This window comes from Bombina bombina, chromosome 2, assembly GCF_027579735.1.
Source record: "Bombina bombina isolate aBomBom1 chromosome 2, aBomBom1.pri, whole genome shotgun sequence".
NCBI lineage: Eukaryota > Metazoa > Chordata > Amphibia > Anura > Bombinatoridae > Bombina > Bombina bombina.
The window spans coordinates 609,923,715-610,067,893 of record NC_069500.1 but is presented as its reverse complement, the minus strand read 5'-3'; the positions used below and the strand labels follow the sequence as shown (position 1 = coordinate 610,067,893).

At 38.1% G+C, this 144,179-nt stretch overlaps 1 long non-coding RNA gene across 1 annotated transcript; it reads right to left on the bottom strand.

Annotated features, from left to right (window-relative positions):
* Positions 1-29,657: 29,657 nt before the first annotated feature.
* LOC128647926 (uncharacterized) lies at positions 29,658-130,874 on the bottom strand. Its single transcript, XR_008400460.1, has 4 exons — positions 130,667-130,874; positions 129,671-129,773; positions 35,106-35,188; positions 29,658-29,738 (listed from the first exon to the last, which is right to left on the bottom strand). It is a non-coding gene; the product is annotated as an uncharacterized LOC128647926 (long non-coding RNA).
* Positions 130,875-144,179: the final 13,305 nt, after the last annotated feature.

Below are 144,179 nucleotides of genomic sequence, written 5' to 3'. Positions count from 1 at the left end.
ACCTTTACCTGGCCGACTCTAAATACCAGCGGGTGGCCAAAAGCAGCGTTAAGACCCCTTAACACTTCTTTTGACGGCTAACGCAGAACTCTATATCTAGGCGTTTGTGTTTTTTTTGTTCAACACTCTCTATTGAAATCTATGGGGAGAAGAAGTTGTCATATTCAAAGTCCTGAAGTAAGAGCGCATTGGGTTTTGATTGCATGCAAATAATTTACTTTTAACTTGTAATAGGCACGCTAAACTGCCTGTGTTATGTTTTGTCTAGTAGAGATAGAGAGGTGTTTGTTACATGCTTGTATTTAGAATAAAGGTCTTAAGAAGGGGGACATATAAGAGGTGTCTTGATTGAATTCAAGGTTTCTTTGGTTATTGGCTGAAGAGTTTGCCATATTATAGTTTTTTTTTCCATATTTTTAGCAAGTGTGTCAGCTATTATCCTTATTGAATTAAATATACTCATGTTATGGTCTTCCATTTTTTTCCTGTATTTCATCACCTCTCTAGTAAAATAAATACCTAATTTAATGTAATGTAATAATTTCCTTAAAAGCAAATATATCTTGGCATCTCCCAAAATCTACTTAAAGTACTCTAGTTTTCATTATGTTGGGCTGGAACGTGGAACCTGGCCCCAGTAACTGCTATGGCAAGAATCTACTTTTCAAGGAAGATTTTTTTATCACCTACATGGTTATGTTGCTTTATAAATCTGCAAAGTTGGAGGGAAACACGCAGTATTCTTAACAATGTATCCTCAGAGTGTAATTTCAACTTGCATTGGAAATATTTAGTCAGAAATGACACTTATGACTAGATTTAACACCTAACTAAATGAAATTTAAGTGTCTTTAAATATATATTGGATTGTGTTTCCATAACACAGCATAGCATAAAACTGAATAAGTACAACTGGCTTGATATAAAGTTACTTGTCTAAGCCTTAATATTTAAACAATGCACTCAGTAGTGAGCAGAGCATAAACTACAGCTCAGCAACCCAATATACAATGGGTTTTATATGTACAGTAAGGAATGCTTGATATTTAAATGTTATGTGATGAGTGCCAATGGAGGTTTATAGCTGAATACTAAAATGAGCCAAATTTATTATTGTATTTGAGTATTAAGGTTTTTATTGTCTTTTATCCTATTGTTGTGTAATCACACGGGATGCATACTTTTTAACTTGACAAAGGCAGGCTGTATTTCTATTTGTAATATTGTCCTGAAAAAAAATATTCAGTTCTAAGACTAAATAATTTATAGATGTCATAAACCAATAGACAAGCACCTTTGTATTAAAAAAGGTTGGACGTGTAGGATTCTTATTGAAAACACTTTGAATCAGATGACTAAATGATAACCATTTGTGATAGCTACCCACATATTTTGAAATATATGTGCATGTATCCAAAAATGATCTTGCATTTTGATTTATTCACAAGTCCCCTGAAGTGTTTAATAAATACAATATGGTAAACTGAAATCCTGCTTATTACTGCTTTTACTTTGGTAATTCTCCAAGATGAAATCATAGTTTTCAGGTTATAAATATACATTTTTATTGTTGATTTTATACTCAAATTTGAAATATTGCTTCTCTGCTTTCATATTTTCAGGACCTTATTACAGAGCGATAAATCTGCTCAGAACTAAAGGAATTATAATTGATATCAGGTGATCTTAAAACAAAAGAGAAAATAGATTGTACATGTCCTTTATAGATTATCTATAAAATAGATGCTATTAATCTGCTTTAACTTTTTGGAAGACTGATAAATATGCTCACCATTAGAAATTGAGATGCAACGTCACAAGTGACACATGCATGATGTAAGAGATGGCAGCCAGACAAACGCAAGCTAACTATAATGTCTTTTATACATCAAAAGCAAGACAGTTTTTATGAGGAAAATTATTTTTTATAACTAGATAATTATGTACACATTTTGCAAAGTTAAGTTACTTTTTACAATGTATAGTTCAGCCTAAAGTTTATAAAAAGTTGAGTTCTGTTCACTAATAACCATTAAATAACAAGGCCCCTATTTAAATTCATTACATTCTACCATACAGTGCCAGTTCTAATATTTTTCCTTTGAATCCAGGTTGGGTTGACAAAGGGGAAAATAACTTATTCCTGTTCCTGCCCCTTAATGTTTAGCCACACCTCAGACCCCATAATCTAACTATGGAACATCTGGGACTTAAAAGGACATAATACCCATATGCTAAATCACTTGAAAGTGATGCAGTTTAACTGTAAAAAGCTAACAAGAAAATATGTTTTGTTTATATGGTGGTTTATAATGTACTATGTAATTATGGGAGATGTCCGTTCTCTAACTATTTTTTTATTGACTTTAACTGACTCTTTTTAGTACATTTCATGTGTACAGATACCATGTTCTTTTATCAAGCAATTAATGAAATATTATTTTATGTTTGTGTATTTACCCAATAGCTTTTAGCGCTCTTCATAGAGTGATGTGTTGCAATGTGTGGGGCTTACTTGAAGCAAGTTGGCTATTTTGGCTACATAGGGTATTTTCATTAGTGCAAGCCTAATCTTGTGTATTAGTTTAGCTAATCACTGGGATGTGCCAAAGAGATACAGAGGTTTAGTACACCATGTTAAGGACCAAATTAGCAATATAGAGTCACTCTTACAAATCAATTATGACAGGCAGTACCACTAGGTAGAATATTTTCCTTGATGTTTGATTTCTTCTTTTCAGGATACTCCATGGGATTAATCAACTGAAATGTGATCTTAGGATACCCATAATATTCATGAATTAACAACATCATGTAAGGTAACATATGTAGTAACATAGGCCTTGATCACAATCTAGCAGGAGACTAATTTATTTTGCTGTTTTTCAGGCAGAAAAGGCTACTTTTCATTCTGGCACGATCACAACAGCGATATTTCGGTTGCTAGAAAAAAAGCCCTTTTTACCTTAAAAAAAACTGCTTAGCAATCAGAATATATTTTTGGCTCACTTTTCAACTCATTTTTGAGCCTTGTTTTGGCTTATTAAATTCTTCACCTCAAGGCACTTAAGTCATCGGATGGGCTTTTCTGGCACCTGTTATACTTCTTCACAGCTGTTTTCAAACAATCTATTGGCTTGAACACTCTAAAATGGCCAGAGGAGATATTCTAGAGGTTTGTTAATGTATGTGGTATCGATTCATTAAACCTCTATTTATCCCTATTGGAAAGGCTGTATACAGTCAACAGGGTACACATTTACATATGTATAGGCACATATACATATGTAAATATGATGACTACATGATGTCATGTGCATCTAATGGGATCTACATCAGCAAATGGCGTGACTTTGTATTTATTTTTTCATAAATTATAGTATTTCTCACTCACACTTTCATAAATGTCACTAACAGTACTGGCATTATCAAAATTGTGTTTTGAAAGGAGGTTGTTTAGTCATTAGAGTTATTGTAATCCGTTTCCATCTGCACCACTGCTAACTCATCTAAGGGCTAGATTACAAGTGTTATGCTAAATTTGTTTTCCCTCGCCTGCTAACTGCACTCAAGTTAAAATTTTAAAATTTTAACGTAGCCGGATTAACATGATTAGTACAAGTTTAAAGTGAAAAGATAGCTAACTTTGGGACTTTGGATATCGAGTAAACTTCTTATCCACTATAGACTTTTAAAAAAAACAAAAAAATAGTTATCGCTTGCATGCTAACCTGACACTGCGCTAGACCTTCTGTGCTAAACCAAAAGGTGTGTTAAGAATACTTTAAATTCCTATGTTCTTCACTTATAATTTTTTTCTTTTTAAATATTTAAATATATATATATATATATCTCAATTAAATAATAAAAACATTTTTTTCTAAGTGAAGAACATAGGAATTTCAAGTATTTCTATTAAAAAAATTAAAACACATGAAAAATGATCTTGCATTTTTCAAGGTATTTGACTGGAAAGAGCTCAAAAGTTTATATATTTAAAAATGTCTATATAAGGGTATACATGTGTGTATATGTGTTTTATGTGTATATACTGTATGTATACATGTGTACATATACATATTTACACCTATAAACACATAAATACACTTGTATACATATATAGACATGTATACATACACACATACAGATATTTAGACACATATGTATACAGTGGAGACCTTCCCAGTCAAACACCTTGCCATATACCATGGGGCATATTTATCAAGCTCTGTCAGGCTCGCCGGAAACAGAAGTTATGAAGCAGCAGTCTAAAGACCGCTGCTCCATAACATGTCTGCCTGCTGTGTTGATTAATACCCCCTTCTAGCAGCCGCAAATCTGCAGGGGGCGGCATTGCACCGGCAGTTCACAAGAACTGCTGGTGCAATGATAAATGCTGACAGCATATGCTGTCGGCATTTATCGATGTGCAGCGGACATGATCCACTATATTGGATCATGTCCGCTTGCACCATAGTAAATAGGCCCCCATATCTCTTTTAACCTTTTTTTTATAAAAATGTATTAATGTTTATTTATATTAAAAGGTGTATATATAAGAATAATAGTTTATTTTAATATGGTTTTGATGTGATTTTTTTTTAACCCTTACACTTCAGGTCTGAAGCCACGCTAAATATTCTAATGCAGTTTCAGCTTTCCCTCAAAAACAAGCATAAACTTTCAACTTGTAATATCAGCAATATAGGTATAGGTTGGGCTAGAGCAATGTTATCTGCACTAATCCATCTCTAATAAACGTGATTTACCTTGGACTTGTAATATCAAGTTGCATGCTAATGTTAGCACAGTCCAAAGATACTGCTAATAGCGACTCACGCTATTATTAGCGAGCCACTTGTAATCTGGGCCTAAATTTATGTTATTTTTTTAATATTTATTTTTATTAACTTTAGACATTGTATATAATCAAAGAAGTTATATTAATCAACAAGTACTAGTAATGTCCTTTAGTTGTGAACATCTTGATGAGAGATTGAATTACTTAACAAGTACTGGTAATGTCCTTTGGTCGAGAATTTCATGGTTTTAAAATGTTATGAAGTCTTGGTGTTCTCAATCTTCTTTTTCACTTCTTATTATCAACTTTTATAAGAATACATTTTACAGCTTAATATTTTTATATATCAAGTTAGATACCAGTTTGGGTGAAGGGGTAACTGGGAAAATGGGTGGGGGAATGGGTGTGGGGGGTCCCAATATTAAATGTCTTGGTACTGTTTGGATGTTTGTTCTTTATGGTAGAGTTGCTAGTCTCTTAGTGTTGTATTTGGGAGTGTAGGTGATTTCCCAAATGAATTTTAGTTCAGGGAAGGAAGTGTTTTTGTTTAGTCTTTTATGGCCATAATTTTTTAGGGAGAGTAGGTCCTGCATTTTGTCTTTCCACTTTAAATCTGTCGGGGTAAATGTTGTTTTCCAGTGTTTTGCTATAAAGGATTTAGTTGCGTTGATTCCTATCTGCAGTAGGAGTAGTCTAAGTTTACAAAAAAAATTTGGAGATCATTTAGCAGTGTGTTCCTAGGAGTTAAAGGGACAGTCAACCAAAAAAATGTTCAAACGTATTTAGATATTGTTTGCAATGATTAGTACTACAAACAGTATCCCAATTTTGATAGAATTATGTAGTGACAGTAAAATTACTTACTATTTCACCTTCGGCCGTTTTGAGATGGCCGCCTAAGCCCTCCACCCCTGACGTCATCCTGAGCTTGTAGACATCGTCCACAAAATAAAACTAGTCGATCTTGCACGTCACCGTGATTTGCGCACGTGCAATGCGCCGTTTATGCTGAAGGGGATATTTTTTTTTTTTTTTTTTATTTTTTTTTTTTTTAGTAATTTGCTTTATTATGAGAATTATGAAATGAAAGTTACAGTGTTTGGAGATGCAGCTCCATTTTGATTACATGTAAAGATTTACTGTTGTACATTGGTATTATAAGCTAATTAAGTTAAAAAAACAGTTTAACTTTGAGCAGGTGCAACCCACGTCTATGTGAAAAGTGATCCCCCTACCATGACCATTTGTAGCTTTATAAGTAATGAGAAGTCTTCTACAGCGAAAAGAACCAAAGGGTTATGTTGTACTAATCCTTGTTCTATGTGTTGTTGACTTGGATTGAACTTATCTGCCCTTAATATATGATTCCCAAGTTGTCAGAATCTCAGAATATATATCCAATCTATTGTTTCTAAGATAATAAAGTTCTTCGAGATGTATCAATTCAGATACCCTATGAACCCACATTTCAATTGTGGGCGGGTCTTTGGACATCCAGTTTTCAGCTATGAGAAACTTTAAGCTATTAGACATGATGAAAAATAGTTTAAGAGAGGGTTTATGTTTTATCTTAGGGGGTTTATTCAGAAGCCAGATTAGTGGGTCTAGTGGGAGTTGAAGTTCTAGTATATCTTCTATTTCGGAAATAACCGATTTCCACAGATTGTATATAACTGTGCACCACCACCACATATGGGTCAAACCACTATTAACGTGGCCACAACGCCAGCATTTATTGCTAGAATTACGATATAAACAATGAAGTTTTTGAGGTGTGTAATACCATCGATGAAGTATCTTTAGATTAATTTCTGTAGCGGCTGAGGAGATAGAGGTTTTTAGTGTGGATTGGACTATCTTCATGCCTATGTGATGTGGAATTATTATTCCTATTTCTCTTTCCCAGCATTCCAGGTAGGGGAGAGAGTGTCCTGGGAATGGAGTAATTAGAATTTTGTATAACATTGATAATGTGTGGCGGACTGGGTGGTTTCTAATGCATAGCTGTTCGAAATTAGTTAGTGGCCTAGTCATGTTTGGTGATTGCTTGTGAGTTGTGATTAAGCTGTGGATACGTCTGTATGTAAACCAGTTAGTAAGGCAGGTGAAACCTTGTTGAATCAGTTCGTCTTGTGATTTAATTTGTTCGTTCTGTATTAGCCAGTATATTGGGAAGTCGTGGATATGTGAGGGGAAACAATGTTTCTCTATACTAGTACCTAAATCAAATTCCCCGTTTGTTACCAAAGACGTGAGTGGGGAGGGTCTTGAAGAAAGGTTTGGGAAGTGTATCATTATTTTATGCCACATCGTATAGGTTTCTGATATTAAGGGGTTAACACTAGAATATTTAAATTTTTGTGATGGGAATGACCAGCATTGTCTGCTAAGGTTTGGTGTTCGAGCAATTCCTTGTTCCATATCTACCCATCTCTTGAGCTTACTATGTATGTTCCAGTTAACTATTCTTTGCAGAAATATTGCGTATCTGTAATAGGCTAGATTAGGTAGGCCAAGACCTCCTTGTGTTTTGGGTAAGGACATAAGTTGTTTATTAATTCTAGGGTGTTTCTTATGCCAAGTGAAGTCACTTAAAGGGCAACTAAACCCAAAATATTTCTTTCATGATTCAGATAGAGAATACAAATTTAAACAACATTACAATTTACTTCTATTATTTATTTTGCTTCATTTTTTATACAGGGAGTGCAGAATTATTAGGCAAATGAGTATTTTGACCACATCATCCTCTTTATGCATGTTGTCTTACTCCAAGCTGTATAGGCTTGAAAGCCTACTACCAATTAAGCATATTAGGTGATGTGCATCTCTGTAATGAGAAGGGGTGTGGTCTAATGACATCAACACCCTATATCAGGTGTGCATAATTATTAGGCAACTTCCTTTCCTTTGGCAAAATGGGTCAAAAGAAGGACTTGACAGGCTCAGAAAAGTCAAAAATAGTGAGATATCTTGCAGAGGGATGCAGCACTCTTAAAATTGCAAAGCTTCTGAAGCGTGATCATCGAACAATCAAGCGTTTCATTCAAAATAGTCAACAGGGTCGCAAGAAGCGTGTGGAAAAACCAAGGCGCAAAATAACTGCCCATGAACTGAGAAAAGTCAAGCGTGCAGCTGCCAAGATGCCACTTGCCACCAGTTTGGGCATATTTCAGAGCTGCAACATCACTGGAGTGCCCAAAAGCACAAGGTGTGCAATACTCAGAGACATGGCCAAGGTAAGAAAGGCTGAAAGACGACCACCACTGAACAAGACACACAAGCTGAAACGTCAAGACTGGGCCAAGAAATATCTCAAGACTGATTTTTCTAAGGTTTTATGGACTGATGAAATGAGAGTGAGTCTTGATGGGCCAGATGGATGGGCCCGTGGCTGGATTGGTAAAGGGCAGAGAGCTCCAGTCCGACTCAGACGCCAGCAAGGTGGAGGTGGAGTACTGGTTTGGGCTGGTATCATCAAAGATGAGCTTGTGGGGCCTTTTCGGGTTGAGGATGGAGTCAAGCTCAACTCCCAGTCCTACTGCCTGTTTCTGGAAGACACCTTCTTCAAGCAGTGGTACAGGAAGAAGTCTGCATCCTTCAAGAAAAACATGATTTTCATGCAGGACAATGCTCCATCACACGCGTCCAAGTACTCCACAGCGTGGCTGGCAAGAAAGGGTATAAAAGAAGAAAATCTAATGACATGGCCTCCTTGTTCACCTGATCTGAACCCCATTGAGAACCTGTGGTCCATCATCAAATGTGAGATTTACAAGGAGGGAAAACAGTACACCTCTCTGAACAGTGTCTGGGAGGCTGTGGTTGCTGCTGCACGCAATGTTGATGGTGAACAGATCAAAACACTGACAGAATCCATGGATGGCAGGCTTTTGAGTGTCCTTGCAAAGAAAGGTGGCTATATTGGTCACTGATTTGTTTTTGTATTGTTTTTGAATGTCAGAAATGTATATTTGTGAATGTTGAGATGTTATATTGGTTTCACTGGTAAAAATAAATAATTGAAATGGGTATATATTTGTTTTTTGTTAAGTTGCCTAATAATTATGCACAGTAATAGTCACCTGCACACACAGATATCCCCCTAAAATAGCTATAACTAAAAACAAACTAAAAACTACTTCCAAAACTATTCAGCTTTTATATTAATGAGTTTTTTGGGTTCATTGAGAACATGGTTGTTGTTCAATAATAAAATTAATCCTCAAAAATACAACTTGCCTAATAATTCTGCACTCCCTGTATATCCTTAGTTGAAGAAAAAGGAATGCACATGGTGAGCCAATCACACGAGGCTTCTATGTGCAGCAACCAATCAGCAGCTACTGAGCATATCTAGATATGCTTTTCAGCAAAGAATATCAAGCAAATAAAACAAATTAGATAATATAAGTAAATTAGAAAGATGTTTAAAATTGCATTCTCTTTCTAAATCATGAAAGAAAAAATGTGGGTTTCATGGCCCTTTAATGCTCGCTGTAATGAATTTAGGTATTTTTCTGACAAGGGGATAGGTAGTGTTTGGAGGATATATAAGATTCTCGGGAATATATTCATCTTTATCAGGTTGATACGGCCTAACCAAGATAGATTTTTTCATCTCCAACTCGATAGGTCTCTTATTATCTCTTTTTTAATCTTTTCGTAGTTAAGCTGATGCATTTGCTCTATAGATGTGGCAAGATAAATTCCTAGGTATTTGAGAGAGTGTGAATTCCACTGAAATGGGGTAAGTTTCTCTGCAATTTTCTTGTTATGGGGGTCTAGTGTGATGTTGAGAATCTCTGATTTAGGGATGTTAACTAGAAAGTTCGATAGAAAGTGAAAATTGTCAAACTCCTTTATTAATATGGGTAATGAAATTTCTGGATTTATTAGTGTAAATAAGATGTCATCCGCGAATAGAGAAATAACGTAATTTTGGTTATCTATTGCAACACCTTCAATTTGAGGATGAGATCTAATTTTAACTGCTAAGGTCTCTATTATGCAGGCGAAAAGCAGAGGGGATAATGGGCAACCTTGTCTCGTCCCATTAGATATTTTAAATGGGTCAGACAGAGTTCCATTTATTAATATTCTTGCACTTGGGTGAGTATATAGGAAGAAATTTTTTTGAATTATGCCCTCTCCAAATCCGAAAGACTGCAGCGTTAGTTGTAGAAAGTCCCATGCAACACGATCAAAGGCCTTTTCGGCATCTATTGATAGAAAAATTAATGGGAGTTTCTGATTTTGCGCATGGAATATAGTGTTCAGGGCCCTGACCGTGTTGTCTTTTGCCTCTCTACCCAATACAAACCCCACTTGATCAGGGTGAATAAGGTCTGGGAGTAAAACATTAATTCTATTTGCTAATACTTTGGAATACATTTTTGTGTCAGAATTTAGAAGTGAGATTGGGCGATAGCTTGTAGTGAGGTCTGGGGGCTTATTTGGCTTCAAAAGTGTGGTAATATGGGCTTCTAATGCAGTGTCTGGGAAGGGGTGAGCGAGGTCAATTGAATTAAAGTATTGCAAGAGATGAGTGGCTAATTGTTCTGCGAATATTGAGTAATATTTATATGTGAACCCATCGCGCCCTGGTGATTTATTATTCGGGAGATTTTTAATCACTAACTGTAACTCTTCTAGTGAAAAGGGTTCGTCTAGTGCTTCTTTTTGTAGTTGGGTCAACTTAGGTAGGCGTAAAGTAGAGAGGTAGTCCATAATGATTTTTTTTGCGGGATTCAGTGTCAGGGAATGGCCTGGTGTTTGGTTTTGGCAAGTTATATAATTTCTGGTAGTAATCCCTAAACGCTTCAGCTATGGCTTGTGTCAATTTATGTGATTTATGTCTATCATCTCTTATATGAAGAATATAGTTAGACCTGTTCTTTTTTTTATATATATATCTAGCCATTGAGCGTCCTGGTTTATTTGAGTCAATGTATGCATGCTGTCTATGTAGGAAAGCGCATCTACTTTGTTCTTTATTAAGGATAGTGGCTAAGCTAAATCGTTTAGCCTGTAAGGTTTGTAAGGTGGTGTCATCTTTTGCGTTTTTTTTATGGATCTCTTCTAATTGTGATATTTCTTTAATGAGGTTGGTTGTTGCTTCCCTTTTTAATTTAGTAGTATAAGCTTTGTGCGGTATCAACGCACCTCTTATGGTGGATTTGTGTGCCTCCCAGTTGTTTTGTGGGGAAGTATCAGCGTTTTTATTATAAAGGAAAAATTCCTCTATCCGAGATTGGATTTTTAGGGTAGCTATCATCTAATTTCCAGATATATTGTTTCAGAGGCTTGGAAGGCCAGCTGATAGAACAATGCACTCCCGCATGATCTGACCATGTTATTGGGGAAATACTTGCTGATTTAACTAGACTCATACTGCTAATATCAGTGAATATATAATCTATTCTTTTATATATTTTGTGGGGGAATGAATAAAATGTATAGTCTATAGAGGTTGGGTGCAAGGTTCGCCAAACATCCAGACAGCTGAGTTGTTTTAATATATTGTTTGATTTTTTTATATTTGCTGTAGTGTTGGATGATGTATTAGAGGAGCTATCCATATGGGGGTTGAAGGTCATATTAAAGTCTCCTCCTATTAACAGCGTGCCTTTTTGATAGTCTGTGCTTATATTTGATATCTTTTTAAGAATGAAGTGTTGTCTAGTGTGTGGGGCATATAAAGAGACTATTGTGATAGGTAAGCCATATAGTAGCCCTGTTAGTAAGATATATCTCCCCTCTCTATCCCTATGTACTGCTATTTCGTAAAAAGGTATCTCAGCTTTTATTAAAATTCCCACTCTTTGAATCTTTTTCTGGGGGTGTGACGCGTAATAGCTTTTACCAAATTTAAAATTAAAAGTTTTTGGTTCCCTTCCTTTTTAAAAAGTGGGTTTCCTGGAGTAGGATTATGTCACCTTTCTTGCGCTTAAAATCTATAAGTGCCGTTGTTCTTTTCCTGGGGGAGTTAAGACCTTTACATTTATAGATATGAAATTAATGGACCTATCGTCCTTTCTGGGATTCTGAGTGGTCATGATGTAGCTGTGTTGTTGCGAGTGTTATTAATCGGATAGTCGTGGGGATATGCTTATATATAGTGGAGTTGTGAGAGATGTGACGTGGGGTTGCCCAACTCAGAACAATTTTAAAACATAACATAGAACAACAAACGAACCATAACAGAAAATAACCTAGAGGGTTAATAAACATTCCTAGGTGAATGACAATGACAAATAAAACAATAAAACAATATAAATAATAGCCTCCTTTTTTGGGGAAGAAAAATGTGGGGAGTGGCTACTCCTCCCCAGCAACCGGGTTCCATTAGAATCTATAGCTAGTAGCCCCTTTTAAGTGGATAGTGACATAAACTTAATATGCGGTTAAGAATAAAAAGCAACTAGTAAAGAGTATTAACAACGCTATGTCTATTGCTATGAACGATTACTATAACCTCCTAAGTGAGGTATGAATATCATAGTATATTTTGCAATCTCAGTCAGTTACATGGTGGCATTCTGTATCTACTAATGTAAGCTGAAATACAATTTACAGGTGTGATAGCTATAGACCCTAAACTTGGGTAGATTATTTTAGAAAGCAATTATATAATATTAGTCTTTCCTCTGTGGAAGAGGGCTCAAAAGAGCAGGCGTGTATGATTTGCTCGTTGTCGTAAGAGCAGGTAATATAAACAGATATATGAGAAAGTACTTATCTGGAAATATGTCGCTGCTGCACATTAGGGAAGTGTTTCACTTCATGGAGGGAGTCTCTGATTAGTAGAAAGAGCCTGTTTCTTAGATTTTGAGGACACTTTATTCCAATTATAGCGCAATTCTGTAGGTGCCTTATTCTTGGAAAGGGATGGCAGGACATCTTCCTCTTCTGACGGTGAAGAAGGGGCATTAAAATTGATGCCTAAGGCTTTAGAGAGAGTGTCCAAGTCCAATGACTCTCTATACACTAGCATTTTGCCGGCATGTGGTATTAGTAGGCTGAAAGGGAATCCCCATCTATATTTGATGTGGTGCTCCTGAAGAGTTGAAGTTATGAACCTCAATGATTTCCTTTTTTCAATGGTGGATGGGCACAGATCTTGGTAAATTTGTAGGTTCGTGTCTTGAAATGACAAGGGATGAGTGTTTCTAGCTGCTGTCCAGATGGTTTCTCTATCTTTAAAATGGAGAAGTCTGATAATAACCTCCCTCGGCGGGGCCGATGCATTAGGGCGAGGTCTTAGAGCTCTATGGGCTCTTTCTATTGCTGATTCTGTAAAGGAGTTGGATTTGGTGAGATGATTGAACAATTTTATCAAATAGGGTTGGAGTTCTTCAGGGAGTATGTCTTCTGGGATTCCGCGAATCCTTAGATTATTTCTCCTACTCCTATTTTCTAGGTCCTCTACTTTATCTTGTAGAGTATGAATCAGGGTAGCTTGCTGCGATAAACCAGTTTCTGTAGTGTTTAGTAGGGAATTAATAACCTCTTGACTCTCCTCCAAATTTCAAGTCTGGATCCTAAAGTGCCAATTTCTTTTTTAACAGTAGATATTTCAGATTGTATGAAAGATTTGAGATCTGCTATATCAGATTTGGAAGGTAATTTATCTATAGTGGCTTGTAGTGTTAAAAATTGTTGTTGCGTGATGGAATAATTGGTTGCTTGCTCTGATGCAGGGGGAGAAACAGGTTGTGACGCATCTTTTGGTAATGGAGATGTGTCTGCTTTATTCTGCTCTGAGGGAGAGAAAAAAGCAGACATAGATGGTGTCTGAGTTGTTTCTTTCCCACTTTTATCAAGTTTCGCTGGTCTTGTGGTCGACATGTTGCTTCAATAAAGTGCAGAATTGTCTCTCAAGCAAATAGATAATATTATTGGGAATTTTGGGTTCTGTTGTGTATATAGATTATTCATCCCCTGCTGGAAGTGTTGTTTTTAACAGAGCTGATCTTTACTTAATATTGCTTTGGTAACGTCTCTATATAGATATAGGGAGATAAGGTTTAAATAGTAACTGTTTCCTATTTATGACCCAGTGTGAGGTAGTCCTCTTGTAATCTTTAATTCATTCAGGCTGAATTCAAATTAGATGTAGGTATAGCCATGCTGCTGAAAAAATGAACTTGTGTATCTCCTCTCCCTCTCCAACAAATATGTTGTGCAGGTTTTATTAGGCTAAAATCTGGTATTATGTGTTATACCACTCCTGTTGTTATGAGGCATTTACATATGTAACAGCTTATTTTCTATTTTTTGTTTTTTTTTCACCCGGTTTTCCCCCTGTTGTCATGCTGCGTTAGCTTACTGCAAATGAGCCCGCATGTGGGCTATGTGTGGCTAAGATGGCGACCGGGTCTTTGTCGCATGTGATAGCTATTTACTCACATATTAGCTCTTGACCCCTTAGTAGAAAAGTAGAGAGGTGTTGATCGCCAACGGAGCTCCCTGATGAGGCTTCCAGATCTACCAGTTGTAATTACCTTGTGTGCAGGGTTTATGCAGTGTCTCTCTCCGGTTCACGATGTCAACATTTCCCCAAGAGATGGCTGGATCTAGATGAGTCTTAAGATGTTGTGCTTCTCAGGGCACATTTAGGCATCTTGCAAGGGCAATAAGGGCTTAGAGACCGGTTATTGAGGAAGAGTTACTCCGGAGCTCACACACTATGCGGCCATGTACTAGCACGGCCAAGCTCCGCCCCCCTGAAGATCAGCTCTGAAGGGGGTATTTTCATTGAGCAACTAAAAACAACCGCTCAGTATCATCATAGCGATAACGGTTCTGCGGCGGACCAGTGTGTGCAGCTCCCTCAGCTAACCGGTCACAGCTCATTCAAGAACCGCTATGATACTGAGCGGTTGTTTATGACTCCTGCTCAGTATTCTGTTTGTAAAATACAAGAAGTGCAGGCTCACAGATATGATAGATCATAGAGGATTACTGCTCAGATATATGTATGCTTAAATAACAAAGTACAGCATATTGTTAGCTATGAGATGTCTAGACTTGAGCAGATATTTATCATGCAATGTGCAGTCATATGCTTGTTTATGGGAAAAATTGTGCTGTCATAAATACAGTAACATAGATCCATGTTCACATGTTCAATGCTTAGCCCCAGGTGCCTCCCCCTGTCAATTAGAGAAACAATTAAAAATTAACATGGAGGAAGCTGATCACCATTGTGCAGTGAGCTGGAGCACTGAGAGTCTCCAGGACGCATCTATCAGCACAACAGGGTGCTGCTGCATATTGTGAGTACCCTGTATGCTTATTACACCGCACTGTTCTTTTTAAAACTTATATGCACATGAAGTGCCCTCTGCTTTGTTGGTTTAGGATTCTGATTACTTTGTTGTGAAGTAAGAGAGGAGCTGCATCTGGATTGTGCTCTCGGCAGTCGGTCCTGGCCCCGTCCTCGTCATGCCCGCCCCCGCCCGCATCACGCCCGGCCCTGCCCACATCATGCCCGGGCCCCGCACATGTTGCACCTGCCCGGCCATGCCAACTCCACCACACGCTAGATCAGTTGGAAGGCCAGGTGTGTTTGTCCTCGCGCGCAATCTCAGACAAACACACTTGGCCTTTTATTATATAGGATTATCTGCCATAGTGAGCAAATTTTATCACATTCCTACCACATATGAATTAAAGTTCCTTTTTTCCTGCAACCTCTCCAACAGTAAGTGGAGGTTCCTAGATAAATGCTATTTATTTTAGTAGCTGTTAGGTACCACCTAAGGAGGATTTTGCAATTTACCTCTAGTATCTGGGGAGAGGATGAAGATTGGCGGGTTAATTTTGTGATTCAGTCTGTCTTTTTTATACTAGTTGTATAGTTAGGTCTGTTTGCCATCTGTTAAAGTATTTGGGCATGCTAGCGTGTCTTTCAGTCTGTAAGAGTTGTCTTGAGAGAGAGAGGTGAAGTTTTATTGGGGTTTGCTTGAGGCATAGCGATTTGAACATCTTAAGCGGTCTGAGAAAGTTTGGTTTGTGTGGGCTCAAAGTGAGAAAATGTGAGATCTGTGCATATTTCAGACAGCTTTTGGTATAATTCAGTTTGGTTAGGGCTTAATTTTCTATTTCAATTAGTTTTCCTTACGCTAAAAAGGTAGCTAGAGGGATAGTGTGGTCCGGCTCTTGTAGTCTCTGGAATCCCTTGTCTAGTCGACCTACTAGTTTTGCGTTTAAGGGAATAGGAAATATAGGTGAAAGTTTGGAAGTTTTGTTGTGATGTGTTTTATTTATTTGGTCCCATAGTTGGAAGAGATGTTTGTAGATGTCAATTTGGTAGCATTGTGTTGGCCTAGAATCTTTAGTTACCCAGCATAACGCTCCTACTCTGGGAGCTTTCAGAATATTCGTGTCTATGGCCACCCATGCTTTGGTGTCGGTATAGATGTGCCAGTCTAATATTATTTGCAAAGTTATTGCTTTGTAAGACTCCTCAATACATGGTACCCATAATCCTCCAGCTTGTGTCATTCTGTATAGTGCCTGTCTATTCACTCAGGGTTTGCTTTTCCCCAATATAAACATATTGATAGATTTTTGCAGTTGGGATATGTACCAGTTAGGTAGATGTATCGTTATAGTTTGAAATATATAAAGGATCCTTGGGAGGGATGTCATCTTGACTGATTGAATGTGACCCCACCATGAGATGGGTTTCAGGCTCCAGTCTCGCAAGTCTGTTTGTAGAGATTTTAAGAGGGAGGCGTAGTTTTTGTTAAAGAGTGTGTCATTATTGGGGAAAATATATGTACCTAGATATTTAATTGCGTCTTTTTGTAGGCGGAGTGGGCATATATGTTGTAGTCGGTCAAAGTCTGAGTCTGTAAGAGAAACATTTAGGGGCATATTTATCAATGTGCGAGCGGACATGATACGAAGTAGCGTATCATGTCCGCTGCACATTGATAAATGCTGACAGCATACGCCGCTAGCAGGGGGTGTCAATCAACCCGAGCGTATTCGATCAATCTGATTTCTGTCCGCGGCCTCAGAGCAGGCGGACAAGTTATGGAGCGGTGGTCCATATGGAGCTTGATAAATATGCCCCTTAGTATCTCAGATTTTGTCATATTAACTGAGAAGTTGGAGAATTCTCCAAAAAGGTAAAGAACTTTAAGTATTTCTGGAATTGAGTTTTCGGGGGATACTACTGTAAATAATATATTATCTGCGTATAACTCTAATTTTAATTCTTGCTCCCCTATTGGTATGCCTTTTACATTGTGGTTTGTTCTTACTTTGGATGCTAATATTTCCATTGTTAATATAAATAGGGTAGGGGATAATGGACACCCCTGTCGTGTGCCATTTTTAATCTGTAAGAGTTTGGACAAAGTACCATTTGCTTTTATCTTGGCTGATGGTGACATATATAGAATGAAGATGCGCCTAATGATTGTGTCTCCAAATTCGAAACCTTCTAATGTGGCTTTTAGAAAGCCCCAGTCTAGGCAATCAAAGGCCTTTTCCGCGTAATTTTTGTGTTTTGGCATATAATGCCAGGGTGAGTGCTCTTATAGTGTTATCTCTCTCCTCCTGACACGGAACAAAGCCCACTTGATCCATGTGAATCAAGTCTTCTAGTATCATATTTATTCTTCTAGTTATTATCTTGCCTAGTATTTTCAAGTCTGCATTTAGGAGGGAGATAGGCCTGTAATTAACCAAATCTTCTGGTGACTTGCCCGGCTTTGGGATCACAGTTATGTAGGCTTCTTGCATTGATGGGGGCATTGGGTATCCTTTGTCTATTGTGTGAAAAATTATAATAAATGAGGTGCAAGGATTTCTTTAAAGTTTTTATAATAAGTGTTAGTGTATTTGTCAGGACCTGGGCTTTTCCCTACAAGCAATTGTTTAATTATAATCTCCTTTAAAGTGATCGGGTTATCAAGAAGTTTTTTTTTGTGTTTGTGTGAGTCTGTTAATTTCTGTGTCTTGTTTGTATGTATGCATTTAATTTATTTATGTGGGAGGGAGTTGTTTTGGGTAAGTCGTAAAGACTAAAACAGTCTGCTATTTCTTTACTATCGTGTATGTGTTGACCGTTGGCGAATTTTAGTTTATGAATGTGATATTTGAAAATATTAGATTGGAGAGATCGGGCCAGCAGAGTGCTGGCCCGGTTGCCCTCATAGAAAAACATCTTCCAAAGGAAGAGTAAAGCAGGAAAAGAGCAGACACACAGTCTATGAATATGCGCCACTAGGGGGCACGAAACGCATCAGATGTCGTGCCTGTTGTCTGTCTGCATTTTTTGGCATATGTATATGTGCTTTGCTCTGGCTGTTTTTAATTTTCTACAATAAACTTGATCCTTCCTGCTTTGCTCTATTGCTTTTGTGGCATGATTCCACTACTGCTATGGCACTCTGTGTCAGCTGGAGGTCTGTGGATGACCTTTCACTAGTGGGTTCACTTCCGCTGTTGGGGATGAGATGATCGGAAACTGCTTGGACCGGTGTTCTGTTTGTACTAGCTACGGCCGAAGGAAGAGTGCCTTACTTTGGGCTTCATTCGTGATGAGGGAGTTTAACTTCCATCTAGCTGAGTGAAGTTTTTGTTATATGGTAGGGTCTTTTGGGGTTATTTTATGTTGTAGTTCTAGAGCGTGGCAGTCCAATAACTAACCTCTTTGTTATATAATTTGTTCGTTAAAGCTTTTTGTTTTATACACTTTCCTCTTACCACTGCTTTATGAACTTCCCAGATGGTGTATGGTGAGATGTCTTCTGAAGTGTTATATACAAAGTATTCCTTTATAGTTTTGGTAAGTTGTTTGTGCGCTTTAGGGTGTTTATGAGGGAGGCATCAAATTTCCAAATGTAGGGTGTTATTGGGTTAATAGGCCAATCTACTGTTATGGTTATGGCAGCGTGGTCTGACCACGTTGTTGATTCAACTTCGGAGTCTTTGACTAACCTTAAGTGCAATTGGTCTATAAAAAGATAATCAATATGGGAGTACTGTAACCAGGGATTGGAATAGAAAGTGTAGTTGCACTGTTGAGGGTGTTGTATTCTCCAAATATCTATCAGCCCTAATTGTTTGATAAAGTGATATGTTGTATTGGGAGGTCTCAAGGAAGGGCTAGGTTTGGTTAAGGAAGAACTTTTTTTATGCTCTGTTATTAGGTTGAAGAGTTTGCAAAAGAATTTGGATTCCTGTTAGGCACATATACATTCACTAGTGTAACAGGGCGCGCAAAGAGAAGTCCTGTCAAGAATATAATCCGTCCCTCTGTGTCAGTTACTTTATTGTGAAGTTGGAAGGGTATCCGGTTGTGGAACACGATTCCTACCCCATTTTTTTGTTTGAGAAGGAGTGAAAATAGCCTAGTGGGAATGTTTTAGATGTGAATTTAGGTTCAGCTTCAGATGCAAAATAAGTTTCTTGAATCAATATTATTGATTTTTTTAATGTTTTTCTAGCCACTTCAGCGCCACTGACCTCTTCATAGGGGAATTTAGTCCCTTGACATTTTGTGAGACTATTTGTACTGCTCTTGTTCCTGCATGTGTATTATGTGACATTTTGTGGTTTTGAGGTTTGTCTTACCTGATATCTTTGGTGATAACAAATATGTAAGATTCCCCCCCCCCTGGGGGAGTAGGAATAGGAAGGTGGGGAAATGGGAAGGTATGGTATTTTGGAGTTGCTGATGATGTTCTACAAGAACACAGAACAGTTAACAATAACAATACATTAACATTTAAATACACACATCTTTTATAAATTGAGATGACAGGTTTCTTGCAAAACCACAGCAAATGTTGGTCCTTTAAAAATCTAATTAAATGCATGTAAATAACAAGTATTAAATGGAAACAATTAATAACGAATTCAAACTGGATGCTAAAACTAGCGGGGTTACCAATGTCAACTATTGGTAGTCTCTCCTGTGTAGGAGATTGTAGAGTAATTAAATCTTACCAGGGAGAAGGGATTCATTGTTTGTACAGAAAATATGTGTGATATTTATTCACTATTCGTCTTTCTGATGGAGAGAGGGATAGTAAGATATTAGGTTGTGTTTTTTTTTAAATATATTCTTAATAAGCTAACATTATTTGTTTTAATGGAGAGATAAGAGTTCAGAATCACTGTTACTATTGTTATCAGTTGTTTTGTTTAGTTTTGATGTCTTGGTCCATAAAGTTGGGTTTCAAGTGAGTCCTTCCTGCGGGCTTGTTGCCATCTGTGCTGCAGTTGAAGGTTTTTTTTTTTTTTTATACTTTGGTCCAAGCTGGAGCTGATGTCTTTGCTCTGTAGGGTTGAGATTTTGTTGGGTTCCCTCTATTTTCTTTGATAGATGGTAGTGCTAGTTGAGGTATGTTGAGAGTAGAGCAAAATTCTGTGGTATCTTCTGGATCCTGATACGTTACAATCTTGTTGTCCTTGTTAACTTTAATTGAGAATGGGTATCCCCATCTATAGGGGTTTCCAAGCTCTCTTAGGTGTAAGGTGAGGTACCTTGTTTCATGTCGTTTGGCCAGAGTTGTTGGGCAAATGTCTGGATATATTTGGATCTCACTCCCGTCAAATGTTATGGGTGCTTTTTTTCTGACTGCTGTGAGTATTTTTTCTTTGTCTTGATAATGATGAAATCTTAAAATGATGTCTCTGGGTGGTTCTGTGCGAGATGGTTTCGGTCTGAGCGCTCTATAAGCTCTATCCATTTGTATTGCTTCTTTAGCGTTTGGTGCTAATAGTTGGTTGAACAATGATTGCAGGTGTTGAGATAGTTTCGCTGGTGTAACTTCTGAAAAGCCTCTGACTCGTATATTCTGTCTCCTATTACTGTTGTTCAAGACTTCTAAGTGTGCCTTCAATTGGAGAATTGCTGCGTTCTGTAGTTGTATAGCTAGGGCTGTTGAGTCAGTTTCTTTACTGATTTCTTCTGTCTAATCTTCTAGAGTTAGGACCCTTTGTCCTAAATTGCTGATATATTTCTTAATCTCTGATATACTAACCTTGATCATTTGTCCCACGTATACTGGGAATTGTTTAAAGTCTTCTTTAGAGGGTAATAGGTTTAGCTCTGCTCTCATGATAGGACTCTGATCCATATTAGTCTGTTGTTGAATGTGCTCAAGCTCTTCCTTTTGTGAATGTGTGAGAGAAGTAGTGTTTGTAGATTACTCTAAAGTCTTGAAATAAGTGCTCATTCTGGCGTTACGAGTAACTTATTGCTTTTATCTGACTTTGTAACTCTTCTAGCCACCAATTTGTGTGACACTGAGCCGTTGAAGGATTAATAAAGTGTACAATAATTTTTTTTGCACTGTAATGGTAGTGACGATCCTTTTAGTCTGGGATGATATATTTTGCTCAACTCTGTGGTGTTCTTTATGTTTTGTTCATAAAGGCCTGTCTTGTAAAGTGTTTACGCCATGTGTTGAGCCTTAATGACTCATATCTTTTGCAAAGCAGAGGGACCTTTATTGAGTCTCTGTGCAGGTGATTTGTGTTTGTTTTTTGTTTTAGGGTTTCTGTCCCATTATCTCTGTTATGTTATCTATAGTTATGTTCTGCCTACACATGCATTTGTCCTCCAATGTTTTACGTCAGCCTCATGGCTTGCTTACTTGATCCTGGGCAGGAATCTCTCTCCTCTGTGTATTTATAGATGGATCAGCAGATTATGTGATGTTCTGGGAGCGTGTTTGATTTCTGGTGCTCCGGTGTGTTAGGCCCAAATCCTCTGCTTCCGTCAATATGAGTGGATCAGTTCAAACTTCTCCCATTTCAACCAACAGGCAATTCCTTGTTGAATACCAAGTGTTTGAAGCTCTGATGAAGCCTGGATGTCTCATTTTTTACTTCCTACACATGAGGACAGTACAGAGCTTCACTGACTTGAGGCCATCTTCCTCGCCGGCTGGGTCCGCCCCCCTAAATTTATGTTTTAGGTTATCTGGACAACAGGATTATTTTTAAATAAATGTATTTCTTTTGTTTGTTAAAAGCCTGGTTCTATTTTGGCGTGAACTGTATACAATATGGCAGATGCAAGGTTTAATAACATATGCACTGTCATGAACGTGTTTAGACTTAACATGCATAGAGGCTTAAATAAAAAGAGAGAAGCGCTCAACCTGGGAACGAACAATAGCATAATAGCTTGTTCTAGAAGCAGAACTTTCCTGTAGCATATCAGTCATTGAGCAAAAAGAGGCTGCTTCTAGGGTGGTGACTAGCCATAGAACAAGCTATTATGCTGTTGTTCGTTCCCAGGTTGAGCGATTCTCTTTTTTTATTTATGCAAATTATTACACTTGGGGAAGTCTCCCTAAGTGTGATGCGGGAATCCAGACGTGGATCCGTTGCTTAGTGTGCCTAGAGTGATATGGCTGCACCTCACTGACGAGGCCCACAATAGGCCGAAACGTACGCCTGGGGTTTTGACGTTTCTCTTGTTCAGAGAGGGATTGCCTGGTATTTTGGGGCTGGACTGAACTGTTAAGTCAGGATCAGACTGATATGCTACTAGAAAGTTCTTCTCTGTGAAAGGCACATATTGAGCAAAAAGAGGCTACTTCTAGGGTGGTAACTAGCCATAGAACAAGCTATTATACTATTTTTCGTTCCCAGGTTGAGCGCATCTCTCTTTTTATTTATGCAAATTATGACACTTGGGGAAGTCTCCCTAAGTGTGATGTGGGAATCCAGATGTGGACCCGTTGCTCAGTGTGCCTAGAGGGATATGGCTGCACCTCACTGACGAGGCCCACAATAGGCCGAAACGTACGTCTGGGGTTTTGCCGTTTCTCTTGTTCAGAGAGGGATTGCCTGGTATTTCGGGGCTGGACTGCACTGTTAAGTCAGGATCAAACTGATATGCTACAGGAAAGTTCTTCTCTGTGAAAGACACATATTGAGCAAAAAGAGCTTGTTCTATTGTTCGTTCCCAGGTTGAGCGCTTCTCTCTTTTTATTTATGCAAATTATGACACTTGGGGAAGTCTCCCTAAGTGTGATGCGGGAATCCAGATGTGGACCCGTTGCTCAGTGTGCCTAGAGGGATATGGCTGCATCTCACTGACAAGGCCCACAATAGGCCGAAACGTACGTCTGGGGTTTTGCCGTTTCTCTTGTTCAGAGAGGGATTGCCTGGTATTTGGGGGCTGAACTGCACTGTTAAGTCAGGATCAGACTGATATGCTACAGGAAAGTTCTTCTCTGTGAAAGGCACATATTGAGGGTCTATTGGAAAGATACCAAGCAGCAAATTACAGTTTCAAAGAAATTACAATCTTGTTTAAAAAAAAAAGTAATTATAAGTCTTTTGCACAAAAACTCGTATTCTCCATCTCGTTTACAGTTCATGCCAAAATGGCCTTTAACAAAGAAGATAAATAAATATACGCTAAAAGAGTTCTTGTGAATATTGACAAATGCCCATATAGCGATAGAAAACCAGTGCACATCTGACCATCCAGATCACTTAAAAGATGGATTTAGATGGATTAGCAGTGGTATAGATTAAAATGGATTGCAATAGTTAATATGAAAGCCGTGACTAAGCAATCTCCTTTAAAAACACAATTTTCATAACGGCAGTACTGTTAGTGATAATCACGACAGTGCGAGGTAGAAATACAATTAATTATGAAAAATGAAATATAAAATCACACCATTAATAGAACTAGGTGTTCTGCAGTGCTTATAGAAGTATTCCCAACTTACCAAGATGCATCTGACATTCAGTGTTGAGGATGTTTTGTGATGACAATAAGTTAATGTCACACATGCAATTGTTGTTTTTTTTTTTTTGCTAAGTGATAAAAAGGGGTTACATGAATAGGCTATACTGTAACCTTAAGAGGTGTGAATGGCTACTGTATGTGTTATTTTCGGGAGACCTACCCATTTCTAGTTCAAAAATAGGTAGTTAACACTTTGTTGGGAGCTTCTCTGTTGAAAACTTGTCGGGGCAGCAGGTTTTCAACAAATTACACAATATATTATTGTGATCACTTAAGAAACGCTGACCAGTATTCAAAAATATTTTTGGGAGCCAATAATCGATAGATTGTGATCCACTTCATAGTAAGATAGTAACGTAGATAAGGTTGAAAAAAGACAAAAGTTCCTTGAGTTAAACCTATACAGATCCTACCTGATTTACAATAAAAAAGCTGCCAATTGAACTTACATGAATACCATTAGAAAGACGACCCATTTAACACAAGCAGTCATATCCCCAAATTATGTTCTCAGCCAAACACTGTATCTGAGCCATTTTTAAATTTATTTAAGGTATTGGCATTCACTACCTCCTTAGGAAAATAGTTCCATAATGTGATTGCTTTTATAGGGGAAAAAGTTTACACTGCTGGAGATCTCCTTTCCTCTAGCCTTAATGTATGACCTCTTGTCACAAACAATTGCCTTGAAATAAAAGGTAACATAGTAGATGAAGTTAAAAGAAGACAAAAAGCCAATAGATTCCAATCACAGAATACATATGTGAAGGTGTACTCTCCACCATGTCAGGGCATAACAAGACAGCCCTGGGTCACTCATTAAAACAATGCCCTTTCTGGCAGTTTGTAATTAGCAGAAACTGAGCCAGCAACCACATAGATGAAAGAGGAGCTGCTTTTCTATGAATATGACTTTTCCTTCCCCTTTGGTCTTTGTCAGATGACATGCGTAGCACTCCTGTAGAAATATGATGATAGATTTGTTTGTACATTAACAATGTTTTGGCCATCTTGGGAACCCTGTTGCCATATTGTAAAGGGAATCCCATGTACTTTCCTTTAACTTTAAGCCTTGTTTGCAGGGGGGGCACACTGTGGGGCCAGACGAAATGCAGGTGATGTGATGCCACTAGTGATTGCAGGTCCAGATGGGCCTTCCCCTACAGGTGTGGGCCTTTTCTAATTTGAGACCTCTGCGACCCTTGAAGTAATGCCTCTGCAGAATGTGTATTTCTATGTAAATCAGCATGAAATATGGAATTAGTGCCACGTTTTAGCTGAAAAGAAGCATTTGTTGGAGCTGTTCAGATAATTCAGGCACAATTTGAGTCTCACCCAGGACTTTGTATATATTACTAATTCAATTATAGCTGTTCCCAATTGCTTCAAATAAGATCAGCTACATTGTTTTCAATACAGGTAAATATTTACATTTCAGTGAAGCATGTACATTCTACCATCAGGAATTCAAATTTGGACTAAAGACATTGAGGCCGATTTCTTAAAGTGTGGACGGACATGATACGATGTAGCATACGCTGTCGGCATTTATCATTGCACAAGCAGTTCTTGTGAACTGCTTGTGCAATGCCGCCCCCTGCAGATTTGCAGCCATTTGGACGCTAGCAGGGGGTGTCAATCAGCCGATCGTATAGGATCGGGCAGATTGAAGACCACAGCCTCAGAGACTGTGGACAAGTTATGGAGCAGCGGGTTTTAGATTGCTGCTTCTTGGCAAGTCTAAAGACTTGTGCGGAAACAGGGGCATCAATCTCCATTCAGAGCTTCATATTTCGGCCCCATTAAGTCTACTTTACAATTTGTTTTCTATTATTCTATGCCAGTGTTCCAATCCATTAGAATTTGCCATGCAAATCATCTTAGGCAACTCAAGAGCTTTTGACTTCTTTTTCTATTCTGTATCCATTACAAATAATAAACTGCATGAATAGAAATATCATTTGTTTTGACTTTTGACTAGTAAATCTCACAAATACATGTGCACATGTGACATTTTTGCATTTTTAGGTTGCCCTTCATGGTCAATGGGAATGTGTGCATCATCCAACATTGATACATCACTGTACCCTATATAAGTCAATTTAACTGTATTGTTATAATCCACTGAGAGAGAGAGCTACAGAATGCAAAAAAAAACCTGTAAATCTTTAACTTTTTCAACATTTCCTTTGTGCTCACTATGAATAAATACATTTGCACATACCTACTGCACCCTCACATTCACACATATAAACTCTTTTTTTTTTATATCATATGAGTGCTGGGAAAGGGGGTGGGACAGGGACAGTGTGGAGGGAGGGAGTGAAAGAGAGGGATAGTGTGAGAGTGGGAGTGAGGGTGATAAGTGAATTGGGTTAATCAAAGGGTAACAGGAGGAGAGAAAGTAGTGTAAGTTAAAGGAAGAGTATGAGGAAGAGGTGAAACATGAGTAGCACAAGGTCATTGGAGCAGTGGGGAGAGATAGGGTTGAGGAGGGGAGAAGGAGGGTCGAGAACTACAGCAGCTATAAAGTCAATATTGAAATACTCTCTATAAGCTCCATGAAAATATATTAAAGCATTTCAAATCCCTCTGTCATCAAATAGAGTAACCTCAGTTATTTTATCAACAAATGTTGTCTTATCTACTAACAAATTCACAATTATATTGAAGGATGGGACTATGGAGAGACCATTTTAATGGATTTAAATGCCCAAAAGCATTCACTGAGCATTGCTAAGAAAGGTGTTGCTATGGACTATTTTGTGATAAATTATTCCTTTTATGAGTGGCAAAAGGTTAAATAAGATATATTATTCAATGGGTATTATGTTGCTAGTACTATCCCGATTTACTGCCTTTTTATTTATATATTTATTTATTTATGTTAGTAAATTGATTGGAAGAAAACAATGCCTGTTCCTGATTCTGGTAAAGTATTTTCTTAGGTTTAATGGAACTTAGTGAATCATCACTTTTATTCTTTGCTTTGTGCATCACATTTTCTGGCAGGCTTGGAATGCTGTAAATATGAGAAATATATGAAACATTATAAACAAGTGGTTTATATTTTATATTAGATTTAAAATCATAAAGCAAATGAAGAACACATTTGATGGCAAAACATGTAATACACAGACCTATTTTCCCCTCCCACTGTTAATGCAACCATCACCTAATCATCTCTCATGATCAATGTGGGAGAGCCCAGGACTGACAGTACAGAGAGGCTTTCTGGATTTTTTTTTATCATTTCTGCTGTGTTTTGCTCCATTTTAAGGTTATGCCTTAAATCTCGTTCAGCCAAGTGGGGCATTCAGGTAACTATAATTCACTGAACAGCTGCTTAGCATTATTCTATTTCTGCTCTGCATAACTTTTGCACAGCTTTGAAGATGGCTTCAGCCTGTAACTAGCTGTGGGTTATTATTGTATTGACATGGCTTATTTAAGTGACAATGCTTTATATGCTGGTGTAAGTCTAACTATGCAGTGTACGCAGTATATAAAAAATACTCTGTTATGTAAAGCACCTAATTAGACATTTGGTTCTCTTTTTTAAACCAGATGTCTACTTTTTGATCAAAATAGTCTGCAACTCTCAAACTGCTTTATAGTGCTGAAGAAGAAGAAAGAGGAATATGTTTTGTGAGTCCCCTTAAAGGGACATAGATGCCAAAACTAAACGTTCTTAATTTAGGATACTGAAAAAAATTCCAATTGATGTTTAGTAACAAATTATTTTCTTTCTCCTAGGCTGCGTTTACATAGTTTCCGATAATCATCTGTAAAATGTTAAAAATATCACTTCAAAAAATCCTCCATCAGCTTTCTTTTAACAAGTAGTTTATGTACGTTTTACCAGCTCACAAATAGCTCAGCAGGTGATAAGTGTAAAACTGACATTTTCAATATAGTCACAAGTATTCATCACTATTGTAATACATATGTAAACGTATTTAACAAGTGATATATCATAGAGCTAGCAAGATCTGTAGGAAAAGCGAGAATACAAAAATCACAAAAAGTAACAATTTAAAATATCTAGAACATTGTTTCACCACATACTTACAATAATATAGATATTACAAGGTTCTTGTAGATATAAAAAGAGAGAAAGAGACTTACAAATAATCACAGTTTAATTAAATTTTAAAAAAAAATGAATTTTATGATCAGTGGCACCCAAAGTGTTTTTGTATGGAGGTCCAATCACTAATGTTGCGATTGACCTGGAGCTACATTATATTATGCTCACACTTGTGCTAATCATATTGGGCTAGATTACACGTGACCTGCTATTGTTAGCACGGGTCATGCACGCGTAGGATTTGACACATAGGGTAAAGTGTAAGAATTAAAATTTTTTTTACACCAAACACAAAATAAATACATTAAAATAAAGTGTTACACTCATATAAACACTGATAAAAATTATTTATATAAATATTAATACTTTTTTTATAAGTGTTAAAAGGTATATGGTTTATGACAAGGTGTTTGGATATATGTATCTGTCTAAATATGTGTATGTGTGTATATATATATATGTATACATAGGTGTATACGCATGTGTTTTTAAGTATATATATAAGTATAAATGTATATAAACAGATATATACACATGTATGTATGTATATATATATATATATATATATATATACACACTCATACAAACACACACTTTGGAGTTATTTCCACTCAAATACCTTACAGCATGAAAAATCATTTATATTCTATTTTAATGTTTTACTGTGTATTTACTGTAAAAATGTTTACATTCCAATGTTATTAACATATTAGAAAATGTTCTTAGTATTATTAAATATATATTCCTTTATATATATATATATATATATATATATATATATATATATATATATATATACATACAGATATATAAGAAATATAGGGCTAGATTACAAGTTCCGCACTAACCTTAGTGCACGCACAATATTAAAATATCACTCCCGCATTAACTTGCGTGCATATTACAATTTGAAAGTAAACGTGATGGCATAAGCACAACCTAAATTTGCACTTGTCTTGTTAGCGCTACTGAAGACATCGCGTAAAGGGTTAGGGCTAAAAACAAGTTGCATTAAACACTACATAAATACTTTAAAATAAATTGTTACACTCATATATACAATATTTAATACAAATTATTAATATAAATATTAAAAAAGTAACAAGGGTTAAAAGCTATATAGTATATGACAAGGTATTTGAATGGAAATGACTATACTGTATATACATACATATACATGTATATGTATGTAAATATATATATATATATATATATATATACTGTATATACATATGTTAATATATGTATAAATGAGTGTTAATATGTTTATATGTGTATATAAGTATATACATACATATATACACTATATACACATGTACACATATATACATATGAATATATGCTTTGGAGCCTTTTCCACTCAAATACTTGAAAATAAGAAATAAGAAAAATCCTTTTTATTCAATTTTAATATTTGATAGTGTGTTTTATTGTATATGTACTGTAAATTTTTCACATTCCAATGATCTTCACATAAGGGAAAATGTTCTATGGATTTTAAAATGGATATTTCTATATATATATATTATATATATATTTAAAAATAAATAGAACATTTTCTTCTACGGGGAGAACATTGGAATGTAAAATATTCACAACTACCATAGGGTTAGCGCTGTAGGTTTAACTCCAGTCAAGTTAACATGCCTGGTTAGTAGTGTTTTTTCCAGTTTGCACTCTCTATTGAAGTCTAAGGAGCAAAGAAGTTACCGCGGTTGTGATTTCAAAAGTCCTGAAGTTAGCATGCTTTCGGTTTCGCTCATAAGCAAAATTTAGGTTCAATTTTTTTTTTTACTTTTTATTTATATCCAACTTTTAATGCGCTTGCTAATCTGACCATGTTAGAAGTTTACTTCAAGCAGTGTTTGTGCGCGATTGTGCTAAATAACGCAGCACTTGTAATCTAGCCCATAGCATCAAAATACAATTAGAACATAATCACTTTTTCTTCAAAAACATACGTGGGAAATTAGCTACTATTAGTGAATTTATTTAACCACATTCACACATACCTTATTGTCTGATTTCTGCTTTCTACTGGTCGGTTCTAAGGGCCACACAAAAATCCTCGGAGGGCTGTAGTTGCATGACAGGTGGTCCTGTTTTAGATTAAACAAAATAAAAAATGTCTTCCTTGTGCCTTTATGTTTTAAATAAATTACCAAGATGTGACTAACGCTCATTCGCCTAGATTTAGAGTTCTGCGTTAGCCGTCAAAACCAGCGTTAGGGGCTCCTAACGCTGGTTTTGGCCGCCCGCTGGTATTTAGAGTCAGTCAGGAAAGGGTCTAACGCTCACTTTCCAGCCGTGACTTTTCCATACCGCAGATCCCCCTACGCCATTTGCGTATCCTATCTTTTCAATGGGATCTTTCTAACGTTGGTATTTAGAGTCTTGGCTGAAGTGAGCGTTAGAAATCTAACGAAAAGACTCCAGCCGCAGCAAAAAGCCAGGAGTTAAGAGCTTTCTGGGCTAACGCCGGTTCATAAAGCTCTTAACTACTGTGCTCTAAAGTACACTAACACCCATAAACTACCTATGTACCCCTAAACCGAGGCCCCCCCACATCGCCGCCACTCTAATAAAAATTTTTAACCCCTAATCTGCCGACCGCACACCACCGCAACCTACGTTATCCCTATGTACCCCTAATCTGCTGCCCCTAACACCGCCGACCCCTATATTATATTTATTAACCCCTAATCTGCCGCCCCCAACGTCGCCGCCACCTACCTACAATTATTAACCCCTAATCTGCCAACCGGACCTCACCGCTACTATAATAAAGTTATTAACCCCTAATCCGCCTCACTCCCGCCTCAATAACCCTATAATAAATAGTATTAACCCCTAATCTGCCCTCCCTAACATCACCGACACCTAACTTCAAGTATTAACCCCTAATCTGCCGACCGGACCTCACCGCTACTCTATTAAATTTATTAACCCCTAAAGCTAAGTCTAACCCTAACACTAACACCCCCCTAAGTTAAATATAATTTTTATCTAACAAAATAAATTAACTCTTATTAAATAAATTATTCCTATTTAAAGCTAAATACTTACCTGTAAAATAAACCCTAATATAGCTACAATATAAATTATAATTATTTTGTAGCTATTTTAGGATTTATATTTATTTTACAGGCAACTTTTTATTTATTTTAACCAGGTACAATAGCTATTAAATAGTTAATAACTATTTAATAGCTACCTAGTTAAAATAATTACAAAATTACCTGTAAAATAAATCCTAACCTAAGTTACAATTAAACCTAACACTACACTATCAATAAATTAATTAAATAAAATACCTACAATTATCTACAATTAAATCTAACACTACACTATCAATACATTAATTACATACAAATACCTACAAATAAATACAATTAAATAAACAAACTAATCAGCCAATCAGATTGAGCTCGCATTCTATTGGCTGTTCCGATCAGCCAATAGAATGAGAGCTCAATCTGATTGGCTGATTGGATCAGCCAATCGGATTGAACTTGAATCTGATTGGCTGATTCCATCAGCCAATCAGAATTTTCCTACCTTAATTCCGATTCCTACCTTAATTCCGATAGAATCCTATCAGCCAATCGGAATTCAAGGGACGCCATCTTGGATGACGTCATTTAAAGGAACCGTCATTGGTCAGGAAGTCGTCGGCCAGGATGGATGTTCCGCGTCAGCGGGATGAAGATGGATCCGGAAGAAAGAAGATTGAAGATGCCGCTTGATAGAAGACTTCAACCGGATGATGGATCTCTTCAGCCCCCGCTTGGATCAAGACTTCAGCCGGATGATGGACCTCTTCAGCCCGATGATGGACCTCTTCAGCCCGATGATGGACCTCTTCAGCCAGATGATGGACCTCTTCAGCCCGATGGTGGACCTCTTCAGCCCCCGCTTGGGCTTGGATGAAGATTTCGGAGCCTCTCCTGGACGGATCGGTGATACCCGGCGTGGTGAAGATAAGGTAGGAAGATCTTCAGGGGCTTAGTGTTAGGTTTATTTAAGGGGGGTTTGGGTTAGATTAGGGGTATGTGGGTGGTGGGTTGTAATGTTGGGGGGGTATTGTATGTTTTTTTTTACAGGCAAAAGAGCAGAATTCTTTGGGGCATGCCCCGCAAAAGGCCCTTTTAAGGGCTGGTAAGGTAAAAGAGCTTTTCTATTTTTATTTTAGAATAGGGTAGGGCATTTTTTTTATTTTGGGGGGCTTTGTTATTTTATTAGGGGGCTTACAGTAGGTGTAATTAGCTTAAAATTGTTGTAATATTTTTATAATGTTTGTAAATTATTTTTTTATTTTTTGTAACTTAGTTCTTTTTTATTTTTTGTACTTTAGTTAGTTTATTTAATTGTATTTATTTGTAGGTATTTGTATGTAATTAATTTATTGATAGTGTAGTGTTAGGTTTAATTGTAGATAATTGTAGGTATTTTATTTAATTAATTTATTGATAGTGTAGTGTTAGGTTTAATTGTAACTTAGGTTAGGATTTATTTTACAGGTAATTTTGTAATTATTTTAACTAGGTAGCTATTAAATAGTTATTAACTATTTAATAGCCATTGTAACTGGTTAAAATAAATACAAAGTTACCTGTAAAATAAATATTAATCCTAAAATAGCTACAATATAATTATAATTTATATTGTAGCTATATAAGGGTTAATTTTACAGGTAAGTATTTAGCTTTAAATAGGAATAATTTATTTAATAAGAGTTAATTTATTGCGTTAGATAAAAATTATATTTAACTTAGGGGGGTGTTAGGGTTAGACTTAGCTTTAGAGGTTAGAGGTATAGCGGTGAGGTCCGGTCGGCAGATTAGGGGTTAATACTTGAAGTTAGGTGTCGGTGATGTTAGGGAGGGCAGATTAGGGGTTAATACTATTTATTATAGGGTTATTGAGGCGTGAGTGAGGCTGATTAGGGGTTAATAACTTTATTATAGTAGCGGTGAGGTCCGGTCGGCAGATTAGGGGTTAATAATTGTAGGTAGGTGGCGGCGACGTTGGGGGCGGCAGATTAGGGGTTAATAAATATAATATAGGGGTCGGCAGTGTTAGGGGCAGCAGATTAGGGGTACATAGGGATAATGTAGGTTGCGGCGGTGTACGGAGCGGCAGATTTGGGGTTAATAATAATATGCAGGGGTCAGCGATAGCGGGGGTGGCAGATTAGGGGTTAATAAGTGTAAGGTTAGGGGTGTTTAGACTCGGGGTTCATGTTAGGGTGTTAGGTGCAGACCTAGGAAGTGTTTCCCCATAGGAAACAATGGGGCTGCGTTAGGAGCTGAACGCTGCTTTTTTGCAGGTGTTAGTTTTTTTTCCAGCTCAAATGGCCCCATTTTTTCCTATGGGGGAATCGTGCACCAGCACGTTTTTTTAAGCTTGCCGCGTCCGTAAGCACTGCTGGTATTTAGAGTTGCAGTGGCGGTAAATTATGCTCTACGCTCCCTTTTTGGAGCCTAACGCAGCCCTTCTGTGAACTCTAAATACCAGCGGTATTTAAAAGGTGCAGGGGGGAAAAAACACGCTTAGCTAACGCACCCCTTTGGCCGCAGAACTCTAAATCTAGCGGATTATATCTTAAAATAATCTATAAAATACAGTACTTGACAATGCATCATTTGATGATTCTGGATGACTTAAAATGTGTTGCTAAGCATATTGTAGTACTCTGTATTCTTTAGGGCTTTTGAATTCTGAACAATCACATTTTAGCAAGTTGCACGTAATGCCTGCTCTGTTTCTGCAAACTTATGAAAGTGATGAGTATAGTAGACATTTGCTAGACACACATTTATTCTATCACTGTACTTTATTAAGACACAAGAACATAAAGGAATTGTTGAACACTGATCTTTTTGATCTGCAAACAATTGAGTAATTGAAATAAATCCATTTCATCTATTGCCTTAAAACATCATCATGTATAATTTGTAAAGAAGGACCTCATGGCATAGATTTAATGGCAATCAAATAACATCTGTTTAATTTTAACATGTACATGTAGGATTTATTAAATCCTTCTGCAAATTTGCTTATTCTTTACTTTTCTCTTATCATTGAAAATGTAAAAAAATTAATTTCCTGTGCAAAAAAAAAAAGAATTCAAGGTTAAAACCTGTTAATATTACAAACATAGCCAGCATTTAAAAATATATATATATTATATGCTCCCCCTCTGTCAGTATGTTAAAATATTTTCTGAGTAGAATCCAGGACTAGATTTATGATTGTGGGTTTGTTATTAATAATAGTCATTTCATAGTTGTTGATCACTCGTATAGTGTGTCAACCACTATGTGCACAAATAAAGTATAATAATTCATGATAATTTAAATTTTCATTGCTGAGATTGTATGTCCTTCCTGGAATGGTTATATAGTTTTGTTTTGTTTTTTTTGTTTTTTTTTGGGGGGGGGGGGGGTTTAATATCATTTAGTACTGACATTTCATTTCTAAAACATTTAACCATATTGTGATGTCAGGTAATAACCTTAATTTAGTGTTTTGGGCAACAGGGACAATTAAAATGTCTTACTATAGGACTGGCACTGGCCATTTTCAAATATTTAGGCTTAGATATATATATTTTTTTAGTGTCCAGAATGATTTATAAAGAAATGTATAAACATGATGTAATATATCCCTTTAATATCATTTGTCTCCTCATATTTAAAACACATGGAAGTCAAATGTAAAATTTTAGGACTTAGATAGGGTGTACAGTTTAAACAAAATCAAATTTTTCTTTGTGTCTTTTTCACTTATCTCCTTTCCACATGACAGCATACAGAGGTAGGCTCTATGTAGCAGCAACATGTGTAGCAATGTTATACAGCAGCCTGTTGAAGGATGCTGCAGCAGACAGTGTTTAATGACAGTAGGGAACACCCCCAGTCCTGCCTTCACTTACTACTGCTTGAACACACTATTTGGATGTCTCCTACCCAAATATAGATGTACTGTTATTTTGTGTAGTGAGTTTTATTTATTATACAGCTTTTATGTTCACTAGCTTGGCTGAAACAACATTGCTACACAATCTCCTGCAATACAGTGCAAGCTTTTGATAATACCTCAGTATGCCCTCTTGAAATGAATTGAGGGTTAAAGGGTCCCAAGACAAATATTTAAATTTGTGTACACTGTTAAACATGATAAACATTTTTGTAGTCATTAAACATGTCATGAAATGCACACAGGATCTCTGTGAAGGCCCTAGAGATCCAAAATATCCCTACAGAAGAATACCATTTAAATGGGTGGCACCCTAAATATTTATGAACAGCGTTGTATATTTTGGTAAACAACATAATGCAGCTAGGAAATAATATTTTCAAAAATATCTCATGAGAAAAAGATAACAGTACTAGAAAATGTATTTTTTTTTTGTACAATCACATATATGCAATAAAATAAAAGTAAATATGAAAATCTCATACCTCTTGAGTTTATTAATACCAGACATGGGAAAGATACAGTACGTATATGGTCATAACCAGCTTTTCCAAACTGATATTGGCGTCTGAAAGAAATTAAGATTGATGCTTTCAGGGTTATCATCAAATTGTCCAAAACATAATGTATGTAGCATAAGTACCTAATATAAGCAAAATAACTCAAAGGGTTTTATTTGAAGAAAAAGAGTCAAGACATCAAAACTCTCTGTAGTGCTTTGTTATGTAAAACAAGCATGAAACTATTTTTCACCCAAAATGGGGGCTTTGAAAAAGTAAAAATATACATTGATTCTGATTCATATACTCAAGTATATCAAACAAGATTAAAATGCAGACAAAAAATATCTCCTTGGTACATTTCTTAGAAATATGAATGGGTTTGCTTAAATATGTGACTTAAAGGGACAGTAAAGTAAAAATTAAACGTTTATAATGCGGATAGAGCATGACATTTTAAACAACTTCACAATTTACTTCTTTTATCAATTTTGCTAAGTTTTCTTGGTATCCTTTACTAAAGAGAAATCCTAGGTGAGCTCAGGAGTGTGCACATCTCCTTAGCAATCTGGCAACAGTGTTTGCAAAAATGTTTAAAACAATGTCATACATAGTCGCAAACTCTGCTGCCATAGATTGTCTGTAGCATTCTATGGCAGCTGTGTTTGCAATAAGGGGGTTGATTTATCATGTCCTGAATGGGCCAAATACACGTTTCCGTGTGAGCCTTCAAGCTTGCCGGAAACAGGAGTTAAGAAGCAGCGGTTTTAAGACTGCTGCTCCTTAACTCGTCCGCCGCCTTTGAGGCATACAATCGGGTTGATTGACACCCCCTGCTAGCGGCTGATTGGCTGAGAATCTGCAGGGGGCGGCATTGTACAAACAGTTTGCCAGAACTACTTGTACAATGATAAATGCCGACAGTCAAATGATAAATCGGCCCCTATGTATGACATTGCTATAAGCATTGTTGCAAACACTGCTACCAGATGGCTAAAGACAAGTGCACACTCCTGAGCTAACCTAGGTTAATTCTTTAACAATGGACACCAAGAGAAGTAAGCAAATTGACACCAGGGGGACGATTTATCAAAGCATCAATCTTGGCACATTCGCTGGAGTCAATATGCTCGCCAGATATCACTGCCACGAATCTACATACAACAGCGAAATTAAAAAGTCTAGCAAAAACACGCGCGTCAAGTACAGCGCGATGAGCATCGGACTGTTCATAAATAAGAGTCATCAATGTCGCGGATATTGTTTTTTTCCCAACTTTATTTATACCATTTCATTACTGTCCATGAACAGGCACATTTCTCTAAAGCTAATCTTTTATCTTCATCTGTTAATGGCTAGATATATACCTGAACAAAAAAAATATCTCATAGAAAGTTATTTTTCTATTTTTTTGTTATACAAAAAATCTGATATCTGATATTTTCACATAAATGATTGTGTATTTGTATTTCTAGAAATCATGATATGCCTATCATGTTTTTTTCTTTTTTTTAAATGATTATTAATGCTAGAATTTGTACATATATCTTTGCACATACTTGTGTATATATATATATATATATATATATATATATATGTGTGTGTGTGTTATGTCAGAAATCTTGTGAAAACATTTTTACATGTCCCTAAATTCCTTTTTTTTGTTCTAAACAATGTTTTTTTTTTCATATCTCTGTGTTTATGTATACCAGTATATGTATATAGTGTAAATATATTATTATTCTTAGCAAGAATAATTGTGAATATAACATGTAATCAGGGTATCATATGTATTTATTTGCAATTAATGGATATTTTAAGAGCTGGGCCAGTTTTCTCTCTGCACCTGTTTAACCCTTCCTGATTGCAGTCTAATTTTAAACACCACCCCTGCACAGGTGTTAAAAAATGGGCGGCATATAAAATGACATTTCTTAATGAAAATGAAATTCAAGAGAAGGAAGAAAAATACTGAAAATAGCATGACAGTAAAGAGGTGATTTTAATTTCTGCTGTATCTGATTCATGACTGTTTAATGTTAGGTAGACTAGCCATTTGAGCTATCAGATTATATTGAATCAAACATCATTTGATTATTAAAATAATTGTCAAAAATATTACACTGTGGGGCCTAATGTCATCATCAATGTGTATCTTTAATACTAATTTCACATATACTTTCAGAGTATAATACACAATGTAACAAATGGCACTTACAAGTTCTGATGAGTGATCAATGACACAAGTAGCGAGCAATTTGATTCGTTAGTGATAGTAGAAAATATATATTTCAATCAGATTGGCTAATTTCATTAATCACGAGATTATACATTTATCAATAAGAAGTTGAGGAAAACTTTACTAGTTTGTGGGTTGTTTAGGAGTTTGAGTATTGCGTCAAATTTGGTATGAAAAGTGTTGCGTCAAATTTGGTGCAAAGTGGAGAGTGGGACTTGTATTACATGTGTTAAACATGGTGCAAATAGATTTATCCAAAAAAGGAAGTTAGCTATTTTATGTAATGTATTTATTTCATTTTTATCCCTATATCCACTAGCGCACCAAATTTGAAGCAATACTTTGCACCAAATTTGGAGCAATAATATTGTACCCTTGCTTTGTAATGAAAGACAAAGATGTAACATAATCCATAAGTAGGGTAACATCTCCCTACTTGATTTTATTTAGTAAGGACTAAATAAAATCAACTTAACAGGATATGAAACCCATATTATGTCTAATGATTTAGAAAGAGTATACAATTTTAATAAAGTTTCTAATTTACTTTTATTATCTGATATGCTTCATTGTCTTGCATTATCAAACATAACCTTTCTGTGTTTTCAGACTCCCATTGATTTCTATGGCATTCGCAGCCCCCAGGCGTGGCGGTGTGAATGATAGGTACGCTGCGTCGTAGTAGACGCGAGTGTACCTGTTGAATGTTTGATAAATTGGCAAGAGGGTCAAATAGAGTCGAATGTGACAGCGAATGATCAGTATTCCGCTCGATTAACACAAGCATCGATCTGTGTCGAATTGATCTTGCAGGAGCGTATATTACCTCATACATTTCAACATTTGTCGAGGTTAATGCTTTGCTAACTATCGCTGATCAAATTTGCGTCAAATTTGACGCGGGATTCCAGCATATTATCAGTTGAAGCATTGATAAATTGGCCCCCAGAAGTAAAATAAAAAGTTATCATGCACAATCCATTTTAGTTTAATTTTGACTTTACTTTCCCTTTAATTACAACATTCAGTGGGGCCTATCTATCAAGCTCCGTATAGAGCTTGAAGGCCGGCTCACCAGAAACACCAGTAATGACCAGTTATATCTAAAGACTGCTGCTCCATAACCTGTCCACCTGCTCTGAGGAGGAAGACAGACATTGCCGCAATGCAACCCGATCGAATACGATTTGGTTGATTGACACCCCCCTGCTAGGGGCAGCGTTTCACCAGCAGTTCACAAGACCTGCTGATGCAATGCTGAATGCGGAGAGCGTATTGCTTTCCGCATTCAGCGAGGTCTGTCGGACATGATCCGCTGATCAGATCATGTCGGACAGACACATAATAAATAGGCCCCAGTATCTCAGAAACACTGTTTTCTCAAACCAAATCTCATGCATAATATTGTTTCAGATGAAGGGAGACATGTTTACTTTTAAGACCTCTTGTCTTGATATTTTTGATATAATGTTTTTAAATTGGTTTACATAATTTAAAGGGACATGTTACCCAACTGCTTTAAATGACTTGAAAGTGATGCAGCATATATGTAAAAAAACTGACCAGCAAATATCACATGGACACCTCTATGTAAAAAAGAGAGATATTTTACTTCAAAATTTCCTCAGTAGCCACTTACCAATGTATAGGGACTTTAATCTTCCAGTCGAAGAACTTGTAAGGATGTGTGCATCTGTCATTTGCAGGTATAGTCACTTTATTTCCCTTCTTATATTAAAGGGACATGAAACAAAAGTTTTGTTTTTATGATTCAGATAGAGAATCCAATTTTAAAGAACATTCCAATTTATTTCTATTATCTAATTTGTTTCATTCTTTAGGTATCCTTTACTGAAAAAATAACAATGCACATAGGTGAGCCAATCACACAAATCATCTATGTGCAGCCACCAATCAGCAGCTACTGATCATATTTAGACATCATTTTCAACTAAGGAAATCAATAGAATGATGCAAAAGAGATAATAGAAGTTAATTGGAAAGTTGTTTAAAATTGCATGCTCCTTCTAAATCATGAAAGAAAACATTTGGGGCGCAATCCAATATAGATCGTAGTTTGCGGCGCAAGCAAGGGAACCCCCGCCGCCCGTAGTTTCAGCTCGCAACTCGAGCTATCCCATATACGGCACCATCAGATGCTTTAGAAACTGCCGGCGCCTACAAAACCTGACTAAGTTATAAAATCACCTGTACTGTCTAACACGCCTCCCAAACATAATCCCCCTATACCGCCGCCAGCTATATTAAATACATTAAACCCTAATCTAATCCCCCTACACCGCCGCCAGCTATATTAACTATATTAACCCTAATTATATTAGGGTTAATATAGTTAATATAGTTATTATATTATATATATTAACTATATTAACCCTAATTATATTAGGATTGATATAGTTATTATCGTTATTATATTACATATATATTAAGTATAATAACCCTATCTAACTCTAACATCCCTAACTAAATTCTTATTAAAATAAATCTAATTAATATTAATATTATTAATTAAAATATTCCTATTTAAATCTAAATACTTACCTATAAAATAAACCCTAAGATAGCTACAATGTAATTAATAATTACATTGTAGCTATTTTAGGGTTTATAATTATTTTACAGGTAACTTGGTATTTATTTTAACTAGGTACAATAGCTATTAAATAGTTAATAACTATTTAATAGCTACCTAGTTAAAATAATTACCAATTTACCTGTAAAATAAATCCTAACCTAAGTTACAAATACACCTACACTATCAATAAATTAAATAAACTACAAATATCTAAACTAAAATACAATAAAACAAACTAAACTAAATTACAAAAAAAAAACAAACACTAAATTACAAAACATAAAAAAGATTACAAGATTTTTAAGCTAATTACACCTATTCTAAGCCCCCTAATAAAATAATAAAGCCCCCCAAAATAAAACAATTTCCCTACCCTATTCTAAATTTAAAAAGTTAACAGCTCTATTACCTTACCAGCCATTAAAAGAGCCTTTTGCGGGGCATGCCCCAAAGAAATCAGCTCTTTTGCCTGTAAAAAACCCCCACAATACCACCCCCCAACATTACAACCCACCACCCACATACCCCTACTCTAACCCAAACCCCGCTTTAATAAACCTAACACTACCCCCCTGAAGATATCCCTACCTTGTCTTCACCCAGCCGGGCAGAACTCTTCATCCGATCCGGGCGATGTCTTCAATCAAGCGGCAGAGAAGAAGTCTCCCATCCGGCGATGTCTTCATCCAAGCGTCAAAGAAGAAGTCTTCCATCCGGCGATGTCTTCAATCAAGCGGCAGAGAAGAGGTCCTCCATCGGGGCAAAGTTTTCTTCCAAGCGGCATCTTCAATCTTCTTTCTTTGCTCCTCCGACGCGGAACATCCATCCTGCACGAGGACTTCCTGACGAATGAGGTTCCTTTAAATGACTTCATCCAAGATGGCGTTCGTTGAATTCCGATTGGCCTATAGGATTCTATCAGCTAATCGGAATTAAGGTAGAAAAATCTGATTGGCTGATTGAATCAGCCAATCAGATTCAAGTTCAACCCGACTGGCTGATTGGTTCAATAAATTAAAGGAACCTCATTCGTCGGGAAGTCGTCGTGCCGGATGGATGTTCCGCGTAGGAGGAGCAAAGAAAGAAGATTGACAATGCCGCTTGGAAGAAAACTTCGCCCCGATGGAGGACCTCTTCTCTGCCGCTTGATTGAAGACATCGCCGGATGGAAGACTTTTTCTTTGCCGCTTGGATGAAGACATCGCCAGATGGAAGACTTCTTCTCTGCCGCTTGATTGAAGACATCGCCCGGATCGGATGAAGAGTTCTGCCCGGCTGGGTGAAGACAAGGTAGGGAGATCTTCAGGGGGGTAGTGTTAGGTTTAATTAAGGGGGGTTTGGGTTAGAGTAGGGGTATGTGGGTGGTGGGTTGTAATGTTGGGGGGTGGTATTGTGTGTTTTTTTTACAGGCAAAAGAGCTGATTTCTTTGGGGCATGCCCCGCAAAAGGCCCTTTTAAGGGCTGGTAAAGTAATAGAGCTGTTAACTTTTTTAATTTAGAATAGGGTAGGGAATTTTTTTATTTTGGGGGGCTTTATTATTTTATTAGGGGGCTTAGAATAGGTGTAATTAGCTTAAAAATCTTGTAATCTTTTTTTATTTTTTGTAATTTAGTGTTTCTTTTTTTTGTAATTTAGTTTAGTTTATTTTATTGTATTTTAGTTTAGATATTTGTAGTTTATTTAATTTATTGATAGTGTAGGTGTATTTGTAAATTAGGTTAGGATTTATTTTACAGGTAAATTGGTAATTATTTTAACTAGGTAGCTATTAAATAGTTATTAACTATTTAATAGCTATTGTACCTAGTTAAAATAAATACCAAGTTACCTGTCAAATAAATATAAACCCTAAAATAGCTACAATGTAATTATTAATTACATTGTAGCTATCTTAGGGTTTATTTTATAGGTAAGTATTTAGATTTAAATAGGAATATTTTAATTAATAATATTAATATTAATTAGATTTATTTTAATAAGAATTTAGTTAGGGATGTTAGAGTTAGATAGGGTTATTATACTTAATATATATATATATAATATAATAACAATATTAACTATATTAACCCTAATATAATTAGGGTTAATATAGTTAATATATATAATATAATAACTATATTAACTACATTAACCCTAATATAATTAGGGTTAATATAGTTAATATAGCTGGCGGCGGTGTTGGGGGATTAGATTAGGGGTTAATGTATTTAATATAGCTGGCGGCGGTAGGGGATTAGATTAGGGGTTAATGTATTTAATATAGCTGGCGGCGGGGTAGGAGCTCACATTAGGGGGTAGGTAATATAGATGGCAGCGGTGTAAGGGGCTCACATTAGGGGGTAGGTAATGTAGATGGCGGCGGTGTAAGGGGCTCACATTAGGGGGTAGGTAATGTAGATGGCAGCGGTGTAAGGGGCTCACTTTAGGGGGTAGGTAATGTAGATGGCGGCAGTGTTAGGGGCTCACATTAGGGGGTAGGTAATGTAGATGGCGGCGGTGTAAGGGGCTCACATTAGGGGGTATGTAATGTAGCTGGCGACGGTGTAGGGGGATCAAATTAGGGGTTATACTTTTTATGTAGGTGGCGGTGGGGTCCGGGATCGGGGGTTTAGGGGTTAAATACTTTATTAGGGATTGCGGCGGGGGTTCGCAGGTAGTTTAGGGAGTTACGGGGCTCCAATAGACAGTGTAAGGCTTACTACGCCTGCATTTTGTGGCGAGGTGAAAATGGAGTAAGATTTCTCCATTTTCGCCACGTAAGTCCTTACGCTGTATATTGGATACCAAACTGCGTGGGTTTGGTATACCTGCCTATGGGCCAAAAAACTACGTCCGAAGGCAGAAATATACTAGCTTAACTTCTAGGTTATGCCATATATAGGATACCAAACCCGCACAAAATTGGGCGTCGCCGGCTTTTGCGGGCGACACTGCATATCGGATCGAGGCCTTGGGTTTCATATCCCTTTAAGGAGGTTTACTATGAAATCTTGCAAAAGTATGTTGAGATCACAGTAAAGCAAGCATGAACTCAGAGCTGATTATGCTGGCTGTTTTTATTTTCAGTAGAAAGCAAGGGTATAACCACCCTCAGAGGTGCGCTATAAGACAAATTATGCAAAGATGAAAATATATACAAATGGTATTAAATGAAGTCCAGGGTATACTCCAGATCCTTAAGCCCAGATGCAATCCAAGCCAAAAGGTAGATCACAATAAAATGTCCTAAAAGACAGAAGAGGAGGCGCCTTATGGTGTAGTATCATCAGTTGTATGGGCATATAAAAGTAAAATAACAATTGTCAACTCACATATGTATGAGCGCACACAGTGCTACCATGAGCAGGCCGAGACCTCAGAGCCGCCCGGCAGACTTACTCCTAGCAAAGCTCCGTAGGTCACGAGCTATAGCGTCCACCAATCGGGATTATCCTCGTACGATACGTCAGATGAACAGTCAGGGAGCAACTGCCAATCAGACCACTCAAAAGGGAGGCGTGTCACACTCATGGAATAAATCCGATTTCAATAACTCGATGCAGCGTGGGGATATAGTTAAAAGGCTTTAATAAAAACACACATTAAAAGACAGCAGCACGTTTCTTGGCTCGTACGCTGTTTCATCAGCCTGTGAATTCATATTCCCTCACTATTTTTAAAATACATCTCACCCAATTGAGAGTTAGTATGACTTGACGCCCCTCTCAAAGGACCGCCTCTAACATAATAACCCTACACTATTAAAGGTACAATACAATGCCAGAAACTCTCAAACATTTCTAACTTGATCGCTTATCTAAAACAAGTTGTTATATACTTAAAATCATACGCATAAGTGATCAATGTAGCCGTAGCCACAAGTGTATCTACTCGGTATCCACCAAGTGTAGCTACATATAAGAGTCAGTGTGAAGCATCCTATGGACACACACAAAACAAACTTTATCTGTAATCAATATAGAGTAAATACACCAGTGATCGCAACATTCTCAAATCCGACCAAGTAATCTGTTTACTTGCATAAAGGACCAAGACCCAAATCACTACCTAACTCATACCTAGATTTGAATGAATGCGTGGCCCCTAACTATTCATCTATAAAGGGAAGGGTAGTGTGTCAATGTGTACTTATTTTCACATGTAAATAAAAGTAAAAAGGGTAGCTCTGAATCACAGAGCACTTTCTTTGGTGAACTAAAGAAGTTTAGAGTTAAAATATCTTAATTTTTTACATTGAGATGTTTGTGTGATATTTTCTAGTCAGTTTTACAGATACACAGCATCATTTTGAAGTGATTTAGCATATGAGGAACATGTCCTTTTAATTGCAATATCGATATTTTGCTTTTCCTTCTTCTTTTTTTCTTCCACAAGTAATACAAAGTAATCAGAATAAAAAAAAACATACACAAGCCATGAATAGCCTGCTGATGGTATTCAGTTTGGTTCCTCAATTTTATTATTTTGAATAATGTAAATATTTTAGATATATAATGTAAAGCGTGGAGTCATCAGCTGTATGATGAAACAGTATGATGTTGTAAACAGAAAAAAAGGGGCCATGAGTCGAGTCTTTATTATAGGGAATGTCCAAAATAATGTCAGGGAAATAAAAATGTAAAAAAATATTTAAAAAAAAGTTCCTTGGTTTGCTCAGAGGTTGTACATTGGGGAATTTAATTGAGCAATAGATTATTTTCTTGCAAATTTCAAAGTTAATCCAATTTTCTCTTCCCTTGTATCATGTGACAGCCATCGGCTTCACCCCCCCCCCTTGAAACCCTCAGGTGGAGGCAAAAAAGATAGTGAAGATGGGGCCATTACAGTGCATCGTATGTAGGTTTGATGCAGTGGCATCTATTTATCAAGCCATCAACTTACTTGCATTCGACGGCACCGATACGCTCGCCTAAGATCACCTAACATCGTTGCCGCGGACCTGAATACGTTCTCCAAAGTTACCAAAAAAGCTGTCGAAAAGCCGCGCACCAAGTACAGGGCGATGAGCAGCGGACTGTTGTTAACTGACAGTCATCGATCTCGCTGTCACTAAACACCCACACTATACTATACTGTTTTACCCCCTATACCGCCGCTCCCGGAGCCCACCGCAACTCTAATAAATGTATTAACCCCTAAATCGCCACTCATGGACCCCGCTGCAACTAAATAAAGTTATTAACCCCTAAACCGCCGCTCCCGGAGCCCACCGCCACCTACATTATACTTATTAACCCCTAATTTGCCCCCCCTACACCACCGCCACCTACCTACATTTATTAGCCCCTAATCTGCCGCCCCCAATGTCACCGCCACTATATTAAATTTAATAACCCCTAAACCTAAGTCTAACCCTAACCCTTACACCCCCTAACAAATATAATTTAAATAAATCTAAATAAATATTCCTATCATTAAATAAATTATTCCTATTTAAATACTTACATGTAAAATAAACCCTTAGATAGCTACAATATAACTAATAGTTACATTGTATCTAGCTTAGGGTTTATTTTTATTTTACAGGCAAGTTTGTATTTATTTTAACTAGGTACAATAGTTATTAAATAGTTATTAACTATTTAATAACTTCCTAGTTAAAATAAATACAAATATACCTGTAAAATAAAACCTAACCTAAAATACAATTACACCTAACACTACACTATAATTAAATAATTCCCTAAACTAAATACAATTAAATACAATTAAATAAAATTATCTAAAGTACAAAAAAACAACACTAAATTACAGAAAATAATAAACAAATTACAAGATTTTTAAACTAATTACACCGAATCTAATCCCCCTAACAAAATAAAAAAGCCCCCCCAAAATAAAAAAGCCCTACCCTTCACTAAATTACAAATAGCCCTTAAAAGGGCCTTTTGTGGGGCATTGCCCCAAAGTAATCAGCTCTTTTACCTGTAAAAAAAATTACAAACCTCCCCCAACATTAAAACCCACCACCCACACAACCAACCCTACTCTAAAACCCACCCAATCCCCCCTTAAAAAAACCTAACATTAACCCCTTGAAGATCACCCTACCATGAAAAGTCTTCACCCAACCGGGCTGAAGTCCTCAACGAAGCTGGCAGAAGTGGTCCTCCAGACGGGCTGAAGTGGTTCTCCAGACGGGCAGAAGTCTTCATCCAGACGGCATCTTCTATCTTCATCCATCCGGCGCGGAACGGTCACTTAAAGGAACCGTCATTGTTCAAGAAGACGTCGGATGAAGAGGATGCTCTGCGTCGGATGTCTTGAAGATGGAGCTGCTCTGCGCCGGATGGATGAAGATAGAAGATGCTGTCTGGAGGACCACTTCTGCCTGTCTGGAGAACCACTTCTGCAGGCTTTGTTGAGGACTTCGGCCCGGTTGGGTGAAGACTTCTCACAGTAGGGTGATTGAATGTTGGGGGGGTTTGTAATTTTTTTTTTACAGGTAAAAGAGCTGATTACTTTGGGGCAATACCCTGCAAAAGGCCCTTTTAAGGGCTATTTGTAATTTAGTGTAGGGTAGGGCTTTTTTATTTTGGGGGGGGCTTTTTTATTTGTTAGGGGGATTAGATTAGGTGTAATTAGTTTAAAAATCTTGTAATTTGTTTATTATTTTCTGTAATTTAGTGTTTATTTTTTTTGTACTTTAGATAATTTTATTTAATTGTATTTATTGTATTTAGTTTAGGGAACTAATTTAATTATAGTGTAGTGTTAGGTGTAATTGTAACTTAGGTTAGGTTTTATTTTAGAGGTATATTTGTATTTATTTTAACTAGGAAGTTATTAAATAGTTAATAACTATTTAATAACTATTGTACTTAGTTAAAATAAATACAAATTTGCTTGTAAAATAAAAATAAACCCTAAGCTAGCTACAATGTAACTATTAGTTATATTGTAGCTATTTTAGGGTTTATTTTACAGGTAAGTATTTAGTTTTAAATAGGAATAATTTATTTAATGATAGGAATATTTATTTAGATTTATTTAAATTATATTTAAGTTATGGGGTGTTAGGGTTAGGGTTAGACTTAGGTTTAGGGGTTAATAAATTTAATATAGTGGCGGCGACGTTGGGAACGGCATATTAAGGGTTAATAAATGTAGGTAGGTGGCGGCGGTGTAGGAGGGGGCTGATTAGGGGTTAATAAGTATAATGTAGTTGGCGGCGGTGTCGGGGCGGCAGATTAGGGGTGTTTAGACTCGGGGTACATGTTAGGGTGTTAGGTGTAAACGTTACCATAGGAATTAATGGGATATCGGGCAGCAGCTAACATGAGCTTTCGCTGCTTTCAGACTCCCATTGATTCCTATGGTATCCGCCACCTCCAGGGTGGTGGATTGAAAACCAGGCACGCTGGGCCGGAATAGTGGCGAGCGTACCTGGTAGAAATTTGATAACTAGCAAAAGTAGTCAGATTGTGCTGAATTTGCATTGACGTAAGCATCGATCTGTGTCGGACTGAGTCCGGCGGATCGTATGTTACATCACAAAATTCTACTTTTGCCGGTCTGTAGGGTTTGATAACTAAGGGGAATCAGGCTCGCCACAAATACGCTGCAGAATTCCAGCGTATATTTGTGGTTGACGGCTTGATAAATAGATGCCAGTGACTCAATACACTCTGAGGAGATTTAGGGTGTTACATTGGGCTTTTACCCGGGTAATGCTAGGATTACCTAATATTTGATTTACCCGCAACATATATACATATTAACACATAAATATATATATATATAAGCATATACATTTACTGGGAACACACAGTTCCCATTGACCTCAATGTAAAGGTATCCCACTCCCCCCAACTTTAGACCTCAAAAACTGCCTAGTGCAGTTATTTTTTCATTTTTTTTAAAAAAAACAACGCTACTATTTTTTTTTCTTAAAACTGCAATGCCCTCTTTTTTGAGGGCATTTGGGGCAATTTTAGAAAATTAACCAGAGATCAGATTTCTGGTTAATTTTCTGAGCTCTAATTGCTATCGCAAGCTAAGGTTAGCAATTATCAGCCACTTGACACTCAAAAATCACCCAACGCTCAAATTTCTACCGACACCTCAGACCCAGTAGTAAACATATACCGACAAAATAAGCATTCACAAATCACAAAACAAATATTACACAAAGTACACTTACACTCATACAAACACTACACTATATTTATTTTTAAGATTTATTAATTTTTCATCAAAATACAAAGGATCAAAGTTGCGAGATCTCGGGTGTTAGAAAAAAAACTACACAAATCCATTTTCCCATTGACTTACATTGACACACGGGAAAAGACCCTCATATACCTACATCTAACTAATAACATTATCACAAATATACACTCATTGATGCATACAAACAATATACACCACATGACATACAAAAAGAACACGATTTAGTTACTTTTTCACACAAGTTCATGACGTCACTCACTTTACGAGGAAAACCAGTCTTTGAAAAAAAAATTACCAAATTTTAGAGCCTCCATTGATTTCTATTGGGAAGACGTGCTCGTGCACGCGAAACCCACATTTCCCTAACGCACGCAAATAGCGTAGACCGAACAACTCCAAATACCAGTGCTAGAAAATACATGCTTTTATGCGTTAGACCCAGCTATGATAAATAGATCAAGAAATGACTATTTCCCTATGGTGGATTTATGGATTGTACTTATTGAATATTCACAACACCATTAAATTGTTTCAGACTTTTATATTACATCAACTACAAATCAACATCACTAGTAACAAACTTTTTTTTATCAAAATATTACATTTAAACGGACATCAAAATAATGTAAACTTTTCAGGATTCACAAACACTACACAATGGGAAACAATTCTCATTTACCTTTATTATTGCATTTCATTTATTCAACTCATATGCTTGCAGCAACAGCATATCTACATAGGCTTAACACATGATCAGTCATGGATGCACATACATTACTTTTAACATTCACTCATACATGTGCATTCAAATGATGGTGGAAAAACACATTACATTCTCTCTAGGAATCACAAAACAGAACATATGGATTTTACTGTACTTTAAACATCATGATTCCATCACCAGAAACCATTAGGAATTACGTACTACAAGAACATCATTACACCAGATTACAGATGTCACTTTATGGGAAGGAACAACAATGCCAGACCGCTATATAGAAGTCAGCATATGTGGGACACAATCACAACATATACGTACATGTACATAACACGCATCACCCATCACGCAACCACAAAGCACACATTTAGATTTTATTCAGCACACAATAACAATGTAGCACAATACAACAACACAATGAGGATTTCAGAACTACATAGGCAGGTTAATAATATCATGACGTCATTAGAAGATTCAACCATACACATCACAGATTCACGACTGTACCGCCCCTTTCAGAAATTTAACACTCAATACTACAATACAACATATACGTAAATAACAGTTTGGAACAGCATTATTAGGGAGATTTGAATGGGACAATCAATAAATATTGTCAGATCGCAAATCACTTATATATATAATACTACAGATGACAGCCGGAAGTTATTCAGTATTAGTGCCATTTGAATGGGACGCATACAATATTGACATCTCGGCAATCACTTATATATATATAATACTACAGATGACAGCCGGAAGTTCAGAATTATTATGCAGATTTTAATGGGACGCGTACAATATTGACATCTCGGCAATCACTTATATATACAATACTACAGATGACAGCCGGAAGTTATTCAGTATTAGTGCGATTTTAATGGGACGCATACAATATTGACAGCTCGGCAATCACTTATATATACAATACTACAGATGACAGCCGGAAGTTATTCAGTATTAGTGCCATTTGAATGGGATGCATACAATATTGACATCTCGGCAATCACTTATATACACAATACTACAGATGGCAGACGGGAAGTTCTGAATTATTATTGCGATTTTAAAGGGACGCATACAATATTGACAGCTCGGCAATCACTTATATATACAATACTACAGATGACAGCCGGACGTTATTCAGTATTAGTGCCATTTGAATGGGACGCATACAATATTGACATCTCGGCAATCACTTATATACACAATACTACAGATGGCAGACGGGAAGTTCTGAATTATTATTGCGATTTTAAAGGGACGCATACAATATTGACTGCTCGGCAATCACTTATATATACAATACTACAGATGACAGCCGGAAGTTATTCAGTATTAGTGCCATTTGAATGGGACGCATACAATATTGACAGCTCGGCAATCACTTATATACACAATACTACAGATGGCAGACGGGAAGTTCTGAATTATTATTGCGATTTTAAAGGGACGCATACAATATTGACAGCTCGGCAATCACTTATATATACAATACTACAGATGGCAGACGGGAAGTTCTGAATTATTATTGCGATTTTAAAGGGACGCATACAATATTGACAGCTCGGCAATCACTTATATATACAATACTACAGATGACAGCCGGAAGTTATTCAGTATTAGTGCCATTTGAATGGGACGCATACAATATTGACATCTCTGCAATCACTTATATACACAATACTACAGATGGCAGACGGGAAGTTTTGAATTATTATTGCGATTTTAAAGGGACGCATACAATATTGACTGCTCGGCAATCACTTATATATACAATACTACAGATGGCAGACGGGAAGTTCTGAATTATTATTGCGATTTTAAAGGGACGCATACAATATTGACAGCTCGGCAATCACTTATATATACAATACTACAGATGGCAGACGGGAAGTTCTGAATTATTATTGCGATTTTAAAGGGACGCATACAATATTGACTGCTCGGCAATCACTTATATATACAATACTACAGATGGCAGACGGGAAGTTCTGAATTATTAATGCGATTTTAAAGGGACGCATACAATATTGACAGCTCGGCAATCACTTATATATACAATACTACAGATGGCAGATGTTACTTTATTGTTTACAAACAATATTGCAGCAACATTGATTGAACACATTCGATGCACATTATACACAACTATGCACTTTCATTCATGTTAGCCTGGACGTGTGTTTGTTACTATAAGATCGCGTTTAAGAAATATTGATTACGCATATGATCAAACATTACAAACATGCACTGTATGTGTGATATTTGACACTTTCACATTGAGATTCATTGTTGGAAAACAACATTTCAGCAAACAACAAAAAAACGCCCACTGTGAAAGCATTCGCGCCGCTCACATACAAACAAGTGAATACAATTAGCAATCATTACAAACTCAATACCATTGGACTAATTGTACTATAAATCCACCAAACAACATGGCCAAAGCATCACTTGTGATCCACATCACATCAAGTGCATACCTTGTTACGCTGTTTTGAAAGATGGATGACGATGACATGGTAGACACTGCTGGTGCTGCTATTAGCGAACTAGCTGTTGATCGAATCAGGCAGCCTCGGCGGCTCAGACTGAGACAAAGGGGTCGTCTGGTTCGAGGTCCTCGTGTCTACAGGGTGAGACCCACCTTGGAAAACATGAGCGACTTTGAGGTTTATGATAAGTATCGGCTCAATCGCGAGCAGCTCATTGGCCTTTACGATCTTCTTAAACCTCATTTGGAGCCACGTATAAGAATAAGGACTGTTGTTCCCGCCATGAGTAAGATGCTAAGTTGTCTATACGTCCTGGCCTCCGGAAGTTTTCAATCCGGAGAAATGTACATGCATGGCCTGGCTCAAGGTACATTCTCTGTGGTGTTTGATAACTTTCTGGACGCCATGGTACGTATCAGTAAGCAATACATAGGATTCCCACAGAATGATGGTGATTGGAGGCGCCTGAAGCGGGAATTCTTTGATATTGCTGAATTGCCCAATGTCTTGGGAGCCATTGATTGTACCCACATTGCGCTGCGTGCTCCAATTGATGACTTGCCCTTCGGAAATCGCAAACATTTTCCTAGCCTCAACGTGCAGGATGTTGGTGACGCACGGATGAGGATTATGCATGTGTGTGCGAATTTTGGAGGGGCTAGTCATGATGCCCGCATCCTCGCTCTGTCGTCCCTGTGGAGACCGTTTGAGGAAAGACAAATGCCCCCTGGTTATCTCGTTGGTGAGTATTTGTGCACAACATGGTTAATTAGTTTGACAATTTCCACTGTAGTTTTAAAATGTTAGCGTAATGTTCAGCTATCGGATGCAATTTAACCATTTATTTTATTTTCCCGCTAATGTCTACTTTTAGTTCAGTGCAGATATGTAGCATGTCTTACCTTAAATGCTCAGAGAATGCAATGTAACCATTTAGTTTGCATTTTACACAAGGTTTGGTTTAGGAGAAATACGCATATGTAGCATGTCTTAGCTGAAATGGCAAGATATTAGCTAATGCAATTTAACCATGTCATTGTCTCTTTCCGCTAATGTCTTTTAGTTCAATGCAGATATGTAGCATGTCTTACCTTAAATGCTCAGATAGAGAATGCAATGTAACCATTTAGTTTGCATTTTACACAAGATTTGGTTTAGGAGAAATACGCATATGTAGCATGTCTTAGCTGAAATGGCAAGATATTAGCTAATGCAATTTAACCATGTCATTGTCTCTTTCCGCTAATGTCTTTTAGTTCAATGCAGATATGTAGCATGTCTTACCTTAAATGCTCAGATAGAGAATGCAATGTAACCATTTAGTTGCCATTTTACACAAGGTTTGGTTTAGGATAAATACGCATATGTAGCATGTCTTAGCTGAAATGGGAAGATATTAGCTAATGCAATTTAACCATGTCATTGTCTCTTTCCGCTAATGTCTACTTTTAGTTCAATGCAGATATGTAGCATGTCTTACCTTAAATGCTCAGATACAGAATGCAATGTAACCATTTAGTTGCCATTTTACACAAGGTTTGGTTTAGGATAAATATGCATATGTAGCATGTCTTAGCTGAAATGGGAAGATATTAGCTAATGCAATTTAACCATGTCATTGTCTCTTTCCGCTAATGTCTACTTTTAGTTCAATGCAGATATGTAGCATGTCTTACCTTAAATGCTCAGATACAGAATGCAATGTAACCATTTAGTTGCCATTTTACACAAGGTTTGGTTTAGGATAAATACGCATATGTAGCATGTCTTAGCTGAAATGGGAAGATATTAGCTAATGCAATTTAACCATGTCATTGTCTCTTTCCGCTAATGTCTACTTTTAGTTCAATGCAGATATGTAGCATGTCTTACCTTAAATGCTCAGATACAGAATGCAATGTAACCATTTAGTTGCCATTTTACACAAGGTCTGGTTTAGGAGAAATACGCATATGTAGCATGTCTTAGCTGAAATGGGAAGATAGAGAATAATATTGAACTAGATTATTCTTTTACAAATTAAACATTTGTTAGTGGATTATCGTGTACAAAAAGTTTTATTGGACTTCAAATACTATTTTGAGGATTCTGTTTGAATTATGTTCTGTTCATAATTTATAGGTGATTCTGGGTACATGAGCCGGCCTTGGCTCATTACCCCCTTGCGTAGCCCGACTGATGTGTCTGAGGAGCGCTACAATAGGGCTCATAAGAGAACCAGGGCGGTGGTTGAACGGATGTTCGGGCTCCTGAAGATGAGGTTCAGGTGCCTGGACAGGTCAGGAGGAGCCCTCCAGTACAACCCAAAGAAGGTGGCTAAGATCGTTGTAGCCTGTAGCGTCCTGCATAATATTGCACAGCGGGCTGGGATGCTGCAGGGCGTCCCGGCGCACCGAAACCTCCTCAGAGATGAGGAGGATGATCCTGTTCTAGAGGGGCCATTCCGGGACGAGGGGCTCAATGTCAGAGCAGACATCATCAACCGCCACTTTAGACGGTAAATAATAGAAGTTAGACTGGAGTATTGTCAATAGATGTGAACTCTAGGGAAATGACAAGTAGAGAATTGTGCAAACATGTTAGGATTGTTCATCAAATGCTAAAAATGTGTTTCATTTATTAATATAGGTGATGCTCTGGGCATTGGGTCCTGTAGCGAGTCTTTGCCACCTGGTTTTTAAAGAGGACTTCAGCTGGTAAGTATAAATGTATGGACTGTTGCTGGCATGAATTGTACACAAATACATCATATGGCATACATTTTGTAAACTAGTATTTAGTTTACACATTACTTAAAATGTAAATACTCATAAAGGGATCCTCTAGCATAACTATCCTCTATCATGACTATGGTTCAATGTCACACATTAGAGGTTCGTTATGCTCAATATGACTCATCTTCACACTTGATAGAACATAACACAAGATGCTACACACGCTTAGTAAGCTAGTGACAGAAATTGATTATGAAATGGGGGGTGGTAGAGGGGTACAGAACTGATTCACACACTTGTAGTAATTTTTATTAAACTTTTTCTGCCATTAGGGAGCTGACTTAATCTAAAGACTGAAAGGGAAGAATAAGAAGCCTGACAATGAAGATTGCCCAGACTGACAGTGGAAAAAGCCAAGATTGAAATTGAAGTATACCAATGGGATCATGTCTGGCATTATCTTTCAAATCTGCTGACCTTGAAAACCATACAAAGACATGTTCACATGGTAAGTGCCAACTATTTGATAGAATAAGGCTGTGGAGGCATCCTATTGGAGACACTTAGATTATTTTCTAATTTTTAGATGGTATTTCACAGTCCTCTATTTTTGAACTGATGAATAAGACACCTATTGAAGATCAACTGTTTACCCCTGAATTGACTTTCAAAGACCATGCATTATCCAGGTTGGTGTACCAATGCATGCTAGTTAAGAATCACAGGAAGAATCTTGAATATTAGTAGCTTACATACATTAGTCATATTTAATTCATAATTAGATATTTAGGGATCACAATCAGACACTTAGATGATTTTACTTTTTTAGATGGTATTTCAGTCCTCTATTTTATGAACTGATGAATAAGACACCTATTGAAGATCAACTGTTTACCCCTGAATTGACTTTCAAAGACCATGCATTATCCAGGTTGGTGTACCAATGCATGCTAGTTAAGAATCACAGGAAGAATGTTGAATATTAGTAGCTTACATACATTAGTCATATTTAGTTCATAATTAGATATTTAGGGATCACAATCTGAAAAAGGAATACATATTATAGTTGATATAGAGGTATTTGAATGGACATGAAATATTACATTTATGTTCAGCATACATATATATTATTGAAATGTGATATACATTATTATGTATAATTAGAAATTCAGATATTTAAATTTAATTTTTATTACACAATATAATGGTGTATGTTTATTTTCTTTATTTTTAAATTTAATTAATAAATATCTTGATAAAATGTTGAACAAAGTTAGAGCATAGACACAAGATGATTGTAAATGTATTTTATGAATATTTGACAACGTGTGTATTAACTTTGTTAAAATTTTCTTTTTTAATTTCAGATTGTCATCTGATGACTTCCAGGAATATATTTTTTCTATTTTTTTCAGAAACTTTTAATTTTTTAAATGGTAATAATAAACATTTGATTATTAAATACACTCTTTTGAACAGATTATAATAAATATCCATATAATCTGTCAATAAAAAACAATTTGACTCCCATGACTGGTAGTTGGCTATTTGACAAGCACATGCATAAGATCAAATAATGCATTAATTTTTTAAAATCCACTGATTCAGAGAATATTAAATTAAACTATCTTTTTTAAATTAATTGGGGAGTGAGATCCATTGATGCTTTTCTTTTGAAATTCTTAGATGTTAAAAAAATTTAGGATATGTAGTCAAAATTTTACAAAAATTATTTTGTTTCACTTTTAAGAAGGGGAAGTGGTTCAATTACATTAAAGTGACAGTGTTGTTGAATGTAAAATTAATTTTATAAGATCTTGTATCTTCCTTAGGTATCTCAAAACATTATTTTCAAAACTTTTTTAATTTTTACATTTAAAAATGGTAGGTCATTTAACTTCATATTTTTCACAACCTAGTTATTGGATGCCAGGTTAATAGATTTAATTTTCTAGTGGAGTCATTTAACTATAGTTATTAATATTATGTAGTTTTTAAAATCTTACCTCTTGGGTTAGACATCACATATCTATATATAATTTTCATTCCCCTTTAGTTTATTTTGACAATGTTAAATCAACATTCAAAATGTTTTGGTCCTTAAAGGGACATTCACAAAGTATATTGTGTATTGATTTTTTATAAATTCATGAAAGAATTTAAACATATTTAGAAAGTACTATAGAATTACATTCAGTCTTTAAATATACTTCGAAAAAGATACATCAATGCACATATCTTAGTCAATTACATAAGGCATCTATGTGCAACCAACAATCAGCATCAAAATAGCCTATGTAGATATGTATTTAATCCAAGAATATATATAATTACAATCTAATGATTGAATACCAAAACATATTAAGTTGTTCAAATATTATAATCTTATCCAAAATGCATACATAACATATAGCTTAATGTCCCTCTAAGCTGAAGACTCAGAAATACATCCTTTACAATATATATTTCAGTCAGTGTGTAAAACAATCCAGAAGTTAATCTAAATATGCTTTACTCATATGTTATACTAATTTAGCAAAAGGAAGGTGCCTAGGTTTCAGATTTTTCAAGCATTATTGTGAAATTTCTCTTTAAAGGGACATGAACTCAAAATATACTTAAAGGGAGACAGTTAAAAAATTAATGATTTATACATTCTGAATGAGTATTCTATTTTAAGCAACTTTAAAAATTGTCTCAAATTATGAATGTTCCTTGTGATGTTGCTATCATTAATTTAAAAATAAGGCATTAAATAGATAATTTATTTGCTTCAGTACTCTGGACAGAACTTGGTTTTTTTGGTTGGATTAATTTATCCAACAATCATCAAGGACAACCCAGGTTTTTTCCAACAATTGTCCGTAATCTAAAATATCATTATTGATTTGCAAAGAAAGATAACAAGATAATTCTTAACATTTGAGAATCGGATTAAATTATAAAGTTGCTTAACATTTCATGCTCAATCTGAATCACGAACGCTAAATTTGTTTGGACAGTGTCCCTTTAAGAGATTTAAAGAGTGTATTTACTTCTCTTCTTATCTTGACATACTTTGCTTGAAAAGCATATCGAGATAGGCTCAGTAGATGAAGATTGGTGGATGCACAGAGATGCCTTATGTGATTGGCTCAACCATGTGCATTTAAATTTCTTCTGTTGAGGATATCTAAATACTAAGATAAATTGATTTACATTTTAAAGTCTAAACAATTTTCTATCTCTACAGATCATTTGATACAATTGTTTGTTTGTAATGTCTATTTAAAAATAAAGACGCCATTGCACAATAACATATATGAGCAGTTCAGACAAATACAAGCTCGAGGTTTATTTACTAATAACAAACAAACCTGTAGTTTAACATTTATAAACAGATTATCCAAGTTAATGACATTATAACCTGAATTTGAACATTCAGAAATATTGCGTGGGAAACGCATCTTGAAACACCAGATTAGCATCTTTAAACATTAGAGTCTAATGTCACGCAATAGCACACAATCAATGTGCATTATGAAATACATTTAATAGAGCAATATCAATACTTCACAATAAGTAAAGAAATGGATTTTATGAACAATAAAGACATACAATATTAAATGTGTATTTGTATTAAAGAAACAGACCGTTATTAAACCGAAAAATGTATACAACATTTAATAATGTGACAATATTAGATTTTAAATAGAATTTTATCATTAATATTTAACGGATCACGGATATTAAATCTGCGTCACACATATCCGCATGACAGGCCCATGAGTTACAAATAAGTCTACATGAAAAATGAAGTTACAGCACCACCAGGAGGTATGTGTAAGGAAGTTACTAAGATATGAAACATTAAGGAACGGCCAATCAGAGTTCATCACACAAACACAACTTGAGTCAGGATGGTCTCACAGACATTATAACAATATTTCAAACTTTTATCCAATCAGATGTACAGATAATTTGTCCCATGGTGCATCTCATGTTTACTTCACCATATAAAAGTCCATTACACGTTGCCATCTTTGTCAGTTCTCTAATGCCTGCAGGCGTACTGTATATATAATTTATATATATATTCAGCATATCCGTAAACCCAGCAGGCATGTCAGCTCCCAGGTTCACCAAGCAGGAGAGCGCTGCACTGGTCCACGCCGTCAAGGACTTTTATCCCCAGCTGTTTGGGAACAAGAGGAGGTTGACAGATGCGCCTGTTAAGAAGGCCCTCTGGGAGTCTATCACCAATGCGGTTAGATTGGTGTGTGACGTCCAGAGGAGCCAGGATCAAATCATGAGGAGATTCGGAGATATGAGATTGCGCTTAACAAAAAAAGTCAACCTCATAAGGGACTGGGTACAAGCCCGTAAAAGAGGGGGCCAAAGAAAGGCCCCGCGGAAACTATACCTACTCCCTTATGAGGTGACTTTATGCGAGCTCCTCAATCTCCGGGTCCCCAAAAGATTTAGATCCTCGCCATCCTCGGCCTCCTCTTCTTCCCTCCCAGCTGCGGGATCTGAAAGTCCTGACGCGGGGGCCAGGGCAGCTGCTTCTCCGTCCGGTGGCCTGGGAGGAGATGATGGAGAATCGGAACCAGGTAACTATCCAACTTCATATAATATCTTAATATTTGAATTTTTTTACAAAATGTGTATATAGTCAGATACTAAACCTATACAGATCTCACAGCATACACTACATATGATGTTTAGATATCTGATTTTAGATTAGTGACACATGAAATAGGAATGATGTTTCTTGCGCTCTACAGAATATGCGTCACAGAGCGAAAATGGAATTGCGCATACACGTTAACATGGGTTTGCTGTAAGTGGCATTGCTTTACACATGTTGGTCAAATGACGGATGCATAATTCCACTTGGAATCATTGCGCAATGATCGCGAAAATTGAATGGCGCGTACACGTTAACATGGGTTTGCTGTAAGTGGCATTGCTTTACACATGTTGGTCAAATGACGGATGCGTAATTCCGCTTGGAATCATTGCGCAATGATCGCGAAAATGGAATGGCGCATACACGTTAACATGGGTTTGCTGTAAGTGGCATTGCTTTACACATGTTGGTCAAATGACGGATGCGTAATTCCGCTTGGAATCATTGCGCAATGATCGCGAAAATGGAATGGCGCATACACGTTAACATGGGTTTGCTGTAGGTGGCATTGCTTTACACATGTTGGTCAAAATGAAATGTGAATTATTATATATGTGAAGAATACTGTATTCTTATTTTCAATATTAGACATAATAAAAAAATAACAAAGCAGAATCCAAAAAAATTATAACATATGCACATCAATTGATGAGAATGAAATAACACAAAAAAATAATTTAAGCTACAGTAAACAACACAACTGATTGAAAATAAGAGTACAGGATATATTTATCATGAATTTAATTGAGGAAACAATTAACTCATGGGACTACCAAAGGATTAATAGGTTTTAATTGATTTGCTAATAATGTAAAGATTTTAAACATGGCATGATTTGTATTAATGATATCCAATCCTCATTTAATATATTACAGATCTGGATGTTGGTGCTGGATCCTCAAGGCAGGGCTTGTCACAGTATGGTATGTCTCATTTTAATTGACATTTGTCTTAGAAACATGGACAGAACATTACATACTAAATCCACATTGTTCAATATTTATATGTATCTGCAAAATGGATTTTAAAACTTTTTGCAAATAAGAATAAATAAAAAAAAAAAATAGGATTACATTGTAAGACTACTCTGATTTTGTTTGGAATTTAAGATATCCCATCTATTCTGGATGTCTTAATTTTAATGTAAGATTCTTTGAATGTCCAATTTATATTCTTCCCTTGTGTATTGCTTAATCTTATTTGTATACATTTTTTTAAAAATACACACACTTTTGCATATGTTTAGATTTTTAAAATATAGATTCCATTTTTGAAATTGATCACGTCATTTAAGGGACATGCCAACTAAATTTTACATAGAATGATTTTTAAACGTGATTTTATTGTTTTGTTTAAACATTTTATGAGCTACATTGCTTCAGTCTATTGTTTTAGTTCTTTTAAAAAAAATGGATTTTGGTTTAGGTTAAACAATGCATTACTGGTATTATCCGGCTGTTTTTTTATGCATAAATTGGCATTTTTACAAAAGTTAAAATCATGTGTTCAGATAACAGTAGTACATAGTTTCAAAAAGTATACAATTACACATTTAGAGCTTCATGTCCCTTTAATAGATGAAAATTAAATAATTCGTAGGATATCCTTAAATAACATATTAGATTGGAATTGCATGCTCAATCCCATTCATTACATCAACATATGGAGTAGAGAATTCATTAACACCAACATTGTCAAATCAATATATTTTTATATTAAAGGGACACTGAGCTAAAATTATTAATGTTGTCATTCAGATAGAGCATGCAATATTAATCAACATTTAAATATAATACTATAATCATATGTGAAATATTCTATTGCTAAATGTATTTTAAAATCAAGAATGTACGTTTATCTGCAGCTCAATTTTGGTTGACCAACCTGGGTTTTGATTGATGATTGGTGGATACCTTCAACAAACAATATTTATTGAATCCAATATTGCTTATCTGCATTTAAGATTAAAATGTAGCAACATTCCAATTATAATAGGAGTCAATGTAAAATCATTTGGAACAGTTTGAACAGTGAAATCAATGATTGAAATAAATCATGTCAGTGTCCCTTTAATAAACAATAGATTCATTCATCTTTACATTCTTTGGATTAGACAATATTGATATATAATTCACATATTCACTGTTGGAGTTACTTTATAGATATCAGCATACTCTAACAGCACCATGATTACATATTTGTACTAATCAATTTGGTTTTGTATTGTGATAAATATGTGTTGTGTCCTAAACAAGATTACTGTACATTGCACAAATGGCTCGATGTGCCACATGTCTTTGTTTATATTTGTCAACAGTTGTTATTCAAAATGTGGTTTGTGTGTATTCTTTTAAGAACATTGATCAATGGGTATATTAAGATATGCAATAGCATCGTATGAGATGATTTTGATGTCTAATATAGTCAGAAATTAAACATATGTTCAATACATCATTTTTAACAGGATCCCCTTGATTCAATCAAGCATTTTTTTGGATAATGACTGGTCTATTCTTCACATTTTCAAGTTGATTATTCTTAAAAATCGCTACAGATGTGAGAGAGTTGGTGTGGGGAGCCCTGAGGAATCCAGCACTGACACAGAGCCGCATTTGCGGTCTTCTGGTAAGTCCATTGACTCATTTATATGTCATTGAAGGTGTATTGGTAATCAATATTATGAGCATGATTCTCATGAAGCATAACATTTGAAACAAAAATATAATTTACTCCTCTGATTATATATTAATTTTCTTGGAATATTGAAAGATTAATAATTAAAACTTTCTTAGTCTACACCTTTGTTATTCAGAAGATGTATAGCATATGTTTGTTTCCATGTTCGTTTTTGACAACAATCATCAAGTGATACACACATGAGAAATCTTAAATGTTCTATGTACTATGCTTTTATGATTTTAAAATTAATACAAACAATAAATTGAAAATCTGAATCATTGAGAATAACAAATCTAATGTCATTTGTATGCTCCATCAAAATGATGTAAATCATAACTTTGGGTGTGTATATCTTTAATGCAACATTGATGTGTGTCTTTGAGCAACAGTAACATATGTTATAATATCTGATCTTAACGTGTACACAACATGTTATGTTTTACAGAGATTGATTTAACATGTGTGACGGAGGAGGAAGAGGCTGCCTTGAAGTCTGATGGTATGTGAAATATATCTATCATGTTTACAACATGTTCCTTTATTGGAAATAATTTTATTGAAGACATTCAAATTCTACAGCTTTTGCACTTTAAAAAGGAATATTATTTGTCTGTTCAAATACACTACTGCCCCCTTTATATATCAGGCAGCATGAAGATATGCTTGGATTTGTTTAAATATTTGGATTTTAAATTCATGCCATCATGATGTCACATGCATATTCTAGGCCAAACCACAATAATAATTTTAGAATTGTACAGACAGTCATTGATATTCATCTGAGTGCCTATATGCATACCATATCCTCATGTCATCATTGTTTAGAAATTCAAACACACTTCTAAGTATATTGCAAACATAATCAAGTTGAAATGCGTTGATTTAATTTCATGATGTATGAGATGTTAATATATTTATTATATTTATTTCAGATGGATCCTCTGCTTCTGGTCATCATTGTTCCTCCCCTGCCCAGTCCCCTGCCCAGTCCCCTGCCCAGCCCCCTGCCCAGTCCCCTGCCCAGCCCCCTGCCCAGCCCCCTGCCCAGCCCCCTGCCCAGCCCCCTGCCCAGTCCCCTGCCCAGTCCCCTGCCCAGCCCCCTTCCCCTCCCGGCCCTTCCCATTTGTCCTGTCGTATCCCTCCCAAAAAACGCCCCTTTGTCCCCCTTCGCTGCTCTCCCCGTCTTTTGGCCCATACAGTTACCCCAGCTGCCCAGCCCCCAACTCACCACTCCCCAGCTGTACGGGCTACCCCAGAGCAGCAGCCCATCCCTCCCCAACCCAATCCCATCCCTCCCCAACCCAATCCCATCCCTCCCCCCTGTCTCAACCTTCATTGTCCTGGGTGTCGGATTGTCCTTCCCAGGCACAGCTGTAAGTATCATTCAAAATCCACATTATAAGATACTTAAAGGTACACTGAAGGCAAATTGTTTCTATTGTGATTGAAATAGAGCATGCAATGTTAATCAAATTTATAATTTACTACTCTTATGAATTATTCTTCATTCTCTTGCTATCTTTGTTTAAACAAAGAAATACCTAGAATTAATTTTAAATAGAAAATAATTGTGGACATCATTTCTTTATTGTTGGATGAATGGATCCATCAACCAGCAGGGACAACCAAAGTTGATAAACAAATATGGCCTGCCCTATAAACCTACATTCTTGCATTCAAAATTTATCTTGAGAATTCAAACATTTAAAGAATATGTGTAATTTTTTAATATTTGTAATGTCATGCTCTATCTGAATCAGTCAATTAAATATTTAGGTTCAGTGTCCCTTTAATTTGATATCACTACATATACCAATCACCACTACTTGGATCCAACAATTTATGTACAAATTATCTCTTGTCTAACCCAGTGGGAATGTAATTTCTTCAGGTTGCTATGTTTACACAGCTTGTCCTCAACGCCAAAATGTTTAAGGATAGGTGTGCCTACCACAGTATAATTAAAATATTTAAATTGCTAATGTAAGTACAATGTAAATCCTTTAACAAGATTTTATACACTCAAGCTGTATAAGTGGATCATCGAAAACCAATTAAAGGGGACAACATGTTTGAGTAAACTGTCCCTTTAATGATTTCGGTCTGTCTGAATAACATATTTAATGTGTAAAGAATCAATTTTAACAAATTGATGTAAAGAATGATTTGTCTTTATGATGACAATGTATCTTTGCTTATTTTTTCTTCTGTTGTGTAATTATCCTTAATATTTGATTTATTCTTTATTTTAGGCTGTGACTCAGCATGGCTCATGCTAGAAGGTATAGCACGAGTAGAGCAGGCCGTGTTGAGGAATGCAGCTGTCCTGAGAGGGATGAACGACACCATGCAGGCCCAGCTCCGGGTTCAGGATTTGACTCTGCGTCAAATCATGCTATTAAATTCAAGGCCTGAATCTGGAGCTGGACATGCACAGGACGATGAAGAGGATGACCAGTAAGTGGAGGATCTGGAGATGCTCCAAGGTCGCAGATAAGAATCCTCCGTCCACATGTTGATGTTTTTGTTATTGTTGCCATTTGGCCTTTTTTTAAGTTTATTGTTGTGCCTGTTGCACTCTTTTACCTTGTCATATGGCTCCAATGGGGCTATGGTGGCCCTTGGCAACTCTCTTCATGGACTGTGATGCACTCTGTTACCTTGTCATATATCTACAATGGGGCTATGCTGGCCCTTGGCAACTCTCTTCATGGACTGTGATGCACTCTGTTACCTTGTCATATGGCTCCAATGGGGCTATGGTGGCCCTTGGCAACTCTCTTCATGGACTGTGATGCACTCTGTTACCTTGTCATATATCTACAATGGGGCTATGCTGGTCCTTGGCAACTCTCTTCATGGACTGTGATGCATTCTGTTACCTTGTCATATGGCTCCAATGGGGCTATGGTGGCCCTTGGCAACTCTCTTCATGGACTGTGATGCACTCTGTTACCTTGTCATATATCTACAATGGGGCTATGCTGGCCCTTGGCAACTCTCTTCATGGACTGTGATGCACTTTGTTACCTTGTCATATGGCTCCAATGGGGCTATGGTGGCCCTTGGCAACTCTCTTCATGGACTGTGATGCACTCTGTTACCTTGTCATATATCTACAATGGGGCTATGCTGGCCCTTGGCAACTCTCTTCATGGACTGTGATGCACTCTGTTACCTTGTCATATGACTCCAATGGGGCTATGGTGGCCCTTGGCAACTCTCTTCATGGACTGTGATGCACTCTGTTACCTTGTCATATGTCTCCATTTTCCAGATCTTTACCATATTATTTATAAACGTTGTTGTTTTCTGACATACTAATAAAAGACATGTCATTGCACGATTCTTTGTCCTCCTTATTCATGTCATTGATTGAAATCTCTATTTTATCTGGTTGATCCTTAAAGGGACATACCCAAAATAATGTTGTTTCCTGAATCATATATGTAATACAATTGTAAATGACTTTAAGATTAACATCTCCAATGTAATTTTTATTTTTGTCTTTATATTGTTATCTAAAATCTTTATCATTGCATGATTATGATTAGCATAGTAATTGTTTTATATATGTATATAAAGATTGTTATATATGTATATTTCAAATTTCACATCCATGTGTGTATTTATAAACTCTGCATGAATTGATGCACCTTTAACAAATGATCTGAGGATTGATACAATGATATAATCCCTGTAAAGTGTTCATTTTCTTGAAATAGTATTGTCTCTGTGTATCCTCTTTTTATAAATAAAAATCATGTCCCTTTAAGTGATGGTGAGCACAATTGTTAATGAATGTATTTCCATTTCTAAAGCGTTTTTGTCCTTTTTACATGAACAAGGACATATAATCTTAATAATAAACAATCTTATTGTAATGTTGACAGCACATGTATTTCATTTTCTATTCTATCTTATTGTAAAAGTGTAACCAAATCAATCTCTGTGTGTAATGCGCATATTTTATATGAGGAATATGTTTTTCAAAATATTGTTAAAAAATACTTCTCCTCCCATATATGGCTATAGGTAGTCTGACCATATTTCAACTTGAATAAATGACCCGTTTGATCAATACATGTGTCATTATTGTTATTCCCAAACAATCTAAACATATCTTAAAACATCAATGGCATATGTATTTCTCATGTGTATCTTTTAAATGTTAAAGATATACACCATAGCTATAGTTAAAGGGACAGTCAAGTCCGAAAAGATCAATCATGATTTCGTGACATTCCTAGATATCAATCTAGACACATACTAGTTTCAAAAATATAAATACGTTTCTTAGTGATATGCCAAGCTGTCAACTGAGTCCTTGTATTGGCTGCGGTTTTTCTGCGATCGCGGATGCGCCATGTTGCTTAAGACGTCACCTGCCAGGCTGTCCAATGATTCCTTGTATTGACTGACGTTTTTACGCGATCAAGGATGCACCTTTTATTGGATGGCGTTTTTACGCGATCAAGGATGCGCCTTTTTTTTTGTTTGCGTTCTTACGTGATCAGGAATGTGCCTTTTATTGGATTGCGTTCTTACGTGATCAAGGAAGCGCCATGTTAATTAAGACGTCACATGCAAAGGTAAAAAAACGTCTGATTGTATTACATAGTCCCGCAATATTTGTTTGTGCACGTTAAACACGTTTGTGAATGAAGCCAAGTTTAAAAACATTGCGAATATGGATTGTTTGCATCATGTTACATTGTTGAACCATAGCTGATAAAGACTACCACATTCTCTTTTGCTGGATGTCTGGTTGAATAAATGAACGAAAGCAAAATGTTTTAATGCATAAGATATTTTGCAGCAAGTTCAAATCTCTATAGTCCATGTTGTTTAATATGTTTGTCAACAATATGTTCCTTTTTATGTAAAATGACTGTTGTGTTTAATGTTAAAGATATCTAATTCATAAATATGCGCTATTGTGTTAGAATCAAGTAATCAATATGCATTTATCTTTATCATATGCTAAATATATGATGCCGACTTCTAAATGTAATTTCATTAGACACTCACATTATAAATCAAAACTTTTTATTTTGTCTCTAGTTAGATAGTCCATTGTTTAACAAAAACACGTTTCATTTTGCTTCTGTTCAAAGAAAATGTAAGTAATTTTCAGACTCCTCGCCAAGCCTCTGAGTTTCATGTGAGTACCATCTCCAGCTTTCTCCTGTTTGTGTAAAGGGTCTTTTCATATGTTAATGATGGGGTATTGTCTTGTTTTACGGTTGTAATGGGGGTTCATCTATATTTTCAATAGAGCTAACCCAATTTTCTTTGAAAGTGTTTAAAGCTTTGTAATATTGATATCAGTATATGTTAATCTTGTTGTTTCTAGTAGTGTCTATTACATACAGTTCTGTTAAAAATATAGTATACTGTCCCTTTAATGCAAATGTTTATTTTTGTATCATGTATGAGTTCCACATTGGTTAATCTCCAAATATATTATTGTTAGCATATTTTCTTTTTTTTTTTGGTTAAAGTTTTTTATTGAGGTTGTGCGAAAACAATACAACGCATATGAAACATCATATCCTTGCAACAAACATAAATGGAACAATTCAGTTTAACAACTTTTGCGCAATAAAAAGATGAAATTCTCCAAGTTTATAATCTTGTAGGGAAAAAACAAACAAACATTGGAACCTCTTTTTCTTATCATAGACTAAAATTAGCAATTTGAGTGGTCACATTAGGACCTATAAGCTTAGGGTAGTTTAGTAGTTGGGTCTTTAAATAGTAGCAATAGTGAAAATATCATTTTGCGATGTAACTAGCATTATAAAATATGTATGAATATTGAACTAGATACCCAAGCAATCTTGTTACGCTAGGTATAGGGGACAAAGTCAACTTTATAGTATGCTGCAAGGGTTATTAGTAAAAAAAAAACTATAGTCAGGGTGCGGCACAGGGAAGATAGGCCGCGTAGTTAGCCCTCCTACAATAGGAGGTTTATTATGGAGGGGGTGGGGGGGGGAGGTGGTAAAATGAATATAATAAGTAAAATATATAGCTTAGGAACTAGGAGGCTCATTATGGGTTAAGGGAGAGCAGCTAAATAAATGTGATAGGTGGCAGATACTAGGTAGGCAGGCTTTAGTGTTACAGGGCGACATAGTCATACATAAAATCACATAGATAAGGGAGAAATAAGAGTGGGCTGGTGACATATTAGATTAGTGATGTGTCTGGCATAATGGAGCCTAGCTCTAAACTTTACAGAACTAACATGAAGTATGCAGCTCATTCAAGATATAATGTACAATAAGATACTGAATAGTAAACCATATGTCACCGCAAAGCAATGGCCACCACACCATATCAAGAATGTTGCAAACTATGCCTCATATCAATAGCTCAGAATAACCAGTATTACTAATTGGGTACAGGGACCATATAAATATGTAGGAGAGCGTTGGGTTGAATACCTGGTGAAGACCCCATCTGTATGAATAGGTGTTAATAATGGAGCATCATCATTAAGGGAAGAGAGCCAATGAGGGTATATGCCACAGAGCAACTGTACTACCGGACATTGTGTTTGTTAGGGAGCTGCCTCGGCCGCAGACAGCACCTTTGCAGTAGATGAATAAGTCACAGCAGTCATAGTAGTGAAAAATAGGCCACATTCTAATGGGGGGAAGCATAGCATTACAATTTCACTAAACATCACAAATAGAACTCGTTGCATGTGCTCATTAACTCTCTATATATTAAAACAGTTACTGCAAGCGAGCTATTAATGGGTATGTACATGAAGACCGAGAGGTCAGTAGTTCTATTTTATCTCTCCTAAGGCATCATTGTAAATATTGCAAGCTGGTTACGGTAGAGGTGTAGAAAATGGGAAATAGTATGGGGAGAATCTGCAGCATGAAACTCAACCTATGTGTATATATACATATCCAGGGGTACCACATTTAGATGCTGTGTATAATAGATAAGACGTGGGCAATTACTATAACAACCTGCCTGTACCCTTTCAGAACATTATGTGGAATAATATAACAGGGGAACAATATAACATCAGTCATCAACCTGAACTCATGTTTCTGAGTTGTAAAATAAATGTAACTCATGCTAGTAATGTAACAGCCTGTGTTTATATTTGCTGAACACTGGAAGGTTCAATTAGGGTAGTCACTTCGTGCTGAGAGGTGCAAAAGAACAGACAGTTTATCAGTTGCGGGACTTCCACCCTCTGAAGGTCCAGCAAAAAATGTGTATTTGGTGTCATATTTTCAGGCTTGTTAGTGCAGCATTCTTAAACATTGAGGCAATGGAGTATAAAGAAATAGGGAGTGCAGGGGAATAGTGGAGCCGATGAAGTCACTGACATTTTATCTTGCACCGGACACTGGTCTATTAGTTTGCGGAATTAACCGCATCACAAATATTTCAAACAATTACCAGTCCAAAGGCATCTAAGTGAGTTTTTACCGGAACAAGCATCTTTGCTGTGTCCACATAGAGCATGTTGGACTCAATGATTTGCAGGGTAGTTAGTCTAGCCAATTCCTCTGGGGATCGTTAGGTCCGGATCTGATAGAGAACCTGGGCTGCCCTCTGCTACTGCAACAGCAGGTAAGTGGTTGTTCTGTAGGATCTTCTTACCAGGCAGCGGCAGCAGTGGATCCCAAAGCGCGGGAGGTGTCAGGGCGATTACTGGAGAGGTGTATGCTGCTGTCTCTGTGGCCCTATAAGTTGGTCTGACAGTTAGCCCAGCAGCCATGCGCGCTGCGTTCCCAAGGCTTGCTACCATGCCCCTCTGTGAGCCATGTAAGACGGGTGGTGGGCGCCGGGGCCCCAAGGCGCCATCCATTGGATTAACATGTGAGCAGGCATGGTGTGAGGTGGTAGAGGGTGTAGGATCCGCATCAGGCGAAGGAACCGCCATTTTGAGTGCTTGAGTAAATGCAGCCTGATAAGTGTCCAGCAGTACACCCAGCTCCCTGAGAATATATGCCACCGACTCCATATTGCATCTCACGGCGGCTGTCATTCTAAAAGGCAGTAGAGCTACAAATATTCAAGTTATTTCTCCCTTTAGTTGTTTGCCACGTGTGCAGAAAAATGGCCACCAACCAGCATTCCAGTCAGGAAGACAAGCTTCAGTGAGGCGGATTAGCATCCGCGGAGTGTTGTCCTTCTTGATTTTAGCTCCCTGAAGCCTCTGCCACTATAAATCTTGGTTGTTATTGAAGTGAAGGAGCTGGAACGGTCTCCAAGTTTGTTTTTTCTAAATAATGTAGCCAGAGCTACCGAGAGATGCGACCGCCCAGCTCCAAGGTTGGCTCCGCCCCCTTGTTAGCATATTTTCACCCCCCACTCCTAAAAGGACTTTAAACCATATTCATTGTTAAAACAAATGTCTTTCTAAAAATAAATTAACACAATAATGTCTCTTTAAGAAAATAGACTTTAGTTAACACGTCAATATAAATATGATTTCAATATTTATTGTTTGAACAAGTACATGTAGATATACCAACAATCTTCAAATATATGTTAGCATATGTAATTTTGTTAAAGGGACAGTTTAGAAAACAAATAATGTTTTGCATTATTCTAAAAGTCAATTTTGTAATATCAATGATATCAAAGGTTTCTCACCAATTAATCATTTGTCTGTGTTTATTTTAATTTGCTAGCTAAACCTATGAGGTTCGTGTGCTCATTTCTTAGAGCTTGAAGAGTGCATGTAATCATTATACAATTTGACCACTAGAGGGCATTTGGATAGCATTTGTATATGTAAAACCTTGTGCTCATACAGCATATTATTTACCATGTATTGATCATTGATATCTAAAATGTTGTTATGTCAGAACAACAAATAAGTGGTCATTTTTCATAGTCATAGATACAAGGGTAAGCACATAAGTCACACGTATTTCTCCATGTTTTGTTGTTTCCAACTTGATAATGCGTAATACAGTGTTTTCTTTGTAATCAATAATTTTCTGACTGTCCCTTTAAGCTGTGTTATTGGCATTCAAACAGTAATATGCCATCATGGATAATTGTAATGGTAATTTTGTTTGCGATTCGGGAAACAGTTTGGACATCACATCACAGAAACCAATCAATATCATGAACAAGATAGGTATGTGATGATGTGGTTTTCACACACTTATAACCCACACTCTGCAAACAATCTGCCTCCATGGACCCGGTCCCATAGAAGTAGATTATATACAGAGTGTGGTCCACAAGTGTATGAAAACCACATCATCACATACCTATCCATTACACATTAAATAAAAAAAAACATTAAACATGAAAACAAATACTTACTTCCTCTTCCTTCCCCTCTTCCCACGGGGCTGAGGCTCTGGGAGGGGAACTGCCGACTCTGACGAGTTCTCCTTGGAGATGTTGTGGGAAGAGTGGAAGGAAGAATACTGGGACGACCAAGGTGAGGAGGAGAAGATGGCTGAGGAGGAGAAGATGGCTGAGGAGGAGAAGATGGCTGAGGAGGAGAAGATGGCTCGGATGGAGGAGATGTCCCGGAAGGAGAAGATGGCCCGGCAGGAGAAGATGGCCCAGCAGCAGGAGGCCCAGCAGCAGGAGGCCCAGCAGCAGGAGGCGGACCAAGAGGCAGACCAGCATGCGCCTCCCGGAAAAAATTAAACATCTCTTGGTGTAGATTAATGATTCTGTTTTGCCCTTCTTCGATTCTATTAAGTATGTTTATTATTTGGTTTTGGCCTTCAATTATTTGGTTTTGTCCTTCAAGAATTCGAGTTCGGCCTTCTATATTTTGTATCCGGGAGTTACGCATCTGGTCTATGTAGTCTAGTAGAACCCGCACCTCCGCTATTTCCTGTTGTTGTGCTTGGCGGGGTACCCGTGCACGGCGGGGTTCCCGTGCACGGTGGGGTGCGGGTCCTTGAGGGGCCTCTGGTTCCGCGGCCTCCTCCTCTGCTTCCTGGGCCTCTACATCTGCTTCCGTGTCCTCTTCGTCAGGGGGGGCCTCTTCCCTCCGAAGTGGAAATTCCTCCCCACCACTCTCATCCCGGGGAGATGGAGGAGGCTGTATTTGTTGTGCTGCCTCCTCCCCAGACTCTGTATATTTGAAAAAATAAAAAATGTATATATTAGCATATTTCCAAATCAAGCTTTAAATGACTTAGCTTACGATACAATTACAAATGCAGAATCATTAATCCACTTTGAAATCTAACAATCAATACGATTTCCGCATTTTCTAAACCGTGTTTGTGATATCTCTGTTCAATCTGAATGTTTTAGCGTTTGTTTTCAGTCTGTTTAAATGCACACCTAACCTATAGCCTAGATACTGATGTAACCGCAAAGTAATTGTGAATGCGTGTAAATAACGTTATAGCATTAATCTGATCCTTAAAGGGACATGAAACCCAATGTTTTATCTTTCATGATTTAGAAGCATACATTTATAATCAACTTTCTAATGTACTTTTCTTATCTAATTAGCTTCATTCTCTGGATATTCTTTGCTGAAAAGCATATCTAAATATGCTTAGCAGATGCTGATTGTTAGCTGAATATAGCTGCCTCCTGTGATTGGTTCACCGTGTGCATGGCTATTTCTTCATTAAAATATATCTCAAGAATGATTCAAATTAGGTAATATAAGTACATTTGAATGTTTTGTCAAATTGTATTCGCTACCTTAATCATGAAAGTAAAGGTTTGCGTATAGTGTCCCTTGAAATACATTCGTATGTGAATTTATTCTTAAATGAGCTTACCGTCAGATGAGAATGGCAGGTTCCCGGTATCAATTCCTCCGATACGACTACATCCACCTCGGAGATGTTGGGCCGCAACATTTCCTCCCATCGGCAGTACTCGATTTCCAGGGCAGGGCCGCCACCGGTTCCTGCGGAATGTCGGGCCTCCAGGCTTAACTTTTTCTTGAGATCCATCTTACAGTCCCGGTAGCGATGTTTTATATATTTATATCTCTGTTCCGGCCACCCACTGCATTGACTGCATTCCTTATCTCATGCCAGAGCTTCCTCTTCTCAGTCGGGGTGGTCTTCTGGTGCTGCAGCCTCCTATACCTGGCCATATAGGCCTCTACGAGGGCCTCCTTCTCCTCCATCGAAAACCTTGCCTCCCTAGTCTCCTTGGCCTTCCCCTGTGACGATGCCCTCTGTTTCCCGGACTGTGAAGCCCTACTCTGTCCACCACTGGGCCCAGCCACTTGTTCATCTTGAACTAAGTGGCTGGGTCCACCCACCGCTTCCACCCCCGCTTCCTGCCCCCCTTCCTGCCCCCCTTCCTGCCCTGTTCCTATCCCCCTCCCTCTCCTCCCCCCTCTACCTCTCCCCTGCCTGCCCTCCATCTGTTCCCTAAACTAAACCCCAAATAATCAAACAAAAAGTGAGCGTGATGAAATGAAAGGGGGTCAAAATAAAGAACTAAAAAGACAAAATAAGTGCTGAAAGTGTGAGAGGGATCTAAAAAAACAAAGAGGGTAAGGAGTATTTAAATAAACAAAAAGAAGAAGAAGACTAAAAGGAGGATATGTAAACTAAATGTAACTAGGGGATGGGGATGGGGTATGGGATAAGAGTAAATGGGATGAAAGGGAATGGGACTACAGGGAATGGGGTATGGAGTATAGTATGAGGGGGTATGGGGTATGGAGTGTATGTAGTGTTATTGATAAGTGTATGTATGTATTGAATGTGTTTGCGTGTAAATGTGTTAAGTGTACAGAAAAATCACTCGCTCGCTAACTCACACTACTACTAATTCTCACTAACTCACACTACTACTAATTCTCACTAACTCACACTCCCACTAACTCTCAATAACTCACACTAGCACTAACTCACGCTCCCACTAACTGATTCTCTCACACTACCACTAACTCTAACTAACAACTCCCACTACCACTAACTCACTCACGCTCCCACTAACTGACTCTCTCCCACTCCCACTAACTCCCACTCCCACTAACTCACTCACGATAACACTAACAACTGACTCTCTCACACTAACACTAACTCACTCACAATAATGCACAAACTCTCTAATCTTAAACCTCCAATCTCCAAAGACCCACCAGCAACACAGTCAAAGAAGCCATGCTTGTGTGGTGCTTATATACCCTGTGTAAATGTTTAATGATGTACCAATTTCCGTTGTAAATTGTGTTCAGGCGTGCTTTATTAGCAATTAATATTAGTGCAATGTGTATTAGTTGTGTGAATTTGCGCATGCTCATTTGGAGTTAGTATTTGTGGAATGTGTAGAATGCGATGATGTCATAGTGGTCATTTTCTATAACATTGTCCAATAGTATTATGTTTAAATGTGAATTTGCGATGGTGTGTTATTAGTGAAGTGTTGTATATGTATGTTTGTCCTAATATATAGTGATATTGAATGCGATTATTTTGCTAGTGTATGTATATATTTTTTTTTCCTTGTTATTTTCCGTATTTCCGCATCTTAAAGTATATGCGTATTCCCTGTATTAAATTTTAATAAAAATCCCCCCGCTTGTGAATGTGTAATGCTTGTGTGCTTTGTTGAGTGATTGTTGTTGTGACATTTGCGGCGTGTTATTGTTGTGCATGATGTGGTATGCGTCATATGACCGAGCTGTGCGTATTTCTCGCGAGATCGAGTGTTAGGTGAAAAAAGCTATTTATTTTGCTTTTCCATTGATCTCTATGGGAGACTGTCTAACCCGCGCAGGATTCCGCGTGTGAAATACTCGCGTTAGGAGCATCGTTAGATGGTCTTTTTTTAACTCTAAATACCGGAGTCAAACAATGCCGTGCGTTATACATAAACCACGCGTAGCGTTAGCAGCCCATCTACCGCCAAACTCCAAATCTAGCCGATAGTTAATATAGCTGGCGGCGGTGTAGGGGGATTAGATTAGGGGTTAATACATTTATTATAGGTGGCCGCGGTGTAGGGGGATGTAGATTGTAGGCAAAAGAGCAGTTTACTTTGTGACAAAGCCCCGCCAAAAGCCCTTTTAAGGGCTGGCAAAAGAGCTGAATTCTTTGGGGCATGCCCCGCAAAAAGCCCTTTTAAGGGCTGGCAAAAGAGCTGTTACTTTGGGGCAATGCCACGCAAAAAGCCCTTTTCAGGGCTATTTGTAGGGTTAGACTTAGGCTTAGTGGTAGGGATAGTTTAGTATTTTATGGGTTAAATAATTTAATATAGATGGCGGCGGGGTAGGGGGATTAGATTAGGGGTTAATAATTTTAAAATAGATAGCGGCGGGGTAGGGGCTCACTTTAGGGGGTAGGTAAGGTAGATGGCGGCGGTGTTAGGGGCTCACTTTAGGGGGTTATAGATTTAATATAGCTGGCGGCGGTTTAGGGGTTAATAACTTTATTAGGTTGCGGCGGGGTTTGGGAGCGGCGGTTTATGGGTTAATACATTTTTTATTGTTAGGCTAGTGAGGGGGGATAGCGTATAGAGGGTTAGACGTGTTGGGCTATGTTAGGGAGGCGTGTTAGACAGTGCGGGTGATTTCATACTTTAGTCAGGTTTTGTAGGCGCCGGCAGTTTCTAACGTGGCGCAAGTCACTGGCGATGCCAGAAATTTGTACTTGCGCAGATTTCTGGACATCGCTGGTTTATCCGACTTACGGCACGTTAGCATCTGACGGCACCGTATATTGGATAGCTCGAGATGCGAGCTGAAACTGCGGTCGACACGGGTTCCCTCGCTTGCGCCGCAAACTACGCGGTATATCAGATCGCGCCGAAGAAGTGAGCGTTGAGCAAAATTTTGCTCATTACCACACTCCAATACCATCGCTGCTTAAGTCAGCGGTGAGCTGGTCGTACGTGCTCGTGCATGATTTCCCCATAGAAATCAACGGGGAGAGCCAGCTGAAAAAAAGTCTAACACCTGCAAAAAAGCAGCGTAAAACTCACTAACGCAGCCCCATTGATTACTATGGGGAAATAAATTTTATGTTTACACCTAACACCCTAACATGAACCCCGAGTCTAAACACCCCTAATCTTACACTTATTAACCCCTAATAAGCCGCACAACATCGCCGACACCTACATTAAATTTATTAACCCCTAATCTGCCACTCCGGACACCGCCGCCACCTACATTATAGTTATGAATCCCCTAATCTGCTGCCCCCAACATCGCAGACACCTACATTTTATTTATTAACCCCTAATCTGCCATCCCCAATGTCGCCGCAACCTACCTACATTTATTAACCCCTAATCTGCTGCCCCCAACATCGCCAACACCTACATTATATTTATTAATCTCTAATCTGCCGCCCCCAATGTCGCCGCAACCTACCTACATTTATTAACCCCTAATCTGCCGCCCCCAACGTCGCCGCCACTATATTAAAGTTATTAACCCCTAAACCTAAGTCTTACCCTAACCCTAACACCCCCTAATTTAAATATAATTACAATAAATCTAAATAAATATTACTATCATTAACTAAATTATTCCTATTTAAAACTAAATACTTACCTATAAAATAAACCCTAAGCTAGCTACAATATAACTAATAGTTACATTGTAGCTAGCTTAGGGTTTATTTTTATTTTACAGGCAAGTTTGTATTTATTTTAACTAGGTAGAATAATTATTAAATAGTTATTGTAATGGTGTGTATGAACAAGAGGCTTGTAGATAGTATTAAGCAGTATTGCTCTGATATATATATATTTATATCTTAAATCCTCAGAAACTTGTTCTATCTAAATAAGTTGTTTGTTACACTTGGGGAACCAGTGGATGTAATAAAAGTTACCAAAGTGCTTTACTATATGCCAGAGTGAGGTGGTTAGTAACAGGTAGTGGTAACTACCAACTCACAAGGCATTAAGATCACAGACAATACACACTGAGATGTTTTGTGTGTGCCAGGCTCTATTACATACAGTTGTTTGCGGTACAGAGTAACAGAGTTAGAGTAAACGTCTTTACAGCAGTATATGCAGCATACACATTCCGGTAGGAGAGAAGATCTGACCTGTTTGTTAGTTGCAGCTGATCTGGTGTGGTCTGTGTGTAGAGGAGGTGAGAATGTGACAAGCAGGGATAGAGGCTCACGGCTGCAGCTGATGACGTCAGTGGCAGTGTGGTTTGCAGAGAGTCGGCTGTGTCACAGGAGAGAGCAGACGAGTCCCAGCTGATCTGTGGCTGAGATACTGAAGAGCCGGTAAGATAAGCAACTTACTTGACAGTAGTGAGCGGCTGTAGAGGATGGTTAAAGACAGTTAAGGTTCAGGCAGCTAGTAAGAACAGAACTACTGAGGGCGCAGTCAGATAGACAGTTCTAAATTAATCAGCAATGAGAGCTGGAAGGAGGTGCCTTAAATAGGCAAAGGTTTAAAGAGACAGTAACACAGCCAAACACACAGTAACCCTTACATAGCCCCCTCCTCAATGAACCACAGCGAGGGTCATGGCCTGGGATGGTCCGGATTACGTCTATGGAAGAGGGAGACCAGCCAAGGAGCCGACACATTCGAGGCTGGTTCCCACGAATCATCCTCATGACCGAAACCCTTCCAGTGTATGAGATAGAAGAGAACACCACGTCGAATCCGGGAATCCAAGATACTATGTACCTCATACTGTATATCAGGAGCAACGGCAAGGGTAGGATCAGCCGTCATAGAACCAGCCATAGGAGTATTACAAGGCTTAATCAGAGAGATGTGGAACGTTGGATGGATCTTGAAAGAGGATGGGAGCTGCAAAGTGACTGTAGAAGGATTGTTGACACGGAGGATGGGGTATGGACCTATATAGAGCTTGCCTAGTTTCCAGCAAGGGTAGGAAATCCTGAGGTTTTTCGTGGAGAGACAAACATATTGACCCACTGAGTACTGAGGGCTAGCACGGTGGCGTAAATTGTAGTATTTACGTTGGGAAGCTTGAGCCTGAAGTATGTTCTCACGAACGGTGGTGAACAAGACTGAAATGTCATTGACGAGGTTGTTAACTTGTGGGCAAGGGGTATCAATCCTCGGAAGTAAGGTTAAACAGGGATGTAAACCATAATTGATAAAGAAAGGAGATGAACCAGTAGTAGAGCTTTTGTTATTGTTGTATGCGAATTCGGCAAGGGGTAAATAAGTAGCCCAAGCATCCTGTTGATGGGAGTAGAAGCAGCGTAAGTACTGCTCAAGCCATTGATTGACCCTCTCAGTCTGCCCGTTCGTTGGGGATGGTATGCAGTGGTGAGTTTCTGTTCCATATGTAGGGCCTTGCACAAATACTTCTAGAATCTGGATGTGAACTGGGTTCCTCGATCGCTGATAACAGTTTTGGGAATTCCATGTAACCGCGTATGACGTGTTGGAGGAATAAATCAAAGGTCATTTTAGAAGTAGGTAAAGATGCAATAGGAATAAAATGTGCCATCTTTGAGAATAAATCCACAAAAATGGTGGTGTAATTACTGGAGATAGGTAGATCGACGATGAAATCCATAGAAACTGCTTCCCATGGTAAGTGTGGAACTGGAAGAGGCTGTAAGAGCCCCATAGGAAGCTGTCTTGAGGGCTTGGAGGTGGCACAAATCGTACACCTGGAGAGAAAGGCTTTAAGATCCTAGTGTAATGGGCCACCAAAAGGAACGTGTAAGTAGTTCAGTAGTTTTATCTCTTCCCATGTGTCCTGCGAGAGGTGAATTATGCACTGAACTTAGGATTGAGGGTCTTAATGATAGAGGTATGTACAACTTTCCATCATTATGGAATAGGCCTTCTGAATTTTGTACAACATCTGTAAGTGGAACTGATAAATTGGTGGCAGTTGCATCCTTGAGCATAGGTACTAAACTGGTGAGAACACCAACAATACAGTCTTTAGGGATAACGGTGGAAGGGTCACTGACAGTGATGGGTTTATGTCCCTGTCTAGAAAGGGCGTCAGCCTTTCTATTCTTGGTACAAGGCCGGTAGGTGATGATATAATGAAAACGGGAGAAGTAAAAACTCCATCTTAATTGTCTGGAGGATAAGGTTCGGTTAGATTGCAGATATTGCAGATTTTTGTGGTCAGTATAAATGACTGTGGGCTGCATAGCACCTTCCAACAAGTGCATCCAATGGTTAAAAGAACACTTTATTGCGAGCAATTCCTTTTCACCCACCGGGTAGCTCAATTCTGCTGGTTGCATAAGCCTAGAGAAGAAGGCTACCGGATGCAATGGATCCTTAAAGGATTTCCTCTGTGAAAGAATTGCCCCTACGGCGAAATCCGAAGCATCAGCTTCCAATATGAATTGTTTGTCCATATCCGGATACTGTAATATAGGTGCTGAGGTAAATTTCGATTTTAGGGTGTCAAAAACTAACTGAGTCTGGCTTGTCCACCTGAAGGTATGATTTAATTTCGTGAGCTCTGTTAAGGGTTTCGCGATGGCAGCGAAACCTGGTATAAATTTTCTATAAAAGTTAGAAAAGCCCAGGAAACGTTGTACGTCCTTTTTTGATTGGGGAACAGGCCAGTCTAGTATTGCTTGGACCTTATCACTCTGCATTTTAATTCCTAATGGAGAGATTTCATAGCACAAAAAGGTTATCTCGTTAGACTCGAATATGCATTTCTCAAGTTTTGCATACAGATTATTTTTTCTTAACCTAGAGAGTACTTCTCTGACGTGTATTCTATGTTGGTCAAGGTCTTGAGAGAAGATCAATATATCGTCTAAATAGACCACTATATAAACGTCCAGAATATTCCTAAAAAGGTCATTGATCAGACACTGAAATGTTGCTGGAGCATTACATAATCCGAATGGCATCACTGTATATTCGAACAGACCATATCTAGTCCAAAGGCAGTGAGCCATTCGTCACCAGCTCTCATTCGTATAAGATTATAGGCTCCCCGGAGATCCAATTTTGTGAAAACCGAGGCTCCCCTTAATCTTTCTATTAACTCAGGAATGAGCGGGAGGGGGTACCTATTCTTTCTTGTACGCTTGTTAAGCTCCCTGTAATCAATGATAGGTCTTAAAGTGCCATCTTTGTTTGTAACGAAAAATATCCCAGCTCCAGCAGGGGAAGTACTGGGTCTGATAAACCCTTTCCTGAGATTTTCATCAATATAACTTTTTAAGTGTTCTAATTCTGGCTTAGAAATTGGGTATATATGACCGTAAGGGATTGAGACCCCAGGGAGTAGATCAATTGGGCAATCATAGGCCCTATGGGGAGGTAATCTTTCAGCGTCTTTCTTATTAAAGACATCCAAGAAGTCTGCATATTGTGTGGGTAAGGTACTATCAACTGTTTGTAAGAGAACTGTGTTGGAAGTATCTTGACTAGTTTTAGTGGATGAAGGGAATGTGAGACTGACATCATTCCAATTAATATGGGATTTATGTGTGCATAACCAATTAATACCAAGTATAACATCAAACATTGGAGAAGATATAACATTGAAAAATGAGTGTTTCTGTGATAAGTGTACATGAAGTTACCTGGAGAGGTGTGGTCTGATGTATAACGGGACCAGAAGTAAGTAATGAGCCATCAATGACCTTCACAGAGACATGAGTTTGCTTACACACTATAGGAATTTTATTTCTTTTCACAAAGCTTTGATCAACAAAATTCCCACATGAACCAGTGTCCACAATTGCCTCAGTGGATATCTTGAAGTGTTCCCACTGAAAAAGAATAGGAATGGTTATATATGAGGTTTTGATGGTTTTCATTAAAAAAGTTTCTGATGATGTAAGTGACCTACCCTTCTTAGTTTTAGAGAGGATTGGACAATTCTTAACTTTGTGAGTGGGGCAGGCACAATACATGCACAGACTGTGGGCTCCATGTACTAAGCCGTCAATTCATCCGTCATTGTAGACGCGGATAAACTCGCCGTTACTCGCCGCGGGCGAAATGGTGTCCGCTGTCGCTATGTACTAATATTCCCCCAATAAATAGACAAGTCTAGCCCGCCGCGAGCAGTTGCGGATTGTTGATAAATTTGACGCCTCGCTCGCCGCGACTAAGCTGATGGTACTTAACTTTCAGTTGAATTGTCTGGCCAATTATTAACACGTGACATGCAAGGTGTCACGAACATCATAGTAGTCGCGGGATATTTTGCTCCTATAAAAGTTCAACTTATCTAAACAACTTTATTATTGTTCAAAAATTTTTGAAGAGTGATAACAGAGCGTTATTTTTGTAATATTTATTTACAATTTGGATATGGCTTCATCTGGATCTGATAATATATAAATATTAATATAAAAATAATTATAAAGATTGACAACTAACAATACAAATTTAAATAGATTACTCTTTAATTACAGTCGACAAATTGGGCGCAATTTATGTACATGGAAATGAGAGACAAATTAGACGCCAGTTATGCTGTAAGTACAATGCTGATATTACTGCCTTTTATATATGTCTAGACTGGCGTCTAGATTGACTTTCCTATTGTTTTGTACCTTGCCTGCCACCTAAAAGGTGGCGAGGCAAAAATAGCGAGGTGGGAGCGGAAATTGTAGCGAGCGGACAAATAGATTTTTTAGTACATTCGTTTTTTTGGCGAGTTGGTGGTCAAATGTGTCTAATTACAGTGAAAAATGGAGCGGTAGCGAGGTTTGGCGGATAAGTACGCTCGCAATTTTAAAGATGCGAGTTTTAACATAATTGACGGCTTTGTACATATCAGTTTGCGAGTTTTGACGCGAGATTTGTTGCGGGTAGCTCGCTGACTGCTTAGTACATGGAGCCCTGTGACTTTTCCTCCTAGCTTTCTCTTGAGTGAGAGGCCCCTTCATAAACCCTATGTCCATAGTTTGAGGGGTTTCCTTTGTTTGATAAGTAGGTGCAGATAAATAATTCTTAGAGCCACTAGCCTTTTCAGAACGACGTTCCCTGAAGCGTCTATCAATATTTATAGTGAGAGTGAAAAATTCTTCCAAAGAATCAGGGATCCCAGTGCGTGACAGTTCGTCTTTTATCTCTTCAGACAAACCTAGGTGGAACTGTGTTTTGAGAGAAACCTCATTCCACTCTGAATCACGAGCAGAGATTTTGAACTGTGTGATGTAAGTCTCCACAGGGTTCCTCCTCTGTTTCAATGACCTAAGTGTATTTTCAGCAGAGACCTGCTTAAAAGGGTCATGATATAGAGCAGACATTTGGTTAAAGAACGCAGAGAGAGATCCCAATATCGAATCCTGGCTCTCATAAAAAGTGTCTGCCCAGGCCCTGGGCTCCCCCCCTCAGGTATGAGATTACTGTAAGCACTCTTACCCTCTCAGAGGGGTAAGTGCGTGGCTTCATTTCAAAGAGCAGCATGCATGAATTCCTGAACTCCCTGAAACGTGCCCGATCTCCAGAGAACTTCTCTGGGGGGGAGACCAAGGGTTTTGGGGGAGAGTCAGCAACAGTCGGTTTGGGGGCTAGTACCTCCCATAGGCAGGCTTTCAGGGCCTGATTTTCCACTTGTAACTTGTGGAAAGAACTGGATAGAGCATCCAATCTGTCTGAGAGAACTTGTACTCTATCACTTAAAGGCTCTTGTTCCATATTGGTAAAAAGAAATGAAGTACAGGTATAGGAATTAACTGTGTATATAAACACTAATTCCTAGTTACTGGCTGGTTAATTATGTAATGGTGTGTATGAACAAGAGGCTTGTAGATAATACTAAGCAGTATTGCTCTGATATATATATATATATATATATATATATATATATATATATATATATATATATTTATTTATTTATATCTTAAATCCTCAGAAACTTGTTCTATCTAAATAAGTTGTTTGTTACACTTGGGGAACCAGTGGATGTAATAAAGGTTACCAAAGTGCTTTACTATATGCCAGAGTGAGGTGGTTAGTAACAGGTAGTGGTAACTACCAACTCACAAGGCATTAAGATCACAGACAATACACACTGAGATGTTTTGTGTGTGCCAGGCTCTATTACATACAGTTGTTTGCGTTACAGAGTAACAGAGTTAGAGTAAACGTCTTTACAGCAGTATATGCAGCATACACATTCCGGTAGGAGAGAAGATCTGACCTGTTTGTTAGATGCAGCTGATCTGGTGTGGTCTGTGTGTAGAGGAGGTGAGAATGTGACAAGCAGGGAGAGAGGCTCACGGCTGCAGCTGATGACGTCAGTGGCAGTGTGGTTTGCAGAGAGTCGGCTGCGTCACAGGAGAGAGCAGACGAGTCCCAGCTGATCTGCGGCTGAGATACTGAAGAGCCGTTAAAGGCAGTTAAGGTTCAGGCAACTAGTAAGAACGGAACTACTGAGACAGTTCTAAATTAACCAGCAATGAGAGCTGGAAGGAGGTGCCTTAAATAGGCTAAGGTTTAAAGAGACAGTAACACAGCCAAACACACAGTAACCCTTACAGTTATTAACTATTTAATAAATACCTAACTAAAATAAAGACACATTTAACTGTAAAATAAAACCTAACCTAAGTTACAATAACACCTAACACTACACTATAATTAAATAAATTAACTAAATTAAATACAATTACCTAAATTAAATTACATTAGCTAAAGTACAAAAACAAAAAAAAAACACTAAATTACAGAAAATAATAAACAAATTACAAGATATTTAAACTAATTACACCTAATCTAATAGCCCTATCAAAATAAAAAAAAGCCCCCCCAAAATAAAAAAAACCCTAGCCTAAACTACCAATAGCCCTTAAAAGGGCCTTTTGCGAGGCATTGCCCCAAAGTAATCAGTTCTTTTACTTGTAAAATAAAATACAAACAACCCCCCAACAGTTAAACCCACCATCCACACAACCAACCCCCCAAATAAAATACTATCTAAAAAAAAACTAAGCTCCCCATTGCCCTGAAATGGGCATTTGGATGGGCATTGCCCTTAAAAGGACAATTAGCTCTTTTGCAGCCCAAACCCTAACCTAAAAATAAAACCCACCCAATACACCCTTAAAAAAACCTAACACTAACCCCCTGAAGATCGACTTACCGGGAGACGTCTTCCTCCAAGCCGGGCCGAAGTCCTCAACGAAGCCGGGAGAATTCTTTATCCAAGCCGGGTGAAGTGGTCCTCCAGATGGGCAGAAGTCTTCATCCAGACGGCATCTTATATCTTCATCCATCCGGCGGGGAGCGGGTCCATCTTCAAGACATCCGATGCGGAGCATCCTCTTCATCCGACGACTAAAGCTGAATGAAGGTATATCTAAGGGACGCCAACTTGGATGACGTCACTTAAAGGTACCTTCATTCAGCTTTAGTCATCGGATGAAGAGGATGCTCCGTGTCGGATGTCTTGAAGATGGACCCGCTCCGCGCCGGATGGATGAAGATAGAAGATGCCGTCTGGATGAAGACTTCAGCCCGTTTGGAGGACCACTTCGCCCGGCTTGGATGAAGACTTCTCCCGGCTTCGTTGAGGACTTCGGCCCGGCTTGGATGAAGACGTCTCCCGGTAAGTCAATCTTCAGGAGGTTAGTGTTAGGTTTTTTTTAAGGTTGTATTGGGTGGGTTTTATTTTTAGGTTAGGGTTTGGGTGGCAAAAGAGCTAACTGCCCTTTTAAGGGCAATGCCCACCCAAATGCTCTTTTCAGGGCAATGGGGAGCTTAGTTTTTTTTAGATAGTATTTTATTTGGGGGGTTTGTTGTGTGGGTGGTGGGTTTTACTCTTGGGGGGTTGTTTGTATTTTTTTTTTACAGGTAAAAAAGCTGATTACTTTGGGGCAATGCCCCGCAAAAGGCCCTTTTAAGGGCTATTGGTAGTTAAGTTTAGGCTAGGGTTTTTTTATTTTGGGGGGCTTTTTTATTTTAATAGGGCTATTAGATTAGGTGTAATTAGTTTAAATATATTTGTTTATTATTTTCTGTAATTTAGTGTTTGTTTTTTGTACTTTAGTTAATTTAATTTAATTTAATTTAGGTAATTGTATTTAATTTAGTTAATTTATTTAATTATATTGTAGTGTTAGGTGTTAGTGTAACTTAGGTTAGGTTTTATTTTACAGGTAAATTTGTCTTTATTTTAGCTAGGTAGTTATTAAATAGTTAATAACTATTTAATAACTATTCTACCTAGTTAAATACAAACTTGCCTGAAAAAAAAAAAAAAACCTAAGCTAGATACAATGTAACTATTAGTTATATTGTAGCTAGCTTAGGGTTTATTTTATAGGTAAGTATTTAGTTTTAAATAGGAATAATTTAATTAATGATAGGAATTAGATTTAGATTTATTTAAATTATATTTAAGTTAGTGGGTGTTAGGTTTAGGGTTAGACTTAGGTTTATTGGTTAATAAATTTAATATAGTGGCGGCGCCAGCGACATTGGGGGCGGCAGATTAGGGGTTAATAAATGTAGGTAGGTGGCGGCGATGTTAGGGACGGCAGATTAGGGGTTAATAATATTTAACTAATGTTTGCGAGGTGGAAGTGTGGCGGTTTAGGGGTTAATATGTTTATTATAGTGGCAGCAACATTGGGGGCGGCAGATTAGGGGTTAAAAAGTGTAGGTAGGTTGCGGCGACATTGGGGGCGGCAGATTAGGGGATAATAAATATAATGTAGGTGTCGGCGATGTAGGGGGCAGCAGATTAGGGGTTCATAAATATAATGTAGGTGGCGACGGTGTCCGGAGCGGCAGATTAGGGGTTAAAAATGTTATTATAGTGTTTGCGATGCGGGAGGGCCTCGGTTTAGGGGTTAATAGGTAGTTTATGGGTGTTAGTGTACTTTTTAGCACTTTAGTTATGAGTTTTATGTTACGGCGTTGTACCATAAAACTCTTAACTAATGACTTTTAAATGCGTTAGGGATCTTGACAGGGTAGGGTCACGGTGTACCGCTCACTTTTTGGCCTTCCAGGACAGACTCGCAATACCGGCGCTATGGAAGTCCCATAGAAAAAAGATTTTTCGAAGTTTACGTAAGTCGTTTTGCGGTAAGGCCAAAGAAGTGTGCGGTACACCTAAACCTTCAAGACTCGTAATACCAGCTGGCGTAAAAAAGCAGAGTTAGGACCTCTTAACGCTGCTTTTTTACCCTAACGCGCAACTCGTAATCTAGCCGAAACTGTTTAATGTCCATTTAAAGCTCATGCTCAGTGAAATAATTATAATTGTTATAGTATTTGGTAACATGCATATTCAGTACATGTTCTGATTTAACACTAAAGTACTAAATGCACATAGAAGAAGATCCTGCATAAACAATTTGCATATGTAAAATGAAAATTACTCAGCCACAGTAGATGTAAATCATTATTTAAAGAGACACAAAATTAAACTTTTCTAATTTTAAAAACTTCCCAAGTTACTTCCATTATTAAAATGTGCACACTATTTTTATATGCACACTTTCTAATACACCATTTGTTGATTATGCAGTTTTACTGTATTTAATGGTACTTTAATTTCTGCAAGTTTTCCTATTAAAACTAAAAACAAGAATACCGTTGTATTTGTATTGTTGTAGTGGCTAAAATGGTACTTGAAGAGGTATTAGAGAAAATAGAACCCACTCTGCACCACAAACCTTGATCTAGATTTTTATTGCTATAGTTGAGTGAAACTATGTAAAGTGCATCCTTTATTAGGCCACACAGAGACCCCAAATATATTATTTCATAGATCTCTAACAAAAAAACGTGTGGTTTTATTCTGCTTTTCTATTGCCTAAGAGGCCAGGGTGCTGTTTCTATATTTTCTAAGGATTTTCAGGCCTGTAGTGAGGACCATGACCTGAACAATAGAGGTTGGACACTATATTCTATACATAATACCTCACTATTAAATGTGATATAACCAAGCATTGTAATAAACAAATCCATCCATTTTAACTCAGTACGTGGATTTTTTAAATTGAGTGCTCAGCTGTGTGGTTACATATGTTTATTATTTAAAAGTACTTATAGAATATTAGATGCACTGCTTCAATAAAAGTCTCAGGCACAGATTTAGCTTTCACATATTTATTTGTAATAAATAAACTTAAATGATATTTTATATTGTTCATAGCATTTTACTTACACAATTGCATTATAAACAAAGACAGCTTAAGAAGTCATAAAACTACATTTGTGATTCAGATAGAGAAAATCAATTAACTTTTATTATTAAATGTAGGGCTTGATCACAATGTATTGTTTGATAATAATTAGTAGGTTAATGATACAGCACTTTTGGATAACAACGTGTTCCCAATCAGCTATTTTTATTGTTTATCAGCAGCATATTTTTTCATTATAATTTCTGTGAAAAATGGTACTATACCATTAAATACAGTTTAATAATTGCATGATTAACACGTGCATAATAAAAAGACAATGCAATAATAATTACTCTGAATTCCAAATGAGCAATAGATTTTTTTCTTCTAAATTTCTAAATGTTGTCTATTTTGCTGCCTTTTGTATCATGTGACTGTTGTCAGCGAATTACAGACTAATGTACATAAACATTGTGAACTTGTGCACATGCTCAGTTGGAGCTGGTTCCTCGGAAAGTGTGCATATAAAAAGACTGTGCACTATTTGATAATGAAAGTAAATTTAAAAATAAATACAATTTGCTCTATCTAAATCATAAGTTTAATATCGGCTTTTTGTCCCATTTCTGTATGGCTGATCACAATACAAATTCTTAATACCTAAAAACACATTTACTAGGTCATTTTCACTTTTCAAATCCATGGCTTAAAGGAATTGATAAAACAAATTCCAAAATATTAGCAAGTTCATTTAAACTTCTTCCAATCTCTTAAAGAGACATGCACAGTTGCACTAACCTCTCTATAGATTTGGAGCATAACAGGTTAATTGCACACGTCACCTATTAGCATCATTACATAGTATTATTATTATTATTATCAATCATAATAATCGGCATCATCATTATCATAAAAATCCCAATATTATTATTTACCAGTTTGATACGAAAAACATAAAAAATTACATCATTCAAAATGTCATCATTTTATCACACATAAAATTATATTGTTAAACTATGAGAATCAAAGAAATGAGACTCTACAAAACAGGACAAAATACAAATTCAGTCCAATCTTACCTCATTTTGTAGAAAACCTTAATTTATTAAATAGAAAAGAACACTATAGAAAAGGCCTGTATGAAAGAATTAAAGAAGGGCATCTGTGACCCTACTTCCCCAGGAGTGGAACATTCCAAGGTGGGTGTGGCTGAAGAGGGTAGATAAGTCCTGGGTCAGGAAGTGAGGTCACAGGTGTCCTTACAGGAGCAGCACGGTAGGAGGTGTGTTGTGTGGTGCACCGGCTTACCTGGAGATGGACACATTGCTGGAGGAGTTGCTGTCGGCGGCGAGGAGGAATGGAGAGGCGTGGGTCCGGCAACAGTTGACGACGGCTGGTGAGGCGGCCACGGCAGTTCCGGCGGATGGAGCAGCGGTACGGAGTGAAGGACGGACGGCCAGGAGGTCGAGGCCACCGGAGAGGTTGAGCCCAGAAGTCGGTACGAGGAGGTCCGGCCGGGAGAGGAGTCATCCAGGAGGTCCACAGGAGCAGATGGTGAGGTCGGAAGGCAGCAGAGGTCACAGAACGGGAGCGGTGGCCGAGGCGCGGCCTAGGACGGCGCCGGCATCTGACGTCACAGAGGTACGTCAGTGTGTGGAGCCGGGCGCAACCAGAGGACGCGGGAGAATGGCGAGGAGCAGGAGGAGTGCCATGGAGACAGGTAAGGCAGCTGGGCTATCGAAGAGATGGGGCATCCATGCTGAGCTATCGCAGAAGTATGATGGGTGATGAGGGCGGCCGGAGATAAGGCCAGGGGGGGGGGCAAGGGGTATGCAGCAGGAGGCTGAGTGGGTAATGGGTGGGTAGAAAAGGGAGGTGGTAGGATGAAAAGGGGTTAACGGAGGGGTCAAGTTGCAGAGGAAGGGGGCGGCCAGGAATAAGGCCGGGGTGAGGGGGGTGTAGTGAGAGGAACAAGGGGATGGGAAAGCGGGGGGTGTAGTGTGTAGAGGCTGGGGGGTTTGGTCTAGAGGTGGAGCCAGCATGGAGGCCGTGAGAAGGCCGCAGGGTAGTGATTCTCTATACTCTACAGGGTACCTAGGTGCTGGCTGGGAGTAGGTTGGTTATGAGCAGGGGTGTTTTTTAAAAAAAAAAAGAGGGAGAAAAATGATGAAGGGGGGAGGGTTTTTTCTGCTTTAGGGTAGCAGGTGCTGTGGGATAGTGGCATGGGTGAGGGGGGTATATACATTAAAAAAATAAAAATAAGAGAGGATAAAGCGGGGGGTAGGGGGGCATGGCGGGGTTTCCCCCAACTGATATGGTTTTTTTTTAATAATTTTCATGTGTTTCAGGATTGGCTAGGGAAGAATGGAGGGGCGAGGAGGCTATAAACGCCAGTGGAAGGGAGACCCCAGCGCAACAGGAACAGTATACGGAGCCGCCACTTGAGCTCAATGCCAGCGGCGACTTTGGTGAGGAAGAGGAGGATCCCCTAGAAGGAACGTCAGCAGGACCAAGGACGGTGGGTCAGGTAGGATCTTTATGATCCCGTACAGAGAACAGTATGCGGGGGGGGGGTCGTGGGTAATTTGAAGTCGGCCAGGGAGCACCCGGAGGTGTTGAGAGAGAAAGTTTGGAAAGAGGTTAAGTTGGGTAGAATGGCGGGTCCATTTAAGGACCGTCCATTACCCAATTTGAGGGTATCACCATTGGGGGTGGTACCCAAAAAGGTTCCGGGGCAATTCCGGATGATCCACCACCTGTCTTACCCAAAGGGTCTGTGGGTCAATGATGGCATCGATTCGGAGTTAGTCTCGATGAAGTATGCATCTTTCGACAAAGCGGTGGAGCTGGTGAGGGCAGCAGGGAGGGGAGCATTGATGGCGAAGGCTGACGGTGAATCGGCCTTTTCGCCTTCTCCCAGTTCATCCGAGATGTCATCACTTGTTGGGGTGTGTGATGGAGGGATCCTTTTTTGTGGACCTATGTCTCCCGATGGGTTGTTCTATCTCATGTTCATACTTTGAGAGGTTCAGTTCCTTCATGGAGTGGGTGGTAAAACAGGCGGCGGGCATTTCATCAGTAGTGCACTACTTAGATGATTTCTTGTTCATTGGTCCAGCTGGCTCGACGGTGTGTGAACAGTTAGTCCAGGTATTTGGCCGGGTGACTAGGGATTTTGGAATCCCGGTGGCGGCAGAGAAATCAGAGGGCCCGGGGACGTCGTTTAGTTTTCTGGGAATCCAAATGGATTCAGTCAGGATGGAATGCAGGTTGCCAGAGGACAAAGTGATAGACCTTAGGATCGTCATTGGCAAGATGGTAGGGAGCAAGAAGGCTACCCTCAGGGATATTCAATCATTGTTGGGGAAGCTAAACTTTGCTAGCAGGATCATTCCCATTGGCCTTATATTTTGCAGACGGTTGTCGCTATTGACAGTGGGGGTTTCGAACCCTAGACACCACATCAGGTTGTCAAAGGAGGTGAAGGAGGACTTAAAGGTGTGGCAAATATTCCTGGAGGAATTTAATGGGAAGGTGATAATGCAAGAAAAAGGCTGGTCGGATGACCAGCTGTGTCTGTACACGGACGCTGCAGGGGCGCATGGTTTTGGAGCGTATTTAAAAGGCCAGTGGTGTGTGGGAAAGTGGCCTGGAGTGTGGGCCGAGTGGGGTTTGATCAAGAACTTAACTTTCTTGGAGTTGTTTCCTTTGGTGGTGGTTTTGCGGATTTGGCCTGAGCGATTAAGCAATAAAAGGGAGTGTTTTCATTCAGACAACCAGGGCGTGGTGTGGGCAATCAACCGCTTGACAGCAAATTCGCCGGCAGTGATAAAGCTCCTGAGAGTGTTTGTCTTGGAGTGTTTGAGGTGTAACATCTCTTTCAGGGCAGTACATGTCCCGGGACAGTTGAATGTTATCGCTGATGCTTTGTCACAATTTCAGTGGGACAGGTTCCGAGAGGTGGCCCCGGAGGTGGAGCAAGAAGGAGTCGCATGTCCCGAGGAGTTGTGGCAACTGGGTTGCCAGGAGTGTTAAGCTTGGTAAGTGGGGCGCTAGCACCTAATACATGGAGGGCTTACACCCGAGTGTGGAAGGTGTGGGAGCAGAGGCTGGTGGATGAGCAGCGGCATGAGAGTAGGAGGAGTTGCTTAATGGTTTGGCTGGACTGGATAGGCTCATGGGAAAGGGAAGGGCTGTCACCTTTGTGACAAAACCAATCTCGCCACTGTACATTGGAGGGCCTGTTATGGAACATTCTTTGGGCTGGAGGTACATGGGCTTAAGGATACCCAGAGACTGCATGGAAATATGGAATTTTATATGCTGGACACCCCATGTACTTTCATAACTCTGTCTTATGTCTATGTCACCCTGTATCCATAAATACAGGATGGGTACAGGGTGTGAGTGCCCCTTGTGGGAGCAATTGTGACTCTATAAGCCAAGTGGGCATAAAAGACTTTATAGCTAATAAGAACTGTTCCTATATTCAGTAATAAGATGTATTCTATGTATGTTTCAGATCTGATTGTGTCTCAGGAGTCTGTCTGGGTAAACTGATTGTGTCCTTGTGTGATTATGTTAACTAGACTGCCCAACATCAGATTGTCTGAGTAAACGTTCTTCCCTAGTTAATTAACTTAATATGTTAATCTGTTTTACCTGTGAATAGACAATTGTTAGAGGTTTGATGCATTGTTCATATGTTTGCTTTACTGTTAAACCAATGCCCTTTGTAACCTGAAGCCAGGGTGTATAAATCTGTGTGCTGCCTTCAAATAAAGTAGACATTCTGTTTTAAACCTGAAACTGGCTGGGTTGTGAATTGCTGATTCCCTATGCAGGACATTGTTCATCTGGTATTAACCCTTGGTACACTGTTGGTACCGTAACATTGGTGGCAGCGACGGAATGGACCTTATCGCCCAGAAGAGCAACTACACAAGCCAGTAACCTCAGGAAGAGGGGGATTATTACAATACTGACTAAGATGGAAAAGAGAAAAGTAAATTTTGCAGCTTTTAAAAACTTCCTGGAAACAGAAGGAGAGATTGATGGGTACCTTGCGGATTTTGAGAGGCAATGTGCACTACACAAGGTACCCGCAGAGGACTGGGTCACGATATTATCTGGAAAATTATCCGGCCGGGCCAGAGAGGCTTTTCGGGCCATTCCAGATGAGGAAGTCAGGGATTATAATACTGTAAAAGAGGCTCTGCTCTCCAGGTATGCGGTTACACCGGAGGCATACCGGAGGCGGTTCAGAGACACTGTTAAATTAGCTGGAGATTCCTACCTTGAGTGGGCATGTAAGGTGCACCGCACAGCAGCTCACTGGATAGCGGGGTGCCAAGCCATATCTGGGGAAGAGGTGCTGCAGCTATTCCTGTTGGAACATTGCTTCGACAAGTTACCCGCAGGAGTTCGAGAGTGGGTTCGGGACCGTAAGCCCTCCACCCTGCAGGAAGCGGCTCGCTTGGCAGATGAGTATACGGATGCCCGCAAACTGGACACTGCTACCACTAAGCCCCCTGCTAGAGTGGAGTACAGACCCCCAGTCACCCCAGCAGCTGCCAGTTACCAAACCCCGGCGCACCGCTATACCACACGGCCTCCGGCCACGAACTACCCTCAGAGAGCCCTGTTCAATTTGCGGTGCTACTCACAACCTATTCGGTGCTTTAGATGTAAGCAACTAGGGCACAAAAGACCAGAGTGTCCCCTAAATGCAGCGAACCAAGCGCAGTCCTGGAGAAGACCCGCCGGCGGAATCCCACGTAATCCTCAGCCTACGGCCCGCTACGTAGAGGCGCAAGAATGCTGGAGCATCCTACATGAGGCAGACCTTGTGCAAGCTGCCCATCGGAATAACCGGCAACTGGTTAAAGTGAATGGGAAGAAGGTCAGTGGTCTACGGGATACTGGTGCTACCATGACCTTGCTTCAAAAGAACTTGGTGTCTGAGAAACAGTACACGGGAGACACTGTGGCTGTGAGGTTAGCAGGGGGCGATGTGTTCAGCCTACCTGTTGCCAGGGTACATTTGGATTGGGGAGTGGGCGCTAGACCTGTGAATGTGGGGGTCAAGAAGGACTTACCTGCTGATGTTCTTCTTGGAAATGACTTGGCCCCCCTTGTTTCTGCCTACGCTCCTATGGGTCCCGCTGATGTTAACTCTGTGACTACCCGTGCCCAGATCCATGCAGCAGAGACTGACCCACCTGCTGCTAAGCCCCAGGACGATGAGCTCAGTAAATCTCTATCCGCTATTGATATGTGGAGGTCCCGTTACAATGCGCTGATGAAGGAGAAGAGGAGCGCAGAGGAAAAAGCACGTTTAGAACGTGAATCTCTGCTAGACAAGCTGCACCGACAGACTGCAGAAAACACCAGCTTGAGAGTGGGACATGAAACCTTAAAGACAAACTTAGCGACACTTGAGGAGAAGCTGACGCTGGCTCATAGTGAGGTGCAGCAACTCAAGGGCACCCTATGTCAGTATGAAGGGATTGTGGATACCTATAAAGAGCAGGTACAGAAAACTCGTAAAGAAGCTGATGGGATTTTGAAGGACTGTTTGGCCCTGGTCTGGGCACTGAGGAATTTGAACCCTTGTTTGTATGGACAGGAATTCTCTCTCATAACGGGAATCCAGATGGATTGTCCCAGCAAACTGACATGCCTACCAGGCGCTCTGGTGGTATATGGCACATTATATACCCTGGACAGCCGAGCATGACAAACCAGAGGGAGAGGAGTTTGATGGTCCTGGCTTGTTATGGGAGTCCTTTGCAGAGCCTGACTTTGGGAGCCCAGACTCCATTCCCCAGCGGCAGGCTGCGTTACAAGGGGTAGGGACAGTTGGTCCTGTCCCCCAGCAACACGGCTGTTTAGCCAAAGGGGAGACGAATGGTCTCCCCCTCCAGCAGCACAGCTATGTATCCAAAGGGGAGACAGTCGGTCTCCCCCTCCAGCAACCAGGCTCCCACCAGGCTACTTCCATGGTAGTGCTGGCACCCGGGCAGAGTACAGCTGGTCTCTGCCCACCTCGCAACCCACCAATTCAGCGTACCAGTCCCCCACACAGCTGTGGTGAGGTACCTGGACATGGACAAGTTTTCCCCGTACTCAGGTGTAGTAACCATTTATTGTGGGTGGGCTGTACTACTAATTGTGTTTTATGGGTGGGTTGCTGGACTAACCAGGGCACTGACCGGCAGGAGGTCAGATACCCTGTTAGTCTGTTTGGAAAAGGGGAGAGATGTGACAAAACCAATCTCGCCACTGTACATTGGAGGGCCTGTTATGGAACATTCTTTGGGCTGGAGGTACATGGGCTTAAGGATACCCAGAGACTGCATGGAAATATGGAATTTTATATGCTGGACACCCCATGTACTTTCATAACTCTGTCTTATGTCTATGTCACCCTGTATCCATAAATACAGGATGGGTACAGGGTGTGAGTGCCCCTTGTGGGAGCAATTGTGACTCTATAAGCCAAGTGGGCATAAAAGACTTTATAGCTAATAAGAACTGTTCCTATATTCAGTAATAAGATGTATTCTATGTATGTTTCAGATCTGATTGTGTCTCAGGAGTCTGTCTGGGTAAACTGATTGTGTCCTTGTGTGATTATGTTAACTAGACTGCCCAACATCAGATTGTCTGAGTAAACGTTCTTCCCTAGTTAATTAACTTAATATGTTAATCTGTTTTACCTGTGAATAGACAATTGTTAGAGGTTTGATGCATTGTTCATATGTTTGCTTTACTGTTAAACCAATGCCCTTTGTAACCTGAAGCCAGGGTGTATAAATCTGTGTGCTGCCTTCAAATAAAGTAGACATTCTGTTTTAAACCTGAAACTGGCTGGGTTGTGAATTGCTGATTCCCTATGCAGGACATTGTTCATCTGGTATTAACCCTTGGTACACTGTTGGTACCGTAACAACCTTCTGAGGTGCGTCAGAGAATGGCGGCGATGGCATTTCTTTTTCAGCTAATGGGAAAAGAGGATCTGACAAAAGTTTTTGTGGCCCAGATGGCGGTCCGGGGTATGTGCAGGGGAGGGTTGCGGACGGACTGGCGTAGACCGGTTACATTTGCAATTCTGCAAGGGCTGGTGGCGAACTTAAGTAGGGTATGTTCTTCAAGGTATGAGGAGTTGTTTAAAACAGCATTTGTATTGGCCTTCTTCGGGGTGTTTAGGGTGTCTGAATTGGTGGGCAAGAACCGACAGGACAGGAGTGGCATGGGGAAGCAGGATGTTGCGTTAGAGGACGGGGTGGTAGAGTTGTGGGTGAGGAGGTCTAAGACGGACCAAGAGGATAAGGGAGCTGCGGTTGTATTAAGGGAGATTGGTGGTGAGTGTTGCCCAGTAGGAACGGTGAGAGAAAACCTGGGAGTGGCCAGGCACAGGGTAGGCCCATTGCTAGTGCATGAGGACGGGTCGTCGTTGTCGCGGTTTCAGTTTGTAGCTATCATGAGGAAGGTATTGGGGATAATGGGAATGGGGGGCCCTGAGTTCGGGTCACATTCGTTTAGGATCGGGGCGGCGACTGAGTCGGCGAACTTGGGGTAAGAGGCGGCGGTTATTAGGAGGCTCGGAAGATGGAGATCTGAGAGATTCAGGGGGTATGTGAGGCCAGGTTTGGTGTTGTGAGGTGAGCTGCTGACATATGTTTTAATTTATTTGGCAGATCCAGGAAGGTGTTGGATTGTAGGACACTCCTACGTGTTCTGGGTAAGGAAGGCGGCAGCGGTGAAGCCAGATGGGATCCAACTGGGTTTTAGGAGGGACCGTTTAATACTGAAATGGTTTGGGATACGGGGAATGAAATGGGAACAGGTAGTGGCTTTTCTCCCCTCCGAATGTGTTAGTTTTGCACGCAGGTGGAAACGATCTAGGGTTTATGCCGCAGAAGGAGTTAATCGAAGACATTAAGAGGAGTTTGGATAGGCTAGTACAGTTGTTTCCGGGGGTGGTGTTGGTTTGGTCGGAGATTGAGAGTAGGGTAACATGGAAAGCGGCGTGGGACATAAAAAAGTTGGAGGCTTCTAGACAGAAGGTCAATAGAACAATAACTGGGTATGTAAGGAAGTTGGGGGGGTTGGCTTACGCCATGTAGAATTCGAAGGAGAGTCAGGTAGATGCTTTTACCTGAAGGATGGAGTGCACCTCAATGAAGTGGGGTTACATCTGTTAAATTTCACGCTGCGGGAAGGGATTGAAAAGGCCTTAGCTTCAGGTGGCGGTACTCGCTAGGGTGCGAGTTGTGACGGAGGTGCTTGCTATGTCCTATTGAGGCTTACGCCTAATAGTGTATGGCTGGTATTTATTGAGGTGTAAGAAAAGGAAGTGAGGGTACGCCCCGCCCTGGAAGGGGTGGGGGCTTATAGTAAAGTAAGAGCAAGCACTGAGGTGTAGTAAAATGATGTTGTAAAAAGTTAAGTTAAACAATGTTAATTTATTTGGTTTGTTTTAATAAATAAGCTGCGGCCTTTTCTCTCCCAATACGGTGTTGTGTATTTATTGGTTAAGGAACGAGTAATTGGAAATGTGGGGTCTAGAAAAACTTGTTATATCATCTCCAAAGTTTAGTGACATGTAAGAAAAAAACAAAAACAACATATTATGCAATAGTTTCTTACCAGAAGTTAGTTTTTATAGCAATAATAAAATGGCTGCAATGGCAAAATCTACAATATCAAATGTCATAGATAAGGTAGAAAAAAAAGGAAGACAAAGGAAAATGTCAGTATAAACAGAGGTAGATCAAATAATAAAAAAGATCTTCCCCTTGGATATGCAGCTACCTCCCCCAAAACCTTCAAGTTGTGAACTCAGACAGAAACCCCAATATGGGGCACAATAAGGATCCAATGAATATCATATAGAAAGGGGCATACAGACAACTCCAATGGCATAGTAAGTCAGAACAACATTTATTCATAGTTGCATTGGGAAGCAATGATGTTCATTAGATTATATTGAAAGAATATGTTATATATTTTGCTGGTTGCTAAATACAATCATATTAGGAACCATATTAAATCTATAGTACATATTGGTATATAGTAAGCCATTCCTTGTTTTTATTTTAATTTGTAGAGAACCATAATTAATATACGGCTAGATTACGAGTTTTGCGTTGCAGTGCGATTTGCCTTTTAACGCTGAAAAATTGGCCATTACGCTAGAATGGCCAGGAACCCTTATTAGTCGTGTCAGCATAGCGGTAACGCAAGCATTTTAGCCTGTAACGTAACATCCATTCCACACTCAAAAAAAGTGAAGCTGCATCCCGATGGATTCCGAAAATGGCAGGATGGCGAAAGAGCCCACCGCAGGTGGATTATTTCACAACCTTGCCATTTTCAAAATCCACCTGGATGCAGTGTAGGCAAACCCGAAGCCTTAAAAAAAAAAAAAAAAAAAAAAAAAAACACACACAACCACCCGCACAAAATAACTACAAAACATGTAACCGCCCACAAGAAATAAAAATAAAAACACATAACCGCCTGCACGAAGAATAAAAAAAAAAATAACCTCCCGCATGAAGTATTAACAAACACCTAAACCGCAAACCCACACATCGCAAAACAATAATGTAATTAACCCCTAATCTGCATATAACATAATTAAAATATTAACCCCTTAACCGTCAACCATCCACATCGCAATAAACCTAATTAACCTATTAACCCCTAAACCCCCACATCACAATAAAACGATTTCTCCTATTAACTCTTAAACCGCCAACCCCCCACATCGCAATAAACCTAATTAACGTATCAACCCCTAAACCCCCACATTGCAATAAACCTATTTAACCTATTAACTCTTAAACCACCAACCCCCCACATTGCAATCAACCTAATTAACCTATTAGCCTCTAAACCGCCAAACACCCATATCGCAATCAACCTAATTAACCTATTAACCTCTAAACCGCCAAAAACCCCACAAGGCAAATAACTAATTTAATTACTAAGTCCCCTAACCTAACACCCCCTAAATTAACCCAAATTACTATTAAATTACTAAAAACTAACATTAAATTGCAACAAAAAAAGTCTAACATTACAGAAAAATTATCAAAAATAAAAAAAAATGATACCTAGTCCCTATGAAAATAAAAAAGCACCCACAAAATAAAAACACCCCCTAATCTAAACTACCAATAGCCCTTAAAAGAGCCTTCTGTAGGGCATTGCCCTAAGTTAAACAGCTCTTTTACCTCTAAAAAAAAGTCCCCCCTAACAGTAAAACCAACCCCCCAAAATAAAAAAAATAACACAAAAAAATTAGCTACCCATTGCCCCTAAAGAGGCATTTGTATGTGCATTGCCCTTAAAATGGCATTCAGCTCGTTTACTGCCATTAAAAGGGCAATCAGCTCTTTTTCAAGCCCTAAAAAACCCTAATCTAAAAAAAAAACACAAAAAAATTAAAATAAAAAAGCCTAAATCTAAGCCCCAATAAAGGTACTCACTGTTCCTGAAGTCCGGCGGAGAAGGTCTTCTTCCAGGCAGCTCCATCATCTTCTATCTTTATCTGGAGCGAAGGCGGGCCAGAGCGGAGGTGAGGAGCTGTCTTCCCGATGCCTGGATTCTCGTCGGCGGTCCTCTGCGGCGTGGAGGCTCCTCTTCATGCAATCGTCCATCGCACACTGAAGATTGAATGCAAGGTACCCCATATTTATTGGGGTACCTTGTATTCCTATTGGCTGAAATTTTTAAATCAGCCAATAGGATGAGAGCTACTAAAATTTTATTGGCTGATTTGAAAAGCCAATAGGGTTTCAGTAGCTTTAATCCTATTGGCTGATTTCAAAATTTCAGCCAATAGGAATGCAAGGTACCCCAAATTGATTGTGGTACCTTGCATTCAATCTTTAGCGTACAACGGACATCGGATGAAGAGGAGCCTCCATGCCGCCGAGGACTGCCGCCCGCCGCTGAGGACCGCCGCTGAAGATCCATGCGTTAAGGAAGACAGCTCCGCACTGCTGGTGAGGACCGCTGCTGAGGATCCACAGCTCCGCACCTTCGCTCCATGCCACCTTTGCTCCGGATGAAGATAGAAGATGATGGAGTTGCCTGGAAGAAGACCTTCTCTGCCGGACTTCAGGAACGATAGGTATTTGGGGATTAGTGTTAGGATTTTATTTTTTTGGGGGGGTTATTTTTAAGATTAGGTATTTAATGGGCTTTTAAAAGAGCTGTTTTAGCCAAACACTATGCAGAGTAATATTAGCGGTGTATGTTTGAAATTATTCCTGTTTTTATGTTCTTTTTTATGGGAACATTTCACCACTTCGGTGATCACATAAAAGAGTTTATTGATGACTTTGCAAGTAAAGAAGAAACTGGAAGCATTGCTGGATAATTTGCAGAAAACAGTGCCAACAGGGCAGGATGTCTTCATTTTGTTGGACATAAAAAAGTATCAGTGGGGATAGGAGAAACCTGAATAAAATGTTACTGTAAAAAGCAGATTACAAGTATCTCCTTTCCTTCAATTTACCCATTAAGGATAGATAAGGAGTGTTGCATGCAACCAAAAAGGAGTTTATTGTGGCTCTTTGCTTGTGTCGGAAGTAACGTGTGTATTACAGGTTGAAAGTAAATGTATTTGACTGCGCGCAATTTAATTTAGCGGGCTTCGGGATAGTGCGACTTCAGGGCTCTGGTTAACTGTTATGCTAGAATAAAAAGTGGCACAAAACACATCAAAATTATATTTAAGAGGTACACTCATAATAACACTATCTAATAAAAAGTATTAAAAAAAATTGCAATAAAAAGTTATAAGGGCTCAAAGATATGAGGTCTCAGGTGTTAGAAGGAAAAAAAGGCATCCAAAGGGCTTTAACAAAGAAACACATACATATACATATCTAAATATGTATATGTATTTATATATACAGTATATATATATATATATATATATATATATATATATATATATATATATATATAGTATATATATAGGTGTACATATATATTTATATGTGTATATATTTATTTATAGACATATATACACATATAAACACATTAAAACATATATATATATATATATATATATATATATATATATATATATACAGACATATATATAAATGCCCTTTGCAACTGAACAACACGAAAAATCCTATTTATGCAATATTCATATTTAAAAAAGTGTCTATATATTTACTGTAAATATTTCACATTCCAATGTTCTTCACATAGGGGAATATGTTCGAAGTAATTTTAAATAGATATTCCTATATATCTGTAAATATTTATACCTATAAATATTCATATATATATTTTACCAAAAAAACATCAGATATATAAAGAAATATGTATTTAAGAATAAATAGAACATATTCTGATATGGGAAGAACATTGGAATGTGAACTATTCATAATTTTATGTCGGGTCAGCGCACTAAAGAAAAGGCAATCAGGTGTGTGCGACTTGTTGAGTGTTGGGTGTTTTTTTCCCACTTTTTGCTCTCAAATTAAATCTATGGGGGAATACATTAACGCAGTTGTGACATTCAAAATTTGGTTTTGTGCCCACGTCGGGTTAGCACTTGTACGAAAAAAATTTAGTTTCAACTTGTAATATGCGCACTACCCAACGCTACTGCTAAAAAATCATTACACATGTGGCTTTTGTATTATAAAAATAAACTTTCCTCCTATATTTGATATGCCTGGAAAAACCCCAAGGAGCCTGTTGGACTGAAGTGCACTTAGGCAGCAATGTCTGAAGACATCAAGAGGTATATTTACCAATGTGCGAGCGGACATGATACGAAGTTTTTGTGAACTGCTGGTGCAATGCCGCCCCCTGTAGATTTGCAGCCAATTGGCCGCTAGCAGGGGGTGTCAATCAACCCGACCGTATTCGATCGGGTTGATTTCTGTTTGCTGCCTCAGACGAGGTGGAACATTTATGGAGCAGCGGTCTTTAGACCGCTGCTTCATAACTTCTGTTTCCGGCGAGCCGAAACAAGGGGCATCAAGCATCATACGTAGCTTGATAAATATGCCCCAAACCTGTATGTGCTACAAGAACAGAGTAAAATAGTTCTCAATCAACCAGTTTGTTGCAATGATTCTTATTAAATATTTCAAACTCACATGAATCTTCACAGTGGACAAATGTGTATCTGACACATTATCAGGCGCTGATATTAATAACTGCATACAACTGAAATATGCCTTCTAACAGTTAGCAAAAGCAAAAAGTTATCAAAAGCAAAAAAGTCTCGCCCTTTTGGTTGCTTCCTACTATTTGTAAAAAGAACAGAATTTAAATGGAGATTCAGTTACATGCCTTCCCTGGAAACGCTGAATAGTAGAAAAGAGGAAAGAATAGTTAATTTATGCTCTTCAACATTCAAATGTTGAATGTGAATGCATTAGCTCTTAGTGTATGCACAATTAATCACAAACATTGTGCACAACTATAATTTATTTATATATATATACAGTATATATATATATATATATATATACTATATATATATATATATATATATATATATATATATATATATATATATTTATATATTTGATCCCCTGCTGATTTTTTACATTTGCCCACTGACAAAGAAATAATCAGTCTATAATTTTAATGGTAGGTTTATTTGAACAGTGAGAGACAAAATAACAACAAACAAAATCCAGAAAAACCCATTTCAAAAAAGTTATACATTGCATTTTAATGAGTGAAATAAGTATTTGATCCCCTATCAATCAGCAAGATTTCTGGCTCCGAGGTGTCTTTTATACAGGTAAGCTGAGCTGAGCTGAGATTAGGGACACTCTCTGAAAGGGAGGCTGGAATGGGCTACAAGACCATCGCAAAGCAGCTTGGTGAGAAGATGACAACAGTTGGGACGATTAGTCACAAATGGAAGAAACACAAAATAACCGTCAATCTCCCTCGGTCTGGAGCGCAATGCAAGATCTCACCTTGTGGAGTTTCAATGATCATGAGAACGGTGAAGAATAAGCCCAGAACTACATGGGAGAATCTTGTTCAATTAACTCAAGGCAGCTGGGACCATAGTCATTAAGAAAACAATTGGTAACACACTACGCCGTGAAGGACTGAAATCCTGCAGCGCCCGCAAGGTCCCCCTGCTAAAGAAAGCACATGTACAGGCCCATCTGAAGTTTGCCAATGAACATCTGAATGATTCAGAGGAGAACTGGGTGAAAATGTTGTGGTCAGATGAGACCAAAATCGAGCTCTTTGGCATCAACTTTACTCGCCATGTTTAGAGGTGGAATGCTGCCTTTGACCCCAAGAACACCATCCCCACCGTCAAACATAGAGGTAGAAACATTATGTTTTGGGGGTGTTTTTCTGCTAAGGGGACAGGACAACTTCAATGCATTAAAGGGACGATGGAAGGGGCCATGTACTGTCAAATCTTGGGTGAGAACCTCCTTCCCTCAGCCAGGGCATTGAAAATGGGTCGTGGATGGGAATTCCAGCATGACAATGACCCAAAACACACGACCAAGGCAACAAAAGAGTGGCTCAAGAAGAAGCACATTAAGGTCCTGGAGTGGCCTAGCCAGTCTCCAGAGCTTAATCCCATAGAAAATTTGTGGAGGGAGCTGAAGGTTTGAGTTGCCAAACGTCAGCCTCAAAACCTTAATGACTTGGAGAGGATCTGCAAAGAGGAGTGGGACAAAATTCCTCCTGAGATGTGTGCATACCTGGTGGCCAACTACAAGAAACTTCTGACCTCTGTGATTGCCAACAATGGTTTTGCCAAGTACTAAGTCATGTTTTGCAAAGAGGTCAAATACTTATTTCACTTATTAAAATGCAAATCAATTTATAACTTTTTGAAATGCAGTTTTCTGGGTTTGTTGTTGTTATTCTGTCTCTCACTGTTCAAATAAACCTACTATTAAAATTATAGACTGATCTTTTCTTTGTCAGTGGGCAAAGGTACAAAATCAGCAGGGGATCAAATAATTTTTCCCTCACTGTGTATATATACAATATATACAATATATAAATACATATCAGAGGACATAATAAGGATCTTTCTCCTTATTTGGTTTTATTTCACGGTTCCAGAATCCCTGCTAAAAGTTGAATCTCAATGCAGCTCAGGATATTGCCTTGCCTTTGTTTTGTCTAGAAAAGATTTTGGTTAATGTCAAAAGACATTGGTGTCAAGATGTTCTGAATATATAGAGACAGGACCAAGAAGTATAGCAAGGCAAACTTCTGGTCATACCTCAAAGTGATCAAAAAACTATCCTTCAAGCAAAACTTTCATTTCTAATTTAATTATACTATGGACTATCACTGAGAATCAAACACAGTTCAAGTACTTTAATGGAGTAAAGTTCATTGTAATGATTTATTGTGGAAGAACAGTTTCTACCTCATTAACAGTTATATCTCTCTCATATGATCTCTACAAGGTAGGCCTCAGAATTTTTTCTAACAAGTTCCTGAGACACTAGAAGTAAGATATGTGTAAGTCCCCTGCTTCCAGATTTGGAAGATTCCTCCATCTCTATTTTATTCTAATAAATACTTTTGTTTCTCTGACATAAACCTATAGTCTTTTTCATTCTACTTGTTTTGTATTATTTGCTTTGTTTATATATCTTTACTTGTGTGTGCTATTAGGATACGGCAAGAAAAAAAATGTGAAAGTAGAGATTAAATAAAAATTACCATAATGTTGCTCGGTTCTCATAGTAACACTCACTAATCTTCCATCCCTTTTACTTTATTGTTTATTTCATTACACAATAAGAAGGGAAGGATTGTAGAATGAAGGGGGACATATTAAAGGGTAATGCAATTCAGTGGTGAGGGCTACCACAGGAACTGATCCAAGTAATATAAAATATGGCAACTATTATGTAACATTAAGTTGCAGTTGCTACCGGACCAACAGAACGGATTCCCACCATTCTATTGTCCTGTATCAATATCCATCTATTTATCTATCTATCTATCTATAAAATGTACACAAGATCGCTGAATGCAGTAGCATATATTTTTTACAAAAACTTTATTGGTGTAATGTTATGGTGTTGTGAATTCACTTGATATAAAAAACCCAAGCAAGTATATTTCCCTATTTGTATCCAGACCTTGCTATCCAGCCTTATTGTAATTACAACATTACATTAAAATGTTAACATGTACAGGTACATATGTGTATGCAAAAACAACAGGAGGTATTGTATGTTGGTGGAGAGGTCCATTTTAAGATTTAGACCTTGGCAGCCTGTGACTTCTAGTTATATTCCTTCCTTACTAATTACTTTTGCCATGTTCCTAATGCATATTTATGTTCCAAATTATTCATATTAGGATAATGAATAGTGACCTGATTCTTTAAGGTGTGCAATTTACAACAATATTTCAGTATACAAATGCTTCCATTTAAGGTTAGGATTATAGATTTTAATCTAGATTGCAGAACAATCAATAGTTAGATTAGAATGTTATGTTTTAAGCATAGTCTCAATATTTCAAATATCATTGTACCACAGTTTGGTAAATCTCTTTTTACCCAGAGTGATGCTATTTTTTCCCTCATCCAAAGCAGTAAATTCATAAAACAATGCAAACCTTAGTAGGCTTACTCCTGAACTAAAGGGTATTCATTTGGTTACATCCCTATCCCTTATTTTGCGACTTATACAGCTCCTGAAAAATAAATTCCCAATATTTTGTTGTGGGTAAAATATAAAAATTAGTATATTCACATGTCTTAGTATGTATTATGTTGCTTTGTGATTCATTTTTTAAAGTTTCAGTATATTTTGCTATTAATTACTGTACACGTAAGCAATATTTGTTTTTAATAAACAGAACTTTACTAATCTAGGCATTATAATCAGGTCCGTTGTATTGCATGTCATTTGTTGATACAGAGGTAACTTGAAAATAGTACAGTTTTCGTAACTGAACAAAAACCTTACTACATCAAGTATCTGTTTACTTGTTAGAGTACATTGGTTTTTACAATGGACCAACCAATATTTCTTTTGTAATGATCACCTATTTAAGCACGTAGTATTCAACCACAATACACGTCTGCTCCAGTTACAATTGTACCATTTAATAACTATAATTGTTTATAAGAAAGGCAAGGATTAGCGCTAAACAAATATAAAAACCATAAGATACACTGAGGTTCTTAATGATTTGTTTTTAAATAATCAAGATAGAGATTGTGTGTTATATGCTACTGTGTGTCCTTATTTGTACAGGATTCTAATGACAATGTAAATACTGTCGGGAATTGTGCAAGTAACAGGAAATCATTTTTCATAACAAGGAACAAAATCAGCAATGTTTAGATCAAAATACAGGTGAGGTTTTAATTGTATTTCTTTAACCATAACAAGTATAATGAAAAACAGAACTCGTGTGAAATCTCTTTGCATCATTTTTTTAATTGATTTTGTAATGTGATTTCATTATCACATTTTAGAATAAGTTAAAAAAATATTATCAGGATATAATTATTTCTAATTTATTGTTATCCAACAATAATAAAAACAATAAAACCACAGTAAAGCTTATATCATTGTTCATATTTTTTTGCATACGTATCTACTATTGATTGTAGAAGAATATATAACAATGTCAGGTAAACATAATTTACTGGTTCATTTTAGAAAAGTTTAGATTTTTTTTGTCTTTCGTTGTAACATACAGCAACGTTTTTTTGTATAATTCAGAGTTTAACAGGTGTGACAATTTTTCATCTAATAGATAAGTCAACAAAGAATATGCACGTTGACATGATATGGAAACATTACTGTATTTTCACTTCAAGATAAACATCTCCATTGTAATCCTATTGTGCAGATTATGGAAAACATGTCAGTTAGCACTGTGCTATGCTTGGAAGGACTCTTACAATAAGCTTGTAGAATAAACTTTGCTGAACACCGTTGGCCCGTTGTACAATACTATTGCTAATCAGAATGAGATGTATATATTATTGTACTTCTCATATGATCGGTTTACAGAGTTACAGTATATTGGCTCATTAAATTGAATGCAATGCATAATAGCATTCAGGATCTATTGACACATTATGAAATAATGTCATAAACTTTGGATCAACAGCTAAAACACAGACAAGATATTTAACGTGCAGGAATGTATTATTGTTGCCTTTGCCTGTCTTTGTATTATTATACTAACATTATTTCATTAGCTGTTTGTTTTATTCTACAATGTGTCAAACAGGAAAATGAAGGTATTTTATTGCTTAGTCTATTACATTTGATTAATCCATCACAAACATGAGAAATAGATAGGGATACTTTTTAAATGTATGATTTAATCAAACAATACAAATTATTTTCTCAACATGTTATACAGTATGTCCGTGTCTTGGCACAGTAACCTACTAAAAGGTTCACCCTAAGCTTTCACTTAATGTTATAGCAATAACCACAGCTAAAATAAGATGAGCAGGTTCAACCCAAACTGATATGGACTTTAGGACAAAGGAAATCAAAAAAGGTAATTTAGTAATTACTCACTTCTGATAACATTTGACAATGTATGTAACCCCATAGACAATGCAAGGGAAATGGTATTCATGGTTAAGATTTTGTAATATTTAAGATGAAATCTGAGATTTCTTCACAGACATTTATGCCCATTGGTCTATCAATTCCTTATACAACTGAGTGGACGACTTCACTTCATTTTTTTGCTGGGTTTTCAAATGAAATGACATTCTAATCCATAAGGTAATCTGATCATTGTGTGAATTTCCAATAGCTTTGCACAACATAAACTCCAACAATACAAAAAAGGGAAAGTAGTGATACAGAGAAAAGATTAAACAATGAATAAAAGATTAATAACAAAGTAATAAAAAACGTCCCTCTCTTAAAGGGCACAGCCAGCCCCGGTTTCTTTTGCCGTGTATCTGTAGATCGGTGGAATTGGTGGCGCTGTCCTTTTTTTTAGTGTGCTTTAAGTGCTTGTCCGGAACTTTATCCTTCTCAGGAAAGGAAACCACATAAAAGTGGAATACCATTTGGCAAATATAAAGCACTAAATGGAAGGTACGAGGATTTGTGAAATCATTTTCAGTCACCTAGATTACGAGTTTTGCGTTGCGGCTTTTAACGCTGAAAAAATGGCATTTCAGGGTAATGGCCAGGAACGCATATTACGAGTCATGTTGGTATAGCTATACCGCAAGCATTTTAGCCTGTAACACAATGTCAGTCCCACACTCAAAAAAATTACGTTTTTGCCTGGGATTTTTAAAGCGCCGGTATTACAGGTTGAGCTTTCAGGATATAAGGCTTGCGTTACAGCCTATACCGACACGATCCATACTGCCATCTGAGACCAATAGTTATGAGTTTTGTGTAACAAAAATGTTTCACAAAACTCATAACTAAACTCTTACAAAGTGCACTAACACCCATAAACTACCTATTAACCCTTAAACTGCCGCCCTCCCGCATCGCAAACACTATATTAAACCTGTTAACCCCTAATCTGCCACCCACCCACCCACATCGAGACTATTTAATAAAGTTATTAACCCATAATCTGCCACCCACCCACATCACCAACACTATTTAAATATATTAAACCCTATTCCCCATCGCCGCCACTATAATAAAGTTATTAACCCCTATTCCGCTGCTCCTCGACATCGCCGGCAATAAATATAGTTATTAATCCCTAAACCTCTGGCCTCCTACATCTCCACTACTAAATAAACCTATTAACCCCTAAACTGCCAGCCCCCCACATTGCAAAACACTAAATTAAACTATTACCCCTAAACCTAATACCCCCCTAACTTTAAATTAAAATTACAATATAACTCTATTTAAATAAACACAAACTTACCTGTGAAATAAATATAAATCTAACATTAAACTATAAATTAACCTAACATAACTATTCTAATAAAATAAAAAATACTACCAATTAAAATATCTAAATTACAAATTTAAAAAAACCTAACACTGCGAAAAAAATAAAAAAAATCTAAATTACAAATAAAAAAAACAAATCCTATGAAAAATTTTAAAAAATCTAAGTTTACCAAAAATAATAAACACTAAAATCACGAAAAATAAAAAACACTAAGATTACAAAAAATAAACGAAATTATCAAAAATAAAAACAATTACACCTAATCTAATAGCCCTATAAAAATAAAAATGCCCCCCCAAATAAAAACACACCCTAGCTTACAATAAACTACTAATAGCCCTTAAAAGGGCATTTTGTAGGGCATTGCTCTAAAGAAATCAGCTGTTTTACCTATAAAAAATGCAAAGTCCCTCCCAACAGTAAAATCCACCACCCAAAATAGAAAAACATAACTCTAAAAAAAACCTAAGCTACCCATTGCCCCTAAAGGGGCATTTGTATGGGCATTGCCCTTAAAAGGGCATTTAGCTATTTTGCATTGCCCTCATGATTTCTAAAGTCCGGACATCCATCTCCATCCAGGCGGCGAGGTCTTCATCCAGGCGGCAAGGTCTTCATCCATCCCGGGGGCGTCTTCTATCAGCCAATAGGAATGTAAGGTACACCATTTTGAAACGACTACCTTGCATTCAACTTTATTGTACAAAAATAAAGAAAAATGTTGCCCTGCGCTAAGGAAAAGGCACCAATAGACCAAGGGAAAAAATGGAGACCCCTATCTCCACAACCAAAAACAGAAAATTTGTATTTTGAAAATCGTGTCCCAGATGGAACCAGATATTTCAAAAGACCTTGGCGCTGCAAAACATTGCAGCTGAAACTAGTGATTGGATAAACCGTGACAATAGTCAAATGTTTAAAATATGAAACCTTTGGCCTCAGTAATGAGATAACTTCAGTAATGAGATAACTTGTTTTAAAAGAATACAATGTGAATTTATTTATACAATATTAAACATAAATTAAAAAAGCTGATCAGCAAAAGAGCAATAAAATAATTGTAGCAATTAAATAGTAAGAATGTAACAATCAAACTAACTTGACACAATATAGCAACACACAATATGGCACTATAGCAAATGTCAGTGTAGCATCAAAAATAACAAAACAACCCTAGAGCTGATATGCGAAACAAATGTTGAAGGTCCGGAAAAAAGAGTGAACGGTCGAAATCCCCAGCTGATTCCTTGAGAAGCAGAGTGAGGCTGGAACGACAAACAGATCCAAATCATACACAAGCAGAAAACCAAACAAAAGGTGTTCACTTTTACTTACACCGTGTCTTGGTTGCTGCTGCGCCGATGGGTCCCTTTTAGCAAGCTGTAGCAGAGCCGGATAAGCCTTTGGAACAATACCGGATTTTTCAAAGATACTCCGCTGAAAGCTGCAGTTAACACAGAAGCCGGTCTGTGTAGGTAATGTTACGTCAGGTGGCGTGGAGTGGGAGGAGCAACGCGTTTCAGCCCGGTCAGGGCCTTTGTCAAGCTCCAGAAAGGTGTAATACAGGGCTTTTTAAACCTGTATTAGCTGTGCTCATTGGTTGGATATCGCAAATGGGAGTGCCTTATGCATAAGAGACATAATGGTAACAGTTGCGCCATATACAGATAAATAATTAGTCACTGTGCAATATCGATACAATATATAATGTGATGATACAAGGAATAAAAATATAGACATCTTAAACTTTATGCCATACGATAGTTAACATTTGGTTATATTAAAATTATTCTCTCTGTTACTGAGACCAAGTGACCCATAAAGTGAGAGATATAGAATAAGTTTGGAATAAGTTTTCTTTCTTTGTGCAAGATGGTGACATACAGCACTGAACATCCAATCTGTTAAATAGAAAAAATAAATAAAAATAGCAGTATATAGTGCCATCAAAAAATATATATTTTTTGGGGAATGGTGACATAGAAAATCCCTAAAAAAGTTTTTTTTAAAAATTCCATAAAAAATAGAAAATAATAAATAAATAATAAATAATAATTTTTTTCATAAAAAAGTGATTTCATAAGGAATAAAAAAGGTTATAAGAACAGAAAGTCTTAATCCCTAAGATAACACCCTATATCGAAGTCAATGTTTAAACCATTGGGTTGTAAAGTTTTTAAATTAAAAATCCAATTTGTTTCTTTTTTAATAAGCTGGGACTGTATGTTTCCGCCCCTCCAATTATTTTTAACTTTTTCTATTCCTAAGAACGAGAAGTATGCAAGATTGCCATTGTTACATGCTGCGAAATGTTTTGCCACTGGAAGGTCTTTATTCCTATCGGAGTCATGATTTTCAATTGACCATATGTGCTCACGTATACGGTCACGTAGCGGTCTTTCGGACTCGCCTATATACTGCTTGCCACAACGACACTGTATTAAATAAATAACAAATCTGTCAGAGCACCTAATGGTATCCTTTATTTTATATGATTTTCCCGTGATGTTAGAGGTAAAATCCTTCTGTTTTTTAGAATGTTTACATGATTTACATGTTAAACAAGGAAAAAAGCCATTTTTTTTTTTTTTTTTTTTTACCTGTTAAATCGATCTGTGATTGGGTTTTGTTTTTATATTTTTTATTTTCAGTGGGGGCCAAAATAGTTTTCAAATTACGGGCCTTTTTATAAACAATTTGTGGTTTAGATGGTAATATTGGACCTAGTTGTTCATCATTTTTAAGAATACCCCAGTGTTTATTTAATATTTTCTCAACTAGATATTTGTTACTGCAGTAGTCAGTAATAAATGGGATAAAAGTGTGGTCATTTTTTCTTTGTGGCTTTCTATTAAGGGATCTTGTACTATTTTGTACTAGTTCTTGTCTGTTGACGTCTCTCACTTCCCCCCGTATTTTTTCTATGTTGTTTTTATCATAACCTCTCTCTAAGAATTTTTTTGTGAGTATATCTGATTGAGTTTCAAAATCTGACATGTTAGAACAATTTTTTCTAACACGTAGAAATTGGCCTTTTGGAATATTTTCTATCCATCTTGGGTGATGGCAACTAGTGTAGTGAATATAACTGTTGGCATCTACACTTTTAAAGTGTATTTTGGATAGAATTTTATGATTTTCATGGAATAGTTCTAAGTCTAAGAAACTTATCTTATGTCTACTTTTTTCACATGTGAATTTAAGATTTAGTTCATTACTGTTCATTGATGAAACAAATTCCTCTAGTAGCTGTTCGTTGCCTCTCCAAATAATGAGGATATCGTCTATGTAACGATTATATGACACCAGGTTTGCTCCAAATCTAGTGTTCACTAGGAACGACTCTTCCCAATGTCCCATAAACAAATTTGCATAACTTGGAGCAAACCTGGTGCCCATAGCCGTTCCTCTCTCTTGGTTGTAGAATTGGTGATTATAATTAAAAAAATTATGTGTCAAAATGAATTCGATTGATTTCAACAAAAATTCCCTTTGTTCACTCTTTATCGTATTATCATTATCTAAAAAGTGTTTGGTGGCTCGTAGGCCATCTGTATGATTGATGCAGGTGTATAGAGATGTAACATCACACGTGACAAGAAGAAAATCCTCTTGCCACGGGATGTTTTCTATTACTTTTAGTACGTCTGTGGAGTCTTTTAAGTAAGAATGGAGAGATCTGACATATTTTTGAAGAAAGATGTCTAAATATTCGGAAAGGTTGGCTGTAAGCGACCCTATTCCCGATATAATGGGCCTGCCGGGTGGGTTTGTCAGGGATTTGTGAATCTTGGGTAAACAATATAGTAATGGAATCTTTGGAAACTTGGGAAGCAAATAGTTCTTTTCTTTTGCATTAAGTATTCCCTTATCAGAGGCTTCATTCAACAGATTTATCAATTCATTAGTATATTTTTTAGTTGGATCACTGGATAATTTTTTATAGGTGTTTTCATCTTTGAGGATATTTTCACATATAGAGTAATAATCTATGGCATCCAGGACCACTATACCCCCACCCTTATCTGCGGGCTTTATTATCAGATCTTCACTTTCTAGTTCTTTAATAATTTTTAATTGTTTTTTACTTATATTACTATGTGTTTTATTGATTTTATCTTTAGTGAGGTTTTCAATATCTCTTAATACTAATTTTTCAAACGTCTCTAGTATAGGGCCTTTATCTTGTTTGGGGTAAAAGGTTGATTTGTTCCTTAATTGGGTATGTATATACTCACTATCTTGAACCAGAGTGTTATCTGCTAATTTCTCTGCTCCAGATTTTAGGAACCATTTTTTAACTGTAAGTTTTCTTACGAATTTATGTGCGTCGATATAGGCGCTAAATTTGTTTACTTTGCAACTTGGTGCGAAAGAAAGACCCTTACTTAATATGTTTTCATGATCCTTACTCAATGATTTCTTACTTAAGTTAAAAATACCTAGATTTGTGTCTTTATTGCTCAAAACCTTGATTTTTTTGGATCTCCTAGCCCCTCCTCTCTTTCCTCTCTGTCTGACGCTCTTCTTTTTCTTACGTCTCTTTGAGGTAATGGACTTTGGAGTGTACTTTGGCCATGTCCTAAAAAAGACGAGGAAGTGGAGGGGTTAACATATTCTTCATCTCTAACATTTTGTAGTGGAGTGAATCTATTTGATAATCTACAATCGTTACTTAAATTCTGGTGAGAATTATGTTGAAAATTATGTCTATTGTCTGCCTGTACATCATATTCACTCCTATAGGAATGTCTCCGTTGTTGATTATAGAAGTGAGTATTTGTTTTTTGATAAGTATTGGCATTATCATTTCTATGATCATTATGATTATAATAATTTACATGGTTTTGTCTAGGATTAGAATATTGTCCTTGTTCTCTATTTGGACCATTTGGACCATATGTGCTGTTATTAAAATTTCTTTCACTATTAGAAATTCTATAATTGGGCTTGAAACTGGGACCTTGTTCTCTTCCTGATTGATTAACAGCCCCTGAATCTCTAGCTTGGGAGAATGTATGTCCCTGTGCTGAATGACCATTAGTCCTATAATTTCTTTGACCATATCTAATCTGTTGGTTCTCATTTTGATTGATTACCTTATCTTTTATAGCATTATTTTTTTCATTATTAGTATGTCTCCATCTATGGGAAATATAATTGTCCCAATTTGGTTGATTAATATGTGTCAGGTAATCTTCTCTGTCTCTTTCAAATTTTCTAATTTTTACTTTCAAAATTTCTTCTTTGGTGTTTTTTAATAAATCTTTTATTTCTTTTTCTCTTTTAATATACTCCATGTTACTTTCAAATTCCTTTAATTGAATCTCCAATTCTTTTATCTCAGTTTCTAATCTTTTTAAGATTTCACCTCTATAGTCTTTTATTAGACGTAAAAGGTTAAAGGATGCCTGTTCTAGAATATCGTTCCATCTTTTTTTAAAGTTAATATCATCAATTTTGAAAGAGCATTCTTTTTTAATTCTAAGTCCACGTGGGACTCTTTTATTCTCTAGATATTTCTCAATGAAAATAAATTCGGTCCTGTGTTTCATTTCTAATATTAGCTTATCTTCTAAATCTTTCATTAGTTTACAAAGTGAATCAACATTCTCAGGAGTCACAATAATATCATTTGTAAAAATATTGTATATCCCTTTGTATACTTCATCCCTATATTTGAAAAGGTTACTTTCAGACATGATCCTAGCAGCTGGGAAAACAGTGGGGTTTTGAGGAAACAGTACAAAAATAAAGAAAAATGTTGCCCTGCGCTAAGGAAAAGGCACCAATAGACCAAGGGAAAAAATGGAGACCCCTATCTCCACAACCAAAAACAGAAAATTTGTATTTTGAAAATCGTGTCCCAGATGGAACCAGATATTTCAAAAGACCTTGGCGCTGCAAAACATTGCAGCTGAAACTAGTGATTGGATAAACCGTGACAATAGTCAAATGTTTAAAATATGAAACCTTTGGCCTCAGTAATGAGATAACTTCAGTAATGAGATAACTTGTTTTAAAAGAATACAATGTGAATTTATTTATACAATATTAAACATAAATTAAAAAAGCTGATCAGCAAAAGAGCAATAAAATAATTGTAGCAATTAAATAGTAAGAATGTAACAATCAAACTAACTTGACACAATATAGCAACACACAATATGGCACTATAGCAAATGTCAGTGTAGCATCAAAAATAACAAAACAACCCTAGAGCTGATATGCGAAACAAATGTTGAAGGTCCGGAAAAAAGAGTGAACGGTCGAAATCCCCAGCTGATTCCTTGAGAAGCAGAGTGAGGCTGGAACGACAAACAGATCCAAATCATACACAAGCAGAAAACCAAACAAAAGGTGTTCACTTTTACTTACACCGTGTCTTGGTTGCTGCTGCGCCGATGGGTCCCTTTTAGCAAGCTGTAGCAGAGCCGGATAAGCCTTTGGAACAATACCGGATTTTTCAAAGATACTCCGCTGAAAGCTGCAGTTAACACAGAAGCCGGTCTGTGTAGGTAATGTTACGTCAGGTGGCGTGGAGTGGGAGGAGCAACGCGTTTCAGCCCGGTCAGGGCCTTTGTCAAGCTCCAGAAAGGTGTAATACAGGGCTTTTTAAACCTGTATTAGCTGTGCTCATTGGTTGGATATCGCAAATGGGAGTGCCTTATGCATAAGAGACATAATGGTAACAGTTGCGCCATATACAGATAAATAATTAGTCACTGTGCAATATCGATACAATATATAATGTGATGATACAAGGAATAAAAATATAGACATCTTAAACTTTATGCCATACGATAGTTAACATTTGGTTATATTAAAATTATTCTCTCTGTTACTGAGACCAAGTGACCCATAAAGTGAGAGATATAGAATAAGTTTGGAATAAGTTTTCTTTCTTTGTGCAAGATGGTGACATACAGCACTGAACATCCAATCTGTTAAATAGAAAAAATAAATAAAAATAGCAGTATATAGTGCCATCAAAAAATATATATTTTTTGGGGAATGGTGACATAGAAAATCCCTAAAAAAGTTTTTTTTAAAAATTCCATAAAAAATAGAAAATAATAAATAAATAATAAATAATAATTTTTTTCATAAAAAAGTGATTTCATAAGGAATAAAAAAGGTTATAAGAACAGAAAGTCTTAATCCCTAAGATAACACCCTATATCGAAGTCAATGTTTAAACCATTGGGTTGTAAAGTTTTTAAATTAAAAATCCAATTTGTTTCTTTTTTAATAAGCTGGGACTGTATGTTTCCGCCCCTCCAATTATTTTTAACTTTTTCTATTCCTAAGAACGAGAAGTATGCAAGATTGCCATTGTTACATGCTGCGAAATGTTTTGCCACTGGAAGGTCTTTATTCCTATCGGAGTCATGATTTTCAATTGACCATATGTGCTCACGTATACGGTCACGTAGCGGTCTTTCGGACTCGCCTATATACTGCTTGCCACAACGACACTGTATTAAATAAATAACAAATCTGTCAGAGCACCTAATGGTATCCTTTATTTTATATGATTTTCCCGTGATGTTAGAGGTAAAATCCTTCTGTTTTTTAGAATGTTTACATGATTTACATGTTAAACAAGGAAAAAAGCCATTTATTTTTTTACCTGTTAAATCGATCTGTGATTGGGTTTTGTTTTTATATTTTTTATTTTCAGTGGGGGCCAAAATAGTTTTCAAATTACGGGCCTTTTTATAAACAATTTGTGGTTTAGATGGTAATATTGGACCTAGTTGTTCATCATTTTTAAGAATACCCCAGTGTTTATTTAATATTTTCTCAACTAGATATTTGTTACTGCAGTAGTCAGTAATAAATGGGATAAAAGTGTGGTCATTTTTTCTTTGTGGCTTTCTATTAAGGGATCTTGTACTATTTTGTACTAGTTCTTGTCTGTTGACGTCTCTCACTTCCCCCCGTATTTTTTCTATCTTGTTTTTATCATAACCTCTCTCTAAGAATTTTTTTGTGAGTATATCTGATTGAGTTTCAAAATCTGACATGTTAGAACAATTTTTTCTAACACGTAGAAATTGGCCTTTTGGAATATTTTCTATCCATCTTGGGTGATGGCAACTAGTGTAGTGAATATAACTGTTGGCATCTACACTTTTAAAGTGTATTTTGGATAGAATTTTATGATTTTCATGGAATAGTTCTAAGTCTAAGAAACTTATCTTATGTCTACTTTTTTCACATGTGAATTTAAGATTTAGTTCATTACTGTTCATTGATGAAACAAATTCCTCTAGTAGCTGTTCGTTGCCTCTCCAAATAATGAGGATATCGTCTATGTAACGATTATATGACACCAGGTTTGCTCCAAATCTAGTGTTCACTAGGAACGACTCTTCCCAATGTCCCATAAACAAATTTGCATAACTTGGATTCTAAGTCCACGTGGACTTAGAATTAAAAAAGAATGCTCTTTCAAAATTGATGATATTAACTTTAAAAAAAGATGGAACGATATTCTAGAACAGGCATCCTTTAACCTTTTACGTCTAATAAAAGACTATAGAGGTGAAATCTTAAAAAGATTAGAAACTGAGATAAAAGAATTGGAGATTCAATTAAAGGAATTTGAAAGTAACATGGAGTATATTAAAAGAGAAAAAGAAATAAAAGATTTATTAAAAAACACCAAAGAAGAAATTTTGAAAGTAAAAATTAGAAAATTTGAAAGAGACAGAGAAGATTACCTGACACATATTAATCAACCAAATTGGGACAATTATATTTCCCATAGATGGAGACATACTAATAATGAAAAAAATAATGCTATAAAAGATAAGGTAATCAATCAAAATGAGAACCAACAGATTAGATATGGTCAAAGAAATTATAGGACTAATGGTCATTCAGCACAGGGACATACATTCTCCCAAGCTAGAGATTCAGGGGCTGTTAATCAATCAGGAAGAGAACAAGGTCCCAGATTCAAGCCCAATTATAGAATTTCTAATAGTGAAAGAAATTTTAATAACAGCACATATGGTCCAAATGGTCCAAATAGAGAACAAGGACAATATTCTAATCCTAGACAAAACCATGTAAATTATTATAATCATAATGATCATAGAAATGATAATGCCAATACTTATCAAAAAACAAATACTCACTTCTATAATCAACAACGGAGACATTCCTATAGGAGTGAATATGATGTACAGGCAGACAATAGACATAATTTTCAACATAATTCTCACCAGAATTTAAGTAACGATTGTAGATTATCAAATAGATTCACTCCACTACAAAATGTTAGAGATGAAGAATATGTTAACCCCTCCACTTCCTCGTCTTTTTTAGGACATGGCCAAAGTACACTCCAAAGTCCATTACCTCAAAGAGACGTAAGAAAAAGAAGAGCGTCAGACAGAGAGGAAAGAGAGGAGGGGCTAGGAGATCCAAAAAAATCAAGGTTTTGAGCAATAAAGACACAAATCTAGGTATTTTTAACTTAAGTAAGAAATCATTGAGTAAGGATCATGAAAACATATTAAGTAAGGGTCTTTCTTTCGCACCAAGTTGCAAAGTAAACAAATTTAGCGCCTATATCGACGCACATAAATTCGTAAGAAAACTTACAGTTAAAAAATGGTTCCTAAAATCTGGAGCAGAGAAATTAGCAGATAACACTCTGGTTCAAGATAGTGAGTATATACATACCCAATTAAGGAACAAATCAACCTTTTACCCCAAACAAGATAAAGGCCCTATACTAGAGACGTTTGAAAAATTAGTATTAAGAGATATTGAAAACCTCACTGAAGATAAAATCAATAAAACACATAGTAATCTAAGTAAAAAACAATTAAAAATTATTAAAGAACTAGAAAGTGAAGATCTAATAATAAAGCCCGCAGATAAGGGTGGGGGTATAGTGGTCCTGGATGCCATAGATTATTACTCTATATGTGAAAATATCCTCAAAGATGAAAACACCTATAAAAAATTATCCAGTGATCCAACTAAAAAATATACTAATGAATTGATAAATCTGTTGAATGAAGCCTCTGATAAGGGAATACTTAATGCAAAAGAAAAGAACTATTTGCTTCCCAAGTTTCCAAAAATTCCATTACTATATTGTTTACCCAAGATTCACAAATCCCTGACAAACCCACCCGGCAGGCCCATTATATCGGGAATAGGGTCGCTTACAGCCAACCTTTCCGAATATTTAGACATCTTTCTTCAAAAATATGTCAGATCTCTCCATTCTTACTTAAAAGACTCCACAGACGTACTAAAAGTAATAGAAAACATCCCGTGGCAAGAGGATTTTCTTCTTGTCACGTGTGATGTTACATCTCTATACACCTGCATCAATCATACAGATGGCCTACGAGCCACCAAACACTTTTTAGATAATGATAATACGATAAAGAGTGAACAAAGGGAATTTTTGTTGAAATCAATCGAATTCATTTTGACACATAATTTTTTTAATTATAATCACCAATTCTACAACCAAGAGAGAGGAACGGCTATGGGCACCAGGTTTGCTCCAAGTTATGCAAATTTGTTTATGGGACATTGGGAAGAGTCGTTCCTAGTGAACACTAGATTTGGAGCAAACCTGGTGTCATATAATCGTTACATAGACGATATCCTCATTATTTGGAGAGGCAACGAACAGCTACTAGAGGAATTTGTTTCATCAATGAACAGTAATGAACTAAATCTTAAATTCACATGTGAAAAAAGTAGACATAAGATAAGTTTCTTAGACTTAGAACTATTCCATGAAAATCATAAAATTCTATCCAAAATACACTTTAAAAGTGTAGATGCCAACAGTTATATTCACTACACTAGTTGCCATCACCCAAGATGGATAGAAAATATTCCAAAAGGCCAATTTCTACGTGTTAGAAAAAATTGTTCTAACATGTCAGATTTTGAAACTCAATCAGATATACTCACAAAAAAATTCTTAGAGAGAGGTTATGATAAAAACAAGATAGAAAAAATACGGGGGGAAGTGAGAGACGTCAACAGACAAGAACTAGTACAAAATAGTACAAGATCCCTTAATAGAAAGCCACAAAGAAAAAATGACCACACTTTTATCCCATTTATTACTGACTACTGCAGTAACAAATATCTAGTTGAGAAAATATTAAATAAACACTGGGGTATTCTTAAAAATGATGAACAACTAGGTCCAATATTACCATCTAAACCACAAATTGTTTATAAAAAGGCCCGTAATTTGAAAACTATTTTGGCCCCCACTGAAAATAAAAAATATAAAAACAAAACCCAATCACAGATCGATTTAACAGGTAAAAAAAAAAAAAAAAAAAATGGCTTTTTTCCTTGTTTAACATGTAAATCATGTAAACATTCTAAAAAACAGAAGGATTTTACCTCTAACATCACGGGAAAATCATATAAAATAAAGGATACCATTAGGTGCTCTGACAGATTTGTTATTTATTTAATACAGTGTCGTTGTGGCAAGCAGTATATAGGCGAGTCCGAAAGACCGCTACGTGACCGTATACGTGAGCACATATGGTCAATTGAAAATCATGACTCCGATAGGAATAAAGACCTTCCAGTGGCAAAACATTTCGCAGCATGTAACAATGGCAATCTTGCATACTTCTCGTTCTTAGGAATAGAAAAAGTTAAAAATAATTGGAGGGGCGGAAACATACAGTCCCAGCTTATTAAAAAAGAAACAAATTGGATTTTTAATTTAAAAACTTTACAACCCAATGGTTTAAACATTGACTTCGATATAGGGTGTTATCTTAGGGATTAAGACTTTCTGTTCTTATAACCTTTTTTATTCCTTATGAAATCACTTTTTTATGAAAAAAATTATTATTTATTATTTATTTATTATTTTCTATTTTTTATGGAATTTTTAAAAAAAACTTTTTTAGGGATTTTCTATGTCACCATTCCCCAAAAAATATATATTTTTTGATGGCACTATATACTGCTATTTTTATTTATTTTTTCTATTTAACAGATTGGATGTTCAGTGCTGTATGTCACCATCTTGCACAAAGAAAGAAAACTTATTCCAAACTTATTCTATATCTCTCACTTTATGGGTCACTTGGTCTCAGTAACAGAGAGAATAATTTTAATATAACCAAATGTTAACTATCGTATGGCATAAAGTTTAAGATGTCTATATTTTTATTCCTTGTATCATCACATTATATATTGTATCGATATTGCACAGTGACTAATTATTTATCTGTATATGGCGCAACTGTTACCATTATGTCTCTTATGCATAAGGCACTCCCATTTGCGATATCCAACCAATGAGCACAGCTAATACAGGTTTAAAAAGCCCTGTATTACACCTTTCTGGAGCTTGACAAAGGCCCTGACCGGGCTGAAACGCGTTGCTCCTCCCACTCCACGCCACCTGACGTAATATTACCTACACAGACCGGCTTCTGTGTTAACTGCAGCTTTCAGCGGAGTATCTTTGAAAAATCCGGTATTGTTCCAAAGGCTTATCCGGCTCTGCTACAGCTTGCTAAAAGGGACCCATCGGCGCAGCAGCAACCAAGACACGGTGTAAGTAAAAGTGAACACCTTTTGTTTGGTTTTCTGCTTGTGTATGATTTGGATCTGTTTGTCGTTCCAGCCTCACTCTGCTTCTCAAGGAATCAGCTGGGGATTTTGACCGTTCACTCTTTTTTCCGGACCTTCAACATTTGTTTCGCATATCAGCTCTAGGGTTGTTTTGTTATTTTTGATGCTACACTGACATTTGCTATAGTGCCATATTGTGTGTTGCTATATTGTGTCAAGTTAGTTTGATTGTTACATTCTTACTATTTAATTGCTACAATTATTTTATTGCTCTTTTGCTGATCAGCTTTTTTAATTTATGTTTAATATTGTATAAATAAATTCACATTGTATTCTTTTAAAACAAGTTATCTCATTACTGAAGTTATCTCATTACTGAGGCCAAAGGTTTCATATTTTAAACATTTGACTATTGTCACGGTTTATCCAATCACTAGTTTCAGCTGCAATGTTTTGCAGCGCCAAGGTCTTTTGAAATATCTGGTTCCATCTGGGACACGATTTTCAAAATACAAATTTTCTATTCAACTTTATTGTACAGCTTTGACCGTATGAAGAGGACCCTCTGTGCAGGATGGCATCGGTTTCCAGGATGGCCGGGATGTAGATGGAAGACGCGCCCAGGATGAATGAAGACCTCGCCACCTGGATGAAGATTAGAGTTAGTTTTTTTTATTTTGGGGGGTTGGTTGGGTGGTGGGTTTTACTGTTGGGGGGACTTTGTATTTTTTTACAGGTAAAAGAGCTGATTTATTTAGGGCAATACCCTACAAAAGGCTCAGCAGTTTAGGGGTTAATAGGTTTATTTAGTGGCGGAGATGTGGGAGGCCAGAGGTTTAGGGGTTAATAACTTTATTAAGTGGCAGCGATTTAGGGGAGCGGCAGAATAGGGGTTAATAGATTTTATTAGTGGGGGTAATGTCGGGGCAGCAGATTAGGGGTTAATAACTTTATTATAGTGGCGGCGATGTTGGGGGCGGCAGATTAGGGGTGTTTAGACTTGGGGTTTATGTTAGGGTGTTAGGTTTAAATGTAACTTTCTTTTCCCCATAGCTATCAATGGGGTTGCGTTACGGTGATTTTTCATTCCGCACTTCAGGTGTTAGTTTTTTTCTAACACTCTCTCCTAATTTATGTCTATGGGGGAAAGCGTGCATGAGCACATCAAAGCAACCCTTGGCTTTTGTGTGGTATGGAGCTCAACGCCACCATATCGCACGTACAAGGAGGCTTTTTAGAAACTTGTAATGGTGGCGCTATGGAGAGTGAAATAACGCAACTTTTGTTGCGTTCGTTTCACACCCTGTTTAGTGCAAAACTCGTAATCTAGGTGCTTGTTTACAAAACTAGAACACTGTGCATATAAGAATAAAAGTTCAAGTTTTATAAGCAAGATAAAAGCTCATACAAATTAAAAGCTCAACCAGTTTTGGTGTATCATACGCTTTTCTCAAGAGCAAATTAAAAACAAAATGTATGCTTACCTGATAAATTTCTTTATTTCTTGACATGGTGAGTCCACGGATCATCTCTAATTACTATTGGGAATATCACTCCTGCCCAGCAGGAGGAGGCAATGAGCACCACAGCAAAGCTGTTAAATATCACCTCCCTTCCCTCCAACCCAAGTCATTCAACCGAAGTAAAAGGAGAGAAAGGAAGTAACAAGGTGCAGAGGTGCCTGAGGTTTATAACATGAAAAACTGTCTAAAGAAACAGGGCGGGCCATGGACTCACCGTGTCAAGAAATAAATACATTTATCAGGTAAGCATTAATTTTGTTTTCTTTCTAATGACACAGTGAGTCCACGGATCATCTCTAATTACTATTGGGAATCAATACCCAAACTAGAGGACACAGATGATATGGGAGGGACAAGACAGTGAACCTAAATGGAAGGCACCACTGCTTGAAGAACCTTTCTCCCAAAAGAAGCCTCAGCTGATGCAAAAGTATCACATTTATAGAATTAGGAAAAAGTGTGTAAAGAGGACCAAGTTGCAGCCTTGCAAATCTGTTCCACAGAAGCTTAATTTTTGAATGCCCGGGAAGAGGAAACAGCCCTCGTAGAATGAGCCGTGACTCTCTCAGGAGGCTGCTGTCCAGCAATTTCATAGGCCAAGCAAATTAAACTCTTCAGCAACAAAGAAAGAGAAGTAGCCATAGCTTTCTGACCCTTACGTTTCCCAGAGAAGACAACAAACAGAGCGGAAGACTGGTGAAAATCCTTAGTCGCCTGCAAATAGTATTTCAATGCATGCACCACATCTAAGTTGTAAAGCAGACGCTCCTTATGAGAAGAAGGGTTAGGACATAAAGAAGGAACAACAATTTCTTGATTAATGTTCCTATCCAAAACCACTTTAGGAAGGAAACCCAATTTAGTACACAGAACTACCTTATCAGAATGAAAAATAAGGTAAGGAGATTCACACTGCAACGCCGAGAGTTCTGAGACTCTGCGAGCAGAAGAAATTGCAACAAGAAACAAAACTTTCCAAGATAACATCTTAACATCTAAGGAATGCATAGGCTGCTGAAGAACTTTAAGAACAAGGTTTAGACTCCAGGGAGGAGTAACCGGTTTATACACAGGCCTGATTCTGACCAATGCCTGACAGAACGATTGCACGTCTGGTACATCTGCCAGACGTTTATGTAACAAAATAGATAAGGCAGATATTTGACCCTTCATGGTACTTGCCGATAAACCCTTCTCCAAACCCTCCTGGAGAAAGGACAGAACTCTAGGAATCCAAACTCTACTCCATGAGATCCAGCTCCGGCTGTCCCAATTTGAGACTCAAGCTTGAAAACACCTCCGGATGGACTTCCCACTTCCCCGGGTGAAAAGTCTGTCTGCTCAGAAAATCTGCTTCCCAATTGTCCACTCCTTGAATGTGGATCACAGATAGACAGCAGTTGTGGGTCTTGGCTACCTCTGTCATGGCCAAGGAACTCCGAGTTCCTCCCTGATGGTTGATGTAAGCCACTGAAGATATGTTGTCCAATTGGAACCTGAAAAACTGAGCTGAAGCTAACTGAGGCCAAGCCAGAAGACCATTGAAGATTGCCCTCAGTTCTAGGATGTTTATGAGGAGAACAGACTCCTCCTGAGCCCATGTTCCCTGAGCCTTTAGAGAGCCCCAGATTGCTCCCCATCCCAGTAGGCTGGCGTCTGTTGTTACAATCACCCAGGAGGGTCTGCGAAAGCAGGTTCCCTGGAAGAGATGATCCTGAGACAACCACCAAGGAAGAGAGTCTCTTGTTGCCTGATCCAGAAGAATTTGTGGAGATAGATCCACATAATCCCCATTCCACTGCCTGAGCATGCATAACTGCAGAGGTCTGAGATGGAACCGGGCAAATGGAATGATGTCCATGGCAGCTACCATCAGCCAAGGAGAGGACTGAAGGGCCTGACAAGAGTCGATGTTCTTTGATTTTCTGATCTCTGTAAGAAATATTCTCATTAATACGGAATCTTTATGGTTCCCAGGAACACTACCCCTGTAGCTGGAATCAAGGAACTCTTTCCCAAATTTACCTTCCATCCGTGAGAACGCAGAAAGGACAACAACATCTTCGTGTGGGAGTTTGCTTGTTGAAAGGATAGTGCCTGAACCAGAATGTCGTCCAGATAAGGCCCCACTGCAATGCCCCACAACCGGAGCACTGCCAACAGGGATCCCAGGACCTTTGAAAAAGGAGCTGTGGCAAGGCGGAATGGAAGAGCCACAAACTGGAAGTGCTTGTATAGAAAAGCGAACCTCAGAAATCTGTGATGATCCCTGTGGATAGGAACATGCATGTACGCATCCTTTAAATCTACTGTTGTCATGAATTTACCCTCTTGAACCAAGGGAAGAATGGAACAAATAGTTTCTATCTTGAAGGATGGTACTCTGAGGAACTTGTTTAGACTCTTGAGATCAAAAATTGGTCTAAAAGTTCCCTCTTTTTTGGGAACCACGAACAGATTGGAGTAAAATCCCAGACCCTGTTCCTGCATGGGAACAGGAACTATCACTCCCAGGTCAGAAAGGTCCCAAACACAGTGTAAGAACACCTCTCTTTTTATCTGGTCTACAGATAATCTTGAGAGCAGAAACCTGCCCCTGGGTTCCAGTTTGTATCCTTGGAACACAATGTCCACCGCCCAGGGATCTGGAACATCCTGAACCCAGGCCTGAGTGAAAAAGGAGAGTCTGCCCCCCACAATATCCGGTGCTGGATCGGGGGCAGACCCTTCATGCTGACTTTGAGTCCTTAATGGGCTTCTTAGATTTCTTCCCCTTGTTCCAAGCCTGGTTAGTTCTCCAGGAAGGTTTGGACTGATCTTGCTTGGCAGAGGGAGTGGAAGGCTCACCTTTGAAGTTTCAAAAGGAACAAAAATTACTCTGATGTCCCTTCTGCTTATTCCTCTTATCCTGAGGGAGGAAATGACCATTTCCTCCCATAATGTCAGAAATAATTTTAGCCAAGCCCAGCCCAAAAAAGGTCTTATCCTTGTAGGGAATCCCTAAAAGCTTAGACTTAGACAAAACATCCGCAGACCAGGATTTCAACCATAAGGCTCTGCGGGCCAGAACGGAAAAACCAGAAATCTTTGCTCCCAGCTTGATAACCTGAAGGGAAGCATCCGTAAGTAATTGGCCAACTTAATTGCCTTGACCCTGTCCTGGATCTCTTCAAGGGGAGTGTCGGTCTGAATAGAATCAGACAACGCATTAAACCAGTATGCCACTGCACTAGTGATGGCAGCAATACACACCGCCAGTTGCCATGGTAAACCCTGGTGTACATACATCTTTTTGAGCAACCCCTCCAACTTCTTATCCATAGGATCCTTCAATGAACAACTATCCTCTATGGGAATAGTGGTTATGTTAGCCAAAGTGTAAATTGTCCCTTCCACCTTAGGAACCATCTGTCAAGACTCCTTGATAGAGTCAGCAATAGGAAACATCTTCTTAAAAATAGGGGATGGCGAAAAAAGGGATACCAGGACTCTCCCATTCCCTAGCAATAATCTCTGTAGCCCGATCTGGTACAGGAAAGATCTCCACCATGGAAGGTACATCAACTAGACTTTTTAGGGTTGACTACAACAGTAGTGTTGGAGTCATCCAAGGTAGCCAAAACCTTACTTAAGTAACAAACGGAGGTGTTCCATCTTAAATCTAAATTATACCACTTCAGCATCAGCAGAAGGAATTACACTGTCAGAGTCTGAGATTTCCCCCTCAGATGCCACTGAAGTATCCTCCTCCTTAGATTTCTGGGAAGGAATTTTTGGAATAGCAACTACTGTGTCAGAAACCTTACTCACTGGATCCATAGATTTCCTCTTGCGCTTTTCCTGCAACATGGGAAAGGCAGACAACGCATCAGATACCGCAGAAGACATGAAGGTAGCGATGTCTTGCAATGTAACTCAAGGCGGAGCTTGAGAGGAAGCGCAGGGCACTGCATGTGTGGACACTTGAGGAGAAAGCTGCGGCATATCTTGAACATTGTCAGAGGGCCCCTGAACAGCATCCGCCTTAGACAATGTTGGCTCAGAAAAAAGTCTATCCCTGTAATTTAATGTTCTCTCAATACATGAGGGACATAAAGGGATTGGTGGTTCCACGTTAGTATCAAAACATAAAGAACAAGTAACATTTTGCAGGGCCTCTTGTTCCATCTTTACTCAGAATTGAACAAATTCGAAATAAATATAGTTATATTTTAATTTGCAATAAACACACAAAAACCATTACTGTCCCTTTAAATTTTAAAATGAAACTGCTTTATTTTTAGTGCAAAAAACGGAATAAAACGGTCACAAATACTCCAGACAGCCCCTACACCTCAGCTTAGCTTTGCTGAGGTGCCTACATGCCTTGCTAATACTGGATCCAATATCCTGCTAGTAGAATTCCGGACTCAACTCAGAGCACTGAAAACGATGTCTGGCAACCCTAGTACTGCTTACAAGTCTTACCAGGACACAAAAAGCACTTGTCCCCTCCGGAACACAGGAAGTGAGGGAGAAAAGGCGCGCAACAGAAACCTTGCCACCTCAGCTAGCCCCGCCCATCGTGGGCGTAATAAAATTAACCTCCCGGCCGGCATTATTATACTCTGAAGTAATGCTGTGACAACACACCACACATTGAGCCTATGTCTCCTCGTCCCCAGTGCCTCAAATATGCCCTTTTTTACATGATCCCCTAATTCAATAAGAAAAAATGTCTCATCCAAATGAAGAGTTAAAGTGCCATATTTTTCCTACACAGCTCAGAAAAATAAAATCAGCACTTACCTTCATATAATCTGCCAGGCAGCCTGGCAGCTCACTAGGTTTGAGAGGCATGTTACCTCACATGGACCTGTGAACTGGAGTGGAGAAAAGAAAATCTTACTCAGACTTTTAAGTTAGGGCAGCAATAACTACTTGTGAAACTCTAGAATTTACCAGTGGAACAAATAAAGGGAACTTTCAGTCTAGTCATGAAGTATAAAATACTGGCATCAGACCAGTGAAACATGCTTTGGATTTTTGTAGATATATTGGAAGTGGAAGGCCCTCTAGTGGGCCTGTAGCAAAATTAAGGGATAACTGAGTTGAAGTCTGGAAGGTACTAGATGTTACAATGTTGCATGTGGAGGGGCGGTGTTTCTGCTTACCTTTATAGGTCCTGACTGCAGTGGATCCGGCCCTCTTTTGTTCCTGGTTCCAGACTTCAAGCAAGCTTTCCCCGCCCACCCGGCCCCGGAGGAAGAAGTGGCGGCGTTAGGTAGGATTAGGGACCCATCCCCTGGCGTGGGTAGGTTTATTTGAACTAGCCCAATAAGCCCAGGGGTTTAATTTAGTCTTCCACCCCCCTTAGAGCGTGTTTTTACGACCCGTTCTGGGGGGGATTGCCTTACTGGGCTGGTTGTATGCCCCGGCTGGCGGTCGGTCAGGGCCTAGAGAGCGGGCAGGGTGCGAGACGAGTGATGTCATGGGATGGGGGAGGTGACACCCACTAGGTGCTGTCCTAGGGGTTACTCCCCCCTACGAATCTTAGGCAAATACCTCTATAGCTTACAGCTCTCTCTCCCTGCCAATTGGGCGTGGCAACCTGCCACGTTGCAAACACCGTGTAGGGCCCTGGCCGTCTGTCAGTAAGGGTTAATTTAGCTAGTCTTTGCCGTCACCAGCGAAGAACTAATATAGTTCTTTATATATATTTAAAGTTGCCTATTTTGGCATAGTTGAATAAGCCTAGTTTTAAAGGCTTATTGTTATTAATAAACATGACCGTGACCGGTCTTTAGCCCATATAACCCGTTGTCAAGTGTCTTTATTTATTCAATGTGTTGGGTACAGAAAAGACGTAATAGGAAGTTTATCCCTTAATGGACATTTGTATTATCTAACGGTCAGAGATTTAGGGCTTCTGGATGATTGCAAATTGTAAAGCTGTTTGGCTGTTTGCTTTTGCCGGTTTTCCTTATGCCCATTTAGTATCTGACTAATACAGTCTGTTTTTCTGTCCTTGTTTTTAATAAAATATTTTAACTACTATATCCTGGGAGTAGCCTTGTGAGCCGTGGGGCTTTATACCTACCTGTGACATCACTAAGAGCATAATTATAGCTCTCACCAATTTGAGTATTGTTCCCTGTGGCATTGGATTAGTTTATCCATACATCACTATATTTGTCCTTTTCCTTCCTTGCATATTTTCCTGTGATCCTCTGCAATTAAGCACCTGAGGCAGATTTTCTGCCTATTTGGACTTTCCTTTAACATTTCCTTGCTTATTTGCACTTTTGTTTCTTTGTATGACTTTCTTTAGGACCAATGGTAGAGGGGCTAGTAACAGCAATGCAAGCTACCATACTTAACATTAATAGTCATAGGAAAATGTTATAGCAGCTCTCATAGGAAGTGATAGACTGCATTATTACTTGGTACCTACAACCCTGATTGAGTTTTAAGAATAGGATGACTCTCTACCTGATATCTAAAGGAAAAGCTCTCCAGCACTGGGCATTGGATGGGATCTATCCTTTTTTCATAATAAGCAATAAAACAAGGGCTCAACTCCTGCATGTATTACTTATTTGTTACTTAAAGGGACATGAAACCCAAATTTTTTTCTTTCGTGATTTAGAAAGAGCATGTCATTTTAAACAACTTTCTAATTTACTTCTATTATCTAATTTGCTTCATTCTCTTGATATCACTTGCTGAAAAGCATATCTAGATATGCTCAGTAGCTGCTGATTGGTTGCTGCACATAGAGGCCTTGGCCTCTATTTAACAAGGTCTGGCGGACCTGATCCAACAGTGGGGATCACGTCCGCCAGACCTCGCTGAATACGGAGAGCAATACGCTCTCCGTATTCAGCATTGCACCAGCAGCTCACAAGAGCTGCTGGTGCAACGCCGCCCCCTGCAGACCCGCGGCCAATGGGCCACCAGCAGGGGGTGTCAATCAACCCAATCGTACTCGATTGGGTTGAATTCCAGCGATGTCTGTCCACCTGCTCAGAGCAGGCGGACAGGGTTATGGAGCAGCAGTCTTTGTGACCGCTGCTTCATAACTGCTGTTTGTGGCGAGCCTGCAGGCTCGCCAGAAACACGGGCCCTCAAGCTCCATCCGGAGCTTGATAAATGGGCCCCCTTGTGTGATTGGCTCACACATGTGCATTGCTATTTCTTCAACAAAGGATATCTAAAGAATTGAGCAAATTAGATAATAGAAGTAAATTGGAAAGTTGTTTAAAATTACATGCCCTATATAAATCATGAAAGTTTAATTTTGACTAGACTGTCCCTTTAAGGTATTACATTACATTGTAAAATAGCTGTTAAAGATATATATCACTTAGTCATTACATTTTCATTTGAAACTCTTTTGAAACTTGTGTTGAGTTTTGAAAAAAGCCACGTGATCAGAATTGGGTGCTGCTCATTTGAATACACTATATTTTTCTTAATAAAGGGTATTTGAATACATTTCTGTTATTGCTACTTTAAAATCCTCCACTATGCACAAAATGTAAAGAGAATAATTAATTGTGTAGCCCATTAACAATTCTAGTCAAGTCAGAAGTTTTGCTTTTCCCACAGAAGACCTCTGGTTATATTGTTTACAAGGCAGCAAAGGATTCTGGGATTAAGGTATACAATGACTCAATTTTTTACTTACATCTGCTTTATTCAGTATTAGTTATTCTCTCTACATACAGTGATGCTATGTCATAAAGGGAATATACCTAAAAGCAGACTGAAGTAAGTTATTATGAACCTCATTTGCATGTCTTACCTAGAATCCTTTGCTGCATAGGAAACAATGTAACCAGAGGTCTTCTGTGGCAAATAAAGCAAGCCTTCTGACTAGTCTAGATTTGTTAATGGGCTACACACAATGAGTTATTCTCTCTACATGTTATGCATAGTGGAGGATAATGGATTTCAACTCACTTTTCGCCTCCCCATAATTTTAAAAGTTGCGTCTATATGTATGTATGTATATATGTATATTTATATATACTTATCAGTATGAGATTGCACTCTTAGATTTGCTTTATTGAGCTTCCATCAAGTATTGATATCTATACATATGACTCAGCTCAGCTTTTCATTTTCAACTTCTTTATTGTGACATAGTCCAACATTTCGGCCTCCACCTGGGCCTTTGTCAAGGTAACAATACAGTGAACATCAGCACCCTAATATACTCTCTTGTACTCACAAGCCACTCCCAGCTCCCAGGGTGCACAGCTTCTCTGCCATCTAGTGTAAACATGAACCACTTGCAGACTTTGCTTCTTGTTCCTCATTGTTACTAATTCTGGCTAGAAAACACAAAGCGTCCAATTATTAGCAGTTGTTTGTTCTACACAATGGTTAAAACCAGCAACAATAGATAACAAATAACATTTAACATAGACATTAGGGTTTAGTCTAACTCTATCCTCACTCATCTATGCTTGCCGGTGCTTTACAGAAAACATGATAATGATAAGTCGGTATTCAGGCCTCTTGGATGTACTGTGTCTAACTCATAAATCCATTTACTCTCTCTGTACTAGTGCCTTTTTTCTATTCCCACCCCTTTTAGGTAGTGGTATGTGGTCTATGGGACAGCACCTTAGACTGGACACGGGGTGTCACCTCTCTAGGAAGTGTTTGGCAAATGGCTGGTCTCTTTTGCCCTTTTTAATGGCCATTCTGATACTTGACCTATGCGTGGCCATCCTTTCTTTCAGGGTGCATTCCGTTTTACCAATGTAGACGGACCTATATGTGTGTGTATTGGCATGTCTGTATATATATATGTGCATGTGTATATGTCTGTGTGCATATAGATACATACACATATGTAAATACACACATACAAATACACACACACACACATATATATATATATATATATATATATATATATATATATATATATATACATACACACACATACACACATGTAAGCCCTTCCCAGTGCACCACCTTTATACAGCATATTATGTTAAACACCACTTTTATTTAAGAAAATAAATAGTGGAAATGCCTGTGGTCTATCTATCTCTATCTATTTATCTATCTATCTATCACAAAATAACTACTATTTATTTGTATTTAATTGCATTTATGAGCTAGATATCTTGCAAATAATCAGATAAATGAAATTGCTGTGGACATTATACTGAGCAATACAAAACCTATTATATCCCATAAGAGTACTTCTTACCTTCTTTCTCCCCAAACACTTTTGAGTGTTGACACATGGCAATAAGATGTTATTATGTTTGAGCTGCTTTTGTTTAAAGTAGGTATTAGATCTATTGGAGCTGGGCATGCACATCTGCAAGTCAGCGGAAATTCCAAAATCTTGCATGCTCCTTTGATTGTTACATTTAAGATATCATGTGTGCTACTAGCTCAGCTGCTGCAAAGCATTAAAGTCATTTACTCTGAGCTTGTAAAATACTTTGGAAATGCTATAGACAAGGATTAGAGAAGATGAGTATTCCACATGGCTACGGAAGAGATGGTAAAAAGAAGTAGCCCGCAATAGTTAAAGTGATATATTGACTACATGTGTGGAACTGTATTCTAGAGACTGCTCTGAAACGATTGTTGCTGATCTCTAGCAGAGTCTGTTATTTGATCAAACCATTTTATTCTTGGAAAGAACTTTTTTTTTTTTTTTTAAAGAAGTAAGAAATAAGAATATTAATAACACCTTTACTTGAAAAGTTAGGTATCAGTATCTCATCTAGGGTTGGAAGTTATACTTGCAACGTTCAGGGGATTTGTGTGTGTATGTTAGATAGATTAACATGTAATGCCTACGAGAAGCTGATATTATTTCCCACTTTCTATCACAGAAACTACAATCATAATGGGTCTATAACTTTTTGTCAAGTGTATAACATAAAGAATAAAACACTTTATATAGAGAATAAAACACATATTTGTATACTATATAATTATAATTTGTGTGTGTGTGTAACTGTGTATATATATAAATATAAATATATATATATATATATATATATATATATATATATTCCTTCAAATAACGCACTCCTCTTTTTAAGGGGTTTATGGTTGCTCGCCTTTTGTTTTAAGGTACCACTCAGATTCTTAGGATTTCTAGGTAATATCGCCTTGTAATTCTTCAGTCTCAATCTACTTTTCTTTCTAGTTTTTATATATTATTTATTTATTTATTGTACCCTATGTATAGCTCTTCAGAATCTGTTGGCACATTAGATAGATAGATAGATAGATAGATAGATAGATAGATAGATAGATAGATAGATAGGTTGATAGATGGTAGATTCTGAATCCTGAAAAAATGAGGTCGAAAAATCAGTTTATTCTGTAAAACAGAGACACATACATTAAAATATAAGGTCTAAAAATAATCCCAAATATTTTTCATGATTTCTCTCCATCCTGGCAAGATTTTAATCATCAGGTCCTATTTCACGAGATTCATAACTCTGTAATCTCTTTGGCTGCAGTGTTCTGTCAATCTTCTGTTTCCTTCTCTGTATTGTTTAAAAGAGTTATAGCTCTTACTTGTTACAAACCTGACCAATAATATCTAAAGGAACCACCATTGATAGAATTCCTAGGGGTCTATCATGTGACCCTATCCTAAGCTAATAATCAGATGTCAGAAAGAAGATGGATAGCACATACAGTGACCCACTGTGAGTGTAGAACATTTTAATTGTACACCCTGGATGTCAGGGGACAGCTGAGGCATTTAGGAGAATATAGGAGAATTGCACTAATTAGATATTTACAAGTGAGTAATAGAAGTTAATTAACTACCTTAATAGATAACAATTCATTTTTTAAAGGGATAATGTTTTAATAAGTTATGGGTTATACTTGATGGAATTTGCAATATATATTGTTAATCTTTTAAAAGGATTTTGTGTTTTCTTTCTTTCATTTTTTTTTAACTTAATTTGTGCAGGAACCATTACTTCCTACGACAGCCCTACAAGGGCGCTATGGTCTATACAAGAAGGAAAAGGAGGAATTGGCACTTGTAAGTGGTTGCTAGGAGACATATACACTAGCTCCAGTCAGTTTCTTGCCTGTGCTCAGTAGAGAACGTTTGCTACAAAAATCATGTAACAAGGTGAAAAAGCAAAACTATGTACAAATCACCTCTTCATTTATATATATGTACTAGTCCTAAAGCCCGTTTACACGGGCCATTTTTTGCAGTACAGCGGTCCTACCCCTTGCTCTCTCTCCCCCCTCTCTTTTGTGCTCTATACCCATCTCTTTTGCGCTCTCTCCCCCTCTCTTTTGCGCTCTCTCTCGCTCCACCTCTCTTTTGCTCTCTCTCTCTCCCCTCTCTTTTGTGCTCTCTCTCCCCCTCTCTTTTGTGCTCTTTCCCCCTCTCTTTTGCTCTCTCTCTCCCCCTCTCTTTTGTGCTCTCTCCCCCTCTCTTTTGCGCTCTCTACCCCTCTCTTTTGCGCTCTCTCTCGCTCCACCTCTCTTTTGCTCTCTCTCTCTCCCCTCTCTTTTGCTCCCTCTCTCCTCCTCTCTTTTGCTCTCTCTCCCCCTTTCTTTTGCACTCTCTCTCCCCTCTCTTTTGCGTTCTCTCTCTCTTTTGCGCTTTCTCTCCCCCCTCTTTTGCACACTCTCTCTCCCCCTCTCTTTTGCGCTCTCTCTCTCCCCCTCTCTTTTGCACTCACTCTCTCCCCCTCTCTTTTGCACTCTCTCCCCCCCCTCACTTTTGCGCTCTCTCTCCCCCCTCTTTTTTGCGCTCTCTCTCTCTCCCCTCTCTTTTGCTCTCTCTCCCCCCTCTCTTTTGCTCTCTCTCTCCACCCTCTCTTTTGCTCTCTCCCCCCTCTCTCTTTTGCTCTGTCTCTCTCCCCTCTCTTTTGCTCTGTTTCTCTCACCTCTTCCTTTAGATATGTACTAGTCCTAAAGCCCGTTTACACGGGCCATTTATTGCAGTACAGCGGTCCCACCCCTTGCTCTCTCTTTCCCCTCTCTTTTGGGCTCTCTCCCACTCTCTTTTGCGCTCTCTCCCCCTCTCTTTTGCCCTCTCTCTCGCTCCACCTTTCTTTTGCTCTCTCTCTCCCCCCTCTCTATTGCTCCCTCTCTCCCCCTCTCTTTTGCTTTCTATCCCCCCTCTCTTTTGCTCTCTCTCCCCCTTTCTTTTGCGCTCACTCCCCCTCTCTTTTACACTCTCTCTCTCTCCCCCTCTCTTTTGCACTCTCTCCCCCCCTCACTTTTGCGCTCTCTCTCCCCCCTCTTTTTTGCGCTCTCTCTCTCTCTCCCCTCTCTTTTGCTCTCTCTCCCCCCTCTCTTTTGCTCTCTCTCTCCCCCCTCTCTTTTGCTCTCTCTCTCCCCCCTCTCTCTTTTGCGATGTCTCTCTCCCTCTCTCCCCTCTCTTTTGCTCTGTTTCTCTCACCTCTTCCTATAGATATGTACTAGTCCTAAAGCCCATTTACACGGGCCATTTATTGCAGTACAGCGGTCCCACCCCTTGCTCTCTCTCTTCCCCTCTCTTTTGGGCTCTCTCCCACTCTCTTTTGCGCTCTCTCTCGCTCCACCTCTCTTTTGCTCTCTCTCCCCCTCTCTTTTGCTCTCTCTCCCCCTCTCTTTTGCGCTCTCTCCCCCTCTCTTTTGCCCTCTCTCTCGCTCCACTTTTCTTTTGCTCTCTCTCTCCCCCCTCTCTATTGCTCCCTCTCTCCCCCTCTCTTTTGCTTTCTATCCCCCCTTTCTTTTGCTCTCTCTCCCCCTTTCTTTTGCGCTCACTCCCCCTCTCTTTTACGCTCTCTCTCTCCCCCTCTCTTTTGCACTCACTCTCTCCCCCTCTCTTTTGCACTCTCTCCCCCCCCCTCACTTTTGCGCTCTCTCTCCCCCCTCTTTTTTGCGCTCTCTCTCTCTCCCCCCTCTTTTGCTCTCTCTCCCCCCTCTCTTTTGCTCTCTCTCTCCCCCCTCTCTTTTGCTCTCTCTCCCCCCCCCCTCACTTTTGCGCTCTCTCTCCCCCCTCTTTTTTGCGCTCTCTCTCTCTCCCCTCTCTTTTGCTCTCTCTCCCCCTCTCTTTTGCACTCTCTCCCCCCCCCCCCTCACTTTTGCGCTCTCTCTCTCCCCCCTCTTTTTTGCGCTCTCTCTCTCTCCCCTCTCTTTTGCTCTCTCTCCCCCCTCTCTTTTGCTCTCTCTCTCTCCCCTCTCTCTTTTGCTCTGTCTCTCTCCCTCTCTCCCCTCTCTTTTGCTCTGTTTCTCTCACCTCTTCCTTTAGATATGTACTAGTCCTAAAGCCCGTTTACACGGGCCATTTATTGCAGTACAGTGGTCCCACCCCTTGCTCTCTCTCTTCCCCTCTCTTTTGGGCTCTCTCCCACTCTCTTTTGCGCTCTCTCCCCCTCTCTTTTGCGCTCTCTCTCGCTCCACCTCTCTTTTGCTCTCTCTCTCCCCCTCTCTTTTGCTCTCTCTCCCCCTCTCTTTTGCGCTCTCTCCCCCTCTCTTTTGCCCTTTCTCTCGCTCCACCTTTCTTTTGCTCTCTCTCTCCCCCCTCTCTATTGCTCCCTCTCTCCCCCTCTCTTTTGCTTTCTATCCCCCCTCTCTTTTGCTCTCTCTCCCCCTTTCTTTTGCGCTCACTCCCCCTCTCTTTTACGCTCTCTCTCTCCCCCTCTCTTTTGCGTTCTCTCTCTCTTTTGCGCTCTCTCTCCCCCTCTCCTTTGCACTCTTTCTCTCCCCCTCTCTTTTGCACTCTCTCTCTCCCCCCTCTTTTGCTCTTTTGCTCTCCCCCTCTCTTTTGTGCTCTCTCTCTCTCCCCCTCTTTTGCGCTCTCTCCCCCTCTCTTTTGCTCTGTTTCTCTCCCCTTTTTTTGCTCTCTCTCTCCATCCCTCTCTTTTGCTCTCTCTCTCCCCCCTCTCTTTTGCTCTCTCTCTCCCCCTCTCTTCCCCCTCTCTTTTGCTCTGTCTCTCTCCCCTCTCTTTTGCTCTCTCTCTCCCCCTCTCTTCCCCCTCTCTTTTGCTCTCTCTCTCCCCCTCTCTATTGCTCTCTCTCCCCCTCTCTTTTGCTCTCTCTCCCCCTCTTTCTCTCTCTCCCCCCTCTCTTTTGCTCTCTCTCCCCCCCTCTCTTTTGCTCTCTCTCCCCCCTCTCTTTTGCTCTCCCTCCCCCCCTCTCTTTTGCTCTCTCTCCCCCCTCTCGTTTGCTCTTTCTCTCCCCCTCTTTTTTTGCTCTCTCTCTCTCTCCCCTCTCTTTTGCTCTGTCTCTTTCCCCTCTCCTTTGCTCTCTCTCTCATCCCTCTCTTTTGCTCTCTCTCCCCCTCTCTATTGCTATCTTTCCCCCTCTCTTTTGATCTCTCTCCCCCCTCTATTTTTCTCTCCCCCTCTCTATTGCTCTCTCTTCCCCATCTCTTTTGCTCTCTCTCCCCCCCTCTCTTTTGCTCTCCCTCTCCCCTCTCTTTTGCTCTCTCTCCCCCCCTCTTTTGCTCTCTCTCCCCACTCTCTTTTTCTCTCTCTTCCCTCTATTTTGCTCTTTCCCCTCTCTTTTGCTCTTTCTCCATCCCTCTATTTTGCTCTCTCTCTTACCCTCTCTATTGCTCTCTCTCCCCCTCTCTTTTGCTCTCTCTCCCCCCACTCTCCCCCTCTCTCTTATTTTGCTCTTTCTCCCCCCTCTCTTTTGCTCTCTCTCTTCCCCTCTCTTTTGCTCTCTCTTTCCCCCTCTTATTTTCTCTCTCCCCTCTCTTTTGCTCTCTCTCTCCCCCCACTTTCACCCCACCACCGCAAACAGCATGTCAGGTATGGCCAGGTGTGTTTGTCCTCGTGCTGTCTCTACTGCGCATGACAGCTTCGGACAAACACACTTGGCCTTTTATATTATAGGATATGTGGATAGATAGATAGAAAGATAGACAAATGCAAAAACACATGTGTATATTAATATACAATTTCTTAATATGACTAAATAACAAATAAATTCATACTAAAAATAATTTATAGTTTTACATTAGTAAACTTAAATGATGGAGGATTTCCAGTTTATTTGAAGTAGATACAAATACAGTACATAATTGAAATCACCTATACTTGAAAATAGATTATGATCTCTTGGTAGATCTCTAGGTGCTGTCCAACAGATCAGAATATATATTTTCTCTTTCTTTGCCTCCAGTAATAGTGTTATGATTCAAGTTACATACAAGCTTGTGAATGAGTGTTATGCATGAATATTACACACTAAAAACAGGTTTCAAGTGAAAATATTGTTTGTTGAAGTGCAGCCTTAGTTGACACAGGTGCGCTACAAAACTTAACTCACACAGCACACAGAAAATCAGTGACACATGAAAGTAAAAGCATTTTGACAATATTTAAATTGACAATATTTAATCAAATTCTTTTTAAAGGGCCACTAAACCCAAAATCTTTCTTTCATGATTCAGATAGAGAATATAAATTTAAACAACATTACAATTTACTTTTATTATTTATTTTGCTTCATTTTTTAAATATACTTAGTTGAAGAAAAAGCAATGCACATGGTGAGCCAATCACATGAGGCTTCTATGTGAAGCAACCAGACAGCAGCTACTGAGCATATCTAGATATGCTTTTCAGCAAAGAATATCAAGAGAATAAAACAAATTAGATAATAGAAGTAAATTAGAAAGATGTTTAAAATTGCATTTTCTTTCTAAATCATGAAAGAAAAAATGTGGGTCTCATGTCCCTTTAAGTGTCTTAGAAAAAAATGTCAGGGAAATTGAGAAAATTTCATATAGACCTCAAATAAATGCCAAATATGCTGCTTTGGTAATGATACTGGCATCAATACAATATAGAGAGATGATACGTGTCAAGAATGGGCAGAAAGTCACGTATACCATACAGGGGTGCCGCCTTTCCAGGAAAATAAAACATGAATTAGCATACAATAGCACACATTTGCATAAACAATTACACAGCATAACTCAGAAACTAGAATGTATTTTTAATGACTATTTGTTAAAAATTTTTGATTCCAGCACATCATTACAGGGTCACTTTTATTTTTCATAGCCCACATTGATCTGAACCAAAAAAAACAGCCATGCCAGAAATATACTGAATCGAATTTCGAATGTTTACATAACATTCTAACATTCGAATTCCGAATGTTTGGATTAGAATTTAACGATTAAATTCAAAAATATTTGTTTTGAAAAATTCGAATTTATTTATTTGTAATAGTATTTCTAATGCTTTCTTTAAATGTAATATTCAAATGATGCAATATTCGAATTCGAAAAATTTGAATTTGTATATTTGTAATAGTATTTCTATAATGCTTTCTTTAAATGTAATATTCGAATGATGCAATATTCGAATTTGAAAAATTTGAATTTGTATATTTGTAATAGTATTTCTATAACGCTTTATTTAAATGTAATATTCGAATTCGAAAAATTCAAATTTATATGTTTGTAATAGTATTTCTAATGCTTTCTTTAAATGTAATATTCGAATGATGCAATATTCGATCGAAATAGAAACATTCAAATTGATATATTTGTATTTATTATGTATCAATTTACTAGATTCCCTACCACATGAACTATTGAACTGTTCTGAATAGTATTTGTTAAATAGAATGTTAAATTCAAAATTTCGAATGTGGACTATCGATCTAATTATAAACATTCAAATTCGAAAGAGACATTCGAAAATTGTAAATAGCATTCGATTATAGAATTTTTTTAAGAATATTCGTTCGTATCAACATTCGGATTTGTAATTCAAATTTCGGTAATAACATTCGTTCTAACATTCGAATTCAGAAATTTACACATTCGCCCATCACTAGTCACAATGCATGTAACATTGCATTTTTTTGTAATACCACAAACATAAGAACATAAAACACAATTAATGAACAGTTAATTTAATTGCATATAACAAAATTCAGGAGCAGAAAATCACTTGAGTCTTGTACTTTTTAATATGTTAGCACCTCTGGTACAAAATACGCTTTAGATCTGATGCATTTTTACTTACTCTGTAACAAACATTTACAACTATAGATCTTTCCCCATTATTCTTAGGTGCATATTATCGTATATGGCAACACCTAAAATGGTATAATAAGGGAACATTTTCTATTTTTCGTATGTATACACCAAAATGTGTTAAATAAAAGATACATGAATATGGCAACAGCGACTTTTTACCTGTTGGTATCCAGATAGAATACAGTTTGATACACATAATATTTTAAATGCACACTATATTAACCAAAAGGATGTGGACACCTCTTGTTATTATTGAGTACCCAAACTTTCATTCACACTTATTCTTAAAGGGATAGTAAACACCAAAAATGCTATTGTTTAAAAAGATAAATCATCCCTTTATTTACCATTCACCAGTTTTGCATAACCAACAGTGTTATATTAATATGCATTTTACCTCTGTAATTGCCTTGTATCTAAGCTTCTGCTGACTGCCTCCTTAGCTCAGATCTTTTGACAGACTTGCATCTCAGGCATATAGTGATGACTCTTAAATAACTTCATGTGCGTGAGCACAGTGTTATTTATATGAAACACATGAACTAACACCCCCTAGCTGTGAAAAACTGTAAGATGAGAGGCGGCCTTCAAGGGCTTAAAAATTAACATATGAACCTACCTAGGTTTAGCTTTCAACAAAGAATAGCAAGAGAACAAAGCAAGTTTGATGATAAAAGTAAATTAGAAAGTTGTTAAAATTGCATGCCCTATCTGAATCATGAAAGTTTAATTTGGACTTTACTATCCTTTTAATGGTGTAAAAAAACCAACACATAGTCATCAAATCTCCATAGATAAATATTGTCAGTACAATGTGTCATACTGAAGACCTCAGTGGCACTGTTGGATGCCACCTTTGTTACAAGTCAGTTTGTGAAATTTCTACCCTTCCAGATCTGCCCTGGTCAAATGTAAGTTCTATAGTTGTGATGTGTAAACGTCTAATAGCAAAAACAGCCCAGCCACAAATTGGTAGACTACGCAAACTCACAAAGCAGGGCTCTGAGTGCTGAACTGCATAGGGCATAAAAATTGCCTATCATCTGTTACATCCCTCACTACAGAGTTGCAAACGGCCTTTGGAAGCAACATCATTGTATTAGGAGCTTCAAGCAGCTGTACAACGTGATGTGTAAACGTCTAATAGCAAAAACAGCCCAGCCACAAATTGGTAGACTACGCAAACTCACAAAGCAGGGCTCTGAGTGCTGAACTGCATAGGGCATAAAAATTGCCTATCATCTGTTACATCCCTCACTACAGAGTTGCAAACGGCCTTTGGAAGCAACATCATTGTATTAGGAGCTTCAAGCAGCTGTACAAAAGCTTCACATCAACATGTGCTATGCCAAGTGTTGGCTGGTGTGGTGTAAAGCACACCTCACTGGACTTAAGAGCAGTGGAAACATATCTGAAGTGATTAATCATGCTTCACTCTCTGGCAGTCTGATGGAAGAATCTTGGTGTGGCAGATGCCAGAAGAACACAACCTACTGGAATGCATAGTGCCTACTGTAAAGTTTGGTGGAGGAGGGATAATGAGGCTGTTTTTCAGGGTTTGGTCCATGCCCCTTAGTTCCAGAGATGGGTCATCTCAATACTACAGGATAAAAAAAGACATTTTAGACAATTGGGCACTTTCAGCTCTGTGGCAATAGATTGGGGAAGGCCCTTTCCTGTTCCATCATGACTGTGCACAAAGCGAGGTATATGAAGACATGATTTGACAAGTTTGGTGTTGAGAAATTTGAGAAGCCTGCATAAAGCCCTGACCTCAACCCCACTGAACACCTTTGGATGAATTGGAATGCTTATTGCGAGCCAGACATTCTCGTCCAACATCAGTTCCTGAGCTTACAAATGCTCTTATGGCTGAATGGAATCAAATTCCCACAGACAAACTACAAAATGTTGTAGAAAGAACACCATATTAATGCCCATGGTTTTGGAATAGGATGTCCAACAAGCTCATATACGTGTGATGGTCAGGTGTCCACATACTGGGCTACATTACAAGAGGTGTGCTATTGTAAGCTTGGGTCGCAATAAGCAATACCGCACCAGCCCTAATTTGCATGTGTATTGCTGTAAATAAACACGTTTGCACAGCTCAAACTATATTAGCACACATCTGGTTTGTGCAAGTGGAGACCTAGGCAGAGATTTATCAAGTAGCTGATGCTGCTTGCTCCTCCCGATGTTTCCGACTCGCTAGAAACATAAGTTAAGAAGCAGCAGTCGTAAGACCAATGCTCCTTAACTCATCTGCCACCTCTTAGGTGGCGGACTGCGATCATCCCGATCAGATACAATCAGGATGATTGACACCCCCTGCTAGCGGCCGATTGGCCGCAAATGTGCAGGGGGCAGCATTGCGCAAGCATTTCATCAGAAATGCTTGTGCAATGTTAAATTCCGACAGCGTTTAAGTCTATGGGGAGAAGTTAACGCAGTCACTAAGTCCTGAAGTTAGCGTGAATTGGGATTTGCTTGCACACAAACAGTTAACTTTCAACTTGTAATGCGCACACTAACCTGCGCGCATTAAAAGTTTACTTCCAGTGGTGTTCGTGCACAAGTTCGCGCCATATAGTGTATATTGTTAATGCATTTTTGGGCATTTCAACTATTAGTATTATTTTTTACACATATTGACTGCAAATATGTTTTGTTTTAAATTTCAATGTATATCTTTTGGGATTTTTAGTTAGGACCTGTTTGTTTTATCAGTTTCAGACATGCTAATGACCACAAATATATTTCATTTCGGCATTGCTACATTTTATAGCACCTTATAAAAGGAACAGTCTTTCTAGTAAGAAGTATTTTTCCTAGGCTGGAATAAAACAATCTAAAAGTGAAAGAAAACACATTGTAATCACAAGAATTTTCTGCTGTCTTGCTATAAAAGAACATATCAGCCAAAACTAAATACAGTACTTTTTAAAAAAATAAACATTTTGTTTGCTGCATTTGTTTTATAATGGCCAAAGTCTGCAGACAACAAGACTCACTACAATCATATAGCTAGTATGAAAGTTAATTGTTTGTAGTTCTTATCTGTTAAAGCTAATTAGGGAAAGCTATGTGGCAGGGTTAACTTTGAGAAGTCTGCCGGGGGGCTTTTGATATTCTGAGAATTAGAAAAAAAACAGCTTTTTTGAGCTAAATTATATGAAAGGGAGTTAGAAAAAAAAAAGAAATGATATTGCAAATCTGTTTTACTAAGCATAACTAAACCTTTTATATCAAAATCTCAAGGTGTTTGTCCATTAAACATTAAAGAGGAAAAAAATAACATAACGTTACAGTTGTTGTCAATGAAGTTATATCCATAATGTTAAAAGTTATTTGATTCATATGTAATCTTCCTATGTAAGTTAAATTGAATTAAAATATTTAATTAAATAACACTTTCCTGACAATAAATTTAATCCTGTGTCCTTTATTATTGTTACCTACTTACAGTTAATTGTATATGGTTATGTAAAGCAGCTGAGTTATCTGTTTAGATCAGTATTACGGGTCAAAAAACAAAAACAAAACACATTGCACTTTGCTGTATGGGCATGTCTGCAAAATGCAGCATTAACATGATCTTATCAGAATATATGCAACTGTACAGATGAGGGTTTGTAGAATTTGTTACTTAACAAACAAGTTCAGATTCCTTATAGATACTACTTCATTATACAAGGAAGTGCAAAATTAAGTTTTCTTAATTTTCCCCAGTAAAAATGAACCTTTTATTTAGGAGTATGAATTATATTATAAAGTATTTGGGATGATTTGTTATTCTAAGTATAACTATATTGTGAAAGAGTCTCAAAAATGAGTATTTTTTTGTTTTTAAAATAAAAACTTTCTGAATCAGTTAAAATAGAAGGTTTTAGAAATAGTATGTTGCTTACATGTCTAGTCAGTATATAAACTATGGGGTCTACATTAAAATTGTTTATAAAAACATATCAAATTATTTATCTGCAAACATTTCCATAGAATTTAACAGGTTTTCCGTTGATCCGTATCTAAGCGTTTCTAAAGTGTTGTTATTGGCCCCCAGGGCTGGACTAGGAAATCAGACAGGCCCTGTAAATGTTTGAATATTGGCCTCAGCATCCCTCCCTGGTCCTGCTTCCAAACCTAGCCCCACTTTTAACCCCCTACCTTTCCTAGGGCCTCTTTTTAGCCGCCACAGGCCCCCACACTTTGACAGTAGTGGAGCAGCCTTGAAGAAATGCACTACACATGCGCATAAGGCTCACTCTGTAAACTCCCTGACAAAGGACGTGGCCCAACAGCGGCCCACCGTGAAAAGTCCCGGTATTCCAGCTGGTCAATCCAGCACTGTTGGATCCTAAATTAGAAATCAGACACACTTTTAAAATGTTTTGCTGTTTTTGGGGGTTTATATCTTTGTAATATAGATATTCCTGTACTGATATAAAAAAATAGCTTTTGTTTTTATGCTTGTGGGTAGCAATACTGTCCACCATAAGCACTGTGTGAATTTTGCTTATCAGTGAGCTTCTCTTGTAAGGACTAATATTACATATTCTGATAAATATGGTTTTATGCAAAACAATGTAGCAGGTTTAAAAGGGGGTCTTTTGTATGTATGACATGATTATTTAGAGTTAATTGTTCCTTTAATATTTTTATTTCAAAAATACTATTTATGGCTTATTCATTGATTCATTTTGTGCCACCACTTTTAAAATGATGGGCAGCCCATGTACAAGCTCCTCCCTCTTGTTGCACATGTTGCCAATGATATTATTATGCTCAGCTGATTTGATTTATTTATATATTTCTTTCCTATGGCATAGAGAGTCCACGATTCATTCCAATTACTAGTGGGATATACACTCCTGGCCAGCAGGAGGAGGCAAAGAGCACCCCAGCAAAGCTGTTAAGTATCACTTCCCTTACCCATAACCCCCAGTCATTCTCTTTGCCTTGATCTCGGGGAATTTGTTATCCTGTCGACTGGATGTCAGAGGGATAAACTAGTTTGTTATAGAATCCGGTTGCTAGTAGGAGCTCCTGTTCCGGTGTGGTGAGTTACCTCAGTCAGTCTGAGGATAGCGTTTTTACTTCTAATCTCATTCTGCAGTGGGGTATTGTACTACAATTTTCTTATTATATATTATATTATATTATTCTGTATTATTTTATAGTTTGTTTAATTCTGTGAGAATTTTCAATACTTTTGGTACTATGGACACTGAACAAAATGTTGCAGCTAACTTTGTTAAATGTTTACTTTGTTTGGAGGCTCAGATTGTGCGTCCTATGCAAATGTGTTCCACATGTTAAGATAAGACTTTATACTTTAAAGATAAAATGTCTCCTGAGCCTGTCTCTCAGGATAATGTTGTTCAGGCGTGCCTCGGTTATCTCCTCAGACCTCCCATTCTGTTTCACATGAAGTGCCCTGCGGTTCCTCTCAGCCTCCTCCAGGGGGTGTTTATTCACCAACAGATTTTGCTGCGCAAATAACATCTGCTGTGTCAGCAACCTTATCAGCCTTTCCGGTTGCTGGTAAACGCAAGAACGAAATCCAAGAATATTAATGTTTATAAGGGTTCTGACTCCACTAAGGCTGCGTTAGTCAGTTTTCCCAGTTATCTGATGAATCCTCAGAGGCTTCTGATGGTGATTTATTGGATTCTGATACGGTAATGACCAATGCTACAGATTCAGAGGAAATTAATTT